This window comes from Peromyscus maniculatus, chromosome 23, assembly GCF_049852395.1.
Source record: "Peromyscus maniculatus bairdii isolate BWxNUB_F1_BW_parent chromosome 23, HU_Pman_BW_mat_3.1, whole genome shotgun sequence".
Classification (NCBI taxonomy): Eukaryota; Metazoa; Chordata; class Mammalia; order Rodentia; family Cricetidae; genus Peromyscus; species Peromyscus maniculatus.
In genome coordinates this window covers 26,939,953-27,061,848 of record NC_134874.1, presented here as the reverse complement: position 1 = coordinate 27,061,848, position 121,896 = coordinate 26,939,953, and the positions used below count along the sequence as shown (strand labels likewise).

General features: G+C 50.5%; 4 protein-coding genes and 1 long non-coding RNA gene across 9 annotated transcripts; 3 read left to right on the top strand and 2 right to left on the bottom strand.

Annotated features, from left to right (window-relative positions):
* The first annotated feature begins 1,153 nt into the window (after positions 1 to 1,153).
* On the top strand, positions 1,154 to 28,016 carry Pom121c (POM121 transmembrane nucleoporin C). Of its 3 annotated transcripts, XM_042268486.2 has the most exons (14): positions 1,154 to 1,323; positions 4,046 to 4,230; positions 11,959 to 12,174; positions 12,763 to 12,921; positions 15,646 to 15,726; positions 17,307 to 17,478; positions 18,879 to 18,970; positions 19,652 to 19,725; positions 20,044 to 20,168; positions 20,275 to 20,377; positions 20,917 to 21,090; positions 21,860 to 23,503; positions 25,589 to 25,711; positions 26,059 to 28,016. In XM_042268486.2, the coding sequence occupies exons 3-14, from the start codon at positions 12,110 to 12,112 to the stop codon at positions 26,154 to 26,156; spliced, it is 2,910 nt and encodes a 969-aa protein (XP_042124420.1). In that variant the 5' UTR covers positions 1,154 to 1,323; positions 4,046 to 4,230; positions 11,959 to 12,109; the 3' UTR covers positions 26,157 to 28,016. The 3 variants fall into 3 exon arrangements, with proteins under 3 accessions (XP_042124420.1, XP_042124421.1, XP_006971351.2); XM_042268487.2 differs by lacking the exon at positions 4,046 to 4,230 and having other exon boundaries at positions 1,169 to 1,323; XM_006971289.3 differs by lacking the exons at positions 1,154 to 1,323; positions 4,046 to 4,230 and adding an exon at positions 10,162 to 10,749.
* Nsun5 (NOP2/Sun RNA methyltransferase 5) lies at positions 28,008 to 34,114 on the bottom strand. Of its 2 annotated transcripts, none has more exons than XM_006971290.4 (10): positions 33,968 to 34,114; positions 33,714 to 33,836; positions 32,376 to 32,550; positions 32,189 to 32,297; positions 30,448 to 30,586; positions 30,239 to 30,354; positions 28,995 to 29,173; positions 28,618 to 28,828; positions 28,397 to 28,540; positions 28,008 to 28,255 (listed from the first exon to the last, which is right to left on the bottom strand). In XM_006971290.4, the coding sequence occupies exons 1-10, from the start codon at positions 34,058 to 34,060 to the stop codon at positions 28,147 to 28,149; spliced, it is 1,398 nt and encodes a 465-aa protein (XP_006971352.1). In that variant the 5' UTR covers positions 34,061 to 34,114; the 3' UTR covers positions 28,008 to 28,146. The 2 variants fall into 2 exon arrangements, with proteins under 2 accessions (XP_006971352.1, XP_042124423.1); XM_042268489.2 differs by having other exon boundaries at positions 28,405 to 28,540.
* A 1,964-nt stretch (positions 34,115 to 36,078) lies between these two features.
* On the bottom strand, positions 36,079 to 52,433 carry Trim50 (tripartite motif containing 50). Its single transcript, XM_006971292.4, has 6 exons — positions 52,032 to 52,433; positions 46,421 to 46,516; positions 40,015 to 40,245; positions 39,905 to 39,927; positions 37,145 to 37,269; positions 36,079 to 36,717 (listed from the first exon to the last, which is right to left on the bottom strand). Exons 1-6 carry the CDS (start codon positions 52,428 to 52,430, stop codon positions 36,137 to 36,139), a joined length of 1,455 nt encoding a protein of 484 aa, XP_006971354.1. The 5' UTR covers positions 52,431 to 52,433; the 3' UTR covers positions 36,079 to 36,136.
* On the top strand, positions 36,232 to 37,781 carry LOC143270650 (uncharacterized). Its single transcript, XR_013047890.1, has 2 exons — positions 36,232 to 36,336; positions 37,073 to 37,781. It is a non-coding gene; the product is annotated as an uncharacterized LOC143270650 (long non-coding RNA).
* Positions 52,434 to 56,273: 3,840 nt separating the features above from the next.
* On the top strand, positions 56,274 to 96,368 carry Fkbp6 (FKBP prolyl isomerase family member 6 (inactive)). 2 transcript variants are annotated; one of them, XM_006971295.4, is made up of 9 exons: positions 56,274 to 56,396; positions 56,625 to 56,742; positions 59,638 to 59,727; positions 61,518 to 61,720; positions 62,880 to 62,999; positions 67,218 to 67,412; positions 67,964 to 68,073; positions 70,690 to 70,781; positions 95,955 to 96,368. In XM_006971295.4, the coding sequence occupies exons 1-8, from the start codon at positions 56,340 to 56,342 to the stop codon at positions 70,778 to 70,780; spliced, it is 984 nt and encodes a 327-aa protein (XP_006971357.1). In that variant the 5' UTR covers positions 56,274 to 56,339; the 3' UTR covers position 70,781; positions 95,955 to 96,368. The 2 variants fall into 2 exon arrangements, with proteins under 2 accessions (XP_006971357.1, XP_006971358.1); XM_006971296.4 differs by lacking the exon at positions 56,274 to 56,396 and adding an exon at positions 56,399 to 56,521.
* Positions 96,369 to 121,896: the final 25,528 nt, after the last annotated feature.

Genomic DNA, 121,896 nt, shown 5'->3' with positions numbered 1-121,896 from the left:
GCAGGTGGCATATGGCTGCAACCCCAGCCTTTAGGAGGTAGAGGCAGGAAGATCAGAAGTTCAAGGGCATCTTTGGCTACATGGGGAGTTCAAGGCCAGCCTGGGCTACATGAAGCTGTTTCAAAAACCACTTTAAAAAAAAAAGAACATTGCACCGGGCGTTGGTGGCGAACGCCTTTAATCCCAGCACTCGGGAGGCAGAGGCAGGCGGATCTCTGTGAGTTCGAGGCCAGCCTGGGCTACCAAGTGAGCTCCAGGAAAGGAAAGGCTCAAAGCTACACAGAGAAACCCTGTCTCGAAAAATCAAAAAAAAAAAAAAAAAAAAAAGAACATTGCTTTGTACTTATTAAAATCATAAGAGGAGGGCTGGAGAGATGGTTCAGTAGTGAGGAGCACTGGCTGCTCTTCCAGAGGACCTGAGTTCAATTCCCATCCCTGCGCCCCGCCCCCATGGTGGCTCACAACCATCTGTAATGAGATCTGGTGCCCTCTCCTGACCTGCAGGTATACATGCAGGCAGAACACTGTATACATAATAAATCTTTTTAAAAAACTCCTAAGAGGGTCAGGCGGTGGTGGCGCACGCCTTTAATCCCAGCACTCTGGAGGCAGAGCCAGGCGGATCTCTATGAGTTCGAGGCCAGCCTGGTCTACAGAGCGAGATCCAGGACAGGCACCAAAACTACACAGAGACCTGTCTCGGGAGAAAGAGGAAAAAAAAAAAAAAAAAAAAAACTAGGAACGGATGATCCAGCCAGTCGGATCTGGAAAAGCTAGGGTCTGATGCCCAAGGCTTCAGCAGCAGCAAGAGACTCCCTTGCTTGGGAAGATGGAAAGGACCCACTGGCTGGCTTCTTCCTCTTTTTATCCCTTTCATTAGCCGGTCAGCGGAGCTGAAGGGTAGGAAAGGGGCTTGGGAAAGGGCAGGAATGAGAACGGAGGTGGAATAAGAGAAGAGGACTTTAGAGGCAGGAAACGAGAAGAAAATTAATAAGAGTAAAGAAAAACTACTCACAAGACTCAAACCTCGTGCATCGCCTTTTCCCGCTTTCAGTCAAAAGCGGGCAGTTGATTGGGAGCTGGGGAGCGGCTGCCTCGTTGCCTGGCAACCGACTGTCTTCCGCGCTTCCCTCGCAGAGCTGCCCTGTAGTGATGTAAGAGGCATGTGGTGCATGTTGGGGCCATGAGGTCCTTGGACCTCCGTGCTGCTTAGAGCGGCGGGCTGCTCTGGCCGGGGGTGGCTGGCACAAGTCCCAGCCTCAAGGCGGGTAACCGTGGCCGGGCCACTGTCCATGTGGACCCACCTGGACTTGGTGTGGTCTGGTAAGTCCCTGCTGCAGTCTTTGGGCCATCTACGGCTTCTCTGCCAGCCAAGTTCAACTGTGGGTGGGTCAGCAACAGCCCACATAGATGCCTTGATGGATGGCAAGCGTTGTGTGACTGGGTTTTGTAAGGAACACATCACAGGCGGGCGGTGTGGCACACGCCTTTAATCCCAGCACCCGGGAGGCAGAGCCAGGCGGATCTCTGAGTTCCAGGCCAGGCTGGGCTACAGAGCAAGTTCCAGGAAAGGCTCAAAAGCTACACAGAGAAATCCTGTCTCAACAACAACAATAAACAAACAAACAAACAAACACATTTCAATAAAAAGGCAGATTCAAGGCGCAGGTACTGGTGCCCGCCTTTAATTCCATCACTTGGGAGACAAGGCAGCAGAATCAGAAGTCAAGGCCACATGGGATACCTAAGAGGAGGGAGGATTTGAGATGGGAGTGGGGCACATGCTTATGAGGCAGGATCAAGAATTCAAGGGCAGCTTCAGCTACATAGACTATTTGAGACCAGCCTAGGCTATATGAGACCTTGTCTCCAAAAAATGGGGCTGAAGAGATGTCTTAACTATTTCCCATTACAGAGGACCTAAATTTGGTTCCCAGCACCCAAGTCAGGAGGCTCACAACCTCCCATAACTCCATATCCAGGGAATTGGACACCAGCTTTGAAAAGGATGTCTCCAGGCACTTGTACTCAATCGCATATATCTACACACATACAAAAATAATAAATAAAATAAATCTTTTCAAGAGAGAATAAACAAAAACAAACACAATAAAAAACCTTGTAGGCATGGTGGTAAGGCTTATAATCTTAGCTGGGGAGGCTGAGGCAAGAGGTTCTGAAGTTTAAGGCCAACCTGGACTAACTAGTAAAGCCATCTGAAAAAAAAATAAATAAATAACCACACAGGAGTCATGATGGCAACCACATTTAATCCTAGCACTCAGAGGCAAAAGCAGGTCCCTGTGAGTTTGAGGCCAGCCTGTTTTACATAGTGAGTTCCAGGAGAGCCTATGTAAATAGAACCTGTCTCAACTACCCACCCCCTTTCAAAAAAAAAAAAAAAAAAAAAAAAAAAACACTGTAGGATATGCTGTAGCCCAAGTATCTTAGCCTATAATTTCCTTTACCCATTTTGTCTTTACTTCAAAGCATAGACATTGGGGCCTGGAGAGATGCCTCATCCACTGAGAGCAGTTGTTACTCCTGCAGAGAACTCAGGTTTGGTTCCCAGCTCACAACCACCTGTAACTCCAGTTCCAGGAGATCTGACATCCTCTTCTGGCCTCCTGGGGTACCAGGCACTCATATGGTGCATATACATTCTTGTAGGCAAAATGCTCATATACATTATAACTAAATAAAAGTTGGTTTTTGTTTTGTTCTCATGCTGGGCACGGTTGGCACACACCTTTATTCCCAGCACTCATCATGCAGAGCCAAGAGGATCTCTGTGAGCTCAAGGTCAAACTTGTCTACATAGCAAGTTTCGGGACAGCCAGGGTTATATATAGTAAGACCTTATCTCAAAAAGTAATAATTCAAAGTAATGTACCAAGAGGTGAAGAATTGGCTCAGTCCTTAAGAGCATGTGGCCACTGTTAGGAATTTGCACTCAGGGAAACCCCCCAGCTGGCCCGACTAGGGAGTCCCACATGTCGGGGAAAATATGCTGGCATGCTGGGCAGATGCAGAGCGGGTTGGTGGGTGATCCATGCCATGCCGGCATGGCAGAGGGGTGGCGCCAGACAGTCATTCATGACCCAGATGCTACATCCGTTTGGAAATGGTTTATTATAATAGAGAGATGAAGAGAAAATAGGAAAGAGGAAGAGAAGAGAGAGGAAGAAAGAGAGAGAGGGGGGTTGAGGGTACATTCCTCAGGGGAGAAAAAGCAGAAGAGAGAGAGGAAGCTGAGGGGTTTTTCCTTAAAACGAGGCTTTTATGTCAGGATGCAGGGTGGCACCAAGGGGTCAGAATATTAACATTGGTTTCCAAGGAGTGGGTCAGAATTTTTTTTATTTTGAGAACAGTTTTATTAAAGTTGAAAAGCATGGCACAAAGTAGGTGAAAATCCTGGTAGCCACAGGGAGGAGAGATGAAGGAAAAGCCATTCCTGTTAAGTTCATTGTGGAGGGTCAGACTATTAACAGCTGCTCTTGCAGCAGATTAGATTCCCAGCACCCACATGGCAGCCTAGAACCAGCTGTCTTTTTTTATTTAAAGATTTATTTATTTATTTATTATCTATACAGTGTTCTGTCTACATGTGTCCTTGCAGGCTAGAAGAGGGAACCGGATCTCATTGTAGATGGTTGTGAGCCACCATGTGGTTGCTGGGAATTGAACTCATGACCTCGGGAAGAGCAGCCAGTGCTCTTAACCTCTGAGCCATCTCTCCAGCCAGAACCAGCTGTCTTTAGGTTCAGTCCCAGGGGATCTGAGGCCCTTTCCTGACCTTCAAGAGCACCAGGCATGTGCGTGTGGCCATACATACATGCAGGCAAAAAAAAAAAAAAAAAAAAACAAAACCCACTTACATGTAAAGTAATAAAATAAACCTTTAAAATGTACTATACTGAAAGAAGAAAATTAAGAGGTAAAAAGTAAAAAAAAAAAAAAAAAGACTAGCCATCAACTGTTCCTGGCATTATAAAGTGTTGGGGATAAAACTAAATAGCTTAATAGAGTTTCCATGTTTTTGCAGGAAGAGATGAACACTAAAAGAGAAACCAGGGGCCCGGATCGATGTCTCAGTGTTCACAAGCACTAACTGCTCTTTCAGAGGACCCGGGTTCAGGTCCCAGCACCCACACGGTGGCTCACCGCCCTTTGTAACTCCAGTTCCAGGAGCTCCAATGCCCTCTTTTGACCTCTGTGGGCACCAGGCATGTATGTGGTCATGCATATACATACATCATATACATACATGCAAGCAAAACACTCAAAGTAAATCTAAAAGAAATACATAAGTAGATGATTCATCAAATCCTGATGGTTACTGTGGAGGAGAGGAGAGTGCTGGGCATGGCGGTATTACCTTGTAATGCCACAGCCGGGAAGGAGTCCGAGCCTGGACAGATTCCAACCTAGTTTAGGAGATAGCATGGAAGAATAGGTCTGATCCAGGAAGAGAATTCACACAGTCCTGAGAGCTTGTCAGGTGACAATGTCGGGGAGACTGAAGGCATGATGGGAGGGGCCACATTTGACCTGGCTGGTCCCTTTGTTAAGCGCACCTCTTGCATATTTAAATCTGAACCTAGGCATGTGGTGCACGCCTTTGATCTCAGCATTTGGGAGGTAGAAGCAGGAGGATCTCTGTGAGTTCCAGGTCAGCCAGGACAATAGGGTGAGGACCTGTCATTAAGAAATGAATAATATACCCGTCGTCGTCGTCGGTGGCACACACCTTTAACCCCTGCTCTTGGGAGGCAGAGGCAGGCAGATCTCTGAAGCCAGCCTGGTCTACAGAATGAGTCTCAGGACAGCCAGGTCTAAAAGGAAAAACCCTGTCTCAAAAATCCACACTTTCGAATTTGTGTCAATGCACGCATAATAAACAAACAAACTTTATTTGCTTTTAATGTATGCTAAAAATGAGGACAGATAAGAGTCCAGCGAGTCCTAGTCCACGTTTGGGGACTTGACCTTTAGGTTTTGGAGGGGCCAGGGGTAGAGAGCTATGTGTCATTAAGCAGGGTGGGGTCCAGATGATCTTTGTCTGAGTTCTGCTTCTGCAAAGTGGCCTGAAGAAGTCCTTACTGCTTGAGGGGACAAGCAGGTTCTCAGGAAGGGACGGCGCCGGCTTTAGGAGCCACCTCTCTGCGGTGAACCAGTGCCCCCTGGTGGTGAACGATGGCCTTGGACGCTCGGCTGCCTGGAGTCCAAGGTAGTTCCCAGTTTAGAACAACTGGTGAGGGTGAGCTTTAGGCATCTTTCACGGGTCTGGGACACTGTAAAAACTTGACAGATGCCTCGGTTCAGCCTCCGAGGGGAGTGATACAAAAATCACCGTTCGTGATTGACAGTTTACGTGCAGAGGCAAAGAGGCAGCCGGAAGGAAGGGAATTAGAGGAGAAATGAAGGAAGAGATTTCCAGTTTTCACATATATATATTGTGTGTGTGTGTGTGTGTGTGTGTGTGTGTGTGTGTGTGTGTATGTGTGTGTGAGTGAAGTCACTTGAGTGCCACTGCACCAGTGTGGAAGACAGAAGACAACTTTCAGGAGATGGTAGTTGCCGTCCTGTGTGGTGTGGGATTGAACTCGGGTCATCAGGTCACAGGCCTGTTGAGTACTTTGAACTGCTGAACCATGTATCTCCCTGCCCTTGCCTAGTTGATTGTGAGTTAAAGAGGAGTCGGTACTTTGTAGCAAAAGTACTTTCCGAGGCTTGTTACACTATCCAAACATTTCCTTGGCTTAGTTACTTCCTCGAGTTCGGGTTTTCAGACAGGGTCCTCTTGTTCCTATACTGAAGGCTGGCCTCAAACTCAACTATGTAATTGAGGATGACCTTGAACTTCTGACCCTTCTGGCCTCCATCTCCCAATTGTTAGGATTATAAATGTGGATCACCACAGACTGGCCAATGGATAGGAATTTCATCCTCAAACTTCAGGCAACAGGAATCTGACTCTCCTTAGTGTGAACCCACAGCCAACCAAGTTTAACTTTTTCATAAACCAGAGGTGACATCGAAATTGAATTCCTGAATTTTGAGACATATGCTGGAGCATTGTCAGTCTTAATTTGTACAAGTATTCCCACGATGGCCATGACTTCTAATAGGTGTTAGAAATGGAAGGCTCTCACACTGTGAGGAAGGCTTGTCCCTGACAAACATACACACACGAAAGAAAGAGAGAAAAGGAAGGAAGTGAATCTACCCGTTCGCAATGGGCCATCGGCTGTCCCGCAAACCCAGGATGAGGGGCTTAGCCAAAAAGCTATGCAGCAAAGGCCTCTGGGTAGAAATAAAGACTCAATACAAGTGCTGTGGGAAAAGGGGGGAAGGGAAGAATGTGCACTAAGCCACACCCTCTCTGTGTTGGAGTAGCCCATGGCTCAGAACAGGAGGCTGGAGGACACAGGAGTGGCCAATCTCTACACCTTTCAAACCTGTGTGTGACCTGCAAGTGTGTTTGGTGCCTGTCCTCAGAAGATAAAACCAAATTGGAACTGGGGAGTGGTGGCCTGCGTACCTGTGACCCCAGTACACAGTGAAGCTAGCCTGAGCTACACTGGACCTTGTCTCCAAGAAACTAAAAATACAGGGTAGTGGTAGTGCATACCTTTAATCCCAACCTGCAGGAGGCAGAGGTAGGCAAATCTCTGTGAGTTCAAGGCCAGCCTGGTCTACAAAGGGAGTTTGAGGACAGCCAGGATTGTTACACAGAGAAACCTTGTCTCAAAACAACAAAAACTAAAGAACTAAAAACAGCACTCAAGAGATGGCTCAGTGGTTAAGAGCACTTGTTCTTACAGAGGGCCCAGTGTGATACCCAGCACCACATGTTAGGCAATTCACAACCATTTATAACTCCAGTTCTAGGGGATCCAATGCCCTCTTCTGGCCTCTACTGGCACCAGGCATACACATCAGGCAGGCAAAACACCCCCACACACACACACACACACAAAATAAATAAAACTAACATTTAGTTAGGATGACTAGGATGACTGTGGCTTATAATAAGTTTTGGTTTTACCCAATCACTGGGCAAGCTTTAGTGAAACATTTCACTATTAGGATAAGAATTTGTACCGTATCAAGCTGATGAAAGAAAATGCTGGCCAGGCGTTGGTGGCACACGCCTTTAATCCCAGCACTCAGGAGGCAGAGGCAGGTGGATCTCTGTGAGTTCAAGGCCAGCCTGGGTTACAGAGTAAGTTCCAGGACAGGATCCAAAGCTACACAGAGAAACCCTGTCTTGAAAAACAAAACAAAACAAAGCAAAATGCTGGCTGTACTTTCAGGAGGGGAGGCTAAAATCTTTTTAGACTATGGATTAGCCTATAGAAAAATGTCTGCCATAAATCAGTGAAGGGGAAGATGAATAGGAACCTCACTTAAACAACTTAAGTAAAACATTTTTAAATTATAACCTATTTTTATGTTCAGGCTATCTGAGTAGTATTTCTCCTGCAGTTGTACATAAAATGTTTTTACATTTAAAAAAAGGACAAATACTATAGAATTGTATTACATGAAATATATAGAATATACAAATTCATAGAGACAGAAAGATTAGACATTATCTCAAGACAGAGAAGAAAGAAATATAGAGCAATGATTTCCTAAGTACAGAATCTCTGTTTTGTGTGATGGAAAAACCCCATAAATGGACAGTAGTATCAGGACATAATATCATGAATGTAATAAATCAATACAATTAATGCAATTGATTAATATCATAAATATAATTATTAAATGAATACTGGGAATGTAATCAATGAATACCACAAATGTGATTAATATCATGAATGTAGTTAATAAATATCATGAGTGTAATTAAAAAATAAGTTTAAAAAAAAAAAAGAATTGTCTACTGGCAACCTGAAGGAGGAATTTTTTCAGTCGAGGTTTCTCTTCCCAGATATGTCTAGGTTTGTGTCAAACAAACCAACCAGCATACCTACTGGGTCATCTCCCCAACCTCCCCTTTGGGGGGTGGAACAGGGTCCCATGTAACCAGGCTGTAATGGAACTCAGTAGGTAGCTAAAGGATGACCCTGCACTCTTCACCCTCCTCCTCTACCCCTTGAATAGGCACATCCGGTTCTGTGCACCCCACCCCACCCCACCCACCACACCACACCTCTGCAGGGAAAAGGGTAAAATGACTGAAGGGGTAGGCTACGAGATCCAAGCAGACCTGACCCATTTTGCTCTTTTGTTAACCACAAATTTCAAAGGGCAAATACAAGCCTCGGGTAGCTTGGTCATGTGTCCAGTGCTTCAGTGATTCCTATAAGACCAAGGGAAGGCTTGACAGGTAAGGGTGTGTGTGTGTGTGTGTGTGTGTGTGTGTGTGTGTGTGTGTGTGTGTGTGCCTTTACAGGAAAGCCTGGGGCTGCCCTCTAAGGCTGCTCCACAATAAAGCCCTACTGGATTACACCTCAGAAACTAAGCAACCCCCGTGTTCAGGAGGACCACCCCATCTCTTAACTATAATCTGTGCCCGCCTTATTCATTGTCATCTACCAGTTCAGCTAGTATTTATTAACAAACTAAACAATGTGCATTGTCTCTGAACTTTAACCCCTGCCTCTCCCCCACACCCAATCCCCTTCTCTCTTGTCCATCCAGCTTTCTCTACCTTGCTCTTGATTGTGAAGAAACAGCTTTCAATTCCCCTTCCCAACCAAAAAAATGTGGGCTGGGAAAGTGGTTCCATTGTACAGTGTTTGCTGGGAAAGCACAGGACCTAAGTTTAGATCTCCAGCATCCAAGTAAAACCTGGGCACAGGAGCTGGGCGCAGGAGCCGGGCTCACGGAAATGGTTTATTATAATAGACAAAGAGAAGATAGAAAGGAAGAGAGAAGGAAAGAGAGAGGGGTCCAGGGGTGCACACCTCATGGGAGTGGAGGGGAGAGAGAGGCTCTAAGAACAATCAGACTGCAACCCACAGAACCAGGGAGGCTATATAGCAGGAGGGACCCTAGGATGACTGTGGCTTAGAATAAGTTTTGGTTTTACTCAATTACTGGGCAAGCCTCAATGAGACATTTCACTATTAGGATAAGAATTTGTACTGTATCAAGCTGATAATAAATAAATAGAAGAAAGAGAGAGAGAGAGAGAGAGAGAGAGAGAGAGAGAGAGAGAGAGAGAGAAAGGAAGGAAGGAAGGAAGGAAGGAAGAAAGAAAGAAAAAGAAAGAAAGAAAAAGAAAGAAAGAAAGAAAAAGAAAGAAGAGGCTTCTATGTCAGGACTAAGGGCAGCCCCAAGGGGCGGATCAGAATATTAACTGGTGTAATCTCACTAAGTAGCCCAGGTTGGCCTAGAACTCACAATCCTACTCTTGTCTTCACCTCCCAAATGCCAGGATTACAGGAGAGTGCCAACACGCCTTCTCCTTCTCTTTCTCTCTCTCTCTCTCTCTCTCTCTCTCTCTCTCTCTCTCTCTCTCTCTCTCTCTCTCTCTCTCTCTCTCTCCCCTCCCTTTTTTTTCTCCCTCAAGACAGGGTTTCTCTGTGTAACTTTGCGCCTTTCCTGGGACTCACTTGGTAGCCCAGGCTGGCCTCGAACTCACCGAGATCCGCCTGCCTCTGCCTCCCAGAGTGCTGGGATTAAAGGCGTGCACCACACCGCCCCGCATGCCTTGATTTCTACTGCGGCTCTTCCTCAGCCTCAAGCGTCAGAACAGGCTGTCAGAAAAGCTGTTTTTGTTTTGGTTGAGACAGGGTGTATCTGTGTATTCCTGGCTGTCCTGGAACTCACTCTGTAGCCCAGGCTGGCCTCAAACTCACAGAGATGCGCCTGCCTCAGCGTGCGCCGCCGCCACCACCCACCGCTCAGTTTTTCCGTTTCGTTTAGAGCCAGCGTTCATGTCTCTTACGTAGCCCTAGCTATCCTGGATCTCGCTCTGTAGCCCAGGCTGTCCTCGAACTCACAGAGATCCTCCTGCCTCTGCCTCCCGAGTGCTGGGACCAAAGGCGTGCGCCACCACCGCCTATCTAAACGGTCTTTTTTCAAACCGCGTCTCTCGCCAAGGCTGCGGCGCTTCCCCGCTTCACCCGGCGCGCCCGCCGCGTCGGGGGCAGTGACGTCAGCGGCGGCGCGCGGCGCGGTGTACCCTGGGATATTTAAGTCCGCCCCGCGGCGCGGAGCCGCGATGTCTCCGGCGGCTGCGGCGGCTGGCGGAGTGGAGCGGCGGCGGCCCCCGCTGGGCGTACGGGAGGGCCGGGGTCGGGCCCGCGGCTGCGGAGGACCGGCGGGTGCCGCGGCACTCGGCCTCGCGCTCCTGGGCCTCGCGCTCTACCTGGTGCCCGCGGCGGCCGCGCTGGCCTGGCTGGCCGTGGGGGCGAGCGCGGCCTGGTGGGGCCTGAGCCGCGAACCCCGCGGCCCGCGGGGCCTGTCGTCGTTCGTGCGGGACTCGCGCCGCCCGCCGCGGCCCGCGCTCACCGCCTCGCCGCCTCCGGCCAAGCCCGCGGCCAACGGCAGCCTCTGTGAGCCCCGCAGCCCGCTCGGAGGCCCCGACCCCGCCGAGCTCCTGCTCATGGGCAGCTACCTGGGCAAGCCCGGCCCGCCCCAGCCTGCCCTAGCGCAGGACCCTCCGGACAGGCCGGGCCGCCGCCCACCCGCATGCTCCCCGCCGCCCGCGTCGGCGGCCCAACGAGTCCACCACGTCTACCCCGCGCTCCCCACCCCGCTCTTACGACCCTCCCGGAGGCCGCCCCATCGGTAAGTTATGGCGATCTTCCAAGGGTCGCTGCGGCTTTGACCTAGGGCTCAACCTGGAAATCCGATTTTCCCTTACCTTCCTTTTTTTTCTTTCCTTTGCCTTTCCCCTAGCTTTTCTTTCTTTTTATTCCTCCCCGTTTCCCCTTTCTTCATTACGCTCCTGTCTCTTTACTATCTTTTTTTTTTTTTTTTTTTTTTTAAGGTAGGTGTTTGGTGACCCAGGCTGGCTGACCTCGAACCCTTTCTTTGGTTGAGGCTGTCCCTGAACTCCTCATCCGGACTGCCTCCACCTTCTGGATGAGGAGTTCAAGGACAGGATTACAGGTTTGCATCTTCACACCAGTTTGTATGCTGTGCTGGGATCGAACCCGCAGCTTCATTCATAGCAGGCAAGCACCCTGCCCATTCATTCCCTGGCCTTTGGTTTTGGGTTTTTTTTGGAGGCAGGCTCTCTTGTAGCTCGTGCTGTCTCTTGAACTCACTCTGTAGGTGAGGATGACTTTGGCTGACCCTCCTGCTTCCACCTACAAAGTGCTGGGATTACAGGTGTGCTCCACCACAGTCAGCCTAGATTCCGGATGAAAGCATTTTTTTTTAATTGCATATGCATGCGCAGTTCAGAGGACAGCTTGCTGGAGTCTTTTCTCCTTGCCCCACGTGGGTCTCTGAGATTGATGTCAGGTTATCAGGCTTTTGGCAGCAAGCGCCTTTACCCATTCACCTGTTTCCGCTGACCCTGATACGTGTGTTCAGTTGAGGATGAATACCTGATAATGTTTAGCTTTCCTCTGTATTGGTGATTTAGTGCAGACAAATTGAACAAAATTATCTCTACACACCCCAAATACATGTGCTTTTCTTCTGAAGTACCTGTGTGGGCAAGGTTTTCAGTTTACCTCTTAATTGGTTGAAGACCATGGTCGAGACAGCCATTAAGCAACTGATATTTTCTGCCCTTGGATGGAATGGGAGACATTTGCCATTAAAATGCTCTGTTCCCTGTTGCTTAGAAAGATTTAAGATCTGAGCTGTCGGTGATAGAGTGCTCTGTCTAGCATGCTCACACCCCTGGGTTTCGTCACTGCCAAAAATAAGAGAGGTTGATAATCTCTGGGAAAGAAGTGTTAGTGCCTCTGTTTCTGCAGTCAGTCGAATTTGATGCTCTGGTAAGGCTCTGTGGTTCCAGCATGTGTCTCCTATTCTCTACAGAGATTGTGGGTCTTTATCCAGTCGATTCGTTATAACACCCCGAAGACGATATCCCATTCAGCAGGCCCAGTATTCCTTGCTTGGGGCACTGCCAACAGTTTGCTGGAATGGTGGCCACAAGAAGACTGTGCTGTCTGCACGGAACTCAAGGATGGTGTGTAGCCCAGTGACAGTGAGGATTGCCCCTCCAGACAGCAAGTTACTTCGCTCACCAATGTGAGTATGAGTGTGTGTGTGTGTGTGTGTGTGTGTGTGTGTGTGTGTGTGTGTGTGTGTAAACTGTGTTTGCAGGTAAGCACCTGCACCTGCGTGGAAACCAGCAGAAAGCCTCGGGTCTCCCTTAATTGCTCTCACTTATTCCCTTGAGGCCAGGGTCTCTCCCTGAACCCGAGGCTCACGTTTCAGTCTAGCTGATCAAGCCCTAGTCGTCCTCTTGTCTCTAGTTCCCTTGGAGCTGGGGTTGCGGGGGTATGCGGGTGCTGGGATCTGAACACCAGTCCTCCTGATTGTGTAACTCTTCATCACCGAGCCATTTCTGCATACATGCATGCATGCACATACACACATACATGCTCAGTCACACTCAATCTATTTATAGACCAGGCTGGCTCCAAATTCAGGATGATCTGCTTCTGCCTTCTCACTGTTGGGATTACAGGCATAGGCTACCAGGCCTGACTTACTAATGATCATAGTTTCTACACATACGTGAGTTAAGGACTCAATTGTCAGTTAGTTTCTGGCTTCTGTTCTCTACGTGATAGTTAAAATATCCTGTTTCTAAAATCCTGTCTTTGATCATAGGCCAGAGCAGATGCTCAACACAGCACTGTCTTCACCATCGAGTAATGCCCCAGACCCTTGTGCGAAGGAGACGGTGCTGAGCGCCCTCAAGGAGAAGAAGAAAAGGACAGTGGAGGAGGAAGACCAGCTACCCCTTGATGGCCAGGAAAACAAGAGAAGGTACTGATCAGAAGAGTACTTAACTGCCTTCCCAGGGGGACTCCAGAGAATTTGTTCAAGTATAGGTGATTTCCATGAAGGTGATTTCCAGCTCCAGTATGAGCCTGGAAACAGCTTGGTAGTAGGGGCTTTAATATACTGTTCTTTTGTTTATTTGTTTGTTTGTTTTTTGTTTTGTTTTTGTTTTTTCGAGACAGAGTTTCTCTGTAGTTTTGGTGCCTGTCCTGGATCTCGATCTGTAGACCAGCCTGGCCTTGAACTCCGTCTGGCTCTGCCTTCCAAGTGCTGGGATTAAAGGTGTGCACCACCACCGCCCAGCTTACTGTTCATTTCTTAAGGCACGGGTGTAAAAAGAGTCCTAATTGGTCTTAGCAGTAAAAACTCAGAGTCAAATATGGAGTAAATGCTAAAAGACCATAGAAGCAGAGCATCCAGCCACTAGAGAGACTTGTTACCTCTAATAATCCTCAGCCTGAAAAGGGTGACCTCCTGTCTCCGCCCAGCCAGATCACTTCCTGTTTCCTCCTCCCAAGTGCTGGCATTAAAGGTGTATGCCACCACTGCCTGGCCTCTATGGTTAACTAGTGGCTGGCTCTGCCCTCTGGTTTCCAGGCAAGTGTTATTTGCCAGAACATAAACAAAAATCTCAGCACACATGGGTTAGGTGAGCTACAATTCCCTTGCACTTAGACTCTGCGCTATGCAGGAGTTTACCTGCATTAGAATGCTTGCCCCCGTCCCCTGTTCCCCTCCCAGTATTCAGAGGAAGATTGGTGTTAGACTTTGCAACCCAAGGTGGCCTTCAACTCCTGAGTCCTTCTACCTCCTAAATACTGGATCATGGGCTTGTGTGACCAGCCATCAGCTTCGGATACTAACCTGTTAAGTTTTATTTTCAAAAGAGAATGTTCAAAGTCTTCTCCAATTGTGTTTTTCTGTTATTTAATTAAGTGCCAATAGTATTGCTGAAAGAAGTGTTTGTCCCAGCCAGGCGGTGGCGGCGCACGCCTTTAATCCCAGCATTCAGGAGGCAGAGGCAGGTGGATCTCTGTGAGTTTAAGGCCAGCCTGGTCTATAGAGCGAGATCCAGGACAGCCAAGATAGTTTAACACAGAGAAACTGTCTCAAATAAAGCCAAAATAAACAAATAAAAAAATAAATAAATAGATTTTACTATATAGTCCAGGCTAGACTAGAATTCATAATCATTCTGCCATAGCCTCCTGAGTGCTAGGATTACCTATGTGCATTGCTGTGCCCCACTCTAGTTAGGGATATCTCTTTTTTTTGGTTTTTCGAGACAGGGTTTCTTTGTGTAGCTTTATGCCTTTCCTGGAACTCACTTGGTAGACCAGGCTGGCCTCGAACTCACAGAGATCCGCCTGCCTCTGCCTCCCGAGTGCTGGGATTAAAGGCGTGCACTACCACTGCGGCTAGTTAGGGATATCTTTATTGGCACATGTATTTATGGAATAAAGGATGTTAGAGGAGTTACGGGTGTGGCAAGTTAGCATTGTGCTGATGATGCCCCATAGCTGAGCAGGGACAGCAGATGGCCAGGGAGGCAGGGAGAAAATGACAGCCATTGCAGTCCAGGTAGGTTTCTCATGTTCTTTTTTGTTTGTTTCTCATGTTCTTTAGGATAATTCTTTTTCTTGGCCCTGGTACACCTGTAGCTGAGGATTCCATATTATTTTTCCCATAATTGGAGTTTAGCAGTGATCACTGGAACCATGAATGGACTCTTGTGATTTTTCAAGATAGTTTCTCTGTGTAGCCCTGACTGGCCTGGATCTCAGAGATCCTCCTGTCTCTGCCTTCTGAGTGCTGGGGTTAAAGGTGTGCGTCGCTACCACCCAGCTCTTTAATTTTTTAAAAAGATTTATTTATTTTTAATGTACATTGGGCCTGGATTTATGTCTGTGTGAGGATGCCAGATCCGTGGAACTGGAGTTACAGACATTGTGAACTGCCATGTGGGTGCACCCAGGTCCAACTGCTGAGCCATCTCAACTGCTGAGCCGTCTCCCGAGCCCCCTGAGTACACACTTGCATGTAGTGTACAGTGCTTTCCTAACAGCTCTGGAGCACTAGGGCTCTGTGGACTGCTACCTATAATATAGCTAAATTTATGATTATAATATTTTGATATAAAATCAGCCACTAAAAACTGGTAAGTCTTTCAGGCATGGTAGCTAGCACTGTAGAGGCTGAGACAGGAGGATTGGAAGTTCAAAGACAGCCTGATTAGCTAGCTAATGAGTTCTTATGTAGTTTGGACAGAATAACAAGAACTTGATTCAAACTTTTTTCCTTCTTCTGATGCACCTGAGTAGTTGAGGTATATTAGAGTCTTTCTTGCTCCTTAGTTACCGGGACAATCTTAGAGTAACATACTTTCCAGAACTGAGTGGTTTGAAACAAACCTTTTCTTGTTTATCGTGGAACGTATACTCTACAGAGGGAGTGCTGGGCCCCAGGAGTGTGGAGAAATGCTTTCAACTTTCTTTACGCCGTTTATTGTGTTTGTGTGTGAGTTGGTTCACACATGGAGGGCAGAGCCCAGCTTATGAGGGTCAGTTCTCTTTTTCTACTTGTGGGGTCCAGGGGTTCCCAGAATCAAACGTGCTTTTACCTGCTGAGCTAATGACAGCCCAGGAAACCCTTAAAGGGTTGGGAGGAGAGGCCCAATACCTCATGGAGGACTGTTTTGCTTTCTCACAGGCGCCATGATAGCAGTGGGAGCGCGCATTCGGCATTCGAGCCCCTTGTGGCCAACGGAGTCCCCGCCGCGTTTGTGCCTAAGTAAGTGAGTCCCGGGTGCTGGAGTCATGCTCCGCAGAAGTGTGTTTTGACAGCCCATGCCTGTCGGCTTTCCTCTTTGCTTTCTGCCTTGTGTCCAGTTCACACTCTGACATCTGGAAGAACATTTGGACTAATTTGCCATGATTAGATATTTTCTCTCCAATTTCTTCTGATGTTTTTCCACTAATATGAGTGGAAAACACAGAGCGGGTCCTTGTTTAATGACATATTGTGCTAATGTTGCGGTAATCCTTCTGGAGTGCACGCTCCGGCACCAGGAAGAGTGGAGGAGAGGAGATGTCACAGTGGACCAAAGCCAGCGGAGCTCCTGAAGGGCTCTGACAGCGGCCCAGTTTACAGTCTCACTTCATACTCTAAAGCCGCAAGGTGGGGTGAGATTTTACAGACGTGAACATGCCAATCACCTTGTTCTAAAGGCATACATTATAGTTGACAGGTGTAAGCTTTTGTGCTCGGGTTGTTAAGGACAGCAACCTTTGGTTTCTCCAGGTCATCCTGTTCCAAGTAGCAAGTGAAGCCATACTTAGAAATGGGCAGTACACACAGTGCTTTAAGTGAACCACTGAAGAAACCCATAAGTCAGTGTCGAATCATTGGTCTGTTCTGTCTTATTCTGCTTCACTAACATGCTATAGTTGACCCTTCACAGAATAGAAATGTTGTAGCATGGAATTTAAAATAAATATTAAATATCTCACATCTGAGTTTAAAAAGTTGGAGGAAGTTTGGGTGCAAGGGACATAGGTTCCAGTATGTTTGTAAAAGGTGGTCTGAAGCCTTGCATTCAAAATTCAGCTCCCTTGTACTGCACTTCGGGAGACATGCACACATGTTGTGGACCACCGAGATGTGAAAGGTAAAGGCTGGGCTGGGGAGGCGCCTTTGGAGGCTCTATCTAGCCTACAGTTTCAGGGGAAACCCAGACCTCCGGGAGCTAGCTGAGATAGTGGTCCTCTGGAACTGAAGCGCTGCTGTGTGAAAGGAATGGACCACCTGGCTGGCTTTGGCTGCAGACGGGTACTGGGGGTGGGGTGGGGAAGGAAACACATCTTGCTGCAGTGTCAGCCAACTGGTTTGTGGTGGATGTGGGGTGCCCTGGGACATAACGGGACCATACTGGGTTTCGAACCCGGGTTTGGAACATCAGTCAGTACCCTTAACTGCTGAGCCAACTCTTCTGTCAGGGGACCATACTGTAGCAGAGTTAGGAACACAGGCCTACAGGGAGGCTCATGGGAGGTTTCTTTTTGGGTTAGAGGCTCTTTCTCTGAACAGCTTTATTGAGGTTTTGTTAGCAGACGTTCAACTGTCTCCCTGTGGAGCCACAGACAAGGTGTAATCCTTCCCTCCAGCCCCAGGCGTCTGCTCTGCTCTCTGTACTCCCGTCGGTGTTTCTCAGTCACTTTGTCAGATACGGGCAGCCATGCCATTTGCTGATAATGTCCATGAGAACACTATGGTCTTCCTTCAGGCTTGCCCAGAAAGGTGTGTTGGAACCGTGCAGGAACTGTTAGAAATGGTAGAAGAAAAGCAGCATGTCTACTTTTTCCTTCTGTTAGGCCTGGCTCCCTGAAGAGAAGTCTGGCTTCCCAGAGCTCCGATGACCACTTGAACAAACGGTCTCGTACCTCCTCTGTGAGCTCCCTGCCCGGTACCTGCACGGGCGGCATCCCCAGCTCCAGCCGCAATGCCATCACCAGCTCCTACAGCTCCACCCGTGGCCTCTCCCAGGTACGTCTCGGCTGCGAACAGAGGTGCAGACCACTTGCTGTTGCCTTGCATTGGACCAGTCGCTAGGCTAACAGCAGTTCAAAGCCTTACGTAGCAAATAAGACCTAGACCTGTGGGCCTGAGCAGACTGCAGATCTGTACAAATGGAGCTGCTCCTGCATGGACCGAGGGAGACCAGTGCAGTAAACGGTACCCTCTGGTTGAAAGGGTTCCTTCAGTTTGGAGTGCAGGTGAGATTTTAAGAGACAATTTAGTACAAGTTTCTAAAACGTGACGTAGTTGTCATTCTTGCTTTGAGTTACTTCCTAACTATGGGTGGGGAAGCCAGGCAGCTTGGTGCCAGGCAGGTTTGGTGGTGTTAATGTAGGCATTGACACCAGTAGCTGTGTGGGCTTGTGCAGGTAGATCAGTTACCTTTTTGTTTGGTTTGGTTTTTTGAGACAAGGTCTCATGGATCCCTGGCTATCCTGAAGTTTGCTACGCCCCTCAGGCTGGGCTCGAACTTGTAGTGATCCTCCTCCTGCTTCTGCCTTCCAAGTACTGGGGTTTCAGGCTTGCACCACCATGCCCAGCTTGTACTTTTTAATATGCATAAGCTGATTCTGATAGATTGTCAAAATCTGCAGAAATAGAGGGTGTGTTTTTTACTGTAGATAATCCTTGTCGGAATATATAATGGGTACAAGTATTACCTTAATATGGTTTTAAAAACTTTTAAGATTTATTTATTTTAAAGATTTATTTATTATGTATACAGTGTTCTGCCTGCATGTATGTCTACATGCCAGAAGAGGGTGCCAGATCTCATTACAGATGATTGTGAGCCACCATGTGGTTGCTGGGAATTGAACTCAGGACCTCTGGAAGAGCAGCCAGTGCTCTTAACCTCTGAGCCATCTCTCCAGCCCCAAGATTTATTATTTTGAGGGTGTAGTGGCATACTCTAAGTTTGAGGCCAGCCTGATCTACATAGTGAGTTGTAACTACGGCTATACAGTGAGACTTGGACTCAAAAAAGAAAAAAAATTATTATTATTTATTTATTTGAGCCTGAGTGAGGTTAGGGGCCCACAGAGGCCAGAAAGCATCCAGTCTCCTAGCACTAGAGTTACAGTACTTGTGAGCAGTCTGAGTGGGTGCTGGGAACCAATCCTGAGTCCTCTGCAAGAGTAGCAAGTGCTTCTTAACTGCTGAGCCATCTCTCCAGCCCCTCAAAAAGATTTCTTTTTATTTTGGTTTGGTCTGACTGTCCTGGAACTCACTGTGTAAACCAGGCTGGCCACAAACTCACCGAGATCCCCCTGCCTCTGCCTCCTGGTGCTGGGATTGGAGGCCTGCACCATCCCTCCTGGCCTGTTCTCAGGGGTGCGCTTAGCTGTGCCCCTCTGCTTGACTTGCAGCTGTGGAAGAGGAGTGGTCCCACCTCCTCCCCCTTCTCCAGCCCAGCTTCCTCCCGCTCCCAGACTCCAGAGAGGCCAGCCAAGAAAACAAGGTAGTCACCTTTGACCTCTGGTCACTTGTGTGAGTGCGTGGGGGGGATGGGGCTTAACAGGGATTGGCTCTTGGGCTCTCTGTTGACTCTGACTCAGCAAATCAGAGTTGAGCCCTGGAAGAGCAGCCAAGCAAGCGAGCGCCTGCTACAGTTGCTGCCCTGTTGTGCAGTCTGGGCACACTGATGGTTGCCCTGCTCTGTCCTACTCCAGTGGGAGGTGCAGAGTGGATGGGTCAGCAGGGAGCCTGGCCCCTGGCCCCGCTCCCTCTTCACTGGAGCTCGGCTCCTCAGGGATCAGGTCTGTCTTGTCTGGACCTGCCTGCCGCCACCCAGCCTTTTTGATGTTTTCACCTGTCCCGGGCCTGCTCCCTCACCAGCTCACTCCTAGCTCCCTGCACTAACCCACTGTTAGAGCCTGAAGGTGCGGTCTGGGGCCCTGGACTTGGCAGGCTCCGAGTAAGATTCTGTATTTTATTAAAAGACCAGTTGCTCGTGACCTCTGTCAACTGCTCACCTTCATTTCTACAAGAACTGTGACATGTGACATGCTGAGACCTGGAGTCTTGGTCTCTCCAGACTTCAGCCCTGTGTGAGGGAGCGAGCGAGGAAGGGAGGGAGGGAGGTGCTTTGCAGTCCGGGTAGTGTTCCCAAACAAAATCTAGCCTTCTCACAACCCCACAGAGAGGAGGAGCCGTGCCCCCATTCCAGTTCTTCAGCTCCCTTGGTAGCAGACAAGGAGTCCCCAGGAGAAAAGGGTAAGTGGAGAAGCCATGCAGACTAAGGGTGGTCTGCAGTGGAGAGGAACAGCACCATGGAGGTGACAGACCTCGCTCTGTCTGGGACGATGGCCTTGCCCTTGCTGGGTCCTTAGTGTGGGAAGGGAGAAAGGCAGCCGGTCCAGTGCAGAGTGTGAGGACTGGCAGGTGACCGAGCTCATGGCGGGGGGGGGGGGGGGGGGGGGGGGGGGGGGGGGGGCTCTGGGTCACTGCCATCCCCGCAGGTGCAGTTGTGTGCACCTTTGGAATGACATTGCAGATAGGCCAACAAACCAACCAACCTGTGTTTGTCTGTAGTTACAGATACAGCCCCCGGGAAGCAGCAGAACTCTTGGGCTTCCCCACCCACGCCTGGCAACTCTGGGCAACGCAAACGCAAGGTGCAGTTGCTGCCCTCCCGGCGAGGGGACCAGCTCACCCTGGTATGTCTTGTCCCTCCTCCCTCCCTCAGCTCTTTTAGATCAGGAGGGCTGGGAGCAGGTTTCTTCGCTTCTGGGGTCGGCCTAACCTGTGTGTTGTCTTGAGCAGCCTCCACCCCCTGAGCTCGGCTATTCCATCACTGCCGAAGACCTGGACATGGAGAGGAGAGCCTCGCTGCAGTGGTTTAACAAGGTCTTGGAGGACAAGATGGGTAAGGCTGTGGCCGAGCGCAGTGTGCTCCGGGGGCTTTGGGCTTCGTGTCAGGGTCTCCTCGGAAGACAAGTGCTAGAATACTTTCCTTTTGAGTCTCCTCTACCCCAGGCTGTCTTCCATTCAGAACCCTGCTTCAGCCTCCCAAGTGCTGGGCTACAGACGGGTGCCACCACAGCCAGCTCTTGGATTTTTGTCCCCTGATTTCACCAGGAGTCAGTCTTATTACCGATAGCTGTCACCAACACTGTTCCACAGGGCCTGGACGTGTTGTTTCGTTAGTGGAAATGACGTTACTGTCTGGCGCGGGTGCCTCAGCCTCCCAGTCCTCCTGCACACACTCCAGCACGGGCCATTCCCGCCCCCCCCAGCTTTTGTCCCTTCTCTGGGAATCCTGCTTTGGGTCTTCACTGAGGCCTGCGGCCCAGTGCGCCTGCCACCTGGGAGGTTAGGGAAACATTTCTGAAGAAGCTTTGGGCTCAGCTTCTTCCTGTGCCTTTGCTCTGGAACTCTCATGCTAGAAGATTCTCTCCTCCCCAGACGATGCGTCCACCTCGGCCAGTGAACCCCCACCTGCCGCCAACCCTCCTTTCACATTTACCCCGCCTGCTGTGGCTCCTGCCGCCTCCGCAGCCTCCCTCCCGGCGCCTAGCTCTAACCCACTGTTGGAGAGCTTGAAGAAGATGCAGGAGTCTCCAGCCCCGCCATCCTCAGGTGAGCAGGGCACTCTGCCCTGTAGTGACGGGCTTTGGAGGTGAGGGGAGGAGTGTAGAGCCTGTTGGTTCTGTGCTTCAGAGTGCCCTGGTCTGGAAACCGGAAGGCAGGCTGGCACACTGGGTTCCTGATGCCACGCCAGCTGCCCTAGCTGCTCTGAGCCTGGGTCATCTGGGAAAATGAGGTCTTCCTTGGGAGGTGTCTGCAGTATGACGTGATCCATCCCATAAGGTGTCCTAGCTTTCTGGATCCCAAGCCTAGAGGAGCTGAAGTCCCTTTCTCTTTGGCTAAGGCTGGTGGGCTCGCCAGCTGTCACATGTGGACATACCTGCCTGCTGTGGCAGCTGGGCTTCTCACTGGCTGCAGCCGTGAGCTCAGACAGACACTCCCTTGCTGGGTTGGTAAACAGGGTGGGTGTCTGCGTTAGATGACAGGCCCAGGTAGGTAAGTCGGTAGACATCAGAGCTGTGCTAATGGCCTGCCTTCTCTTCCCTTCATGGTCACACTTGAGCCCCCATTAGGCTCCCCTTCCTTCCTTCCTTCCTTCCTTCCTTCCTTCCTTCCTTCCTTCCTTCCTTCCTTCCTTCCTTCCTTCCTTCCTTCCTTCCTTCCTTCCTTCCTTCCTTCCGTCTTTCCTGGCGTCGGGGGTAGAAATAACAATGCCTCCTGCAGTCCTGTGCAGTGGTGTACTTCCTGGAGGATACAAACAAGCATGCGAAGTGCCGCCTGCAGACCCCTCAGAACTCACCTCACTTCCTCCTCTTCACAGAACCTGCTGCGCCAGCAGCTACTGCAGCCCCTTCGCCCCCGAAGACCCCCAGCCTCCTGAGCCCTCTGGTCTCACCACTGACAGGGCCACCGTCGGCCAGCGCCTCCTCAGACTCCAAACCTGCAGCCGCCTTCCTGGGGCTGGCCCCTTCTGCATCTGCAACACCACTCCCCGAGGACACCAAGTCCCCTGGAGGCCCTCAGGCTGAGCAGCCTGGCAGCACCCCAGCCTCCTCGGCTCCCTCCCCCACCCCAAAGCCCAGCATGCTGTTCGGGATGCTGAGCCCACCCGCCACTTCCTCCCTTGCCACGCCCGGCCCAGCTTGTGCTTCTCCCATGTTTAAGCCCATTTTCCTGGCCACCCCCAAGAGTGAGAGCGAGAGCCCCTTGCCATCCAGCTCCGCCTCAGCCGCCACCACCACTTCGTCCAGCACCACCCTCGCCACCACAGCCAGCACAGCCAGCACCCCAGCTCCCACTTTCAAGCCCATCTTCGACAGTGTGGAGCCCTTTCCAGCCATGCCCCTGGCAGCCCCCTTCTCCCTGAAGCAGACAGCTGCTGCCGCCACCACGACGGCCACCCCATCCCCTCTCTTCACCGGCCTGGGCACTGCCGCCTCCACAGCGGCCTCTGGCACCACAGCCTCTGCCTCCAAGCTCGTGTTTGGCTTTGGAGTGACCACGGTGGCCAGCAGTGCCAGCAGTACGGTGACGTCCACCTCGCAGACACTTCTTTTCGGGGGAGCGCCCCCTGTCACTGCTGCCAGTTCTGCCCCGGCCCTGTCCTCCATCTTCCAGTTCGGCAAGCCCCCTGCCACCGCCACGGCATCTGCAGCCGGCACCTCCTTCAGCCAGCCCCTTGCCAGCTCTGCCCAGACCGTGGCCGGCAGCAGTGGCGGCAGCGGCACTAGTGGCTTCGGTGGCTTTGGCAGCACCCTCACCACCTCCTCCTCGGGCCCCGCCACCAGCAGCCAGCCCACACTGACCTTCAGCAGCACCGCCACCCCCACCTTCAACATTCCCTTTAGCTCCGGGGCCAAGCCTGCGCCGTCGCCGGCCTACCCTGGAGCCGCCCCGCAGCCCACGTTTGGAGCCGCTGGCGGGGCCAGCAAGCCAGCCCTGGCCCCGAGTTTCGGCAGCTCCTTCACTTTCGGCAACTCGGTGGCCTCGGCCCCGTCGGCAGCCCCGGCAGCGGCCGCCTTTGGCAGCGCTGCACAGCCGGCTTTCGGCGGATTGAAAGCCGCGGCCTCCACCTTTGGCACGCCTGCCAGCACGCAGCCGGCTTTCGGGAACACCACGTCGGTGTTCTCCTTTGGTTCAGCCAGCACCTCTGGCTTTGGAGCCACCACGCAGACCACCAACAGTGGGAGCAGCAGCTCTCTATTCGGCAGCTCTGCGCCGTCCCCGTTCACATTTGGTGGCTCGGCGGCTCCGTCTGCCAGTGGAGGCTTTGGGCTCGGGGCTACCCCGGGCACCAGCTCCACCTCTGGAACTTTCAGCTTTGGATCTGGACCGAGCGGGACCACGGGCACCACCACCTCTTTTGGGGGAAGCCTGAGTCAGAACACCCTGGGCACACCCAGCCAGAGCTCACCCTTCGCCTTCAGTGCGGGCAGTGCGTCTGAAAGCAAGCCTGTGTTTGGAGGTAAGACTGGGGACCGTGGGAAGACTTGTGCAGAACAGCCAGCGAGTGTGTTAGGGGCCCGCCGGCCGTCCAAGCTCGTGAGGGGTGGAGGGCCCCTGCGCAGCCAATAACGCTTCCTCCCGAGGAGGACCCCAACTCAGTTCCAGCACCCACACCAGTGGCTGTCACCTGCCCTAGATGCGGCTCCAAGAGCTCTGACGCCACCTTCTGGTCTCCACAGGCACTACACTTGTGCACATACCTGTGTACACACACACACACACACACACACACACACACACACACACACACACACACTTTTTTAATCCTAAAAAGATTCGTGTATGGGTGTTTTGATGCATGTATGCCTGTGTACCATATGCGTGCTGGTGCCCACAGCAGCCAGAAGAGGGTGTTGGATCCCCTGGGACTTGAGAACTGCCATGTTCATGCTTGGAATTGAACCTAGGTTCTCTGGAACCATTGAGCTCTCTCTCCAGCCCCATTAAAAAAAAATCCTAATGCCTTTGAGGAAGTGATGAATGGAAGGGAAGAACGTTTGTGGTTATGAGTTTGTATACAGTCACATCCAGCTTTACTCTATGTGGTTACTCAGCATACACAGCAAGCACGTCCCCAGCCGTCTCCCCAGCCCATTCTAATGTACTATTGTGTCTATGTGAGCGACCGCTTCCAAGTAACTCAGGCTGCCCTCAAACTCCAGACCTTCATACCCGAGCTTCCCGAACGCTGTGGTAGTAGAGAGCCATGCAGGCAGCGGGGGAGGCTGTGGGCACAGCACAGGCAGGACCAGGTCTGTGAGCAGAGAACAGGCAAGAGTGGCTGGGTTGGTAAGGCTGGCAGAGATGAGACTGGTCCTAGCAGGCATCACTGTCTGCATTTTAAATATCCCGGGAAGTCACAACAGAATTTCAAGCTGAGGGGTGAAGAGATCTTGATGCTGTGTGCAGGCTGAAGTTTGGCCCTAAGAGCTGCTGATTGCTTTGGTAAATAATGGCGGAGCTCTTGGGGAAGTGGGGAGGCGGGAGGCAGGTCTGTTGAGTGAGTCATCTAGAGCAGTGGGGAAAGGGATAGAACCAGAGACGGTGGACCATTTGCCAGGTGGTGGTTTCATAGGTGGAAATGGGATGATGAGTTCATGCAGCCTCCGGAATAAGCAGGTGGACGGGGCTGGGGAGATGGCTCAGCAGTCAGTGTTTGCCACTTGAGTGTGAGGATCTGAGTTCAATCCCAGTGCTCAACAGCTCGGTGAGGCAGTGTGTGCCTGTAATCCAGTGCTGAGTGTGGAGGAGGTAGGCAGATCCTATGGACTGGTTGGCCAGTCTAGCCAAAATAGCCAGCTCCAGGCCGGTGAGGAGAGACTCTGGAATGTGAGCGGCTGGCTTTTATACACTGCCATGAATGAGTGGTAGGTACCCCAGTGCAGTGCGCGCGTGCGCGCGTGCACACACACACACACACACACACACACACACACACACGGCACGGATGACACACGGCGTGAGTTTGCATGGGTGCTTTGTTCTCGCTAGTGGTGAAGTCACTTGAGAATGGTGATGGGCAGGCGATGGTTCAGGGTCCTTTGTGGGGAAAAGGAATGATTGACAGGTGACATTGCAAAGGACCAGGACTATTTATAAGAGCCTGGTGGTCCACACCAAATCAGTAGTTGAGCTGGGTGTGGTGTCCATGCCTAGTATCCTGGCACTTAGGCTTGGACAGGAGGTTGGAGAGTTCCAGGCCAACTTGGGCTACATAGCAGACTCAATCTCAAAAATAGCAAAACAGAAGAGTTGGGTGTCTGAGGTAGGAGGGCTGAGAAGTGGTCTGGAAGCAGCATCAGAGCAGGGCAGGCCTGAGATATTGCACAGGCAGAGCAGGAGCCGTTCCCAGAGGGCATCCTGGAGGGGTTCGCAGCCCTGCACGGTGAGTGTGAAGGAAGGTAGGGAACCAGGGAGAAGAGAGGGGCAGGGCAGGGTTACCCTGACCGCCCCACGCCTCCAGCTGCACTTGGACGTGGAGGGTGGCTGAGGACCGGTCTGACACCTGCCCAGTCTCTGCAGCTTTTCTCTCTCCCCCCTCTAGGCACAGCCACACCCACCTTCGGGCAGAGTGCCCCTGCCCCTGGAGTGGGCACCGCAGGCAGCAGCCTCTCATTTGGGGCCTCCTCAACACCTGCCCAAGGCTTTGTTGGAGTTGGAGCTTTCGGTAAGCAGCCAGTCTGTTGCCAGCATGACGCCCTATCCCTTGGATCAGGAGTGATCAGGAGGACAGCAGGTTGCTGGCCCTGGGGGTCTAGGGAGTTGGACGGTGGAGTTGAGCCTTCTCGGGAAACTCAAGCATTTAGGAAGCCAGGTGCTGCTTTTTGTTTTGTTTTGCACAGGTTTATTTTTATGCGCGTTGGTTTTTTTCCTGCATGTTTATGATGGGTTCCCGCCAGCTCCCGAAGCCCTGGTGGAACACCTATGCTTCTGCTGTTGACTCCCCAGAGCGAGGCACAGGAACGTTGTCTGTCAGCAGCCGCCTGATGAGCTCTTCTTGTCAACTCTTTGCAGGGTCAGCGGCCCCTTCGTTTTCCATTGGCGCGGGATCCAAGACCCCAGGGGCCCGACAGCGACTTCAGGCCCGGAGGCAGCATACCCGCAAGAAGTAGCCTGCCCCCGGCTCCATCCCATCCTTCCCCAATCTGGACCTCAGCACTGCTAGAAAGAGCCTCTGACCCTTCGAATCCATAGCAAACCCAGCCTGTCACCAGGGCAGAAGCGGCAGCCTGGCCCCTTCTGTTCTAGAGAAAGTGGGTGCCCCAGGGAGGGGCAGAAGCCCAATACTTGACTTGAACAGTCACCGTGAGGCTGGAGAACTGGAGAAACATCTGTACATATTGTCCTTGCTGCCCCCGCGCTTGTTTAGTGTGTAGCCTAGGCGGCCTCCCCCTTCCTTGAGCACCCTCTGCTAGAGGGTGCATGGGACCCACCGGGACCCCGGTACACATCAGGTGGATTGGGGGAGCGGAATGTCCCCGAGCTTTGCCTGCTTGGCTTGGCTGTAAGAAGTGGTCTCTTCCTCTGGTCCCTTCAGGGTCTCTCCTCATTTCTTGCTGCTTTGCCCTCCCCAGCCCTCTGAGATTCAGTCCTTTGAAATGGCAGTGAATCTTGCTTTGCCTTGGAGACCCCGGTGGGCACTGCTCGCCTCTTCGGCCAAGTCCGCTCCATCTCCGGCCCTCTGCCAGTCCAGCCTCCAAAAGGTTGGTGGCTCAAGACAGCCTGGCAGAGGCAGGGGAGGAGTCTGCTCCGATAGCCCTGGGGCAGGCAGACTGCCCACCACCGCTTCTAGTTGCCTCTTCACCTGCCCGCCGCCCCACGGGCCTCTTTGCCTCCTCGGGGTTGTATTTTCCAAGCCTTGTACCGTGTTTGTCTGATGTTAATGTGTGTTGCTCCTTGAATCGAGTTTGGAGGAAGAATTGAATTGTGTGTGTGGCGGCATGTTGGTGATGCCGGACTTAATGTCGCCTGGGCCCTCCTGGGCCCAGCTAACCGAATGCTGGCAGTGGCACCGCGTGACAGCCGCAGCGCTGACTCCTGAATTCTCAATAGTGTTTTGACTTAAGGGCTGGCAGCCCAGGGGACGGAGCCTGTGGGAGCAGACTTCCTTCCTGTGTCCCCCACAGCACACCCCAGGCAAGGGCGTCTTCTGCCCGTGTTTGGGGTTGTAGATGAATGGACCACACCTTAGTTGTTTCCCCAAAAGGTCCTTCCGGCCTGTCTCTTTCCTTCTAGAGTCCACACCCTTAGGCCCCAGAACCTGGCTGCCATGCCCATCCTCTTTGGGAGAAGTATGAATGCGTGTGTCTAAATTAAAAGAAAAAATATTTAAACGTTTTTTAACAAAATAAAAATTTATTTTTATATTTAAGCTAAATTGCCTTTTAAATTCCTTCAAGCTTGGTTCACTGAGGTGGTTAAGTATAAATGCTATTGAACAGTAGGAATTAGCTGTGTAGTTCTGCCTGTGTGAAGGAGGGGCTCATGGCTGTCCCCGCAGCTCTCCTAAGGGGCAGAGCTCCTTCTGGACATGTCGTATAAGTGTAATTCTTTATAAACAATGTGATGTAGCTGTAACTGGTTCCTTCCCTTTGTGACTGGCAGGGGTTAGGCTGGGTTGTGTGGAGCTGGGGAAGAGCTGGACCTCAAGTCCCAAATGCCTGTGAGGATGGGTGGGGTCTGCACAGGAAGCCTCTACCTGTGCCTCAGGTAAGGAAGGGGCCTCCCTGCAATTCAGTCTGAGCTAATTACCTCAGCTCCACAGCAGGCCTGCATCCAGGGCCCCTGAAGAGGCGTCCTGGCATAGCCTCGGTGTGTGAGCACATCTGTCCGTGCTCATGCTGGACGGGGGCAGGGAGGCTGGGGCTTCCCACCACAGACGGAGTTCCTGTGAGCGTAGCTGAGATTTTTAGTATGAATGTGAGATTGTTCTTGCTTATGTCATTACAAATAAAACTGTGATCTGTCATTGACTGGTCTGCCCTTTATTTGTGAAGCAAAGAACTGGTAGACCTGCCCAGTACGGGGCCCCAGGGCCGCCACATCCGCCCTCCCGGGGAGTGGAGTCCCACCAGGACGGTCTGCTGTAAGGCTCGGTGCCCACTATGTGCGTGGCGGCACGCTGCCACCAGCTGCTGCTTTGCGTCTTCTCTTTCTCTTTGGAGCTTTGCTGAGAGGTTCTGGAGCCACTGCTTTGTCCTGTGGGGCTGGGCTGGAAGGACAGGCCAGAGGTTAGCAGATGTGATGGCCCACACCTTTAACTCTTAACACTCGGGAGAGTGAGGTGCAGACCAACCAGGGCGCCACAGACCCTGCCTCCAACACAAACTCGCCTCCTCCTCCTCCTCCTCACCTTGGTACCACTTCTGCCCGCTCAAACACGGCAATGAAGAAGCCACCCGTGAGTGTGGTCTCGGGGGAAGCCCGGAGGCAGTGCTCAGACCCCGGAAAGGTACTCAGACCTCGGTGAGGCCACGTGGGTAGGACAGGAGCTAATCTGTGGAGAAGGAGAGGACTCAGACCCTGACGAGACCTGTGATGGCCTGTGACCCCAGACCCTGGAGACACCATTACCTGAAGACCCCCGAGTTCTGCCGTAGAGCCTCTTGGACCACGTCTTCGTTCTCTTCCTGGCAAAGGGAACACGTGGAGTAGACTAGGCGTCGCAGGGAGGGGAAGGTGAGGGCGTGGCACAGAGCCCGCTGCTGGAACCCTGCCAAGGCCTGCAAACGCTCCTTGCTAGGTGTGCCTCCCCCATGCTCCTCCAGCTGCCGGCTCAGCATACCTATGGGAAAGGCAATCAGAAAGCCATTGCCCACCCAAATCCCCATTTTATAGATGAGAGCTTTGCCCGTCGTCACAAGTCAGAAGGAATACCAAGATTAACTGGTCGCCTTTAGTATCCAAGTTGCTGCGGGGCCAGGAGCACAGCCACACTGTCCCCATCTCACCAGAGCCACTACAAGAAGGGTCCAGCAAGATGTACTGGACCTGGCCGTAACGCTGGTCAGAGGGAGAAACTGTCAGGAAGTCCTTCTCTGCTACCTCGCAGCAAGAGACCCCAGCTCGAGCCAGCAATGTAGCCATGGCTGCCAGCCGCTTGGCATCCTGGTCGAAAGCAAAGATCTTCCTAGGGAAGAGAGCAGAGGCAGGGCGAACTGAGAATTTCTTCTAAATGACGCCTCCTAGGGGGCCAGAGGGATGGCTCAGCGGTTAAGAGCACTGGCAGCTCTTCCAGTTCAATTCCCAGCAACCACATGGGGGCTCACAGCCGTCTATAACGAGATCTGATGCCCTCTTCTGGCCTGCAGGTGTACATGCAGATAGAGCACCATATACATAAAATAACTCTTTAAAAAAAAAAGACGTCTATGTGTATGACACATGTGTGCTGTGAGCCACCTGACGTGAGTGCTATATACTGAACAGCTCCTCTGGAATAGCAGCAAGTACTCGGTGAGCCATTTTGCCAGCCCCTGAACTGACAAGTTTTGGAGCATGGAGCCCCACAGTTAGGTAACATCAAACCACAACATATACTAAGCCAGGACACAGGTCTGGGGGTGTGGCTCAGCAATAGAGGGCTTACCTAGAATCCCCCAGTGAGGGGCTGGGGTGTGGCTCAGCAATAGAGGGCTTACCTAGAATCCCCCAGTGAGGGGCTGGGGTGTGGCTCAGTGGTAGAGTGCTTACCTGGCATGTAATAAGGCTGTGGGGATTCAATCCTCAATACACTACCACCCCAAACAAAACAAAAAGCTAGGACACAACATATTTAAATGGCTTATAGGGGTTCCTGCCATAGGTAACCAGCCTGGGAAGAATCCCAAGGGCTGAGGTAGTGTTGTCTCACACACAGTAGCCTGGCTTGGGACTAGGCTATGAGCTGCCTAGGGCCATACTGTCACTCTGTATCATTAGCAAGACTTTCTCCAAAAAAAAAAAAAAAAAAAAAAAAAAAAGCCGGGCGGTGGTGGCGCACGCCTTTAATCCCAGCACTCAGGAGGCAGAGCCAGGCGGATCTCTGTGAGTTCGAGGCCAGCCTGGGCTACCAAGTGAGTTCCAGGAAAAGGCACAAAGCTACACAGAGAAACCCTGTCTCGAAAAACCAAAAAAAAAAAAAGACTTTCCCCACAAAGCACAAGATTTTCACCACACCCCTCCCTCTGCCCCAGAGCTCACTGCCAGCACTCACCCCTGGTTCTTCAGAAGGGCCGCAATGTAACTGGTCTTGTTGCCGGGGGCAGCACAGGCATCAATGACATGGGAGCCAGGCGGGGGAGCCAGCAACATGGCAGGCAGGCAGCTGGCCTATCGGGCAGAAGATGGCGGCGGGCGGCCCGGTAAACACAGAGCCCGAGTCACTCCCCACACATCCTCCCTTTCCCTGTCCCTGCTCCCCACCTTATCCTGCAGGATGAGATGGCCAGCGCGGTACAGTGGGTGCTCATGCAGATCTGTCTGTGCAGGAAACACAAGAAGCTCAGGCAACAGGGGGTCCAGAAGAAAATGTTGCCCCTTGAGAGTTCGCAAGTCCTCCAGGCTGGCAGGGAACAACCACTGGTTAGGTTTTGTTTTTAACCTTTACGTTTATGATGTGTTCAGGTGTTTGGTCTGCATCGGCATGCATGTGGTGTCTGTGGAGACCAAAAGGGCATCGGGTTCCCTCGGACTGGAGTTGCAGATGGTTGTGACCACCATGTGGGTTCTGGGAATCAAACTCTGGTCCTCTGCAAAAGCAGTCATGCCCTTAACCACTGAGCCATCTCCCTGCTTTTCACTTTTAAAAAAGACGACTTCTGAATCTGGAGAGATGGCTCAGAGGTTAAGAGCACTCACTGGCTGTTCTTCCAGAGGACCTGGGTTCAATGCCCAGCACCTACATGACAACTCACAACTGTCTGTAATTACAGTTCCAGGGGATCTGACACCTTTACACCAATACACATAAAATAAAATTAAATAAATCATTTTTTTTTTTTTTAAAAAAAGACTTCTTGTTTTAAATCATGTAACTATGTTTAGGTATGTGCACGTGAGAGCAGATACCCTGAGAACCATCAGAGCCCCTGGAACTGGAGCTAGAAGCCACCCAACATGGGTGCCAGGAACTGAACTCCGGTCCTCTGCAAGAGCAGAGTTTACTGTTTAACTACTGAGCCATGGCTCTAGCTCTAGGTCTGCTTTATTTTTGTTAAGACAGGATCTGGAACTCAGTTCCATCTCAACCTCCCCGGTAGTGGGATAACAAGTATGTATCATCAAGCCCTGCCTCTAAAAAGGGGGGTTTGAGGTTGCAAGGGCCGGCGAGGTGGCTCACCAGGTAAAAGCATTTGCATAAATCTGATGACCTCATCTGATTATGAATTGATTTTGGTCATTGTGTCTTCAGAGACCTTTTACGGTTCCCAAATATTTCAAACTGTACATTGTTCTGCAGCCTATGGGGTCTTGACCTCCAGCTGAAGAGACTATAATCTAGACAGGAAACTGAAAAGGTGAGAGGGAACAGCTGGGCTAGAGAACAAATGGAGGGGGTCGCCAGAACATAGAATAAGATTTGCAGGAATTAGGGGCTGGAGAGATGGCTCAGAGGTTACGAGCACCGACTGCTCTTCCAGAGGTCCTGAGTTCAGTTCCCAGCAACCACATGGTGGCTCACAACCATCTGTAATGAGATCTGGTGCCATACATGGAGGCAGAATGTTGTATACGTAAATAAATCTTTAAAAAAAAAAGGAGAAGAATTGCAGGAATACCTGTTTAGGATAAAAAAACAGGTCTCAGAAGATGACGAGGAGTTAACTGCAGGAGGGGCTAGAGACGTGACTCAGCACTGGGGCACACTGCTCTTTCAGAGGACCTAAGTTTGGTGCCTAGCACCACGCCCAGCAGCTCCCCTGTCCATAGTTCCAGCTCCAGAGGGTCCAATGCCCTCTTTTGGTACATGCACACACGCACACATAGACATACATACTTAAGTAGCATCTTTTTTAAAAGAGAGAAAGTTTTGTTGGGAAAGTAGGAAAAAACATCTAGAGAAAGCAGTCGCTACCCCCAGTCTCTCTTCCCACAGACTCCTGCTTCCCCAGGAATCTGGACATCCGGGAAAATGAAGGCACCCAGGCAGGTGCCAAGTTCTCACCTGGAAGCCCGACCCTGGTAGGAGAAACCTTGTCTCTTGAAATAATCGATCGCGTCCTCAGGGCAGGTCTTGAGCGTGTTCACACGCACGAACCGAGGCACCTGGTAGGCTAGAAGCCACAGCAGTGAGTGGGTAGGAAGGCAAGCCCCTCCGGAGGGCCATCACCCTCCCCTCAGCCTCCAGTCACCTTGGCCAGGCCTGGAACTCTCTTGCAGCAGGTCCTCATTTCGGCTCACACCGCGATGAACCTTGAGCCGGGCCAACTCAGCCTTGAGCCTCGCCTGGTGCCGGCCCAGCAGAGCCTTCCATCGGCCTCCACCTCCTCGGAAACCCTTCCCTAGCAATAATTCATACACTAGCACCTGGACAGAGAAAAACAGAAACACTATTAGCAACATAAAACCCTTCGGTGGGAGGACTAAGTACCTGTCCAGATAGTCATGTCAAGGGCATTTTCTTGCAAAAGATCACCCAAAAAATTAATGGCCCGGTATGGGGGCAAACACCTATAATCCCAGATGCTTAAGCAAGAATACAAGCTGAAGATCAACCTGAGTTACCAATTTAAGACTTGCCTAAGCAACTTAGCAAGAACCTGTCTCAAAAATCTTAAAAGGGCTGGGGACGTAGCTCAGTTGAACGTGCCTAGAATCTCCCAGAGAAGGGTTGAGGGTGTGACCCAGAGAGGACTGTCTAGCATCCACCACTTAAGGGACTGGGAGCAAAGCTCAGCAGCAGGGTAGAGAGCTTGCCTTGTATCCGCCAGAGAAGGAATGGGGTTACAGCTCAGCAGTAAGCCCCTGCCTAGAATCCCCCAGTGAGGGGCTGGGGTGTGGCTCAGTGGTAGAGCACCTGCCTAGAATCCCCCAGTGAGGGGCTGGGGTGTGGCTCAGTGGTAGAGCCCCTGCCTAGAATCCCCCAGTGAGGGGCTGGGGTGTGGCTCAGTGGTAGAGCCCCTGCCTAGAATCCCCCAGTGAGGGGCTAGGGTGTGGCTCAGAGGTAGAGCACCTGCCTAGAATCCCCCAGTGAGGGGCTGGGTGTGACTCAGTGGTAGAGCACCTGCCTAGAATCCCCCAGTGAGGGACTGGGGTGTGGCTTAGTGGTAGAGCACCTCCTCAGGGATAGAACTAGACTTCTCCACTGCGGGGTTTGGGGGCGTGGCTCAGTGGCAGAACTCTTCCCTGGCATGCTGGAGGCTCTGGGTTCAATCTCCAGCGTCACAAAAAAGGCAGGCAGACAGACGGAAAGCAGATTCGGTATTGAAACCCGGTGTCCTGCCTCCCATGCCTGTAGCTTGCCCGCAGGTAGCCACCTGTTGAGCAGAACTGTGGACCCCCAACCTTCCTTTCCATCACCACCCTTCCCGGCAGGTAGCCTCTGCCACACGGCTAGTTGGGGCCTCTGTCCTGGTTAACCCTTTCTGCAATGCTCTAAGTGAAGTCAACATCCGTTCCAGCTCAACTGGGGTCCCGGAAAGAGGGGCAGAACTAGGCGCGGGTGACGGGCCCCGGCCGCCGCCGCTCACCTTGGCCAGGTGCGGCCGCAGCTTCTTCTCGGCGCGGAGGAGCCCGGCGCTGGCGATCACGGCGTCCAGCACGGCCGAGTAGCGCTGCGTCTCGCACACCAGCGCGTACAGCTGCTTCACGTTCTGCGGGCCCGGGGGAGACACGCTGTGCACCCCGCGCGGGCCTGGCCCCGCACGCCCCCCACGCCCGCCCGCCCGCCCGCGCCGCCAGGCCCCGCTCCCCAACCCTTCCTCCCGGCACCCGGCCCCACTACCTGGAAGCTGCTGGAATACACCAGCCCCTTGAGGGAGCCCTGGCGGCTTTCCACGCCCGCCAGCACGGCCGCCGCCGCCGCGTACAGCCCCATGCTGCCGCTCCGGCACGGTCTTTACGACACTGTCGCAAAGCTCGGCCCCCGGCTTTGCGGCCGCGGCAACATCCTGCACCGGCGTTTCCGGCGTCAAAAGGCGCGGTCCTTAGACTCCCGAGAAGGTAGCTGCTTCCCGTTCTCAGCGTCTGAAAGTTTAATTTTGTAGCCGGGCGTGGTGGCTCACGCCTTTAATCCCAGCGCTCGGGAGACAGAGGTAGTCGGGAGTTCGAGGCCAGCCAGGGCTACATAGTGAGACCCTGTCTCAAAAGACCGAAAAAGGGGGGGAAGTAATTTTACCTAATTCCGTAGCTACTTGATAGGTTTTTTGTTTGGGTTTGTTTTTTTGTTTTTGTTTTTGTGTTTGTTTTTGTTTTTCCGAGACAGGGCTTCTCTGTGTAGTTTTGGTGCCTGTTCTGGATCTCGCTCTGTAGCCCAGGCTGGCCTCGAACTCACAGAGATCTGCCTGGCTCTGCCTCCTGAGTGCTGGCATTAAAGGTGTACGCCACCACCACCGGCCTACTTGATAGTTTTTTAAGACCGTGACTTACTCTGAGACACAAAATGTACCCCAGACTCGCCGTCCAGCCTCAGCCTCCTCCAATGATAAGATAAAAGACTCAGTCATAAAGCACAGCCTCGACGCCTCTATTGAGAGTCTGGAAGTATTGCTCAGTGGTAAAGTATTTGCCTAGAATCCCCCAGTCAGGGACTAAGGGCGTGGTTCGGTGGTACAACACCTGCCTAGAATCCCCCGGTTGAGGGGTTGGGGGTGTGGCTCAGAAGTAGATTACCCGCCTTAAATCCACATGTGGTTTGGTGTGAGCACCCACCTAGTGAATTTGGGGCTCTGGGATTCCATCCTCAGCACTGCAAAACCTAGACTAGACTATTAACTGTGTTTTTTAATGGGGCAGAGATTGCTGCTGGAAGTAGAGCACTTGCCTAGCATGTGCAGATCTCTGGAATCCATCCTCAGCATTGGTGAGGAGGAGGAGGAGGAGGAGGAGGAGGAGGGATGGTGATGTAACTCAGAAGAGTGCTTGCCAAGAGGCAGAAAGCCCTTAGTTCCAGTCCCTCCACTGAGTGAGCCAGGCATAATGGCACACTCCCCGTACCCCGGCACTTAGGTAGGAGGATCAAGAGTTCAAGGTAATCTTTGGCTAGCCAGTTCAGGCCAGCCTGGTCTACATGAGACTGTCTCAAAATAATAGTGGTAGCTGGCGCTAAGAGAGATGTACAGCCGTTAAGAGCACATGCTGTTCCCAGAACCTGTTAGGCGCTCACAACCCTTTGTAACTCCAGCTCCAAGGGATCCTGTAACTTCTTCTGACCTCTATGGGCACAGCATCCCCAAACATACACCCAACTAAAACTAAAATACTAAAGATAGTAGTAATTATTCGGCTGGAATCTCCAGCTTGGCCCCATTCCAAACATTGCCCTCTCAGAAAGATTGCCAGACTGCCAGAAATCCAGGCTCCTTCCCCAAAGCTGTAAGCTGCTCAGGACCACGCCTACAGGGTATTTAAGCCCCCTCCTCTAGCCCAGTCATGTGATTTCTCCTGCTCCTGTCCCCAGCCTCACCTGTGAGGGCTAGAAAGGTCACCTGGGAGTGCTTTGCCCAATGAACCTAGTCTTTTTAATTCGGCTTGATCTAGATTACTGCGTTGGGGGAGAAACCTAATATTGGGGTCAAAATACCTTACATGTTGGTGCCAAAGTAACAGTAATAATTAATGAGAAAAATGTCAAATTTATTGTTTTTAATAGGTGTTTGAAGGGTCCAATGATAAGAATTAAGTATGTGTGGGACTGTTTCTATCCTCTGCTGGAAGAGTTGGGAGGGACAGGGTTGCTCAGGTTGAGTGGATACAGGACCTGGAAAGGTGGAAGGTAATACGCATACCCCTAGGTGGTGGGGAGGGGCCTATATTCCCTTCTAGAAATGTTCCAGGGATGTGCAGGTGTGAAGAAACTTCTCAAGCAGTCCAAACTGTCTTTTAAGACCAGCAGAACCCCTCAGATTCCTGTGTCTAGCAGGATGGGCCAACGGGCAGACCGCGCCCGGGCAGCCTATAGCTGTACGGGTGTGAGGTGTCCAGGCCCACTGGGTGGGGGCAGTACCATGGGCAGTGAGTTACTGCCCCTCTCATGCCAGCACGTGTCCAGGATGGGGTACAGCTTGCCCTGGAAGTCAGCCTGGAAGGTGTAGAGTATCCGCAGGTCATCGGGGCGGTCGGCGTCGAAGAAAGTGAGTTCCCCGTGCTCATAGTGTAAGTAGACGCCTATGCGATGGGGATGGCCGGCCACAGGCAGCGGCAGCCTTGGGCAGCCAAAAGCCTCATACACGCGGCCCTCTTTCAGGCCTATCAGCCATACGCCATGCTCTGGGGACTTGCTCAGCTTGCCCTTGCGGCTGGCTGTGCCCTTGATGACTCCCAGGCGCCAGTCGCTCTTGCTACCCACCACCACCTCCCAGTAGTGGCGACCCCACGAGAAGCCCTTGCTGGCCAGGACACAGGTGCTGTAGTCGAAGCGCTCAGGCTGGCTGGCCCGTCTCTGGGCGAGGAGGCCACACTGTACCACTGTGTTGCCTTTGGAGAGTTCCAGGAGAGGGTGGGCAGTAGCTGGATCCAGCTTGAGAGATTCTGGAGCTGGAAGAGAAAGAGACCCCGGGGGGTTGGTTCAGAGAAGCTGCAGACCCTGCCCAGGAGGGGATGGCCAGCCCGAGTCCTTGAGTAGGGGAACAGCTGTGCTGACTCTGTGTCCCCCCAGGACCTGGAAGGGGCGGGCACAGGGCTGTGTGGATGGAGTAGATAGACGAAGGGATGGATGGGATAGGTTGGGAAGTGGATGAGATGGGTGAGCGGATGGATGATGCCTGAAGCACATCAGACATGGCCAGCGTGGAAGAGTTCTGCTCCGGCAGAGGTGTGTGCGCCGGTCTGGCTTCCGCAAGTGCGTGTGCTTACACAGCCGTTCCCACACTCGCCTCGCCGCCCCATACAGGTGCCCTGTAAGTTCTCTGTGTGCCTCTTGGTGCCATCAATGAACTGAAAGGGTGACGATTTGAAGCCTCACCTGGCAGAACTTTCCGGAAGAGTCTCTTCCACACCGTCAGTTTGATGTCGGCCTGGTGGAGACCTGGCTTGAAGGATATCGGGCTGAACGCGCCTTCCAAAGGCCGGGCCTGCTGGACCTCTGCCCTGTGTGCATGAGTTTCAATGGTGGGGAGCTCCATGAAGGCTGTCTCCCACCCTCCTTCCCATGTGGGAGTCCACAGAGGCAAATTCACCACTCAGGCCTCACATTCATGATACCACCATGCCTCTCCTCACACCTCCTTCCTAGGAACGCGCCTGCTGCCTAGGATTGGGATTGTGGGGAGCCGAGGAAGCCCTGAGTGAATGCACCAAGTACAGATGAAGTCTTGAGTGACTATTATGGTTGACATGGGCATGGCCAGGTCGGGGACCTCGATGCCTCAGACCCATGGGATGGCAAAGCCTTCCTCTTGTCCCAGGACAAATGTTGCCAGTGTGTAAAAGTCCAAGTGTTCACCAAAGATTGGCCAGTGTGTGCAAAGCCTGCAGCTCCCCCCTCCTAGATGTTAATGGTTTGAGACTGCGGACCTACAGTAGACACCGCCTACCAACCGTGTGTAACCCCGACCACCACCCCCGTGCTGTGTCTAATAAACATGCCCAGGTTCCAGGTTGCTCCGTAGTGGATGCCATCACCTCAGAGTGCTTGTCCCCCCTGACACCAGCCTTCCTGTGTGTCTGTGGACTTGCTCTTTCTGCATCCCCTCGCTGCCCAGGCAGGTTTCCAGAACCAAGCCACTCTGGACACAGCGTGAGATGCTGCATGGCTGCTCTTACGGATGGTCTTGGAAGTGTCCTCCACAGGCTCATGCCGCGAAGCTGGTTCCCAGGTGGTAGTACTATCAGAAAGAGGTGGGGCCTGGCTGGTGCAAACGGGTCACTGTAGCAGGTCTTTGAAGGTCACCCCCACCTCTGGCTTCAGCCTTATCTCTCAGCTCCCTATCTGCCACCATGTGACCAAGTCCACGCTCCCACGCACCTTCCTGGCTGTGATGGACTGAAATAAACATTACCTCCCTTACGTCATTTGGTCTCAGCAAAACAAGGCTACTAATACAACAGTCGTTGGTTGACAGAGCGCTCACGCGCGAGTCTGAGGAACAGGAGTCTAACTTTCCTGGGAATTGTTAGAGATGCAGACCCTTGCTTATCAGAAACCAATCACCCTGGTGAAGTTGTATCATGTTTTAGCCAGCCCTCCAGGCAGGCGTTGCTGACAGGCACTGCCTCCAAAGACCCTCTACATCAAGTGACTTGATTGCTCACTGTAGCTGGGGAGGATTCTGCTTCCAGCTGAGCTTGGCAAATTGTCCGTCTGTTCATTTCCATAAGTGCCTTCTAGGCACATGGCCCCAAGGAATAAAGGAAACCACAGACAACAAGGAGGGCAGGCTGGGAGATAGCTCAACAGGTAGATTGCTTGCCTAGCAAGAATGAAGACCTGCCTGAGTTCAGTTCCCAGAATCCACCTGAAAGAGCCCGGCACGGTGCCTAGAGAGATGGCTCACTGGTTAAAACACTTGTCGCTCTTGCAAAAGACCTGGGTTCGGTCCCCAGCACCCACATGGCAGATGACAACTGTCTGCAACTCTAGTTCCAAGGGATCCAACTCCCTCTTCTGACCTCTTCAGGCACCAAACACACAATGGGCGCACAGACAGACATGCAGACAAAACACTCATCACATAAAATAAAAGAATCAATCTGAAAAAGCCAAGCATGGTGGTAAATGCTGGGAAGGCGAAGACAGACAAATCCCTGAGACTCTCTGGCTGGCCAGCCTGGCCTACTTGGTGAGCCCCAGGCCAGTGAGAGACCCTGTCTCAAAAGACAAAATCAAAAACAAAAAAACAAGGTAGATGGTATCTGAAAACAACAGCCAGGGCTGTCCTCTGGCCTCCACACCTATAAATGTGCATGAACAATACACACATAAAGAAAACTAGGAGAGGCTGGAGAGATGTCTCAGTTAAGAGCACTGGCTACTCTGAGAGGACCCAGGTTCGATTCCTAGCACCTACATGGCAGCTTACAGCTGTGTAACTCCAGTTCTGGGGAAGCCAATGCTCTCTTACGGCATTTGTGGACACTTCACACAGACGTACATACATGCAGAACACCCATACACATAAAACAAGAATTTAAAAAGAGAGAAAACAAGGAGCTCTACGCCCGCAGGGTCTGAGGAAGGTTCAGAAACTGTTGAGTTTTCCAGCACTAACATGAACTCACTCCCTTCCCAGGGTCCAAAGAGCACACCTCAAGGGCACTCATTCTGGCTTTGCCTGCCTGGTACATCTCCCTCTCCACTTCCTCACACATAACAGTTGACTCCACAGCAACACTGAACTTTATTGCACTCTGTGGTCTGCATACCACCTTACCCGCATTTCTCGAGATGGCTCCCACTCTGCCTGCCTGCACACCACAGCCTTCTCAGCTGTCACCCCTATATGCCTCTGCCGGTCCCTGGCCATCACCTCCTCCACTATAGCTTGAGGCAGTATCTGTTGCCATAGTTACCACAGGGATGCACCAGTTTTTCCTCTACATGACTAGTCTGTGAGAACCCTGATGCCAGGCACTTGACTTCCGTTCTTTTCCTTGGGCAGAGCCACACGTTGGGAGCAGCTTAGAGTTAGACCTCATGGAGGGACCATGGGGATGTGACGCCTGTGCCAGCAGACACTGGACACTGGCTGACCTCTGTCCCAGCAGCTTCTGTTGGGGTTGTTACCTGGAGGCTATGGTGTGGAACTTCTGGAAGAAAGAGAAGGATGGGATTACTGCTGTGTCGAAACTGCATCGTTAAGGAGAGGGCTGGGGACCACACTCTTGGCCACTCACCCGGATGAACTCATGGTGACTCTCATTACCGAACTGCTCCAGCACCTGCTCAGCCTGGGTCAGTCGCTCCTGAGTACCCTGGGCTTGCTCCAGCTGCATGTCCAGGGAGGCCACCAGGCCACGTGTGTGACCCTCTACCCCCTCCAGGCAGCGGGCTTTCTCTTCATCCACCAGGTGATGCAGCTCCTGGAACTCTCTGCGGATCACCCAGCTGAAGACATCGGACTCATTCTAAGACAAGGAGGGCCAGTCACAGTGCAGTCACAGCTCACCTGCTGGGCTGGGTGTGGTCTCAGCATCCCCAGGACCTTGTTTTTCTGGTCCATCCTGAAGGGGGCTCAGCCTACATGCCCAATGGGTTGATGATAGCTGTGAGTTCATGTTGTGACGGGGGAGCCCTAGAAATGACCCGCTCCTATTTTATGTATCTATGTATGTATATATATATATATATATATATATATATATATATATATATATATATATATATATACTTTTTGCAGTACTGGGGATTGAACCTAGGGCTTCATGCATGCTAGGCAAATACCTTACCCTACTCCTAACCCTGACCCCAACCCTGATCCTCACCCCATAGCCCTAAAATGGCCAGTGTGCAGCTATGGTTGCCGATTCAACGGAGTCTTTGTGATTTTGCTGAGTCTCAATTTGGAGCTTTACTGAATTATGTTTGGCTATTTTTACTGAGTCATGGTTTGATTTTGTTTTTAGCGGAGTCATGGCTTGATTTTTTTTTATCAAGTCATGGTGTGCTTTTTGTTGAGTCATGGTTTGCCTTGGCTGAGATATGTTTGGCCTTATTTATTTTTTTAGGTTTTTCAAGACAGGTTTTCCCTGTGTAGCCCTGGATGTCCTAGAACTGGCTCTGTAGACCAAGCTGCCTCTGCCTCCCGAGTGCGGGGATTAAAGGTGTGTGCCACTGTGCCTAGTTTATTTTTTTTCTTTGTGCTTAGTCATGGTTTGCTGTTTTACTGAGTACCAGTTGGACTTGCGCTGAGCCAACACTGGATCATCAGTGCACATTTTGCTGTGTCAGAAATAGGCACTGAGGGTGGGCGTGGTGGCGTGCACCTTTAATCCCAGCACTCGGGAGGCAGGGTCAGGTGGATCTCTGTGAGTTCAAGGCCAGCCTGGGCTACAGAGTAAGTTCCAGGACAGCCAGGGCTACATAGAGAGACCGTATCTCAAGAAGAAAAAAAAGAAATGGGCATTGGCATTGGTTTCTAGGTGTCTCTCTCTTTTAATTTATTTATTGGAGCTGAAGAGTCTCTCTCTTTTAATTTATTTATTGGAGCTGAAGAGATAGATCACCAATTAAGAGCACCTGTTGCTCTTGCCAAGGACCTGGGTTCAATTCCTAGCACCTACAGGCAGCTCACAACTGTCTGCAATTCTAGTCCCAGGGGATTTGATGTCCTCTTCTGGCCTCCATGGTCATGAGAAACACAGATGGTGTACATACATGCATGCAGGCAAGACACTCATACATATCACAATAATCTATTTTTTAGATCTATTTTGTTATTTTATGAGTGTTTTGCCTGTATTCCTGCATATATACCACGTGTGTTTCTACTAGTGCTCATGCAGGCCAGAAAGAGGGTGTCAGATCCCCGAGGACTGGAGTTACTGGTGATTGCGAGGTGCTGTGTTGGTTATAGGAATTGAACTTGAGTCCTCCACAAGGGCAGGAGGCATTCTGAACATTGAGCCATTTCCCCAGCCTCTGTTTATGCTTTTAAAATACTGGTTGCAGCCAGGTGGTGGTGGTGCACGCCTTTAATCCCAGCACTCAGGAGGCAGAGGCAGGCAGATCTCTGTGAGTTCGAGGCTCACCTGGCCTACAAAGTGAGTTCCAGGAAAGGTGAAAAGCTACACAGAGAAACCCTATCTTGAAAAACGAATAATAATAATAATAATGTTTACATAGCATCCATTTGGTTTATGAATGAGACTGGCCCCCATAGGCTCGTATATTTGAATGCTTAGTCACCAGTTAGTGGAACTGTTTGGGAAGGAGTAGGGGGTGTGGCTTTGTTGGGAAGGTGTCACTGAGTCTTCAAAAGCCCAGGCCAGACCCAGTGTCTGTCTGTCTGTCTGTCTCTGTCTGTCTGTCTCTGCACTGCCGCCCCCTCTGCCACCTGTGAATCAGGATGGAAAGCTCTCATCTACTGCTCCAGTCCCATGCCTGTCTGCTTCCCGCCATGATGATCATGTACTAACCCTCTGAAACTGTAAGCAAGCCCCAATTAAATGGTTTCTTTTTATAACAGTTGCCTTGGTCATGATGTCTCTTCACAGCAATAACAGTAACTAAGACAAGATCATATAAATTAAAGCTGTCAAGTAGGCCAAATTCATTTTAGTTCACAGTGTAACTGAAACTCTAAAACAGAAGATAAAATGTGTATGTGATTAAACATTCTTAGAATGTTGTTTGCTCGGTCACTGTCTGGTTCCACAAAATGATTCAAGAAGTCCCTATTGCTTGCAGGAAATAAACTGCCCCTCAGGACATGGTGACTTCTGCTCCAATCTGCAACCTCACCGGAATGGAGAAATAGCCTCACTTGGGGGCTGATCTTGCTAGACTGTACTGTTCCTGGAATTCAAGAATTAAGACAATCACGTGTCCCTGTGCTTTCAGATCAAGCAATTAATATCTTACGTGCAGAAGTAAGCAAAGAAAAGTGAGACTAACAAAAGCATAGACACAAAGTGAGAACAAATATTAAGACTTTACCCTGCTTTGGCTATGTAGGAACTCAAAATGAACAGTAAACACTTTTAAACAAAATTAGCTCATAAATTCTTGTTATAATAAGATTTGTTTATTTATTATTGTATAGGATTCTTTTAGCTATCCTGGGTCTTTTGTTTTTCCATATGAAGTTGAGTATTTTTCTTTCCAAGTCTGTGAAGAATTGTGTTGGGATTTTGATGGGGATTGCATTGAATCTGTAGATTGCTTTTGGTAAGATTGCCATTTTTACTATGTTAATCCTGCCTATCCATGAGCATGGGAGATCCTTCCATTTTCTGATATCTTCTTCAATTTCTTTCTTTAGAGATTTAAAGTTCTTATCAAAAAGGTCCTTCACTTGTTTAGTTAGTGTTATCCCAAGGTATTTTATATAATTTGTGGCTATTATAAAGGGTGATGTTTCTCTGACTTCTTTCTCAGCCCTCTTATCATTTGTGTATAGGAGGGCTACTGATTTTTTTGAGTTGATCTTGTATCCTGCCACTTTACTGAAGGAGTTTAGCAGCTGTAGGAGTTCCCTGGTAGAGTTTTGGGGGTCACTTATGTATACTATCATATCATCTGCAAATAGTGAAAGTTTGACTTCTTCCTTGCCAATTTGTATCCCTTTGATCTCCTTTTGTTGTCTTATTGCTCTAGCTAGAACTTCTAGCACTATATTGAATAAATATGGGGAGAGTGGACAGCCTTGTCTTGTTTGTTTATTTATTATTTAACTAGTATTTGTCAAATTTGTTAATTTAGATGTTATTTTATTTAATTTTTTTTTTAGTTTTATGTATTTATTATGTATACAGTATTCTGCCTGCATGTACACCTGCCGCCAGAAGAGGGCACCAGATCTCATTACAGATGGTTGTGAGCCCCCATGTGGTTGCTAAGAATTAAACTCAGGACCTCTGGAAGATCAACCATTTCTCCAGCCCTGTTATTTTATTTTTTAATTTTCTTTTTCTTTTTTTTTTCTTTGTCTTTTCTTTTTGAGACAGGATCTCTACATAGACTTGACTGTTCTAGAACTCATATAGACCAGGCTGTCCTCGAACTTATAGAGAACCACCTGCCTCTTCCTCCTGAGTGCTGGGATTAAAGGCATGTGTCACCCCTCATGACTAGATGTTACTTTTTAAAACTATCTCCAGGAGCCGGGCGGTGGTGGCGCACGCCTTTAATCCCAGCACTCGGGAGGCAGAGGCAGGCGGATCTCTGTGAGTTCGAGGCCAGCCTGGGCTACCAGTGAGTTCCAGGAAAGGCGCAAAGCTACACAGAGAAACCCTGTCTCGAAAAACCAAAAAAAAAAAAAAAAAAAACAAACAAACAAACAAACAAACAAAAAAACAAAAATAAAACTATCTCCAGGACTGTTTTGTTTGCATTTGTAGATGTTACACATTTAAGACACAGTACACATGTTCTCTGTGTTTAAGCTACAGTTTCCTAAGTTTCCATTCAAATATAAACTTGTTTTATTAGTAAAAATAGTAGGGGTTTACAAAAATGTGCTTAGAGAACAAAGGTTTAATGTTTTATCAGATAATTGTTCATGGTTTCCACTGAGCTCATCAGACTTCTAGTTAGGAAACTGAGTCCTAACAGAGTTAAAGTTTATGTAGAAACATGTCTTTGTCAAACTTTATCTAAGTGAATCAACAGCTAAGTTTGAAAGCACTGTTTGTTCTTAAATACTGGTGTAAGTGACCTTCTGAGTGTTCAATCACCATACTGGACGGCCAAAGCCAATAATACCACAGGGCTAAGACAACAGCCGATACTTTGGCCCGTGTCCCCAGGTCAGCTACATTCCAGAAAAGTACAGGCTGCTTCTCAAAGGGTCCTGAAGCTTGGGCAAGTCACACATCCTCATTCTCTCGACCAGAGAGAGCAATGGAGATCCAGGGTTTGCACTCTCAAGAATGTGCATTCTGAAAGTAAGGGGTAACCCGGAGTGAACTGTCGCCAACCCTTCTGAGGGAGGCCACCTGGTCAGCAAGACCCTGAATCCACCCCACAGCATGACTGGTAGAGGACAGATTAAAGGAGCCAGACTTTAATCTGGGCTCCTCCCCAGACGCTAAAAGTGAGCTTCAGTTGACTTTGAGATTAAAATTAAAGTGGATAAATATTTGGTACATGGTCTTAAACACTCAATTAAAAAATAGGACAGGCAAAGAGTAAAATGATTTGTAACAACACAAAAGAGAAGGAGCTAGGGTGAGGTGTGGCGGCGCATGCCTTTGGTCCCAGCAGTCTGATCTCTCTAAGTTCCAGGCCAGCCTGGGCTACACAGAGAGCACAGTGAGACCCAGTGTCAAAAACTAAAAAGGAATGGGGGGGGGGTTAGACTGCAGAAAGGGACAGGTGTTACACGCTTGCCCACCAAACCCTGAGTGTGAGCTACAAACACAAGTACGACAATGGCAGCCCCCCAGCTATAAGCAGAGTAAAGGACCCTCATGCTCTTCCAAGCTTAAAAAACCTCCATCAGCCGGATGGTGGTGGCACATGCCTTTAATTCCAGCATTTGGGAGGCAGAGACCAGTCTGGCCTACATAAATAGACCCAGAACAGCCAGGGCCGCACAGAGAAACCCTGTCTAAAAAAAAAAAAAAAAAAAAAAAAAGACCAAACCTCCATCATCTTCCTCCTAAGGCTCAGAGCTGAGTGAGGGCATGTGTGACATTCCTGTCCCTTCTCTGCCACTTCTAGCCCCCAACGCCGGCAGCTTCCTGTCCAGGCTTTCGTTCCTCAGTACCCCATGATGGCTACCAAGGGCAAGCAGACACAGGTGGCCCCGAAGTATGGAGGAGAGCTGGGCCCAAGCTTGGGGACCTTATCTCGGGGATTCCAGTCCTGCCTTATCACTGAACAAAAGCCAACTTGGAACCAGTTCTGACACCTGGGTCCAATTCCCTTATAAGGAATGGGGCCTCCCCCCAGCCACCAGGGTATCTTTGAACTTGGCTTTGTACAGAAGGCACCCTTTTCTGTAAAGGGCAAATTAGAAAAGGGCTTGGGAGAGGGGGTGGGGAGGGGGTGGTTCAGTGCTTAGAACCCTGTGCTCACCTCGATTGTACAGGGCTCCGGGTTGATTTGCAGCACGACAAAAATAAAATCAAATTTTCTGAGCTTTTGGCTCAGAAAATTTGAGTCAGGGACAGAGCTTAGTAGTACCTAGAATCCCCCAGTGAGGGGCTGGGGTGTGACTCAGTGGTAGAGCACCTGCCTAGAATCCCCCAGTGAGGGGCTGGGGTGTGGATCAGTGGTAGAGCACATCCTAGAATCCCCCAGTGAGGGGCTGGGGTGTGGCTCGGTGGTAGAGCACCTGCCTAGAATCCCCCAGGATGTGGTTCAGGTAGGGCACCTGCCTAGCACACATGAAGTGCTCGGTCCCATCCAGCACTGGCGGGACACACCTATGATCTTAGCACTCAAGAAGAGGAGGTAGACAGATGAGAAGTTCAAGGTAATTCTCAGCTGCGTCAAGAGTTTAAGATCATCCTGGCTACCCAAGATCCTGTCAGAAAGAGGCAATGGCGGTTGCCGGGGAGAAGGGAGTGGGAAACCGGGTTCTGCAGGAAATGGGGTGGACGGATCTAGGGCCCCAGGCAGAGGGAAGGGACTCACAATAATCCGGGTCCTGTTGTTCACCAGTTTGCCAATGTGTTCCTCCACTTTCCTCTGCTCCTCCTTCAGCTCAGATATGCGGCCTGCGAGTTCTTCCTGCAGGTGACATGCCGTGGTCCTGTGAGGAGCCGGCCGATCGCTCTTCCCTCTCCTCAGGAAGCACAGAACCTTTCCCTTGGGGGGTTCCCAGTGACCGTGACGTGGAGCCAGGGTAGGAACCAGGGTAGGAACCAGGGCTTCCCAGGTCCCCTCCACACACAGGTGAAGAGTGTTTAAGGAAGATGGAGGTAATGGTGCACACCTGTCTCCCCAGGCCTCGGGAGGCTGAGGCAGGAGTTCAAGGCCAGCCTACATTACATGTAACCAGACTATGTCAGGGAGGGAAAGAGAAAGGGAACAGGGTGGAGGCGGGGTGGGGTGGGGGGAACAGAAGGGGAGGGAGGCCGAGCAGAGGGAAGAAAGCAAAGGGGGAAAGCGGAAGGGCAAAGAAAGAAGACAAGGGGCTGGTGAAACTGCTCAGGGGTTTGACTCGCAGCCCCCACGGGGCAGCTCACAACCATCTCTAACTCCAGCCCCAGGGGATCCGGCACCCTTTTCTGACCTCCTTGGGTACCAGGCATGCACACGACACACACACATCTGTGCAGGCAAAATACCCCTGCACATGAAATAATAAAACAAATCTAAGCATTATTTAAAAAAAGAAAGAAGCAAGCAAGCCCAGGTATCCAGGGCAGCCGATGCCCTGTCCTTGTCCTGGAGGAGCAGGCCCCTGAGCATCCCCAGCAGTCTCAGGAGGGAACACGACAGTCACCTCCTGAGGCAGAGAGAGCCGAGACCAGGCCAGTGAACTGGGCGGCAGGAAGAGGAAGATAAGACGTCAAGCCACACACTTGCATCCCCAGCTCTCAGGAGACTGAGGCAGGAAGATAGTTCCAGGCCAGCCTGTGCTCCATGGTGAGTTCCAGGCCAGTGGGATAATGTATTGAGAACTCAAAAAAAAAAAAAAAAATCAATCAAAATGTCTTTTTTTTTTTTTTTTAATTGTGGCCGGATGGCAGTGGTACATGCCTTTAATCCCAGCACTTGGGAGGCAGAGGTAGGTGGATCTCTGTGAGTTCAAGGCCAGCCTGGTCTACAGAGCGAGATCCAGGACAGGCACCAAAACTACACAGAGAAACCCTGTCTTGAAAAAAAACAAACAAAAAAATTGTGTGTGTGTGCATGCCAAGACACATGTGTAAAGGTCAGAAGAAGACATCTTTCAGGAGTCAGTTCTCTCCTTCTACCATAGGCGGGGATTGAACTCGGCTCTTTAGGATTGCACAGCAGATGCTTCTATGTGCTGAGCTGTCTCGCTCGCTGACCCGGCTGTCAACCCAGATCCACCTGCTCCCCGAGTGCTGTTTGTGGATGTTGTTGTTGGCTTTCGTTGTTTGTTTTTGAGACAGGCCAAAGGTCCACCTCAGCTGTCGTTCCTCACATACTCTCCAACTTGTCTTTTGAGACAGGGCCTGTCACTGCCCTGGGGCTCCCCTAATTCAGCTAAGCAGGATGGCTGGCCTGGAAGCCCCAAGGATCTGCCTGTCTCTGCCTCCTCAGTGCTGGGGTTGCCAGCACATACTACTACACCCCGACTTTTTATGTGGGCCTAGGGACTCTAACGCCATTCCTCACGCTCACACAGAGAGCACCGTACTGACTGAGTCGTCTCCACAGCCCTCACACCACGCCTCTTTTTTTAAAAAAGGGTTTTAAAACAGATTTATTGTATGTTTAAGTATATGAGTATATGTGTGTGTGTAACTGGTTGGGGGTATGTGCTAAGCGTTGGTGTCCAAGCGTCGGAGGCCTGAGGCATGGGACTCCCCTGCAGCTGGAGTTACAGGTGGTTGTGAGCCACCTGACATGGATGCTGGGAACAAACCATGGGTCCTCCGCAAGAGCAGCATGTGCTCATCAAGTGGCAGAGCCAGCTCTCCAGCCCTCTCCCCCTATCCTAAGCCCCGATGCTCCTGGGCTCCTCCATGTCTTCCTTCTCTCTCTGCCTGGTCCCTAGCGATGGTGTCACCCAGGTGTGGACACCATCTCTCTCATGACAGCCCACCTGTCGCGATGCTGGGTCCTCCCATGCTCCTTCCTCCCACCTTCAGGCCTCAGGGGTCTTCCTCATCTTCCTTCCAAGCATCCCGGCACATCCAGACTTCTTACCGGTTTCTACCTGTTAGTTCCTGGTCCCTGCAGACCCTGCTGCGGCCTTCAGCCTCACTCTGGTCCACTCTCCAGCCTAGGAGAGCTGACCCATCACCACCAGGCTTCAAACCTCCAGAGGCCACCATCTGTCCAAGGCTTCTAAATAAACTCCAGGTCCCTTCCTGGCTCGTACAGGTTTCCACAGTTTGGGTCCTGCTTACTTCACTGCCCCATCTGGCTCCGACCTCTCCTTCCCTCCCTCTGTCCCTCCCTCCCTCCTTCCCTCCCTCTATTCTTTCATTTTTTCCTTTATTTTGTGTTTGTTTGTTTGTTAGAGACAAGGTCTCACTATATAGCCCTGACTGGCCTGGAACTTAATATGTAGACCAGGCTGGCCCTGAACTCACTGTATAGACCAGGCTGGCCCTGGACTCACTAAGATCTGCAGGCCTCTGCCTCCCATGTGCCACCATGCCTGGCCCTTCTTTCCTTCCTTCTTAACTCCCCACCTCTTCCCCTTCCTCCCTCCCTCCCTCCTTCCCCCTCCCCCTCTCCTCTTTCTTTCTCTTTTAAAAGGGGGTTTCATGTAACTCCGGTTGGCCTCAAACTTGACATATAACCAAGGCTGACTTTGAACTTCTGATCCTCCTGCCTCCACATTTCTAGTGCTGGAACTATAGGTATTTATCACCAGGCATGACTCTTCAGCTCACTTACCCTCGTGAATCTTGGGATGGCGTGTGTGTGTGTGTGTGTGTGTGTGTGTGTGTGTGTGTGTGTGTACACGATATGCACACACATATGTGGGTGTGCATGCCATTTTCACACCTGTGGAGCCCAGAGGAGGAGGTCAGATGTCCAGCTCTGTCACTCCCTGCCCTGTTCCCTGGAGACAGGGTCTCTCTGTGATGCTGAAGGTAGGCTGGCAGCCAGCAAGCCCAGCCATCCTCCTGTCTCTGTCTTCCCACACTTCCGGTGTCGCTGGCAGACATGGCCACGCCTGGCTTTTCACACAGGTGCTGGAGATTCCAATTCAGGTCCTCGTGCAGCAAGTGCCCTGGCCATCATACCATCTGCCCATGGCGGAAGGACTTCCCACATGCCTCCTGCTCTTCTGCGGGTGCTGCTTCCTCCTCCTCTCCCTCCTCCTCTCCTCCTCTCCCTCCTCTCCTCCTCCTCTCCCTCCTCCTCTCCCTCCTCTCCTCCTCCTCTCCTCCTCCTCTCCTCCTCTCCCTCCTCTCCTCCTCCTCTCCCTCCTCTCCTCCTCCTCTCCTCCTCCTCTCCCTCCTCTCCTCCTCCTCTCCTCCTCCTCTCCCTCCTCTCCTCCTCCTCTCCCTCCTCTCCTCCTCCTCTCCCTCCTCCTCTCCTCCTCTCCCTCCTCTCCCTCCTCCTCTCCTCCTCCTCTTTTCTCCCTTATTTCCTTGGGATTCAGATCTCAGATGGGAAGTCCACTTCCATCTAACACACAGAACTTCTCCAATCCCAAGTGACGCATCTTCACTTGGTGATGCACCTGGGGAGGCTTTTGCCTACAGTAGTAGGCTAGCAGTACAGCACAGTGCCTGCACATATTAGACACCCAGTGCGTACATGCAAGCCAAAGGCACAGGCACTGCCCAGCCCAGGTGTTATACTGTCTTTCTAGGTTGAAGAAAGAAATAAAGGCACCAAAAGGAACAAGAAAACTAACCTCTTTCAGTCCCACTTACAAACTTTATGTATATTTTCTTCTTTCTTTCTTGTGCTGGGGAAATCTAGGGCCTTGCACCTGCTAGGCAAGCTTTCTGACTCTAAGCCACACCCCAGCCCCTCACTGGGGGATTCTAGGCAGGGGCTCTACCACTGAGCCACACCCCAGCCCCTCACTGGGGGATTCTAGGCAGGGGCTCTACCACTGAGCCACACCCCAGCCCCTCACTGGGGGATTCTAGGCAAGCACTCTATCATTGAGGCACATCTCCAGCCTTATACATAGGACTCTCTTTTTTCCCCCCAAAGATTTATTTTATTATGCATACAGTGTTCTGCCTGCATGTCAGAAGAGGGCGCCAGATCTCATTACAGATGGTTGTGAGCCACCATGTGGTTGCTGGGAATTGAACTCTGGACCTCTGGAAGAACAACCAGTGTTCTTAACCTTTGAGCCATCACTCCAGCCCACATATGACTCTTAAGCCTTATATATATATTACATTTGAAAAAAAAATTAAAATAGTAAATGTTGATCTGTTCACCTGAGATCCATAGACTGAGGAATTCAATTTAACATATATATTTCAAACATTTGCTACTTGTCAGCTCTAGCTGTAGAGAGTGGTTCTCAACCTTCCTAATGCTGTGGCCCTTTAATACAGTCCCTCATGTTGTGGCGATTCCCCCAACCATGAAATTATTTTTTTTGTTAATTCACAACTCTAATTTTGCTGCTGTTCGGAATTGTAATGTAAATATATGATATGCAGGCCATCTGTGAGAGGGCTGGTTCACCCTAAGGGGTCACGACCCACGGGTTGAGAACCACAATCGTGGCCACTGACCCACAGCAGGGAACAAAGGTCCTGCCCTCCTGCTTGTGAACAGATAGACTGAGGAGCTCTCAAGAAGCCAGGCCAACGTTACGGCTCAGCAATGAAGCCCTGTGACCTGAGTTTGATCCTGGGACCTATGTGGCGGAAGAAGAGAATGGGTTCCTGGGAGTTGTCCTCTGACCTCCATACATACGCACACATGTGTCCACTCAGAAAGGAATAGAAACCATAAAAAGAAAAGAAAAAAAAAAACATGGTGGTGCATGCCTAAAATCTCAGCTCTGTGAAGAATGAGACAAGATTTAGAGGTCAAGACCAATCTGGCCTGCATAGTGAGTTCAAGGCCAGCCTGGGCTACCATAGTAAAACCTTGTCTCAGATAAACCACTAGAAAAAAAAACATCTCACCGAACTAAAGGAAACCTGGTGATGTGGCTCCGTGGTAGAGCGCTGCTTAAGCTCTAGACTGAGCCTTCTGTCTGTACAGCAAGCCAGAGATGCAAAGAAGAAGAGGAAGAAAAAGAAAAGGAAATGTCTGGCGAGAGGATCCACGTCATTCCCCCAGTACCTGGTATAAGCAACTGTTCAAAACCAATGAATGGGACCCCCACTTGGAAGGAGGGAACTAACTTCCACAAGTTGCCCTCTGACTCTCGAATGCATGCCGTGGTGCACGAGTGCACACAGTCAATAAACAAATAAACGTTAAAAACTAATGAACAGTAATGCATGCTTGTATATGCATGGCATATGCTCCCAAAATGGAGTTGGGGTGGGAAATGGAGCCCTGGTGCAGTAGGCCGCTTCCACCGAGTGGAGGCGCAAGAGAGCTCAGGAAAGCTGCCCCTTTGCTCCGCTCCTCCCGTTAGAGGCCCGCCCGCCCCTCGCACCTTCATGCGGCTGTAGACGGTGGAGACTGGTGTGACTCGGTGGTGTTGGTGGGAGCCCAGCAGGCCGCAGAGACCACAGATGAACTCCTGGTCTTTCTCGCAGAAGAGGCTGAGAGGGTTCCGGTGGTGGACGCAAACGGTGGGCTCTGCGTCCCCCGGGAGCCTCAGGGCATCGATCACCCGTGCCAAGGAGACATTAGGTGGGGAGTTGCTGTAGTCTACCCACTGACGACACACGGGACAGCGCAGCTCGGAGTCCAGGTGTTGGGACAAGGAGTCCAGGCAGTCTTTGCAGTAGGAGTGGCCGCACTGTAGCATCAGAGGCTCCTTGAAGACCTCCAGGCAAATGGGGCACTGTAGTTGGTCCTGTAGCTCCGGCACGGCCGCGCGCCAAGCCATGCACGCAGCAGCTGCAAGGCAGGTGGCATCGGTCGGTCTTCGGTCCTGCCACTCCCTCCCCTTGTCGTTTCTGCCCCCAACCCAAGGGATGCTGGAAGCTTAGGGAGAAGGATGCCGGTCCTGGATTCTGATCTTAACCTACTATGACCCTGAACCTCAGTTTCCCCATCCAGAAGAAAAAAAAAGGACTTTAATGGAAAAAAATGGTCACTATGGGTCTGGATATACAGCTCAACTGGGAGTGTAAGTCAGAGAGGTACAGCTACTTTCCTACCATCCATGAGGTCCTGGGTTCAGTCCCCAGCATCACAAATGTCAGGAGATATTAACACACACCCCCAACACACACACACACACTCCCCCAGCATTGGGGATTGAACCCAGGGCCCTACACACACTAGGCAGGTACTCTACTGATGAGGTATTGCCCCTCCCCCTTACTTTTTATTTTGAGTCCTAGAGGTTCCAGAGCCCCAGCTCTGGGATTCTATCTCAAGGAGTCTCTGTCTCTGTCTCTGTCTCCATCTCTCTGTCTCTGTCTCTGTCTCTCTGGTTTTTCAAGACAGGTTTTCTCTGTGTAGACCTGGCTGTACTAGAACTCACTCTTTAGACCACGCTGGGCTCGAACTCACAAAAATCCACCTGCCCCGGCCTCCAGAGTGCAGGGATTAAAGGTGTGCACCATCACTGCCTGGCCCACTCAGGCAATCTTAAAGCAAGATTGTTTTGTTTTGTTTTGTTTTGTTTTGTTCTTCAGAGACCAGACTCATGTAAGCGGTGATGGCCTTGAACTCTGTATGCAGCCATGGATGAGACTGAACTCCTGATCCTCCTCCTCCACCTGAGGCTGTAGTACTAGGAGTGCTGGAATTACAGGTATGCCCCCACGATAGCCAGGTTATAAAGGGCTGGGTATAGAACCCGGGGCCTCAAGCGTGTCTGGTAAGTCAGTACCTATCCACTAGCTACATCCCCAGCACCAAGGGCCAAGTCCCTTGTCCCCGAACAACGCTGTCCTCGGAGTCTGGGATGGAGAGGCTTTGGTGCTCATCTGCCCCTGCTCCCCGGTGGAAACAGAAATGAAGTCTCCGCTAGATCATGACAGCCACCCCATCCCCACCCCACTGTTGCATTACCTGGTCTCTTGTGGTCCACCAGGCCTCCCACTAGGTCTCAAACCAGGAGCTCTGTCTGCTCACTCAAGCCCTTTCTTCCTTCTTCCAGAATGGGACAGCTGACGCACAGACCTGGGCACCCAGCTGGACACAGAGTCCCACTGCCTGGTGTCCGCCCCTTCCCCTCTCCACTCCCTTTTTTTCCAACAACACCTGTGTCCCCAAGGTCATCCAGAATCAGGTGGAAAGTGGGTCATACCACGAGACTGAGGCGGCAGCCTCTGCTGGGTCCCTTATGATAACCCAGGGGGCAGATAGTGGCCGTGCCCGGGGTGGGGGAGGGGCGGGACAAGCATGCCCTCCATACTTACGAACTCCAAGCCAGAGCAGGTATGCGCTATGACAAGCAGCTTTCTGAATACCCCCAACCCAGAATTTTAAAGGTGTTTTATGTATTTATATATTCTCTTGTTTTGTAGGTTTGGATGAGATGTGGTGTGTGTGTGTGTGTGTGTGTGTGTGTGCAAAACACTGACAAAACACATTGCTTAATCTGATTTTTTTTCATTTGAGGTGTAACATAAACAGCTCTTAACCACACAGTGTGATGCAGTGATGTATATCTTACTTGTGTATGTTCACTCTCAAGGTCAAGGTGTAAACTGGACAGGGTGGTGAACACCTGTAATCCCAGGACTTGGGAAGTGCTGACAGAAGGCCAGAAGTTCAAGTTCATTCTCAGCTACACAACAAGTTCAAAGCCATCCTAGGCCTCCTGAGACTATCTCAAAAGCAAAACAAAACAAAAGATCAAGTTGTAGAGCATTTCCAGTGTGGGTCCCTCTTGTTGGATATTGTTTTAAGGTGTGTTGCATTTGTCTATGCTCTGGAACATTTTTTTTTAATGATGCAAAGCTGTGTTGCATTATTTTATGTTAGATTTGTTTAACTCTGTGAAGCTGTGTTACTGTGCCTGTCTAAAACACCTGATTGGTCTAATAAAGAGCTGAATGGCCAATAGCAAGGCAGGAGAAAGGATAGGCAGGGCTGGCAGGCAGAGAGAATAAATAGGAGAAATCTGGAAGAAGAAGAAGAAGAAGAAGAAGAAGAAGAAGAAGAAGAAGAAGAAGAAGAAGAAGAAGAAGAAGAAGAAGAAGGAAGAGCAAAAGAACAAGGAGAGGAGGACACTAGGGACCAGCCACTCAACCACACAGCAAGCCATGGAGAAAGAGTGAAAGTAAGATATATAGAAGTAAGAAAAGGAGGCTGGGCGGTGGTGGCACACGCCTTTAATTCCAGCACTCAGAAGGCAGAGCCAGGTGGATCTCTGTGAGTTTGAGGCCAGCCTGGGCTACCAAGTGAGTTCCAGGAAAGGCACAAAGCTACACAGAAAAACAAACAAACAAAAAAAAAAGTAAGAAAAGGAAGGAAAAAGCCCAGAGACAAAAGGTAGATGGGATAATTTAAGAAAAGCTGACTAGCAACAAGCCAAGCTAAAGGTCGGGCACTTATAATTAAGAATAAGCCTCCATGTGTGATCTATTTGGAAGCTAGGTGGCAGGCCCCCAAAAGATCACAGAATAAAACATCAACAAGTCTCTTGTCTCCTGCTAGTCCAGGCTCCCAGTCAAGACAGTTACTGTCCTGGCTTGTATCCCCTGGAAGGGGATGAAGTCCTGGACCACGTGAGGGTGGCAATGGCATGCTAGCTGCCCGTGTTTATTTACTTATTTTAACATCTATTGTGTGTGCTTGAAGGCACAGGCCACCTTATGCATGGGGAGGGTGGAGAATAACTTGCAATAGTCGGTTCCTTCCTTCTACCTGTGGGTCCTGGTTGGCAGGGTTGGTGGCAAGCACCTTACCCACTTGCCCATCTTGCCTGGCCTGGTTTGTTTCTTGCCTTGTTGGGAGACAGAACCAGGGTCTCGACCATGCTACAAAAGCACTCTACCACTGAATTACATCCCTAGCCCGGTCCGTGGTGCCTGTTTGTGAATTTGATGTGAAAACAGTCACAAGCGTTGTACTATTGACATCAGACTCCTTTCCATCAATGCCACTAAATGACGAACTTTTAAAATCTGACACCTTGGAGCCAGCTGTGGTGGTGCACACCTTGAATCCCAGCACTTGGGAGGCAGAGGCAGGCGGATCTCTGTGAGTTCGAGGCCAGCCTGGTCTACAGAGTGAGTTCCAGGACAGCCAGGACTACACAGAGAAACCCTGTCTCAGGCGGGGGAAAAAAGTGAAGTCTGGGGTTGAGAACATAGCTCAGCAGCACAGAGCCTGCCCAGACGCCTCAGTGAAGGGCTAGATGCATTTATCAGGGATGGGGACCTACTTAGGAATCCCCTGAAGGGAGGCTGGGGATGCTGTTCAGCCTCAGATCCTTTGTCTAATGTTGACCTACATCCGGTCCTCAGCATCACCCAAAAATAAGTTATCGCACATCTAACTGTTCAGCCCTGAGGTTGAAAAGCAGGCGTCGCTTTAAGTCACTGATTTTGTGGCGATGTGTTCTACCTGCGCTAGAACGCCAAAGGGCAACACAGAGACCTAGAGGCTCGCGGCCCAGCCCTTGTTTATGAAACACCAAAGGTTTGGCCCGCAACCATCCTGGTTCCCCCATCATGCTTCCGCGTCGGCGCATGCGCACGCTCGCGGGGTGGGGGGGGCAGCGTCCATCACGTGTGATTCTCGTGCACAGCACGCGCCGGGGCCCGGCCCGGGGTCCTCACTTCCGGGCAGGCGTTGCTTCCGGCGAGGCGTTTGGCGGCCGTTGAGCGGCAAGATGAGCGTCTTCTCGCGCCTCAGGAACGGAATCCCGCCGGCGCGAGACAACTGCCAGGTACGGAGCGGAGCGAGGGGGTCGGGGCACCTCGGAAGCACGAGGTGGGGGGCACCCGCAGCGCGGCCATGGGTGGCAGCACCCGCGGCCCCGGAGCCCTGGACGGGGACGAAGTCCTGGGCCAGGTGAGGGCGGGGACGGACGGACGGGGACGGGGACCTGGGGGTCCTGGGGGGCGGCCGGCGGCGCCCACCCCCGGGGCCTGTGGCTTTCTCTCTCCTCTCCCAGTCTCCCTACGAGCGACTGAGTCAGCGGATGTTGGACATTTCTGGGGACCGAGGTGTGCTGAAGGATGTCATCCGAGAGGGCACTGGCGACCCCGTGACCCCTGACGCTTCCGTGCTGGGTAATGGAGGCCGCTAGGCTGCTTCGTCCTTGGGAAACTACGGTTTTAGTTTTGTTGTGTGTTTTTTTGTTTTTCGAGACAGGTGTAGCTTTGCAAGCCTTTCCTGGAACTCACTCTGCAGCCTAGGCTGGCCTCGAACTCGCAGAGATCCGCCTGCCTCTGCCTCCTGAGTGCTGGGATTGAAGGCGTGCACCACCACCGCCCGGCTAAGTTTTGTTTTGTTTTGTTTTGTTTGAAGCAGGGTCTCATACAACCCAGACCGGCCTCTTAACTGCCTGTGTAGCTGAGGATGATCTTGGAACGCCTGACACTTTGTCTCCACCTTTTGAGTGCTGGGATTATGGGTGGGCAGGACTACGTTTTATGTGGTGCTGGGGACAGAGCACACCTGTCCCCATCGTGCATGCCAGGCAAACCCTCTACCAACTGAGTTATATCCCCAGCCCTGTCGTTGGTCTGTGTTGTTTTGTTTTTGAAACAGCATCATAAAAATAGCCCAGACTGAACTCCAACCTCCTGTGTATTAGAGGATGACCTTGAAGGCCTGACCCTTCCTCTACTTCCCAAGTATTGGCATCACAACCGTGTGCACCAATCTACCTGGTTGGTTAGGGTGGTTGTTTTTGGAAGAAGGAACCAAACTGAAGCCATTTTGGATAGAAAGTCTGCTTTGAATTAAGGGTCAAATAAAGTTTTAAGTTCCCCAGACCTCCCTGGGTAACTGGCATCCTGCTTGGCAAGGTGAGACAAGAACAGTCACCGCCCTTGAGTAAACCAACCAATGAAAGTAAGATAAGTGTACCACAGAACAGTAGTGCTAGGAAAGTCCCCTGTCCCTGAATCCTGATTGGTGGAAAAATGCAAGTCTAATTTGGCACAGATGTTTGTAGTTCTCAGGCATAAAAGCTCCGAAACATTCTGGCTTGGGTGATTCAGTTCCTGAGTCTGTTCTGCGGCCCTGATTGATTGGTAGTGGCTTGATTACAATACAGTTTTGTTTTCTGCATTGAGTTGGTGTGAATTGTGTTGACTCCAAGTGAACCCCATAACACTTTGTTTCAAGGTGCTGGGATTGAACCCAGAATCTAGGTGTCTTCAAGTATGTGATTTCATATTTCAAAAATAAGGCATTTTAAAGGACTGGATGTGCTTCTCCTAAATGGAGAAGGTTTGGTTTTTAAGAAGCAGTCTCATATATCCCAGGTCAGCCTCAAACCCTGTGTAGCCAAAGATGACCCAGAATTTCTGATCCTCCTGCCTCTACCTCCCAAATGCTGGGATTACTCATGTAAGCCACTATGTCTGGTTTAAACGGTGCTGGGGATGGAACTCTGGGCCTCATGCAAGCTAGTCAAACATTCTACCAACTCAGCTACACCCCCAGCCTTTGTTTTAGTTTTTGTTGGTTTGTTTGTTTTTGAGACAGGGTCTCATTGCATAGCCCTGGCTGGCCTGTAACTCCATATGTAGATCAGAATATATGTGGAGCAGGCTACCCTTAAACTCAGAGATCCACCTGTCTCTGCCTTCATAGCGCTGGGATTAAAGGTGTGTGCCACCAAGCCCAGCCCCCCCCTTTTTAAATACAGGATCTCCCTGTATCCCATGCCAGCCTCAAACGCCCCCCCTTTTTTAAATATAGGATCTCCCTGTACCCCAGGCCAGCCTCAAATGCCCCCCCCTTTTTTAAAATATAGGATCTCCCTATACCCCAGGCCAGCCTCAAACGCCCCCCTTTTTAAATACAGGATCTCCCTGTATCCCAGGCCAGCCTCAAACGCCCCCCCTTTAAATACAGGATCTCCCTGTACCACAGGCCAGCCTCAAACGCCCCCCCTTTAAATACAGGATCTCTCTGTACCACAGGCCAGCCTCAAACAGCCCCCCCTTTTAAATACAGGATCTCCCTGTGTCCCAAGCCAGCCTCAAATACCCCCCTCCCCTGCTGCTGGAGGCTAGCTCAGTCGGTAGAGCATGAGACTCTTAATCTCAGGGTCGTGGGTTCGTGCCCCACGTTGGGCGCCATTTGTAGCTGGAGGGCTTCTCTCCAGGTTCCACCAAGCCCTGCAGTCCCACAATCCACGTATAAAATAATCACTCAGATGCTTATATTACTTATAAACTATATGGCTGTGGCAGGCTTCTTGCTAACTGTTCTTATATCTTAAATTAACCCATTTCTATAAATCTATACCTTGCCACGTGGCTGGTGACTTACCGGCGTCTTTACATGCTGCTTGTCCTGGCGGTGGCTGCAGTGTCTCTCCCTCCTTCTTCCTGTTTCCCCAATTTTCCTCTCTCTTTGTCCCGCCTGTACTTCCTGTCTGGTCACTGGCCATCAGTGTTTTATTTATGTAGAGTGATATCCACAGCACCCCCCCCTTTTTAAATACAGGATCTCCCTGTGTCCCAGGCCAGCCTCAGACCGGCATTCTTCCTGCCTTAGCTCCTGCCTGCAGGTCTGGGGTGACAGATGGCTGCCACTCTTGCCTGCCTCAGGATTTAACAAGTAAAGCAGGCTCCTGATCTCCCCTTTTCCTATACCACTGTGAGCAATGAGTGAAGGCCAATCAGGAGAGCCCTTGAACCTCAGTGCTGAAAGTCAGAACCCCACAAGCAGCTTTCCTGTGGGTCTTGGTGCCAGGCAGCTAGCTCTAACTCATTTAATTCTTTTCTTTCCCTAGACAGGGACTCTTTTGTCTGGTGCTAGTATAGAATTTGCTATGTAGCTGAGGCTGCTCCTGTCTCCATTTCTCAAGGGCTGGGATGACAGACATGGACCACCATGCCCCAGGAATTGTGGTGTAAACTGTGTTAGTGATAGGATGGCTCTGGGGGTGTCTCTGGAATGTTTTCCTCACACTTGTGCTTTTTTTCTTTTCCCCTCTGCCCTAGTGAAATATTCTGGATACCTGGAGCACATGGACAAGCCTTTCGATTCTAACTGCTTTAGGAAAACACCTCGGCTGATGAAACTTGGAGAAGGTAAGGTCATCTGGGGTCATCTAGTCAAACGAAGGCATGACGTGTTTTAGGATTGTCACAGTGTCCAGAGAACAGATTCTTACAGTTGGTAGCTGAGCTTAGATTTCAGGGAAGCTCCCAGGTTATCTGTCACCTTTTCTTCTTGGGACTTTATTTTTGGGTGATAGCCCACCTGGCAAGGTTATCTTGGCATCTAAGTTACCTTTTGGGAATGTTTTCCTATTCTTGATTTTTTTTTTTTAAATTTTATGCATATGTTGCCCACATGTATGTATATGCCCAGTACCTGCAGAGGCCAGAAGAGGGTGCCATTTCCCCTGGAACTGGAGTTAGACAGTTGTGAGCCACCATGTAGTTACTTGGAACCGCATCTATCCGGCTACAGGGCATCTTTTAAAACAGAATCTGTGCAGCTCACACTGACCTTGAATTCAGAAGCCTGCCCCAGCTCTGGAGTGATGAAATGATAAACATGAGCCCTACACCTGGGTCCTCTGAGCACTTTTCCTTGTGTGTTTATGAAATGAATGCAGTGAATACTTACTTCCCAGCGTGTGTGGTGAAACAAGACCTCATAGGACCTGGGAGAAAGGCTCAGTCAGTAAAGTGCTTGCTCTGCCAGCATGAGGGCCTGCTTTCCTTCCCGCAGAGTCCACCCTGACAAACAAAGCGAAGCCGGGCGGCGGCGGTACACGCTTTTAATCCCAGCACTCAGGAGTCAGAGGCAGGCTGATCTCTGGGAGTTTGAGGCCAGCCTGGGCTACAGAGCAAGATCCAGGACAGGCACCAAAACTACACGGAGAAACCCTGTCTCTCAAAAAAAAAAAAAAAAAAAAAAAAGCAAGATGTGGTAGTGTGCGCTTATAATCTCAGTGCAGGGAGGCAAAAAAACAGCTGGATCCCTGGGGCGCTGACCAGCCAGCCTAGCCTACTTACCAGACTTCTCCAGGGCAATGAGAGATTCTGTCCCAAAAGGCAAGGTGGATGCCACCTGAGGAATGACAGCTGAGATTGTCCTCTAGCATCTACATGCGCGCGCGCGCACACACACACACACACACATACACACATACACACAGCAACACATATCTCAAGACCATGCTCAGATGAATGATGAGAACCCCATCCTTGTGGACTTTACTAGGGTGGGGGAGGTTGGCCTCTAGTCCACAAACTAACCTCATAGAATTGAATGAAACATGGAGCTATGGAATGTGTTCTGGCTTTGCTTAATGAAATTATAATAACCTTCGTTCTGGCAGGGCCACAGGCACTACATGGGAAAGAAGGCTAGAGATGAGAGTCCTGAGGTTGGAATAAGATCTCAACTAGGGGAGTGGAGAGATGGCTCAGAGGTTAAGAGTACTGGCTGCTTTTCCAGTAGACTGGGTTCAGTTTACAGCACCCACATGGTGGCTTACAACCATCTATAACTCCAGTTCCTGCCCTCTTCTGGTGTCTGTGGGCATTGCATGAATGTGGTACATATAGGCAAACACATGCATAAAAAAACACATAAGGATAAAGGAAAAAAAATCTTTAAAATTTCAGAGTAGGCCACAGGCATTGAGGGCAGAGATCTTCAAAGAAAGAATAGACTATGTGACAGAGATGAAGCCTGCAAAAGCTGGCATTTGGGGAAAGCAGGACAACAGAAACAACTGAGCATTGAGTTGGGGCACCTGTGCCAAAGACTTGGGTTGGCACATGCACTTGGAATAGGGAGAAACTGGTGGCTTTGAATGGGATGCTGGGTGAGCCTCAGTTGAGCTCACTGTCCTTTCTTCCAGATATTACACTCTGGGGCATGGAGCTGGGACTTCTAAGCATGCGCAGAGGGGAATTAGCCAGGTTCCTGTTCAAGCCAACCTATGCTTATGGCACCCTGGGGTGCCCACCCCTCATCCCTCCAAATGCTACTGTCCTGTTTGAGATCGAGCTGATTGACTTCCTTGATTCTGCTGAGTCAGACAAGTTTTGTGCACTTTCAGCTGTAAGTTCAAGACCCCAGATTTCCCGGGACTTTCTAAAGGGAGAGGGATCAGATTGTGTTTGGGTGGCTCCGTTAGATCACCTACCCTGGGTTCCACTCAAGCCTCCTGCACTCTGGCATCTGCTCTCCTCTGTCTAGGGTACACCATGCTAGGTAGTATAAGGCATAGACTAGTTCTGCATTAGCTGTTTGCTGTTTAGTCGCCCTCTGCTTAGTTCTCACTACAAGGTGGTAACTGCTTTTCAGAAAGTTAGGCACTGGTAGCTTATAACAAAGGTGATTGAGGCTTGGAGAGCTAATTCAGTGATAGTTCTTGCCTAGAATCTGCCACTGATAGGCTGGGGCTCTGTAGGTCAGTGATAGAGTGTTAACATTAACAAGCTCTAGGACCATCCATCCCCAGGACTGTAAAAACAAGCTAGAGAATTGGTCCCGCCTTGAGAATGAGAGGCTTTTACTAACTTGACAGGATAACTGTGACATGAGGTACAAGCTGAGACAGTCTCAGGAAGACTGGGGTAGAGAGCCACAGTCTCATAACCCAAGCTGTGGTTTCCCATTCCGCCTTTCGCTCCCCGGCCTGTAGAAGCAGAGCTTGTAATCCCATCAGCAGTCACATGCTGCTGTCATCCACCGACTGCATATGTGGTGGTCGCTGTGCATGCATTCCAGGCTTCGCTCCTCCATATGATTGGGTCTTCACACTGACTGTCAGTGCCTCAGTCGAGTGTCTCACCTTGTCCACATCTTTCCACGGACTTAGATGATCCTGCACTCACCCAGGTTCAGATCTGGGGCTCTGGGTGGGGTTCTACGGGCAGTTGTGATAGGAAGCCAGTTTAGCAGCATGAGCACACAGAACCCCCAGGGCGCTGAACCAACCAGGGACTGGAAAAGTCGTGTTGAGTAACTGGTGCGAGCTGGGCAGGCTCTCTCAGCTTCTGTGGATGCTTCTGCTTCTGGAGGAATCTGAGGAGGATCACAGCAACCACGACACCACCCCCCCCAGCTGCTCTGTAGGTGGGCCTGTCACAGCGCTCACCTGGGTGGTCTCTGCACACACAAGGTCCAAGAGGGGATGTTGAGGAGTGGAACATGGCTGCCATTGTGCCACTGGGGCTTCTGACTCCATGTCCCTGCTCTTGGCTTTGCTCTTCAGGAACAGCAAGAACAGTTTCCGCTTCAGAAGGTTCTCAAAGTAGCAGCAACTGAGAGGGAGTTTGGCAACTACCTTTTCCGCCAGAATCGCTTCTGTGATGCCAAAGTGAGGTACAAGCGGGTAAGAATGCTCTGGAAGTGTGTGATCCAGAAACCTTTTCACCTTTAAAAATGTTGATGGGTAAGGAGCCGGGCGGTGGTGTCGCACACCTTTAATCCCAGCACTCGAGAGGCAGAGGCAGGTGGATCTCTGTGAGTTCGAGGCCAGCCTGGTCTACAGATTGAGTTCCATTGATCCCTGGGACCTGGAGTTACAGACAGCTGTGAGCCACCATGTGGTACTGGGAATTGAACCTAGGTCCTCTGGAAGGGCAGCCAATGCTTATGACCTCTGAGCCATCTCTCCAGCCCCAGAAAACTTAAGATCATAAGCTTCATCTTTTTGCTACTCTTCACAGGCATCTATTAATAAGATCACATTAAGCCAGGCAGGGGTGGTGCATGACTTTAATCCCAGCACCCAGGAGGCTGAGGCAGGAGGATCACAAGTTCCAGGCCAGCCTGGGCTTCTTAACTAGACCCTGTCTCAAACTGAAAAAAGGGGCTGGGGAGATAGTTCAATGAGTTAGAGTGCTTGCTTTATAAGCTTAAGGATCTGAGTTCAAATCCCAGGACCTATATAAAATGCTGGGCATGGATGCTGGGAAGATGGTGTAACAGGGAAGAGAACTCACTGCTCTTGTAGAGGACCAGAGTTTGGTTCCCAGCATCCATATGGCTCACAGCTCCCTGGAACTCCAGTTCCAGGGAATCTGAGGCCGTCTTCCGACCTCCATGGGTTCCTACACCCACATAGTACACATAAATTTACATAGGCATGCACACTTACACATGAAAGATTTTTTTAAGCCAGGTATGGCCACGTGTGTGCTGCAGCCCTAGTGTTGTAGGAGGCAGGGACAAGAAGATCACTGAGACTTGAAGCCTAGCTCCAAGTTCAGTGAGAGATGTTGTCTCAAGGAAGAAGGTGGAGCAGTGGTTCTCAACCTTCCTAATACTGTGACCCTTACTACGGTTCCTTCTGTAGTGGTGACCCCCCACACACACACCATAAAGTTATCTTTGTTGCTCCTTCATAACTGTAATTTTAGTGCTGTTGTGAATCATAATATAAATATCTGTGTTTCCCAATGGTCTTAGGAAAGGGTCTCAACCCACAGGGGTAGAGTGATACAGCAGGACACCTGCCATGGGCACACCGACCTCCCCGCGTATGTACACACACCATACACACTACATACAGAGAAGATCCTTGCGTTAGAAATGACTTGAGGGCAGTGGGGGCTGGGTGATGTGAGGTGATGTTCTCTATGTTGATCTTTTTTCCTTTTGTTTTTCAAGACAGGTCACTCTCTAGCCCAGGCTGTCCTCAAGCTCATGGTAATCCTTTCTCAGCCTCCCAAGTGCTGAGTTATAGGCATAAAGCTACAAGCTTAACTCATTCTGTTCATTTTGTGTGTGTGTTCGTTTGAGACAGAGCATCACTGTGTACTCTTGGCTGACCAGACCTTGCTCTGTAGACTAGGCTATCCTTGAACTCAGAGATGCACCTGCCTCTGCCTCCTGAGTGCTGGGATGTAAGGTGTGCATCACCATGTTTGGCCTGTGTGTTTTTCTTGATGCTGTTTTCCTGGGTATATTTGAGTTATGAAAGTTCATTAAGCTACGCACTTACTTTTTTTTTACCTGTGTATATTATTTTAATTTGGTGTTTTAAGAATTACCTTCTTGGAGAGGTGGAAAAATAACTCAGTTGGTAAAGTGCTTGATACTAAGCATTACAATCTGAGTTAGTCCTGAGAACCTACATTTAAAAAAAAAAAGAAAGAAAAGAAAAGAAAAAGAAAAGCCAGGTGTGGTAGTGTCTACTTGTAATTTCAGTATTGGGGAGACAGAGACAGGCAGATTCCTGGAACTCTGTAGGCAGCTAGCCTGATCTACTTGACAAGCCTCAGGCCAATGAGAGACTGTTGGGGGGGGCGGGATGAGGTGAATGGCTCCTGAGGAATGATACCTGAGGTTGTCTTTGGGTCTCTGCATGCGCTTGCAGGTACATACACCTATAGGTATGTGTGCACTCATGCACACAAACATGCACACATGTAAGTACAAAAAAATTCCCCCTTACTGCTCCAAAAAAAAGTTTATTAATTAAAAATCCTAGGGGCTGGGGAGAAGACTCGGCACTTAAGAGCACTGGCTGCTCTTCCAGAGGACCTGGGTTCAATTCTCAGCACCCACATGGCAGCTCAAAAAAGCTAACTCCAGTTCCAGGGGATCTAACACCTTCACACCAGTGCACCTAAAATAAAGTTTAAAAAAAGTATTAAAAAATCCTCATTCCAGCACCCCCACCCCCAGTTGTAGTTGATTTTTTTCCATTGTGTTTGCCATCTGTGAGATTTCCCATCCCTCTTACTCTGGAGACTGGTGTCACTCTGTGGCTGTGGGACAAACAGAGGCCTGGCTCTCTGCTGTGGAAACAGTACTATTTCACACACCATTAACAGCACCCCATCTGTCCATTCCAAAGTCAGTAGTCTTTTTTTTGTTCCATTTCTTCAGAAAACAGACCTCCTGGGACAGGGATTCAGCTTAGGTATTAGAGTTGGCATGCATGAAACACTCACTGGGTTTCATCCCAGAACTGCATAAACCAGGTGCAATCCCAGGTTGGAGACAGGAAGACCAGAAGTTGAAGCTTGGGCTGCAGACTTCTAGTTAAGAGTGGGCTTAGCAGTTAAGAGTGCAAAAGATCTGAATTCTGTTCCCAGCATTCACACCAGGCAGCTCACAACTACCTGTAACTCCAGCTCCAAAGGATATGTTATCTCTGGTCTTCACTGGCAGCTGCATTCATGTGCATTTATACCAAGAGACAAGCACACAGATACACATGCTTACACATAATTAAAAACAAGAAATTGCAGGTCATCCTTTGCTACATAGTGAGTTTGAGGACCTGCCTAGGCCTTACATTAGACCTTATCTCAAAATATAAATAAATGAATGAATAAATAAATAAATAAGCAAGCCTGGCACAAGGGTACATGCCTTAGTCTCTCAGTATTTGGGAGGCAGAAGCAGGCAGATTTCTCTGAGTTCAAGGCTAGCCTGGTCTACATATTGAGTGAGTTTCAGGACAACCAGGCTATATAAACTCTGTCTCAAAAAAGCAGGGATTGGGTGCTGAAGGGATGGTTCAGCAATTTAGAGCACTTCTTTTAAAGAGGACCCAAGTTCAAGTCACAGCACCCATATAGTGGCTCACAACCATTTGTAACTCTTAAGTCCAGTTCCAGAGAATGTGATAACTCCTTCTGATCTCTGGGCACCAGGCACCCATGTGTTACACATGCATACCGGAAAACATCCATACACACAAAATTTTTAAAAAATTACATAAAGAAGCCAGGTGTGGTGGTGGCGCACACCTTTAATCCCAGCACTCACAAGGCAGACCCAGGTGGATCTCTGCGAGTTTGAGGCCAGCCTGGTCTACAGAGAGAGATCCAGGACAGCCAGAACTATATAGAGAGACTTTCTCAAAACCGTGTGTGTGTGTGTGTGTGTGTGTGTGTGTGTGTGTGTGTGTGTGTGTGTATGTTTTTGTGTTTGTTTCTGTGGGGGGGTGTGCGTATGAGAGTGCTGTTGCTGACGGAGCCCCGAGGCATGGGGTTCCCCCTATCCTGGACTTAACAGTTGAGAACCACCTGCTGGGAATCCAACTTAGTCTTGGCTCTTGTTGGGTATACTGTCCTTACTCCTTTTGAGACAAAAGAGTAGAGGATACATTCTGTCTGCCTTACTTAGGTTGCATGTCTTCTCCTGTTAGAAACCTTCAAACTAGACTAGAAACATGGTTCAGTGGTTAGAAGCATGTATTCATCTTGCATAGGACCTGAGTTCAGTTCCCAGCATCCATGTTAGGAGACACAGACTCCAGTTCCAGGCAGGTGTCCTCTTCTGGCCTCCACAGGCACTATACTCACATGCACACATCCTATCCCACGCATATACATAATTTAAAATAATAATAACTCTTAAAAAGAAGCCTCCTGACTTTAATACATTAACCGTGTGTCCTGAGCGCTAAATGAATCCTTCCTTAGGTCAGTAGTTCCACGTGACTGGAAAGGATATAGGACTGTCCTTTCTTGGTCAGTAGTTCACGTGACTGGTAAGTGTATAGGACTGTCCTTTCTTGGTCAGTAGTTCATGTGACTGGTAAGGGTATAGGGCTGTCCTCCTGATCCTTTGCCTTCCCTCCTCTCCTCAGGCCTTGCTGCTGCTCCACCGACGCTTGGCAATCTGTGAGGAGCAGCACCTGGTGGAGCCCGCCGAGCTTCTGGTCCTCCTCAACCTGTCTTTTGTGTACCTGAAGCTGAACCGACCTGCCATGGCCCTGCGCTATGGGGAGCAGGCTCTGCTCATTGATCAGAGGAACGCCAAGGCCCTCTTCAGGTGTGGACAGGTGAGTTGAGGGTAAGTGCCTAAGAGAAGGAAGTGGGGGGAGAGAGGGCCTGGGGCAGTAACTCACTCAATAAAGCAAGCACTTGCCAGGTGTGCAAGCCTGGGAGCCTGAGCTCATTCTCCAGAGTCCAGGATGCTAGATCGCTGCACTGAGGAGGCAGAGGCAGGTTAGATCCCTGGAGTTTGCTGGCCAGTCAGCCTAGATGAATTGGGAGCCCTGAATCCCAGAGGAAGACCTTGTCTTGAAAATAAGGTGGACTGGGGGGGGCGGGCAACACTCGGGAGGCAGAGCCAGGCAGATCTCTGTGACTTTGAGGCCAGCCTGGTCTACAGAACGAAATCCAGGACAGGCACCGAAACTACACGGAGAAACCCTGTCTTGAAACCCCTCCTGCCCCCGCAATAAGGTGGGCTACTCCCTAGAAGGGAGCCAGGTTGACCTCTGGTCTCCATCCACATATGCACATGTGCACTCCCCCAGAGCAGTTGGTCTCACTTGGGCCACTACCACAAATGCTAATCTTGAGCTAATGCTGTGTCCCTTCCTCACAGGCTTGCCTTCTTCTAACCGAGTATGAGCAGGCCCGGGATTTTCTGGTGCGAGCTCAGAAGGAGCAGCCCTGCAACCATGACATCAATAATGAGCTGAAGAAGCTGTCCAGGTGAGAGCTGAGGGCAGGAGTGTGACTAGAAGCACAGTGAGAGGTGGCTGCAAGAATTCTAGTCCAACCATCTAGATAGAGGACAGGCTAGGAGCGTTGCCCCAAACTGGCTCAGAGGCAGCCATCCCACCTGCATGTTCCTTTGCTCATTGTCCTGAACTGACTGTTGTGAGGGGGGAAGCGTCACTTCTGAGCATGTCCCTCCTTCCTGTTGTACCACCCTGCAGATTGGCACTCCCTAGAGAAGTGGGTCCTGGAGTGTGACTCTAGTTACACCAAAATCATGGCAACCAAATTGGCCTCTTCAAGAGATAAATGTCCAGTTTCTAGAGATTGTAATCCTATCTCAGGTAAAACAAAGTTCAAGATAGGGCCAGAAGGACAGAGGGCAAGGGCCTCCCATTCTGTAGGGAGCCCATAGGCTGAATTACTTTATTAATGGATCTCAGATCTGTCAGCATTCTCCAATAACTAGACTTCTTTTTAATAACAAATAACAGAATTTCAAGGGCTGGTAGATTCTTTGATGTGTTGAGCATTTAACTGCTCTTGAACCAGCTATTCTAAAGTTGCTCAGAGCCATGGGTTTGTGCCCCATGTTGGGCACTAAGAGAGAGTGCTGCGCACATGCATGCCAGGTATTAAGGGTTCTGAGCAGCTATGCCCCAGGGGCATGTACTTCAAGGTCATATGCAGATGTAACTGTTACCTGCTGCCTCACTAGGGATGGTGCTTCAAGGTCATGGCTGGAACAGCTACCCACTCCAGGGTCCAGCACTCCCTAGAGAAGTGGGTCCCCGCAACTCTTTGTGTATATTTATGTGTGTAGGCCAGAAAACAACCTTGAGTGTTATGCTCAGGGTCCAGCAGTTAGATTGGGCTAGTCCCAGAGATCGTCCTGTCTCCCACCGCCCCCCACCCAGCAGCACCCCATGCTGGAATTACAGACACACTCGACTCACTGGGCCTGTTTTTTTTTTTTTTTTTAACATGGTGCTGAGAATATAAACTTGGGTCCTCACTTTACCAACTGAGCTATTTCTGTAGTCCCTCATGTGACCTTAAAAGGGTGTTAAAACTAGGTATGGTGGTCCACTCTAGTAGTAGTCCTAGAACTTGGGATACCGAGACAAGAAGATCACAAATGCAAAGACCTTCTAGGTGTAAAATAAGACACTGTCTCAAAAACCAGGGCTGGTGAGGGGGCTCAGCAGCTGAGAGTCTTTGGTATTCTGATCCCTAGGACCTACATAGTGGAAGGAAAGAGCTGGCCTGAAAGTTGTCCTCTGACCTCCATACATAGTGTGCACATGTACACACTAAATAAATAAATGTACAAAAAGCCGATCTTCCACAATAAAGAAAGTCTTGAAATCGGCACTCAAGAAGCAAAGGCAGGTGAACCTCTGAGTTTAAGGTTACCCTGTCTACAGAGTATGTTCCAGGACAACCAGAGCTATACAGACCTTGCCTCAAAATGGAAAATTAATTTTCAAAAAGTTGTGCTTAGCACCCTACCTATTCTCAAAATCACCCGAGAGCCACTGTTCCTCATGGGTCTTTCTAGGGCCACAAATGAGCTGGTTCTGTGTGACTTGTTCAAGTGAGAAGGATATTAACCTTTTAGAAATGTACATTTTGAGAGGTCAGCAAAATGGTTCAATGGGTAAGTGTTCTTGCTGCTAAGCCTGATGACCCGACAGTTCCTTCTTAGGACCCATGTGATGGAAGGAGAAAACTGACTCCTGCAAATGGTTCTCTAACCTCCACCAAGATACTTGAGCCCACTCCCAACTCATACGTGAATAAGTGTCATTAGAAAAATGAAAAATGAAAGCTTTATAAAAAAAATGGGACTTTTTCTGATTAGAGAAACTGCATTTGCTGTAGAGAACCTGAAAACCATCTTTCTATGAGTTCTAGGACAGCCAACATTTTGTTTTGTTTTGGTTTTGGATTTCGGTTTTTCAAGATAGGGTTTATTTGTGTAACCCTGGCTCTCCTGGAACTTGCTCTGTAGACCAGTCTGGCCTCAAAATCAGAGACCTACCTGCTTCTGCCTCCCATGTGCTGGGACTAAAGGCATGCCCCACCATGCCCGGCAGACAGCCACCATTTTTAACATGTATTTTTTGTTCTGCTTTGGTAAGGTTCTCTCCTTAACATTAAGCATTCAGTCCCCATTGCTGAGGTCTCTAAGCTGTGTGCATCATTTCCATTTGTATGCTGCTGGTCTTTTTGGGTTTCCTAGGAGCATCCTTTCTAGTATGGAAAAGGGTCCTCTCGGGTTAGATCCCAAATTTTGGGAGCCATCTCCATTCCATAAGGAATCTGACCATTCCTTAGCAAGAAAACCTCAAAGTGAGTCAGAAGGTACTTAGTACAGGGAATCATTTGACAAGACAGTGGCTTCTGCCTTCCCAGCTGCTGTCTTTCCAAATGAGGGCCTGTGTCCAGGGCTGTCCTCAGTGGGCTTAGCCTTGCCTGTCCCTGCTCTCTACTGTATTGTCTCCATTGCCTGCTGTCCAATGCTGACTTCAGTGTCTGTTACCAGAGAATTCCAGCCACCAGATGTCACCTCCTGCAAACCTACAAAGCTTGCCTTTCTCTCCACAGCCACTACAGGGACTACGTGGACAGAGAGAGAGAGATGTGTCACCGGATGTTTGCTCCCTGTGGGAGCGGCTCCTCAGTGGGAGGAAACTAAGGTACAGGGCTGCGCATGCGTGAGAGGATTCAGGGTTCTGTCCATTGGGGAAGATGTCCTCCTCAGCAAGTCTTGGTGACCAGTGGCTATCTCCACTGAGGACAGCATAGGACAGAATACAGTTTCAGACTTCCCACAGAGTGGGTCACTGAGAGAGGAGGACTTGGAGGTTACATTCATATTTGGGAGGTCCTGAGCTTTCCCTTTTGAAAGACTTTTTTTCATGGTTTGTGAAATTAAACTCTCTTCAAAGTTCCTTAGAACTGAAGCAATGAATGAAGTCATTAGTGTGCCGGTTTAGCTGGGCTTGAAAGAGAAGAACTGAGTTTCTCTTTTTGTTACTGTGTTTTGGAGATAATTTCATGTAGTCCAGGCTGGCCTGAATCTCACTATGTACCTGAGAATGACCTTGAACTTCTGATCCTCCTGCCCCTACTGAGTGCTAAAATTATAGGCTTATACCACCACAGTCTGATTAGTGTACTAGGGATGGAACCCTGGGCCTTATGTGTGCTAGCACTCTACCAACCAAGCCACATTCCCAGCCTGTTATGGATGTGTTTATGTGTGTTTTAATTTTATGTTTGTGCATGTGTATCTATTGGTGTAATCATATCAATGCAGATGCCTGTGAAAGCCAGAAGAGGATATCACATCCTCTAGAGTTGAATTTATAGGCAATTGTGAGCCATCTGGTATGGGGCAAGGAACTGAACTCCAGTCCTCTGCAAGAGCAATGTATGTCTTACACACTGAGCCAACTCTCCAGCCCTTTGTTTTTTGAGATAGGGTTTCCTTGTGTAACTCAGGTTTGCCTGGAATTCACAGTTATCCTCTCTCAGCCTCAAGAGTAGTAGGATTAAGCTGGTCAGTGGTCAACAAGGTGTGGTGGCATACATCTTTAGTCCCAGCACTTGGGAGGCAGAGGCAGGTGGATCTCTGTGAGTTCCAGGCCAGCCTGGTCTAGAGTGATATCCTGGTCCAGGATAGCCAGAGTCATGTAGTGAAACCCTGTCTTGAAAAACAAAAGCAAAAATCAAAACCCAAGAAAAGAAGGAGGCTACACTATTATGCCTGGCTGCAGGCTGTGTGTGCGTGGTGCTGGGAGGGTTGAACTCACGGCCTCACATATGCTTGGCAAGTGTAGGTGGGCAAGGTGCTCTATCCCTGAAAAGCTCAGGCTTTTCTTCATCTGGGTTTTCCTAGAACTTGAAAGCCTTTGACCTCGGTTTACCTCTAACACAGTACTAAAAAAGACAAAAATCCCAATGTTGAGGAATCGGGCTGTGTTGTGCTTTTTCAGTTCTGCTAACTACCAGGATTCAAGATGCCAAGACCTGAAAAAGCAGAACATGGCATTGCTGTCAGTCAATGGCAGCTTGTGATTGAGAAGGCTCAGGCAGAGTGTCTCCACAAGTACCCAAGATAACCTTCCAGTCTGCTCTGCTGTTACTTAAGACAATTAATGGGAACAGAATTACCTCCCTTAAACAGCTGTTCAGCCCGGTCCAGAGCCCGCTCTTCTGAGAGAAGTTAAACAAGGAAGGAGGAGGAAGCAGCTGCTGAACGGCTCCTGCGGGAAAGCTCGCCTTTGTTGCCCCTTCTGTCTACAGAAGCGGCTGGACGGGAGGGGGGGGGCATGAAAGGCCCATTCATCCGTGTGCTCATGCAGTCTCCAGCACTGCTGTCTGCTTGGCAGATGCCACCAGGCAGCTCCTTTGCATGCACGGCTCTTTGACCCCATCCTCGAGGTCTTCGGGGGACTTCTGAACCACACCGAGACCAGGGACCTCTCTTTGTCTCTTGTCACATTCAGTAGAGACATAAGACATGTTTCCCAGACCTGTGGTGTATGGATCTGTGTGGCTGCATGTGTATATACAGCTGCTCGCTCTCTCCCCTCTCTCTGTGTGTCTGTGTCTTTTGTATGCATGTCCCCATGACAGTCAAAGGACAGCCTTAGACACCTACCATTTGAAACAGTCTTTTCATTGGCCTGAAGCTTTGTCAAATAGGAGAGGCTAGCAGGCCAGCAAGCTTCTAGAAGTCTGCTTGTCTCCTCCACTCACCTTGCCATCACTGGATTACAGTATGCACATCATGCCTGGATTCTTTTTTTTTTTTTTTTAAGATTTATTTATTTATTATGTATACAGAAGAGGGCGCCAGATCTCATTACAGATGGTTGTGAGCCACCATGTGGTTGCTGGGAATTGAACTCAGGACCTCTGGAAGAGCAGTCGGTGCTCTTAACCTCTGAGCCATCTCTCCAGCCCCCATGCCTGGATTCTTAGGTGGGTTCTGGGCATTAACTCTGGTCTTACATGGCACTTACTTCCTGGACTGTTTACCTGCTGCTTCCCTAGACTCTGTAGGACTTTGACATGCTCTGCAGACTGAGGAGCCGGTCCTTCCAGGGCCCAGCTGGGAACCAGGTCTTGGGAATCCCAGCTAAGCCGCAGGATATCCTTCCAGAGTTTTCTGTGGCTGCTTTGTTCCCTGCAAGCTCCAGCTCTTGGATGTTCATCCTTCAGCCATTAGTGAAGGTGTTTGAGTCTCAAACGACAGTTGCTGTATTCCCATTCCTGTTAGCATTGCAGCATACTTAGTTCTTGTCATCTTCCTCTGGCCCTGTTTCTCCATATGTGTGGCCTGGCCAGTCACTCATCTATATAAATATTTTTCACGTGTGAGAAAGTGCAGGGTCATGTGTAGAGGTCAGAGGACAACTTGTGGTGATTGGAACTCTTCTTCCGCCATGGGTTCTGGAGATTGAACTCAGGTCATCAGGCTTTCACTGAAGGGACTTTTCAGTGAACTGTCGTGCCCGCCCACTGGCCAATAAGTTTGCTTGTTTTTGTTTTAGTTTCTTTCGTATTGACAGCATGACCAAAGCGACTTATAGAAGAGTTTATCTCCAGGGCTTCTAGTTGCAGAGGGTTAGAGTTCAAAACCGTCATGTTGGGAAGCCTAGCAGCAGGAAGGCAGATAAGGTGCTGCAGTAACTGAGAGCTCACATATTTTCTTGTTTTTTTCTTTTTTTTGAAACAGGGTTTTTCTGTGTAGTCCCAGCTGTCCTGAACTCACTCTGTAGCCCAGGCTGGCCTCAAACTCACAGAAATCCACCTGCCTGTGCCTTCTGAGTGCTGGGATTAGAGGTGTGCACTACCACCACCCAGCTTTAGAGCTCACATCTTAGTCCACAAGCAGGAGGCACAGAAAGACAGACAGACAGAGACAGACAGACAGAGAGAGAATGGTGAGGACCTGTTGAAACCTTAAAGCCCACCCCCAGGGAGACACCTGTTCCAACAAGGCCACATCTCCTAATCCTTCCCAAACAGCTCCACCAATTAGGGACCAAGCATTCAAATATATGAGCCTTTTGGGGGGCCATTTTCATTATAACTACTACTCTTTTGTTTCTTGAGATAAGACCTCCCTGGCAGACCTAGAACTCACTATGTAGACCAAGTTGGCCTCAAACTTGCAAAGATCTACCTTTGGCTCTGCCTCCAAAGTGCTGGTTAGGTTGCCAGCTTGATGTGCTTGTTTTGATGAGGGCCATTCTCTCTCTTAAAGGTTGATTTATTTTTTTGTGTATACATGTGCTCTGGGTAGGAAGGGTGTGCGAGCACATTGCATAGACAAGGCCAGAAAGTAACACTGGCTGCCTGAGTTAGGGTTTTATTGCTGTGAAGAGACAACATGTCCACAGCAAATCTTATAAGGAAAACATTTCATTGAGGTTCAGGCCATCATGATCACGAAGGGGAGCATGGCAGCATGTGGGTAGACATGGTGCTGGAGGAGAGTGCTACATCTTGGGGGCAACAGGAAGTCGACTGACTCACCGGGCAGTATGCTGAACATAAGAAACCTCAAGGCCTGCCCCCACAGTGACACTTTCCTCTAACAAGGCCATACTCACTCCAACAAAGCCACACTTCTAATAGAGCCACTCCTATGAGATTATGGGGGCCAAATGCATTCAAACTATCACAGTGCCCTATTACTCTCCACTTAATCCTTTGAGACAGGGCCTCTCCTTAGCCTCTCCTTGAACCTGACACTCTTTTTCTTGGCTAGGAAGAAGCCAGTTAATCCCTGTGATTGTCTTGTCTCTGCCCTGCTTGGGGCTGGGTTACAGGCATGCATGGGATACTTGGCTTCTTGTTTGAGTGCTGGAGTCCAAACTCGGGTCCTTGTGATTGTGGGGCATGTGCTCTTAACTGTGGAGCCATCTCTAGCCTAGGAGCCCAAGCCTTCCACTGTAGAAGACATGGTCACTTTAAGACTGGAGACCAGTCTTTTCTCATTTGTGCATTTCCTAGCCCTGGTGATGATTGAAGGTACAGCATCCACCTACTTTGAAACATACTATAGCTCCTGCATTAGCTGGCAGGACTCTGTGATTACCAGTGACACAAAGCAATGGAGGACCCAACTGTTACAGTGATCCAGCTCCTGGGACAGGATGAACTTGACAGGAACAGACACTTTGATGGCCCTGACATGTCCTCTTTTTCCTGAGGACCTCTGTAACACCTGCCAGGAACATGTCCCTCTGAACAGAACCATACTTTGGGATAATCTCAGCCTGGCTGTAGCCCTACTAAGCTGAAATCAGCAACCAGTACTGCCCATGAGAGGAAACCAGCTTTAACCCTGAATATTCCCTTCTGGATATTTACCCACAGAGGCAAACATGTTCACACACATACTTCTCTTGTGATGTGTGTGTGATGTGGGCAGGTCATAACTCAGAATGGCAGTTCCCATCTTCATCTTGAGACAGGGTGTCTTGTATTGACTAGGTGTACACCAGGATAGCGGGCTTCCAGCTTCTTGAGATTGACCTGTCTCCTCCTGCAGGAGCACTGGGACTGCAGGTGCTCATGCTGTCTGTCTGGCTTTTATGTGGACTGTGGAATTGACACTCATACATGCACAGTGAGTTCTGTTCACCACTAAGCCATGTCCCTAGCCCTCCATTGCCAATTTGTAGTTTGTCAGTTTGGGACTGTGGCTTTCTTGCCACATCATAAGCTTTGGTACTATGTCTTCCTCCCTTACCAACTCCATTCCCTCTGTCAGACCATCTTCTGGCGTGCTGATCACCCAGAAAGACTGTGTCCTGTGCTCGGCACTAGGCGAGACTTCTGCTAACCAAAAAAGTAAGCATTTAGGTTTGTATCATTTAAAAAAAAAAAAAGAAGAAGAATATTTATTATGTATACAGTGTTCTGCCTGCATGTATGCCTGCAGGCCAGAAGAGGGCACCAGATCTCATTGTAGATGGTTCTGAGCCACCATGTGGTTGCTGGGAATTGAAATCAGATCCTCTGGAGGAGCAGCCAGTGCTCTTAACTGCTGAGCCATCTCTCCAGCCCTGTTTGTATCATTTTTATAACTTATGTTTTTCCTGCAGTTTCTAAATGCCCTTTCCCCTAAATAAACTTTGCCTGTATCATACTATTTTGTTTGTGTGTGAGCGTGCACTGCTCACATGGGAGCTAAAAGTCAACACCAAGTATCTTCCTCAGTGGCTCTCCACCCCAACCCCCTTTTTTCTCTCTCTCTTTTCTTTTTTTTAGACAAGGTCTCACTATATAGACCTGGCTGTCCCAAACCTCTCTGTGTAAACTAGACTGACCCCTTGTCTCCCAGGCTCTGAGATTAAAGATGTACACTACCATGCCCAGCATTCTCTACCTTATTTTTGAGACAGGGTCTCTCATGGAATGTGGAATGTGCCACTTCAGCTATCCTGGCTGACTAATGAGCCCAGTGATCCTCCTGTCTCTGATCCCAACACTGGGATTACAGATTCTGATCTCAGGTCCTCACTCTTGTGTGGTAAACACTTCTTCAACTGAGTGATCTCTCCACTTCCTATTCATCTGTTTTAAAGCTCTGTGGAACTCAGCCCATAAAGATGCTTGTGGCCAAGCCTGATAACTTGAGTTTGATTCCTAGGACCCACAAGGTACAAGGACAAAGTGGATTCCTCTGACTTACACACTGTGACTGTGACATACCCACACCCACTCCCACATCTCCCCCTTCCACACACACAATGTAAAATTTTGAAAAGTTCAGTGGAGTCACATCATCTATGATCTCCTTTTGTATAAGGACTTCCCTCCTGACAGTCTGTACAAATGGTTGGTTCTATAAGCTGAGGCCCAGCTGGCATCATGACCTCTTTTATCTGCCGGGCCAAATCCACTATTTCCTGAACCCTTTTCTTGTTTTCTTTCTTGTCTAGTACCTTGGGCAACTTTGGACATTGAATGCATCGGATAAGGGATAAACTGTGGGGTGTGTGTGTGTGTGTGTGTGTGTGTGTGTGTGTGTGTGTGTGTGTGTGTGTGTGTAGGTGCACATAGTGTGAAGGCCACAATTCAGCCTCAGGTGCCACCCACCATTTTATTTGAGACAAAATTTCCCAGGCCTGGAGCATCTAACTGCAGCCTTCCTTAAGATTTAATGGACTTTGGCCTGACCATACTGGGCAGAGGAAATGGTCCCAGGCCAGATTTAAGATCTGTTCCATGTGACAGTCAGGTGAAGGGGGACAACTCTTGACACAAAGCCTGATTAAACTTGACTTTCATAGGCATGTACTCGTTTGTGTCACACGCCCCAAACCCTGGCACTACTGTATGAATGTAAACCAGATCTCAGTTGTTTTATCCTCAGGTACTTCTCGAAGTGCATTGGAGGGATAAGGAGCAGTATGTGTGTATTTTCTTCCCTTCCCTTGCTTGGGATACTTATACCTGTGTGTTTTGACTTTTCTGTGTTATGGGTGTTCCTCAAATGTCTAGTTTCTTAGATAACATTTTTTTTTTCAAGACAGGGTTTCTCTATGTAGCTTTGCACCTTTCCTGGGACTCACTTGGTAGTCCAGGCTGGCCTCGAACTCACAGAGATCCGCCTGGCTCTGCCTCCCGAGTGCTGGGATTAAAGGCGTGCGCCACCACCGCCCGGTGCTTAGATAACATTTAACAATTCAGAATGCACCAGTGGAAGCCTGTGAAGTAGCTCAGTGGTGTGGTGCCTGCCTAGCAAACATGAGGCCCTGGGTTCAATCCCAAGCATCGCCATAAAACAAATACAGTAAAGAGACTGTACCAGTAGAAGAGTTGGCTAGCAACTCTGTGGATGGGGCCAGGCATTTGGACTGAGTGGTCTTAAGGCTGAGCTGGTGAGAACCAGCCAGAATGCTTTGGGATCCCAAAAACAGAAGGAAGAGGTTTGCATTGAATACCAATCCCAACACTAATATCCTTAATTTTCCTCAGAAGCATTTTTTTGAAGTAGTATATACAAGTACTTTTTCACTGTTTTTCTACTTTCTGGTGAAGATGAAATCTTGTATACATTTATTGACTATCTGTATTCTCTATGCAAATTTTCCACTGATCCTTTGTCCCTTCTTCTATTGTTTATCTGTTGCTGTTTTAAAAACACCCTTTTGTGGGGTCTGGAGAGGTGGCTCATGGGTTACGAGTGCTTGCTGCTCTTTTCCAGTTCTCAGCACCCATGTTGGGTGGCTCCTAACCACTTATGCCTACAGGTTAGGGAACACAGCAACCTCTTCTGACCTCTTTGAGTACTACACTCAGGGACACATGCCCCTACACATAATCAAAAATAAAACTAAGCCAGGCGGTGGGGGAACAGCTTTAATCCCAGCACTCGGGAGGCAGAGGCAGGCGGATCTCTGTGAGTTCGAGAGCAGCCTGGTCTACAGAGCGAGATCCAGGACAGCCAGGGCTACACAGAGAAACTGTCTTTAAAAAAAAAAAATCTTGTATCCATGTTTATGTGCACATGTGTGTATGTGCATGGGAAAGTCAGAGGTCACCAACAAGTGCCAATTACTCACCCTCTTTATTCTTGAGACAGAATCTCTCAGCATGGAGCTTGTGGATTCAGCTAGCCTGGCTGGACAACAAGGCTCAGGAATCCTCCTGTCTCTGCTTCCTCGTGGCTTTGAGTGCTGGGATCAAATTCATATCCTCAAGCTTGCACGGCATGTGCTTTATTGACTGAGCCCTCTCTCGGGCCTGGACAGACATTTTATTTTGCATGTTTATTTATGTGTGCATGTGTTTGTGGATATGTGACTGTCATGGCGTGTGTGTGGTGGTCAGCTCTCTTGGACCATGTGGGTCCTGGGGATAGAACTCAGGTCATAAGTCCTGGTGGAAAGTGCCTTTACCCAGTAAGCCATATTGCCCTTTTTATTTTTTTCCCATTTTACATGTATGGATGTTTTGCCTTAATGTATGTCTGTGCCATGTGCGTGCAGCATCCTCAGAGGCCAGAGGAGGGGATGAGATCCTCTGGGATTGCAGTTACAGCAGTTGCTTTATGCAAATTGCCTACCAGTGCCCTTTGCCCTCCTAGGGTTGTTTTGTTTGTTGATACCTGATCTAGTTTCTGTGTGAAATACTGTAACTAAAGAGTAATTAGGAAAGGTCAGATAATTTCTGCTACTTGAAGTATGGTTCCAGGGACTGGGGCTGTCCTGACGGTTGGCCTATGGGAGAGAGCAGAGGTCTGTGGTTGGAGCAGGATTGGATAGAGGTCTCCACCACAGCTCTCTGCATCCAGGCATCATTCCATGTCTGCGTGCTCCATGGTGTCTGTGGACCCACGTAACTCACCCAGGATTGATATGGGAAAGAGATGAGCAGTTCTGTCTCATAGGCTGGGGAAGGACACAACTCCCACAACTGACCCTTTCCCTGTGCTGTGGGGTCTTGGTGGGGGTGTGTGAGCACTGTGGCTGCTTTTGTTGGGTTTAATGTAAGTTGGAGTGTGGCCATAGTGTCCCCTCTTAAATGTGAAGGAATTTCTCTTCTCTACTTTTCATTCCCAAAGCCTTTGGACCATAGAGTTAAGAGGACTGATCCAGGGGCTTACAAGATGGCTTAGTGGGAAAGGCAAGTACTGTCAAGCCTAATGACCTGAGTCTTTCCCCAGGTGCCACGTGGTGAAGGAGAGAACTGACCCCCATGGGTTGTTCTCTGACATGTACAGTAACACGCAGGCCTACACACACTCAGTAGATAAACAAAAACAGTTTTTTAAGGATTGAGCTATGTGACCAGCTGGCCCTGATAAGAGAGTATCTTGTGTGTAGATACACGAGATAGATGTCAGAGGTCATTACCAAGTGTCGGTTTCTGTCACGTCCCTCCTCCTTTTTTGAACAAGATCTTCCTGGACTTGGAGCTTGTCGATTCAGTTAGGCTGGCTGGCAAGCCTCAGAGATCTTTCTGGTTTCACATTCCCATCATTGGGATCATAGTACACTTTGACCTCTGTGAATGGATTTGCATTTTGCTGTTCTGTTTTGTTTTTTCAAGACAGGGCCTCATTGTAGCCCTGGCTAGTCTGGAACTCACAGAGATCCTCCTGAGTACTGGGATTAAAACTATGCACCACCATAACCTGCCCTGTGCCTGCCTTTTCCATGAGGACTGAGTATTTTGCCTGAGCTATCTCTACAGCTCCAGGGAAAAGAGTGTCTTTTTTTTTTTTTTTTTTTTTTTTGGTTTTTCGAGACAGGGTTTCTCTGTGTAGCTTTGTGCCTTTCCTGGATCTCGCTCTGTAGACCAGGCTGGCCTCGAACTCACAAAGATCTGCCTTCCTGAGTGCTAGGACTAAAGGCGTGCACCACCACCGCCCGGCACTTAATGGGATTTTTTATAAAAGCATGTTTCCTGGAAGATCACAGGAGGTCCATGTGTGGAGAAGGCATTGGAAGCCAGGATCTAAGAATTTGGACCTCGTTCAAGAGTCAGCTGAGGAAGCGCAAGAACATTGGGCCCATAGAGGCTGCCCCCCACCCCACCCCAGTCTTGGGACTGTTTCAGAACAATCTCCCAGTGCCCAGGCTCCAGTCCTGTAACCAAGAAAGCCCTGAGGTGATGGTTATTGTTTGTTGCTTATAGTGTGTGACTGAATCTATCTGGGGAATCTCTTTGATCTCTCTTTCCAGAGAGGTAAAGAGGAAGCCCTCAAACACAGCATGCAGTCTGTGAAGATGCTCTGTGCATCCACTTAGATGTTGGCATCCCAGATAGGTAGATACCTTGTTTAAATGTGCTTTTGAAACTTAATAGGAGATTCGTTCTTCTGACTTCCTCTCTCACATTGTGTTTTCTGATGACTGTAGAGTCTCATTTCCCCAGGGTATCAAGCCAACCTGTCCTCCTCCTGTTGCTGGGTGAGGGCTGTTCGGCTTAAGCCGTTAGACACAGCTCTTGATCTTGTGGGCCGCTGTGAGATGCCTTTCTGCCCGCTCAGGAGGGGCCACTGAAGTCACCCTTTGTTGTTTGACTATAAATATCTCTGCTCAGGTAGCTCCCGTTTCATGATAACCCCTTCCTGGGAAGGCATTTCCCCTGTAGGGTGTCTCTGGCCTCTCACCTCTTGCACATCCTCTCTTGGCAGTGGTCCTGGGCTCACAGCCTGCTTCCCGCTGAGATGTGCTTTAGTGGATTCGTGCTCTTTGTGGGTGAGGGATCAATGAGGCTATTATTATCTAGGGAGCTAGTCAGACTCCCTTTCTGATCTACAGAGTGAGCAAGCGCAGAGATGCCCTCTGTTCATCCCAGGGTCAAGAGATGAAAAGCAGATTGTCAATTGTAGTGCTCTGGCTGTGAGGTTAACCAAGTTATTTCAGCCCTTCTAGGCTTCAGTGGAATTGTCTTTTGTGTGTTGTTAGGTTGTGCTTCATTGAGGCCATTATATGTTTGCTTACCCTGCTTACCTAACTCAGGCTGGCCTCAAACTTGCTCTGTAGCCAAGGATGACCTTGAACTCCTGATCCCCCTGCTTCTATCTCCCAAATTCTGAGGTTACAGGCACGCCTGGTGCTGAGGATGGAACCCAGGGCCTTGTGCATGCTAGGCAAACACTCCGTCAACTGAGCCACAGCTCCGCTTACAGCTTAGCCTGTCTTTAATACCTTGGGTTTGTTAGTAATGGCATGTGCCCTGCCTGCCATTGAGCACATGTGATCTTCAGCACCTGGTTGGATAAAAAAGGCGTCTGGGAGAACTGAAAGAATGGGCCCAAGCAGTGAGAATCACTGTCCTTCCATCTGAGGGGGATGGTAAGAAGCCCCTTCCCCTTCCCAGAGTTTGCCTCCAGCTCTGTGCCATGGACTGTGCTCACATGACTTCAGGTTACAGCTACTGTTGATTTTACTCAAGGGGGGGGGGGGGGGCGTGGCAGTGAGATGGCTTAGCCAGTAAAGGCACTCACCACCAAGCCTGATGACCTGAGTTTGATCCCTGGGGGTGGGGGGAACCTCCATGGTGGAAGGAGAGAACCAGCTCTGGTACTGATCTGGTACATGTTCTGTGTCGTATGTGTACATGCACACTCATACAATAAAGAAATATGATTAAATTACTAAAAACTATTTGGCAATATGGGCTGGAGAGATGGCTCGGTGGTTAAAAACACTTGTCCTTGTAGAGGTCCTGGGTTCAGTTCCCAGCACCCACACGATATCTCACATCTCTCTGTAGTGCCAATTCAAGGGGATCTAACACCCTTTTCTGGTGTCTGTCTGTACAGTGTGCACACAAAACGCTCATAAGTAAATCCTTTTTTTAAATGGTAGTACTGGGGATAGAACTCAGGGCCTCCCACATGCTAAGCAAGTGCTTTACCACTGAGCTCCATGATATCCCCGAGTTTGACTTCTTTGTGTATGTGGGTGTTGGGTTTTTTGTTGCTGTCTTGAAAAGGGGTCTGATGTAGTCCTAGGTTGGTCTTAAACTTATTGTATAGCTGAGGATGACCGTGAGCTCCAGTGGTACAATCACTTAAGTGTGTGGTACTTTCATGGCCTTGAGCTTCTGGTCCCCTCCTCCTCTCCTCCTGAGTGCTAGCTAGTATTACAAGGAGTACACCACTCTACCTGGTTATGTGGTGCTGGCGTTGGAACCTGATGCTAGCTAGGCCAGTGTTCTACCTTCTGAGCCACATCCCAGGCTCTGGTTTTGTTGTTGGTTGTTTGTTTATCCTTTGAGACAGGGTTCTCTGTGTAGTCCTGCCTGTCCTGGAACTAACCCTGGACCAGGCTGGCCTTGAACTCAGGGATCCTCCTGCCTCTGCCTCCTGGGTGCATCACCATGCCCAGCTCCAACCCCTGATTTTGACCTTGGTAGCTTTCCTTGACCCCAGAGCTGTCGCAGATCAGGAGGAAGCAGAGGTGAAGTGGAGTGAGCCCAAGGGTCTCAGACTGAATGGTAAAGGAGGTGAAGAGCTGGGAGCAGAAGGGAGCTCTCTCTCGCCCTGCAGCAGGCAGCTGTGCACTAAGAGGGGAGGGGAGGGGCCGCCCTGCTGTGGTGACGGTGCTCAGTAGTTGCCATCAGCGTTGCAGCCTGAACAGAAGGTGGCTGGGAGAGGTGTTAACAAGCTGGTGTCCTCACCTAGCGCTGCACCTCATGGGAGAAGTTCCATATCAGCTTCCAGCCACGGCCTCCACACCCCACCAGCACTCCGCACTCGGGGTCTTCCTCTAGCTTCAGACACGAACAGGCACAGCCTCTTGATAGCTCTGTCTCCCTCCCTCCCTGATCCTCTCTGCTCCTGTCCACATGCTTTCTCTTTCTCTTTCTCTGACCCTTCTCCCTCTGCAGTATGAGGGGTTGCAGTAAAAAAGAAACGTCTCCCATTGTTAGGGGGGGTGTTTGTATTGTATATAAGAGAAAGAAAACATCCAGAGGCATCTGGAGGAGTCTAGAGCAGAGAGAAAGAGAAGTAGACTGGACATGGCCAGGACTATCTGTGAGAAAAGAGAGACTATCACGGGGAGAGGGAGAAGCCTTGCTCTTATAAAAAAGAACAAATGGGTATCTGGGGAGACCAGCTTGGACTTTGAAATGTATGACAAGCACTTGGGAGGAGGAGGGACTGGAGGGGCCTGGAGGCCAGCATGGACTTTAGTTTGCAACTGCACGAGCATGTCAGTAGAGCCAGAGGCAAGGCAAAGGACCCCTTTTGGCAGACCTACAGGAATGCCAACTTCCATCCAACCTCCAGAAACCCTCCTAGAGTCCATCCTGAGCTCCTTTCTGGATATCTGGACTGCCTGAGACCTAACAGTCCAGCCTTTTGTTGATAAAGGCAATATAATGCAATCTGACTGCTTCAAAGCCGGGGAAGGTCATCCTGGGCCCAGAAAGGCTGGAATACAAGATAAAAGGAGGGATGGGGAGGACTGGAAATTTTGTCAGAAGCATTGGTTCTCCAAGGGGTCGGAAGAGATAGGAAGCAATCTCATTGACAGACTGGTTCAGCTTTCAGCAAGTTCAGGGCTGTCAAAGCACGGGCTATTTTGGAGCAGTTTACAAGGACTGCTGTTGTTTCCTGAATGGTGTCTGTCAGCTGAGTGAAGTCTGCTGGGACAGATACAGACAAGGGACAAGGTGAAGTTAAGGGGCTTAGGGGAAGTCTTCATCTTGGGTGTGCACTTGGAACTTGCAGGCCTGTCTTGTGGTCCTGGGGCTTGGGGAGTGGAGAGGAGTCCCAAGCCAGGAGAAGGAAGGAGCCCACCCTCAGGGACAGGCCGTAGAGGAAGTTTCAGCTGTGGACGGACAGGAGTGCTTGTTTGACCCAGGTCTCACTCAGCTCCCTGAGCTTAGAGGAATTGAAACTTACAGAAGTGATGAAAGTGTTAGACCTCTTAGCACGAGCACTGTCTGTGATCTGTACTGAAGCCCTCCTTGTAGGAGACGCAGTGGAGTGTCCGTAGACAGCTGGAAGAGGCTCACAGCTTGGAGCGGTAACAAAAATAAAGCCTCGACAGTTATCACCTGTAATAAGACAGCAATGTCTTGGCATGGGACCCATGAACACTTTCCTCTGTCCAGAGCCTAAACATATAGAGACTGGACAGATGGTTTCAGAACAGTGAGAAGCACTGTAAGTCTTTTTTTTTTTTTTTTTTTTAAGATTTGTTTATTATGTATACAGTGTTCTGTCTGCATGTATGACTGCAGGCCAGAAGAGGGCGCCAGATCTCATTACAGATGGTTGTGAGCCACCATGTGGGTGCTGGGAATTGAACTCAGGACCTCTGGAAGAACAGTCTTAACCTCTTAACCTCTTAACCTCTGAGCCATCTCTCCAGACCGTATTGTAAGTCTTGATTTAAAAAACTACCAAAGGAAATTTACAAATTTGAGCCTGTGACTATGGCAGGAGTAGTCAGTGCTTTACCAGGGTTAGACTAACGTCTCACCACAACTTCATGAGTAATGTGTTAAACCTGGAGCTTTGAAGTCTTCACATTATGTATCTCATCAGGTCTTTTTTTTTTTTTTAACACATCTTAAATTCCATTAAATAAATAGTAAAAATCAACTTTTATTAGTAACCACAGCATGGTAGCTTGAGTTTGTCTTGGTGAGTTTATCTTTCTCAGCACGAAGTCTATCAGCAAGGTAAGGCCACTGTGAGTTTGTCTTTCTCAGCAGGAGACCTAGTAGCCTTAAGAAAAGCTAGGCGAGCCTTTTACATATGAAATGGGCCGACCCGGCAGCTGGGCCTCCCTGGGGAGGGGATGCCTAAGGTCAGCTTTGTTGGTGCTTAGCTGTCTGATAAAGCCAAGCAGCGCCATCTCAGAGATCTGAGAAGGATACATTGGAGTAGGCCATGTATCAATTACAATGATACCTACCAATACCTGGACAGCCATCTTAGGGGACCCCCACCCCCCTGGGGAGGGGGGCAGAGGTCCTTAGTCTTCCTCTGTCACACTGGACAGCTTCAACCTTTGGCTGTCAGACCCCTAAGATCTGAGTTTTTCTGTGGAGGAGGAACTTTGGGGAACTGACCTACCTTTTGGAGGCAGAGTGGGGCAGTCAACCCAACAGTGTCCACAGTTTGGGCAGGGCCCTGCTGAGGGTGAAGCATGGGGCAGTTGTTTGCCCATCTTCTTCAGAGAGAGATGCAGCTGCTGCTATCAGAAGCTGGTAGTTCTTTCTGTCCATTGGGAAGGCTCTTTCATTGAGCATTTCGGGGTTGGTTGTTGTTTTGGGCTTTGTTTTGGTTTTGGTTTGTGTTTTGTTTTGCTTTGGTGTTTGGTTTTGGGTTTGCTCTGTAGCCGGGGCTGGCCTGGAACTCAGAGATCCCCCTGCCTCTGCCTCCTGAGTGCTGGGGTTAAGGCCCTGCCTTTGCACCTGGCTTGTTACAAGCTTTAAGCTAACTTTTTGTTAAAGATTTTACAAGATTTTTTTTTAACCATACCCAAAAAGTTTACAAATCTTGAGACAGAGAATTTATTAAACAATGGTCTTAAGGGATTTTAATTTTTTGAGAGGAGAAAGCAAAGATAGCATAGAGGTAAGGGATTTTCAAGAGTAGAGAAAGCATAGAGATAAAGAGATTTGGGGAATCGTTTACTTGTGCAGTGGCAGAGTGTTACAATCTTTGATAATTTGGAAATTGAATGTGCCATATTCTGGCCATTGAGCTGTACTGAGGTCAAGCATTTGTAGTAAGACAGCGAAACTTTAATGAGTCTGAGAAGGAAAAGAGATTAGAGAAGGCACGCGAGGAGTCCAGTTCTGAATGGGAAGAGCCAGTGGTTAGAGAAAGAGAGCAAGCAGAAAAGAAGTCCCCCTTGAGAAGCAGAGCGAAGAGATGAGAGGCTTAGGGCAGGGTCCACCAGAGGGGAGTGTTCGGTAGAGGAGATGGGTCAGTGTGGTGTTTTGTTGGTGCTCTAACAAAGCTTGCCTCAAGATCAGAGTGTAGAGCTAAGCCACTAGTTAGCCACGGAGGCCAGGCAATGGTGGCACACACCTTTAATCCCAGAACTCAGGAGGCAAAGGCAGATGGATCTCTGTGAGTTCAAGGCCAGCCAGGGCTACACAAGATTGATCCAGTCTAAAAGAGAAACAGAGGCCAGGCAGTGGTGGCGCACACCTTTTAATCCCAGTGCTTGGGAAGAAGAAATAGGAGGTGATATGGCTGGACTGAATGGAGAGAGGAAGTGATAAGGCAGAGGGTGGAGACAGGGGCTTGGCCCTTTCAGGCTGAGGATTCAGTAGAAGTAAAAAATTTCTCAGGCTGGAGAGATGGCTCAGAGGTTAAGAGCACCGACTGCTCTTCCAGAGGTCCTGAGTTCAGTTCCCAGCAACCACATGGTGGCTCACAGCCATCTGTAATAAGATCTGGTACCCACTTCTGTATACATAATAAATAAATAAATCTTTTTTTTTTTTTTTTTGGTTTTTTGAGACAGGGTTTCTCTGTGTAGCTTTGCGCCTTTCCTAGAACTCGCTTTGGAGACCAGGCTGGCCTCGAACTCACAGAGATCCGCCTGCCTCTGCCTCCCGAGTGCTGGGATTAAAGGTGTGCGCCACCACTGCCCGGCAATAAATAAATCTTTAAAAAAAAGAAAAAAAATTTCTCTAAGCTGTGTGGTGGTGGCACATGCCTTTAATCCCAGCACTTGGGAGTCAGAGCCAGGCAGATTTCTGTGAGTTCGAGGCCAGCTTGGTCTACAGAGCGAGACCGAGGACAGGCACCAAAACTACACAGAAAAACCTTGTCTCGAAAAACCAAAAAAAAAAAAAAAAAATAGTCTTTCTAGTGGCTGGCTCCTTTACTGATCTTCCAGCATTTACCCCAATATCTGGTTCCAGGTTTTTATTATTAAGACCAATTAGGATTCATGCTACAGGTAAGTGCCTTAGCAGAGAGGTACCCTGAGTCACAGTAGAGATCCTTACAGCAGACTCAGAGCCTTTCCATGGGATGGGCACCCAGGAGGGCATAGCGGGCTCCAGGAGCCAGAGAATTGGAGAGGACACTTATGAGTGAGGAGAGATGAGGGGTTAGAGTAGGTGGAGAAAGTGCTTGAAGAGGCAGACTCTAGAAATGGAAGTCAAATATGGTAGGTAGCCTAAGCCAGCAGAAACAAATGATCCGTATTTTAGAGTTGCATCAGCAACTTGATTCAGTTAGGAAAGACCAGGCCCTTTGGAAAGGGTCCACTGTGCTCTTCCCATGTTTCAGCACCAGCCATATGTGGGGGCACAGTAAAGAAACTGTTGACATGGCTGCTCCATTGTTAGGGGGAAGTTTTTTTTTTTTTTTGTGTGTGTGTGTGTGTGTGTGTGTGTGGGAGAGAGAGAGAGAGAGAGAGAGAGAGAGAGAGAGAGAGAGAGAGAGAGAGAGAGAGAGAGAGAAAATGAGAATATCCAAAGGTGTCTGGAGGACTGTTTTACGTGTCATCGTCTACTGGGAACTCCCAGCCTAATATAGTAGTAGCTCAGAATCTGGCACCTTAAGCTTCATCCTGGCTCGCCTGCATGAGAACATAGCACTCTCCTCTAGAACATTCTCTTCTAATGTGACCCTTCCTGGTGACTGAAAGGAGGGATGGGGAAGACACAGGCTGGGACCAGGAATCTGTGCATTCACATACAAGGAGAGGCGGGTCAGCACAGAAAATGGTGTAGAGAGGAGGGATGGATGGATAGCCAGACACAGAATCTCACCATTGGTGTTGGGGTGGGGCCAGTTGAGGGAAGTAGTAGAGGAGGATCCCAGATCCCCAGCTTTGGTAGATGGTCCCTCACAGCTCAGGACAGCCATGTTTAGTTTGTAGCCTTGGAATTTGAGATCCTGCAGGACATGAAGGTAGAGGTGACCGGCAGAGACTTGGAGGGGAGTCAGAGAGGAAGCCTGTTAGAGAATGGGGGCCAGAGTGCATGCAGGTGCAGGACTGGGGAGAGGGGGAGGAGCTGTCCCCCAAACCAGGAAACTCGGGCCCCACAACCTGAGGCCAGTCACCAGAACACACATAGTGGAAACAGAGCTAACTCCTGAAAGTTGTCCACTGACCTCCAGCTGTGCACTGTGACATGCGCACCCACCCACACAATACACGTAATACACACCTGCACAGAGTAAGTCAATGGAGAAGTGAGACTTTTAAAAGAAGACCTGGAAAACAGGCTGGGCTTGCGTGGCTCTTGCAGAGTGGGCCCAGAACATCCGCAGGCTTCAGAAACAAGTGTAGATGCATTCCCACTTACACAGTGGGCATCAGCCTCCAGTGAGCTCTCCCTACCAACAGTGAAGAGTCTGCAGACCTTCTACATCATCATCCAGCATTGCCAGCAGAGGTCATGATAACTGAATGGTTACAAAAAAATTTTAAAGTTCAGTGTTATAAGTAACTTTACAGGCCACGTGCATAGCTATCCTCAGTTAACTGCTGCACCCCCAGGTTGGACCCCCTTGAGGGAGGATTGAATTCAAATTGGCTGTAAAGGACCAAGGTGCTAATGGCAGCCTGATGGGAACAAAGGCCAGACTGCCTGGTGTGGAAAGAGAGTGCAGGATATTTGAGCTGGCACTGCTGGGACCTTACCCTGGTGGTGAAGCACAGTCCAGTGCATAGCTTTGGGCCCCTCCCAAAGATGTCAACCGTAAGTCAGAAGTCCTTGGGATTGTTCTTTCTGACCCCAGGGTAGGTCACCATGTGGCTGCAGCTGTCTGGGTCCCCAGCATTGGGGATCTTTCTCAAGATAAAACCAAGAGAATATCAAGATGGTAGCCAGCAACACAATTAGATGATGTGACTCTTGTTTTGAAATGTGTGGCGGTTGGGCCTTAAGCTCCGGCTGTTGGAGGAAGCGTGGTGGGATAATGCTGTGAGAAGGGACTAGGGAGTTCGTGCTTGTGCAGTTGAACCATGGTGAGAAGGGCTTCCACCATCCCCCACACTGAGGCCCAGCTCAAAGGAGGAAGCTGAGGTCTTGGCATCCCATGCTGAGGCATAGCACCAAGGGAGGGCAGAAGGCTGACCCAGAGGATCAGCAAGGAGGTTTCAGGGACTTCAACAGCAAGTGAGCGGCAGAAGCAACACCAGAGAACCTCAGACCATGCTGGAGAGGCAAGTAGAGGAGACCTGGCAAGGTGGGAGAGTCAGCTTCGGGACCATCTGGCCAGGGACACAGCTGCCCAGAGTAGCCAGAGCACAGTGTCAGTGATGGCTCCATCCCCTTGAATGAGGTGATGAGGGATGCCTAAGGTGTTAGTTTGCTCAGGTGGAAGGCATTCTAGGAAAGAGCTGGTTAAGCAGCTTGGAAGGTCTGAATCTCCACCTTGCATGTATGTATGCACCAAAGATTGGTGTCCAGTACTTTTCTCAGTGACCCTCACCTTTTTGTTTGTTTGGTTTTTGAGACAGGGTTTCTCTGTGTAGCCTTGGATGTCCTGGAACTCACAGAGATCCGCCTGCCTCTGCCTCCCGAGTGCTGGGACTAAAGGCGTGCGCCACCACCGCCTGGCCTCCCTTATTTTTTGAGACGGTGTTTCTCACTGGAGCTGGAGCTCAATGACTGCCTAAACTGGCTGCCGTGAAGCCCCAGGGACAATGCCTGTCTCTTGACTCCTGCACTGAGGTTATGGATGTCTGTCACCATGCCCAAGTGTTGAGTGAGTGCTTGGGGACCAGGCTAAGATGGCAAAGGCTTCATGGCAGCTGCTTCCCCGCCTCGCCATCCCCATGCCCTGTGTCTCCACCAGGGCTTGGGAGCAGGGCCACAGCTTCCATCTGAGGAGTTTGGTTTTGGAGACAGTGTCTTGCCATATAGTTCAGGTTGGCCATAAGCCTGAGATCTCTGCCTTATTTAGCATCAGACATGTTGAGATTACAGCATACACTGCCATCCAGTGTCATTCACGTTTTCAGAAAGACTGTGACCCTTAACGGTTGCAGAGACTTCTCACTAATGAGGTTCACATCTGCCTGGCTGAGGACTGAGTGGCTGTCACAGAACCACAGGGAAGTGCTGGAGGCTCAGCCACCGTGGGAAATGAACACCACCTCCCAGCCCTGATCCCCAGCTCTTTGTCCTCAGATTCCATGTGCTGTAAACATCCTGGGTCTGCAACCTGCAGCTGGAGGTGACAGGATTACAGGGCTTCTCTGTCCTGTCTCCGTTACATGTTCACACTCTTCTTTGATTACTGCTCATTGTGTTGGGTGACAACTGTGGACACTGATGCTATCACCCCTGAGTTTCTCTTTCATGCTGGCCTGTGTGCCTTTTCCTGAGGCCGTGGGAAACAGCCTGCTTAGTATTCATAGGTTCAGCTGGAGTCTGCTCTTGGACCAGGCTGGGTCGCTCCCATTGTCTTGGTGGGTCCCTGGCGTCGCTGTCCTTGGTGTTTTCTCTTACACTCACCTCTGTGCTGTGCACACTGAGTTTTCACAGTGAAACAGGAGCAGTTCTCTTCTGACTCCTTCTCTGTAATGTAACTCACTGCGCCACTCAAAAGGCCTGGTGTCCACAGGGACCTTGCCACCTCTGTGCTAAGAGCACACTGAATGAATCTAAGGCATCTGACACGGAGCAGTCTCCCTCCTCTCTCAGTGATCACTAAACCTTTCTCCGTGCTTTCTCCCCAAAGGGAGAAGAACCAGCCAGCATGGCTGCACAGGGCACTTGTGGGCTGGCTGACAGCTAGCTGCCTGTTGCTCTCACTTTTTGGGTTTCTGGAAAAAATAGTCCATGCTTAATATTTTAAACCAACATTCTAAAAAGGGACAGTAAGTCTCCCCAGGTCCTAAGACTGCCCTGCAGAGACAACCAGCACTGATATTCCCTGTGTCTTTTGTTAAAACTCTTTAAATGGGGGCTGGAGAGATGGCTCAGAGGTTAAGAGCACCGACTGCTCTCCCAGAGGTCCTGAGTTCAATTCCCAGCACCCACATGGTGGCTCACAACCATCTGTAATGAGACCTGGCACCCCCTTCCATATACATAATAAATAAATAAATAAATAAATCTTTTTTAAAAAAACCTCTTTAAATGTTATCTATTTATTTGTAGGTGGACTTTTCTTTCTCACCTGCCCACCAGTTCCCAGATAACCAACACGGAAACTTAATATTAATTATAGATATAGGTCAGCCAATAGCTCAGGCTTATTACTAACTAGCTATTACAGCTTAACCCATTTCTTTTTTTCTTTTAAGATTTATTATGTATACAGGGTTCTGCCTGCATGTATGTCTGCAGGCCAGAAGAGGGCACCAGATCTCATTTTTGATGGTTGTGAGACACTATGTGGTTGCTGGGAATTGAACTCGGGACTTCTGGAAGAGCAGCCAGTACTCTTAACCTCTGAGCCATCTCTCCAGTCCCAAATTAACCCATTTCTATTCATCTATGTATTGCCACATGTCTCATGGCTTTATCTATCCTCCAGCATGTCTTGTTCCCTCTGTGTCTCCTGGTGACTTCTGACTCTGCTCTTCTTCCCAGTGTCCTTAGTCTGGTTTTCCCATCTAACCTTATCCTGTCCAGCTATTGGCCAGTTAGCTTCTTTATTACCCAACCACAGTGACATATTCACACAGTATAAAGGAATATTCCATATTTATTTTTTCCAAAAATAGAATTATACATCACATACTAGAATATTTGTAAAATACATTTTGGGTTTTTCTAAGTTGACACATGAAGAACCATCTTACTCTCATGCTATGAGTATTATAATATTCTTGTGTGGGGTTTTAAAGATGTAATTATTGTAGAAAAAGGAAAACAAAAAAGATGTAATTATTTATATATGTGCATGTTTCTCTGTGGGTGTGTGCACATGAGTAAGCAGGAGGTGGGGGCCTGGGGCCTCCTCCATCTTTCTCTGTCCATTGAACCCATGGTCCTCCCTGAACCCAGGCTCTCATTCTGTCAGTCTCCTGTCTCCACCCCTCAGAGCTGGGGTCCTAGGTATGCTCAGGTCACCCAGCTTGTTACATGGGTACTGTGTAGGAGTGAGTTGTTTGTTTTCCAGACTCGGTGTTCCCAAGGATGTGTTGAGCTGCATTGGTTGGGGGTGTGGCGCCTCCCCAGGTTGGATGGTGGTTGGAGGGTGAAGGTGGTGGTGGTACTTGTTGTCTGCCCCAGCTCATCCAGGTGGTGGTGCTAATAGATGGGCCAAAGGAGGACTCCTTGTCTTCTGGTGCCAGCTCCTGTGGCTTTACCAGTCGTGCTGGGATCAAGAGAGGGCCTGTAGGAGAAAGCACAGATAGATGCCGGCCTCAGCTCTAATTAATAAGTGCAACAGGGCCCAGCCATTGGTTGGGCTCTTGAGGGAGTTTACGTAAAATCATTAGTTTGGCTTAAGCTTCTTGTTTATTATGTTTTTCTGCAGCTGTTAGGAAAATTGGGAGGAACAATTTATAAAAATTTAAAGTTGGTTTAGCAAGTTACTCCTGAGCAGTCAATTCCATATTTTTCCTTTTTTGGTTGATGTATTTGATTTTTGAGTAATAAATGAGGGCATTAATTATGGCTTATGCTGAGGGTTATAGGACTGCCATGAGAGACATGGATTCCCCAAAGTTGTCAAAAGCAGATAGAACTTCAGATATGTAAGCAGGACCACTGTCGATTTCCATCTGTTTTGGAACTCCCCGTCACAGAGAAAGCAGTGTCTACAAACAGCTCAAGCAGCCTCCTATGTCTGAGCCATAGAAAAGGTAGTCGGAAGAGCTATCACTGCACACATGAACAACTTGAAAACCGCTAGAGGAATGTGTGTGGGTTAGACCTTCAGGATGGAGATCACAGAGATTGACTCCTGGGGTCAGTCATGGATGGACAGTGAGCTTATGTCTGTGCTAATTGAAATTGTTTCATAGAGCTTTGGCTTCTTGATAAAAGAAAGAGTGGGGATGGGCAGTGGTGGCGAATGCCTTTAATTCCAGCACTCGGGAGGCAGAGGCAGATGGATGTCTGGTTTGAGGCCAGCCTGGTCTACAGAGCTAGTTCCAGGACACCTTAGGGCTACACAGAGAAACCCTGTCTAAAAAACAAAAAAGAAAGAAGAAGCATCAGCTACTGAAAAGGAGACATGACTCCCACCATATCTGATGTATTTGCTCCATGTGAAAACATGGTTAGTGCATTTAGATACGGAATGTGTACTGTGGAGGAAAAGCCTGTATGGGAAGTAATGCAATTCCACATAGAGCCTTTATAGGAAGGAGATGAAAGATTCGTCTTTAAAAGTATAAACTACGTGGTTTTTGATTGTTGGGGTTTTTTGTTGGTTTGGTTTGGTTTGGTTTTTAGATTTGTACTGGAGCCCATACTCTGGTCGTCATGATGGCACAGCAGGTGTCCTGACCCCTGAGCCGTCCGTCCCTCCTGCTTTCCCACTTGGCCGTCCTGTCCCCTGCGTGCACTAGCTGTCTTCTGCAGTGTTCCCTCTGCAGCTTCTGCCGCTGCGTGCTGTCTTGATCAGTTTGGACTCTGTTACTGCGGTCAAAACCATGACCAAGGCACTTACAGAGGGAAGGGTTTGTTTGGGCTTACGGTCCTGAGGGATAAGTCTGCCACCATCACAGCGAGCATGGTGACAGGAACAGCCGAGAGCTCACCGCAGTAACATACTTTCTCCAGCAACGCCACACCTCTTAGACCTCCACATAGTGGCACCAACTAGGGACCAGATATTCCAATCTCTGAGTCTGGTGGGGACATTCTCGTTCAAACCATCACAGTTTTTGTTTTGTTTTTGAAATGGGGTCTGATTATTTAGCCTGGACAGCCTAGAACTCACAGAGATTCACCCATCTCTGTCTCCCAAGTACTGATTTAACCGTGTGTGCCACCATATCCCACATCTACCTTATTTTTTTGAGACAAGGTGTGTCACAGAACCTGGAGTTGCCAATTTAGCTAGGCTGGCTGACCAGTGAGCCTACCCATCTCCACCTCCCCAGCTCGGGGTTTCAGATGTCTGTGTACCACGGCACTGCCGTAGTTGGTTGGTTGGTTTTTTGGGGGGTTGTGTTTTGGTCTAAGATCAAACACAGGTCCTTACGTTTCTGGGGCAAGCACTATCCACTGCTGGATCTCTGCTTTAGCTACCCCAGCATGTCAGTCAGCTGTGTTAGGCCAGCAGCTTTGCAGGACGCCCTGGGCATCTGCATGCTGCTCTGAGGTGGCTTCCACCGTCGGCCATGGTGCTGGCTTTGAGGTTTAGACATTCTTTCTCAGCAGCAACTTGATTTTACACATGATTTTACTAGGGACTTTTATCAAGGATTACCAAGTGCCTTCCAGCACAAAGACCCGTTCCCCCCTCCCCCAATTGACTCGTTATGGTTTATGGAGTTGACCCTGGGGTGGCAGGAGTAAACACGTGGTCCTCTGAAACTGGCAGCAGCCTTCCTGAGCACAGAGCTCCCTGAGCAACTGCTTGATGGGACATTGCTAAAGAAAGGCTTTCAGACTCAACCGAGGCCAGCAGTGTGCGGCAGCTCGCACGTGTGTGCATGTCCTCAGACAAGTGTGTCTGCCCACCAGCTCGGTTCTCCACACTGGAGAGGAAGGGAGGGAGGGAGGGAGCCCAGGTCCCTGTACAGACGGGCCCCCTGCCCCACCATCGTGCTTTGGCCGTCTGCATAGGAGTATTAGTGATCACAGGGAGGTTATCCTGTCCCTCCAGTGTGGGTGTCGACACCGTGAGGGGCCCACACCATGCCAAGGAGTTGCAGTATCCACTGAAAAACAGCTCCCATGGGTGGCTTGAGGGGCCTTATACCATCTTAAGGTGGTTTAAAGACTTAAGTGCTCCTTCAAAAATAGTTGGGGCCTGGAGAGATGGCCCAGCTTTAAGAGCACTGGATGCTCTTCCAAAGGACCCAGGTTCAATTCCCAGCACCTACATGGCAGCTCATAACTGCCTATAACTCCAGTTCCAGGGGATCTGGACTCTGCAGGAACTGTGTGCATGCAAAACACCTGTATACATAAAATAAAAATAAATACTTTAAAAAAGAGAAACTGAATCTCTGGGAGCCTCATCTGGAAAATGAAGTTGGGTCTTCTTTTGACCTGACATTCTGAGGTTGGGGCCTGTATTTTGTTTTCTTGTGTTCATTGGTTCTAGTTTCCTGAAGCCATACTTATTGGCTTCCTGTGTCCCCCACCAGGGAACTAGGCCTGTTCCCTGGACCACAGACTCCCCTGGGCCTGGCTTCCTCTGTACTTGTGTGGGACACCAGTACCTACAAGTCTGGCCTCCCATGGTAGCTGCTTTCTACTGGGACTAGAGGTCCTGGCACGTGCCTCATACTCTGTTCCACTCCTAGGTTTGTCGGCCTCTGCAAGCAAGAAAGGGCCAGTGGACTCCTCCATCATCTCGGCTGGGGATGGATGGAGCCCCTAGTTCACACTGCTCCAGCCACCCCGGAAGACAGCCGCAGCCCTGCCAGCCCTGCCAGCCCTGCCAGCCCTTCTCCACGTTCATATACAGTAACAAAGGGTAGTCTGTGACAGCGGAACACTGCTCTGGAAAGTAGGTTCTGAGTGTGTGCGTGCGTGCGTGCGTGCGTGCGTCCATCCATCCGTCCTCGGCTTACCTCCCAGCCCTAACCCTTTCCAACCGCTGATGTCAGTGGGTCAGTACAGATAGAACTGACTCTGTGTATTCTGTTGGGTTCTTTTGAAGAGAATTATGTTACAATTGTTTTTTGTTGTAAATATAGCACATTCTTGTCCTAGCAGTATGTAGTACAAATTCATTGTGTGAATTGGACTTCTCTCCTGAAGGCCGTGATCAGGCCTCAGAGGGAAGCCATTTGCAGGGAGCAGCAAGGGTAGGAATTGGGTCTGTTTACTAGAGCCACAGATCTCCATGCACCTCTCTGTGGGGAGCTGTGGCCAGGCCAGTTCATTGGAAACTGGAAGCCAATGAGTCTTCCCGCTGGACCTCTGGAGTCTTCCCCAGCGTCCTGTGCTTCCTCCTTCCTCTCAGTGCCTCCAGCTGTTCCATCCCCAGAAGCATGTGGGTGGCAGTCTTTCCAGGACACCCACTCGTAAGCTCGGCCTCCATCTTGTAGCTTGGAAACGAACTTCCATGCCTCTGCTCAGCCAGGCTCCTGTGACCTGCCACCTAGCTGGGTTTCCCTGGACTCTCAGGAAGAGCCTCCCTGCAGCCCTCTCCTAAGCACCTACCACTGAAAAACCACTCAAGGGCATCCATGTCCTGAAGACACTCTCAAGGTGAGGCCCCATGGAGGCCACATACCTGCTGGAGAGCTAGTGTGCCCCCTGATGCCAACAAAGGCCCTGGCTGTGCCCATCCGCCTGTAGCTCACTCCTCTGGTGAGAAGATGGTACATGCTGAGGAGAGCTGGGCAGGAGAACTTCCCAGCAGTTCATTCCTGGATATTCCTGGTGCTGCCAGAGGCCTTGAGAACCTGGCTGACTCTCCCAAAGCTGTATCTTCAGATCTGGACCATGTCCTGGCTTCCTCTGGCAGCAGATGTCCCTTAATCCCTCCGGAGTCGGGAGCCCAAACCCAGCCCCCACAAACAGCACTCCTTGCTGAGTCCTATGGTAGTGACCAGTGTTCCTCTATCTGGTAGTCTTTCTCAGAAGGGGTGGGAGGCTGAGACAGGCTCACTTTATAGCTCAGGCTGTCTCCTAAAACTCACTATGTAGCCCAGGTTGTCCTTGAGCTTATGATCCTTCTCCCTCAACTACTGAGGTCCTGGGATTCCAGGCGGCACCACCATGTATGGCTCTCTATTTGGATGTGATTGTTGGTCTTTGATAGGTCTCTGGCTGTCCAAATATCCAGAAATGAGCTGGGTGGTGGCGCATGCCTTTAATACCAGCACTCAGGAGGCAGAGTCAGGCGATCTCTGCGAGTTCGAGGCCAGCCTGGGCTACAGAGTGAGTTCCAGGACAGGCACCAAAACTACACAGAGAAATCCTGTCTCAAAAACCAAACAAAAAAAAATGGGGTGTGTATGCAGATATGGTGGTGCATGCCTTTAACCCTAGTGCTTTGCTCTGAAGCAGAGGTGGGCAGGTCACTGAGTTTGAGGCCAGCCAGGGCTTAGTAAGTGAGACCCTGTTTCAAAAGGGCATGGGGCTGGAGCCAGGGCTCAGATTCAGTACTGCTCTGTAGAGGACCCAAGTTCACTTCCCTTCACCTGTGACTCCAGTCCCCAGGGACCCAAAACCATCCTCAGGCTTCTGCAGGCCCCTAGCACTCACATGCACATACAGACACATAATTAAAAATAAAGTTGAAAAAGACAGTATGAATACACACCCAACATCCCAGCATCACCATTGCTAGGCTTCTCCTGAACAGTGACACTGGACTAAAAGGATGTTCACCCTATACCATGCTGCTATTTGGATATGGCACTTGGGTGAAAGCGCACCCATGTTGAGGTTTTGGTCCCCAGCTTTGGGCATGACTGAGGTGATTGATCATGAGGTCACTGATTCATCCATGGTAACACACTGATGCATTCATATAGTAAGTTATAGTGTGGGGGGACCTCTTTACAAGAGGGTCACTGGAGGAGTATCTTGGCCCGTCCATTTCTCTTGTTCTCTGGCCTCCATTGGTGAGCAGCTTTGCTGCATCCTGCCACCCAGCTGCCATGACAGTCTGCCTCTCCCCAGGCCCAGCTGACCATGCACTGAGACCTTGGGGACATGAGCAAAGGTAATCCTCTCCTCTTTCTGTTTCTGAGAGGCACTTTGTCGCAGTGGTGAAAGGCCAGCTCAACCAGGGCTGGAGAATCGATAAAACAGAAAAGAAGTTGAAATCCTTCAGAGGAACTGGGAAAAGAAATCACAGCATGGCCACCTCGGGGAGCATTTTGTAGCTGTTAAAGAATAAAGGAGAGGTCTCACTTAGGTCACTGAAGAGCTGGGCATGCAGAGCGTGTGTGGTACCCGCTATAGGTTTAGGTCACTGTAGAGCTGGGCATGCAGAGCGTGTGTGGCACCCACTATAGGTTTAGGTCACTGTAGAGCTGGGCATGCAGAGCGTGTGTGGCACCCACTATCGGTGCCCTCGTGATTTTCTTCCTGCTGAATTCAGGATGGCCCACAAGGAGGTGTCCTCAGACAAGCACTTCAATAAGCACTGTGAGGTCCAGCATGCCCTGCTACCCTGACATCAACTACCCTCTGATGTCTGAACAGCAGAGCAGGCAAGGCTGTCCAGCACGATTGAGGTGGTTTGTTACAGTTCATGAACCAAAACCACATTCTCTTTTATTTCCTTGTTTTGTTTACTATTTGTTGTTTGAGACGGGATCTTGCTATGCAATAGTCCAAGATGGCCTTGAATTCCTAGATTCTAGGCAGGGGCTCTACCACTGAGCCACACCCCAGCCCCTCACTGGGGGATTCTAGGCAGGGGCTCTACCACTGAGCCACACCCCAGCCCCTCACTGGGGGATTCTAGGCAGGGGCTCTACCACTGAGCCACACCCCAGCCCCTCACTGGGAGATTCTAGGCAGGGGCTCTACCACTGAGCCACACCCCAGCCCCTCACTGGGGGATTCTAGGCAGGTGCTCTACCACTGAGCCACACCCCAGCCCCTCACTGGGGGATTCTAGGCAGGGGCTCTACCACTGAGCCACACCCCAGCCCTCAGGTCCCAGCTTCGGATTGAACAAGGATCCCATAACACGACATAGAAAGCCAGTTGCTGGGTCTTTAGTTTTGTTCAATGTTAAGCACTGAACCCAGGGTCTTTGCATGTCAGGAAATATCTACAGGTAAGCTGCAAGCCCAGCCCTCCTTCCCCTTTTTTAAGACAGAGTCTCACTTGCCCAGGCTAGCCTCAAACTTTCTACGCCCACCCCCACCTCAGTCTCAATTGTCTCTTTCAAAAACAACTTGAGGGGCTGTGAGCCAGCAAGGGGGTAAAAGCACAAGTGGTCGAGCCTGAGTTCATCCACAGGACCAGCGTGGGGGAGCGGCAACTCGTGCAAGTTGTCCTCTGCACCCCAACATGGGTACAAGGCATGCGTGCACACAAATACATACACAGAGACAGACAGACAGACACACACACACACACACACACATACTTACACAGAGAGACAGAGACACACACACAGACAGACACAAAGTCAGACACACACACACACACACACACACACACACACACACACACACACACACGGGATTTTGTGCTTTCTGGACCTAATCCACAGGATCTCGTTGACTCATACTGAGCACATCAGGCAATAGGGGGCGACATAGCCCACTTTGTGCCCTCAGGTCCAGCCAGTGGCTGCTGGGACACTCACTATACCACGGGAGGTAAATTGCTGACAGCGTTGGGGGGGGGGGCGCCCCCACAGTCAGGGATGTAATAGCCACACTCCTGGAGTGAAACAGGTCTACAGGGGCAGGGAGGGGATCTGAGGAGTGGTGTGATCCAGGGGACCTGGAGATGGCCACCAAGGTCAGCCTCACACAAGGGCACAGTGTGGACCCTGACTCCAATGGACCCCCCCCCCCCCCGCCACAGACCCAGTCCAAACCAGATAGGAGCTCATTTCTCCAGCACTCTAGTGTTTGAGACGGTCTCACTACATAGCCCTGGCTGTCCTGGAACTCACTCTGTAGACCAGGCTGGCCTTGAACTCAGATCTGCTCCTTCTGCCTCTGGAATGCTGGCATTAAGGGTGTGTGCCACCACAGCTGGCTCCATCTGACTTCTTGAGACAGGGTCTCTCTCTGAACCTAAAATGCATGGATTTGGGGAGACTGGCTGGCCAGTGCACTCCTGGGACTTGCCTGTCTCTGCCTCCTCAGTGCCAGGGTTACAGGCACAAGCCCCCATGCCCAGCATTGTTACACAGGTCCTGGAATCAAACTCAGGCACTCGTGATTGTGTGGCAACCGGAGCCTCTTTCTAGGAGAAGCCCCTGGCTTGGAAAGTCCCAACACACTAGCCTTGGCCACCTTCCCAGTCCAGTTAAAGAATGATGGGGGAAGCAGAGAGATTGAACCAATTTTTATGTCGGGAAGAGACAGATAAAGGGGCTAGGGACCCCAAGACCATCGTCGGGGTACTGACATGAACTTTAGGTTTAAGCAGAAGAACTGGGAGGTGGGTAACACGCATGTGTGGTTACGCAGGTCTGGTTAAAGCCCAGTCTGGTTGATGGTTGTCTCAGCTCTGGAGGTGACCCAGAGAAACCTAGTGCTTGAGGGACACGCTGGTGCGGGTGGCTGCGAAGGTGATCTTGTCTTTGAAGCTCTGCTGTCCCTGGAATCTAAGAGGACTGCAGAAGGACAGATGCCTTTGGGGTTCTGGAATGGCACTGTAGGAGCCAACAGTAAGGTGCCTCGGTGACTCCTCACTCCATGCCTTCAGGCTTGCAGGGCAGTATCCCCAGTCTTCAGGTGCACACACCTTGAGCGACTGACATGCCTGTCTGCAGAGCGGCAGCTGCCTCAAAGTCAAGGAAACAGGCAGAGTGGAAGTGGATGGGGATGCCAGGGTCTCTTCGGGCCTTAGCACCTTCTGGGCCCAGGTGAGGGGAAAGTGTTTTTTGGTTTTTCGAGACAGGGTTTCTCTGTGTAGTTTTGGTGCCTGTCCTGGAACTCACTCTGGTAGCCCAGGCTGGCCTCAAACTCACAGAGATCTATCTGGCTCTGGCTCTGAGTGCTGGGATTAAAGGTGTGAACCACCACCACCCGGCTGCGATTGAGCTTAGACATCCTAACTACGTTCAGAATAGTCACATGGGCTGTGACTCCCCAGTGTCCTCTCAGAGATACCCTGCTCCCCAACCCCACCTCTCCATGGATTCAGCATGGTCCCTTGAAGCTTAACTTTGGATTTCCACCCTCAATCTGGGTCTCAACAAGGCTTTTGTCCACTATGAACCCCTTCAGGGATGGGCCTGACGATACAGGCCTGTAATCACCTCTATTAAGGAAGCTGAAACACGAGGGATTCAAGTTCAAGACCTGCCTGGGCTCGAGAGCACTACGACACTACTTTGTGGTATTGAGAATTGAACCCAGGGCCTCCCACATGCTAGACTCTACCTCTGCACCACGCCCCCAGGCCTTCACTGGGCATCCCTGGATTCTGAGCTAGCACTCTGCCACAGAGCTGCACACCTGTCATGTCTCTCTTTCCTTTGAAGATAGGGTCTTCATACGTTACTCAGGCTAGCCTTGAACTTGCTTGAAAGAGAGAGAGAGAGGGAGAGGGGAGGGGAAGAGGGGAGGGAAGGGAAGGGGAGGGGAGGAGAGGGGAGGGGAGGAGAGGAGAGGGGAGGAGAGGAGAGGAGAGGGGAGGAGAGGAGAGGAGAGGAGAGGAGAGGAGAGGAGAGGAGAGGAGAATCATCGTAGCCAGGTGTGGTGGCACTTGGGAGGCAGAGGCAGGTGGATCTCTGCGACTACAGAGTGAGTTCCAGACCAGCCAAGGCTACATAGTGAGACCCTGTCTCATTGTTACTGCTACTTTTTGTTGCTCCTGGGATGAGGAATTTAAAGGCACCCCTGTCACATGGACAAGATGGAGTGGCAGTACAGAGCACGTGGCCTGGACTGAGGTCTGCACTGGTGTGCCCTATAGAGGAAACCTAAGTGACAGACCCTTGATAAGAAAAAAAGACAAGTGAGGTCAAGACAGGAGAGTGATGAGGTCAATACAGGAAGGTCACTGAAGGGGCCACATGGGCCAGGGCCAGGATCCCACCCAGGTCATGTGAATTACATATTTTGGCAAGTCACGCCCCTCCCACAAACCTTTTCTGGTTAGCTTTAACTGCCAACTTGACCCAGTCTAGAGTCACCTGAGAAGGAAGTGCCAGTTGGGGAATCACCCAGATCCGACTGGCCTGTGGACATGTCTTTGAGGGGTTGTCACGATTAATTGATGTAGGAGGGCCCAGCCCACTGTGGGTGGCACCATTCCCTAGACGGGCCATCCTGGGCTGCATTCAATCACAGCTCCTGCTGGCTGTGAGTGAGTTCCTGGTTGGAGGTAACGCCGCTTAGAATAGCAAGCCAGCCTTCAGGTTCCTGCCTTAAATTCCTGCCCTGACTTCCCCCAATGATGGATTGTGACCTGCAAATGTGAGCCAAATAAGCCCTTTGCTCCCTCAGCTGCTTTTGGCCCGAGCAATTCATCTCAGTAACAGGAAGGAAATTAGAACGGGAGCCCAGGCAGGTCTGCAAAGCTGCAGATCTGAGCCCAGCCCCCATCAGAGAGCTGAGCACGAAGCCCAGCTCAATAACTCTTGACTATGACACATGGGAACCTCCCTCCCTGCTGGCCGTGAACATCAAACCTGATGACATTCTCAGGTCCAGCCTGCCCCTCGCCAGCCGCTGTCAGGGAGCCGGTTTGGGGGGGGTGCATAGTAAGCATGGAGTTGACTGGAAATAGAGGTGGTTTGGATCCCTTCTGCAGCCCCAGCCAACTCAAGTTCTCCCTCCCAGATGGCAAGACTCCCACAGCCTGGTTTAAGAAGGGACCTACTGGCTGTCTGTGTCGCCTGGGCTACGCATTCCCATCCTAGCCTCGCATACACACAAACCCCACACGGCCTGCTGCTCAGTAGAGTCTACCCCACCCAGCTAAGCATTTAGAGAAAAAGGGCTGGCGCCTGGAGGGGCCTGACCCCATCTGGGCACAGAAATCAATGCCACAGTGTTCCACAGTGCACAAAGAGCCTCACTCAAGAACCAGGGAATGGACGTAGAAATCACTGAGGTGCGTTTCCAACCTCAGGATTCCTCCGGCGCTCTTTAGTGCGTCACCAGCTCCCTTCTGATGTCATGAGAAAGCCCTTCCTCGGCCTGCCTTTGATTCTCAGGGCTCTCTTCCCTTCCAGGTTACCCCTTCCATTCCTCTCCAGGCCCAGGGGCTGTTCCTCCTCCTCCTCCGCAAGAAATAACAAGGCTGTCACGAAGGAGGAAGGATGGCCACCTGCCTGGAGCACGCTCCCTCTCACCTTCTGCTTCCTCCAACCTTTGTGTGGAGCTGTGGAAGGAATCCCTGACCATGGGTAGGCAGGGAGAGCACGCTACCACTGAGTCACACCCCAGCCCCTCACTGGGGGATTCTAGGCAGGTGCTCTACCACTGAGCCACACCCCAGCCCCTCACTTGGGATTCTAGGTAGGTGATCTACATGGAGCCACACCCCCAGCCCCTCACTGGGAGATTCTAGGCAGGGGCTCTACCACTGAGCCACACCCCAGCCCCTCACTGGGGGATTCTAGGCAGGGGCTCTACCACTGAGCCACACCCCAGCCCCTCACTGGGGGACTCTAGGCAGGTGCTCTACCACTGAGCCACACCCCAGCCCCTCACTGGGGGATTCTAGGCAGGGGCTCTACCACTGAGCCACACCCCAGCCCCTCACTGGGGGATTCTAGGCAGGGGCTTTTCTGCTGAGGCCATACCCCCAGCCAGCCAAATGAGGATTATTTTTTAATATTTATTATTAATGTGCAGTGGGTGGGGTGTGCTGTGGCATCCATATGGCTGTCAGAAGACAACTTGGAGGAGTTGTTTCTCCCCCTCCCACCCCCCAGCTTTATGTGAGTTCCAAGGATCAAAGTGAGGTTACCAGGCTGGCACAGGAGTTGCCTGTATTAGCTGAGCCACAGACCCAGAGAAGGGAGTCTAAGAAAGGCCTGGCATTGGAACGTGCGGGCTCCATAAAAGATAAAGAGGGCCAGTAGTATAGTTCTGGGGTATAGTGCTTGTCTGATCTGTGCGACCCTGGGTTCCATACCCAGTATTCCAAGAAAACAATCAAAAAGGAGGGGTCAGGCCATGGTCGTGCACGCCTTTAATCCCAGCACTCAGGAGGCAGAGGCAGGTGGATCTCTGCCAGTTCGAGGCCAGCCTGGGCTACAGAGTGAGTTCCAGGAAAGGCTCCAAAGCTACACAGAGAAACCCTGTCTTGAAAAAACAAAAAAAAAACAAAAACAAAACAAAAAAAAAGGAGGGACAGTGACATGCTAACCCCTGAATGTGTCTGCAGAAGACAGTCACAATAAGGGGTTAGGCTCAAATCATAAGTGACATTAACAATGGTGATACTCTGGACATGGCAAGATGGTGCACACCTGTCATTGGAGCACCCACGAAGGTGAAGCAGTAGGGTCACGATTCTAAGGCTAGCCCGGTCTGTATAATGAGATGGTTTCGAAATGTCGGGTAGGGAGTGTGGCTCAGTGGTTGTCTGCTCAGATGCCCCTGGCAAAGGGCTGGAAGCTTGGCTCGGTAGTGGGTCACTCGCGAAGCATGAGCACAGCCCAGCACAGAACAAAATAACAATTCCTAGAGGTAATCCCAGCACTTGGAGGGTTGAGGCAGGAAGATTGGAGGGTTCAAGACCAGCTCAGATCACACGGTTAGACCAGGCATCAAAAAACCTGGTGAGATGAGACACTCCTGTAATACCACAACTGGGCAGCTGAGGTAGGAAGATCACCCTTTGAATGCATGGCCAGCCTGGGCTCGAGTGAGTTCCAGGCCAGCTTCCTTCTCTCATGACTTCCACGAACCTTTTCCCTGGCTCTGCTCTGGGTCCTGACTTCTCCCTCAATGTCACGATATCTTCTTCCTCTTGCCCTTTCTTCTCGTCCCTCCAACATCAGGCACCGCCCTTGATTGTCCTGTGAGTGTTCTTTCTCAGCCTTCCTGATACTGCGACCCTTTAATACAGTTCCTCATGTTGTGATAATCCCAACCATAACATTATTTTCTTTGCTACTTCATAACTGTCATTTTACTGCTGTTATGAATTGTTATGTAAATATCTGTGTTTTCTGGTGGTCTTAGACGATCTCGAAAAAAGGTCGTTCATCCGCAAAGGGGTCGCGACCCACATGTTGAGAACCACAGATCTAAGCAAAACCCCCAGCTCCCAAGGCCTCCATCTTTATTTGCGATCCTTCCTAGCCTCTTCCTCCAGCCCTGTCTCTGTGCATCTTGTAAACTGTATTTCTAAGTTGCCCTGTGTGCTTCCTTTGTTGAAGGGGAACTCTGGTTAGTGAGGGAGCCCTCTCTCTCTCCTTCAAAACACCCTGTCCTGGGGGCAGCCCCGTCCCCTGGCTCGATAACAGAGAGAAAGCAGCAAGGAGCTCAGGGTGTTGGAAACATTGTGTCCTTGAAAACAGCTGGAAACTGAAGCATTTCCAACAGGGCCACTGTTGTTTATTCCGCTGCATGTGCCCGAGGTGGGAACGGAACCGGAAACCTGGTGTGGTAGCACCTTCAATCGCAGCACTTGTGGGAGCCAGAGGCAGCCGATCTCTGAGTCCCATGCCAGCCGGGAGCTACACAGTGATCCCCGGACTAAAGAGAGATTGACCTCCCTGGTCTGTGTCCTGGACAGCTCAAGGGCGGCTTTGATTGGCTGCGTTCATTGCTCATCCCTGAACTAATTAGGAGTTGGGCGGGGACCTCTGATTGGCCATCTGGATTTGTGCCCTCCTCTGATTTGGGGGTAAGAGTTTCGTGATGAGGTTCTGAAACCAGGGCGCCAGGAAGCTGCCCAGGGACCAAACCTCTTCCACAGAGGGAGTCCTGAGGGTTCCTTTATGCGGGGGTGGGAGACATGACTTTGGGAGAGGGATGAGGAGGAAGATGTGAACAGTGCCCTGAGAGAGAATGCCCTGGGCTAGGATTAAACACCCTCTAGAAAAAGAATCGTCCACCTGTGCTTCTGAGCTGTCTGGTTTGTATGGTTCATCCCCGGTGGATGCGTGTGTTAAAACCTTCCTCTCCAAAGGGAGAATAGTAGCAGGAAACGGAACCTTTGACCTTTGAAAGAGGAAGTGGTAGGAGGTTCTGTCCTGGGAAGAAGTTCATGAAATTCTCCAGTCGGTGGATTTTTTTTTTTTTTTTTAAATTTTGAGACATAGAGTCTCACTATGTAGACTTGGCCGGCCTGGAACTCGGTATATAGACCAGGCTGGCTCTGAAGTCACAGAGATCTGCCTGCCTCTGCCTCTGGAGGGCTGGAATTAAAGGCGTGCACCACTAGTTCCAGCTAGAATGGGTTCTTTTTAATCCCAGCACTGGGAGCTGGGGAGCAGAGGCTGGTAGATTGATATGATTTGAAGCCAGCTTGGTCTGTACACCAAGTTCCAGGCCAGTCATAGCTGCATGGTGAGACACTGTCTCAAGAAACAAGCAAAGCCGGGCAGTGGTGGCGCACACCTTTAATCCCAGCACTCTGGAGGTAGCAGAGGCAGGCGGATCTCTGAGTTCGAGGCCAGCCTGGTCTACAGAGTGAGTTCCAGGGCAGCCAGGGCTACCCAGAGAAACAAAAAACAAACCAATAAAACCAAAATAATGGGTTGGAGAGATGGCTTCGTGGTTAAGAGCACGGGCTGCTCTTCCAGAGGACCTATTCAATTCCCAGCACCCACATGGCAGCTCAAAACTGTCTGTAACTCTAGTTCCAGGGGTTCCCACACCCTCAGACATATATTCAGGCAAAATACCAATGTACATAAAATAAAGATTAATAAATTATTTTAAAAATAAAACCAAAATAATAATAATAAATAAATAATAAACAGTAAATGACAAACAGCAGCAAAGACCCAGCTGACCAGACGGCACACATCTGTAGTCTTAGCACTTGGAAACCAGAGGCAGGAAGATCAGAGGCCGAGGTCATCTTTGGGGACAGAGCCAGTTGAAATCAAACCTGGTCACATGAGTCCTTATTCCAAATAGCAAACAAGACTGGCCGTTCGCTGGTCTCTAGCTCCTTCCTACTGGGGGAGACCTCCACAGCCGTCAAGCTACCTCTAACCAAAAGCTCCTCGGGTGGGGACTGAACACACAGGACTGCCTGGTCTAAGACCCTCCCTCCAAAGCTGGGTGCTAGATCAACCGAGATGGCTCCATGGGTGCTTGCCAGCAAGCCTGGTGACCTGAGTTCGATTCCCCAGGCCCCACATGGTAGGAGAGAGTCATCTTTGACAGTGTCCTCCCACAGACACACACCAAGAAACAAAGATTCTCCACTTAGGATTTGTGATGCAGGGCTTGTTGAGCAAGCACAGGGTTCGGGTTTGAGTCCCGCCTAAGTCCGAGGGCCCAGTTTCAGGAATGTCCGTCACAACAGAAAAAGGACCAGTGTTCTTCCAGCTGCACCGCAGTCCAGAGATTAGAGGCGCGGACTTGACCAGAGGCATCGTGCACGTGAGATCTAGTAGCTTCCACTGCACAGGGCACCATAGCAGAGGCCTCTGCTCCCAGCGCTGGGGAAGATGAAGCAGGAGCCTCCTGAGCCTGAGGCCAGCCTGGGCTACAGAGTGAGTTCGAGACTAGCCTGGACTCCATAGCTAGCCTACCTCAAAGGAAAAGAAAATGGGCCTGAAGAGATGGTTCAGGGGTCAGGGATCAAACTCCGCTCATCTGGCTTGGTGACCCCGGGAGCCATCTCACTGGCCTGTGCCTTTTCCTCCCATCTTTTTCTTTTGTGAATGTGTGGTATACGTGTGTGGACGTGTCCATTATTACAGGGTGCACATGGTGTGCAAACCTGGAGGCCAGAGGTCCCAATCAATGTCTTCCTCAATCACTCTCCACCTTACTTTTAATTCCTTTGTATGTATGTGTGCGTGTGCATGGTGTATGTGTAGTATGTGTAGTGTGTGTGTGTGTGTGGTGTACTTGTGATGTGTGTGTATATGTTATGTGTGCATGGTATATGTATAGTATGTGTGATGTGTGTGTATGTTATGTGTGCATGGTGTATGTATAGTGTTGTAATGTGTGTGTGGTGTGTGTGTCTGTGTGTGTGTGTGTATTCATACACAAAGGACAACTTGAGGGAATTTTTTCCTTTCACTATGTGGGTCCCAGGGATCAAACTCAGGCTGTTGTCAGAGTGGGCAGCAACCTCCGCCACCCACTGACGTCTTTCCGGCACCCTCCACTTAACTTTTCAGCCTGGGTTTCTTAATGAACTTGGAGCTCACCATTGACCTTGTCTCTGCCTCCCCAGCTCTGGGCAAACAGACACACCAGCTCTTAAATGGGTGCCGGGGAACCAAACCAGCTCAGGTCCTCAGGCTTTATTCAAGCAAGTAGCTCGCCCACTGAGCCATCCCGCCAGCCCCCCTTCCCCTCCAACACTGCAGAGGGGACTTGGTCTGGCTACTGGGAACCAAGTGGGTTTCAGGAAGAGATGGCTCTCACCCCTGGACCGTCCCAGGCCGCAGGGGGCTGTGCTGAGGATGGGCAGCATGGTGCGGCACGGTGGTGCACGGGCGCCTGGTGACGCCGAGCCAGGTGCTCGCCCTGTGGCCCCGCGGGGTCTGCGATTCCAGCGCGTCAGCAGAAAGGCCGCGTGGCGCCAGCGCAGGGCGGCGGGGCCGCGGGCTGGAGCGTGGCCGGCGGTGCGCGGGTTCGGATCCGCCCGCATTTGTGTTGGCAGCGGCCCGGGGGCGCCCGGCCTGAGCGATGAAAGGGGCCTCTGTCTGCGCTTGCTTTGCCCCGCTCCCATCCCTCTTAACAGAGCTTGGAAGCTTTCCTCCTCCTTCCCAAAATACACGTGCGTGCGTGGAGTGTGTGTTTGAAGAAAGGGGGGGGGACCACCACTCACAGTGAAGGTTGTGTCCTGGCCCGGGCACGGGAAATGCAAACCCTGGGGAGGGCAGAGGAGGAGACAAATGCCTTCTTCCTGGGCAGGGTAGCTGCGGCCTCCCAGCTCTGGGGAGAAGCTGGGAGACCTTTTCCCACCACCCCACTGCCACGACCCCGGGGAAACAGGCTGCCAACCCAAACGCGTGGTGAGGTGGGTGCTGCCCGGTCAGCACCGCTGTCCCCGAATGTGGGCTGAGGGTCCCCGCTAGTAGGGTAGGAGTGGAGATGGGTGCAGCCCCGAACTCACCGACCAGCTAATCAGTGACTACCAGGTTCATTGAGAAAGCTGGTCTCATCAACTAAGGCAGAGGGGCTGGCAAGATGGCTCAGTGGTTAAGGCATCTGCCGCCGGAGTTCGATCCCCGGGACCCACGTGGGGGAAGGAAAGACCAGCCAGGCTTCCTGTTCCACCTAAGGAGACCACACTGTACAGGGATACCCCTGCACAGCCTCAAAACAGCGTGCAGGATGGGCTGGGGAGCTGGTTCTGTGGGCAAAGCGTTTGCCATACAAACATAAGGACCCATGTAAAATCCGAGTGTGGTGACATGCGCATGTAACCTCAACACTCAGGAGGCCGAGGAAGAAGGGTCAGAAGTTTAAAGCTAGCCTGGGCTACATGAGACTTTTAAAAATTTTTAAAAAGGCTGGAGATGTAGCTCAGCTGATAGGAAGCCTTGGGTTCGAATCCCGGCACTACATAAAACTGGGCTGGGTTTGTGTGCACGTGTGATCTCACCACTCAGGAAGCAGAGGCACGAGGATCAGAAGTTCAGGGTCATCCTTAGGTACAGAGTGACGGTGAGACCAGCTAGGGGCTACATGAGACAGACAGACAGACAGACAGACAGAGACAGATACCAGGACCAGAAGGAGATTAATCACACTGTGGGTGCGCACTGAGTCTGGAGGTCAGAGGTCAGCTTGCCTTTCTCTCCTTCCCCCGCGTGGGTCCCGGGGATCGAACTCCGGCCGTCACACTTGGCAGCAGATGCCTTAACCACTGGGCCATCTTGCCAGCCCCTCCGCCTTAGCTGATGAGAGCAGCTTTCTCACCGAACCTGGAAGTCACTGATTAGCTAGGCTGGCTGGTCGGTGAGTTCCGGGGGTGCAGCCATCTCCACCTCTGAGCACTGGGCTGACAGAGGGGAGCCGGGCTTGTGGCACTTGCCTTTAATTCCGGGACCCAAGACTCAAGGAGTTCAAGGTCCTTCTCCACTACACAGGCCAGCCTGGTCTACACGGGACCCTCCTTAGAGAAAGCCAAACAAAGGAAACAGTGAGTCCTTTGTCTTTCAAGCCAGAGGCAGAGGCAGGAGCCCGGTATCCCCAGCTCCCTTCTGGGAAGAGTTTTCCAAGTGGGAGCCCATGCTCGCCAGGGAGAGGGGCCGCCGTGTTCTTGGCCGGGAGTGGAATTTCCATCCTGTCCTGCACACCGAGTGGGGAATGGATCTTAGCTCAGAAACCACAGGCTCTCACTCTACTGCCCACGCGTCAGTCGACTTTCTTGAATAAATGTTTATTCATCTTTTTATATGCCTGTCGGACCCATTCCAAAGGGGGCTGCGGTGAGCAAAGCCCCCCCCTCCCCGGTCTGTACCCCAGAAGACCAGAAAGACGCGTTCCTCTGCTGCCAAGAGGAGGGAGGTTCTGCTGACATCACGGATCTAGGCCTGGAATTCCCAAAATGGAGCCAGAAATAGAGCTGGGGCGGGGGTGGGATGCAAACCTGTGATCCCGGCACTCCAGAGGCTGAGGCAGGAAGAGAGCAAATGCAAGACTAGCCTGGGCTACACAGCGAATTCTAGACCAGCCTGAGCTATAGAGGAGATGTTAGGAAAGAAAGAGAGGAAGGAGGGGAGGGAGGGAGGGAGAGGGGAGGTGACCTAGCAGGGAAAAGTTCCAGCGGCCAAGCTGACAACCAAACCCATACCCAGTGTCATACCCAGTGCCATACCCAGTGCCATACCCACGTGGGAAAGTGGAGAGCTGACTTCCATTAGCTGTCCTCTGACCTCCACATGCGGGGTGCTGGTGCCTTTACCCACACGCTAAATAATAAAAAAATGTTAAAAAAAAAAAAAAAGTCAGGGGGTGGGGATTTAGCTCAGTGGTAGAGCGCTTGCCTAGCAAGCACAAGGCCCTGGGTTCGGTCCTCAGCTGGGGGTGGGGGGAGTCAGGCAAGGTGGTGCATATGTTTAATCCCAACACTAGGGGAGGAGGGCAGAGGCAGGCAGATCTCTGGGAGTTCGAGGCCAGTCTGTTCTACATAATGAGTTTCAGGCTAGACAGAATTAGGAAGTGAGATCCTGTCTCAAAATGGGACAAAAATCAAATGGAGAGGTGGGGAGGTGTGGGGGGGAGACAGAGACAGAGAGAGGCTGAGAAAAGAAGGGGTCTGGGGAGATGGCTCAGGAAAGCACTTCCCTGGCAGGCCTGAGAACATGAGTTCTGACCCCCAGGATTCCCCTAAGAAGACAGGCATGGTGGTGCACGCCTGTGATCCCAGCCATGGCGGAGAGAGGCGGATCCCTGCAGGCTGCTGAGCCTGCTGGCCAGGGCTGTGTGGCCAAGTTCCAGGCCAAGAAGAGACCGAATCAAACAGAAGGTGGGCAGACGGCGTCTGAAGACAGACGCCTACGGTAGTGTTCCAACCTACGCGTTCACATCACATTCTCGCACACAAGAGTGCGCACACACACATGCGCGCGCACACCCCTGCACAAACTTGCATCCATACACACAGAGAAAGAGAAATGAAGAGAAGGGTGGGGAGGAAAGGGGGAGAAGACTAGAGAGTGAGGAGAAAGGAGAGAAAGGAAGAGAGAGGGAGGAAGGGAGGGAGGGAGGGAGGGAGGGAGGGAGGGAGGGAGGGAGGGAGGGAGAAAGACACTCAAGTCTTGTTCCAATGGGGATCACAGGCCCCACCCATGGAGCATCCAAATCCAGGGATGGGGCACAGTCTGAGAAATCAGATTTCTAACGTGTTCCCAGGGCAGCCCCTGATGCAGGCCAGGAGCAGGCTCGCACAGGGCCTCTGCGGTCCATCCTGCGGCGGTGGAGGGCAACTTGCAGAGTAATAGCATTGACTCCCTAAGACAGCCAGGAGGTATTAAAAGCGGCTGTAATGTGCTCAGAATAACACTTGGCACTGAAGCAGCCTCCACATGATTAATGTATCCTGGGAGGGTTGATATTGATTACTAACTCAACAGAACGTAGAATTGCTGAGGAGGCCAGTCTCTGGGCTCACCTGGGAGGGATCATTTAGATGCGTTAGCCTGTGAGAGATTATCACGCTTACGTTAGTGGGGAGACCCGCCCTGAAGGAGGGCTGCACGATTCTCTGGCCTTGGTCCTGGCTGCATATAAAGAGAAATCTAGCGGAGTATTCCTTTTTTAAAAATTATTTTAGATTTCTTTTGTTATTTTCTGTGCATGAGTGTTTAACCCGAATGTATGTTTGTGCCCGGTACCACAGAGTTCAGAAGAGGGTGTTGGATCCCCTGGAACTGGAGTTCTGGATGGTTGTGAGCCACCGTGTGGGTACTGGGAACTGAACCCAGATCCTCTGTAAGAGCAATAAGTATGTTTACCACTATAATTTAATAATTTAACCACTGAGATGTATAGACACATCTCAGCGTTTGTTTGTTTTTTTAATTTCCTGCATGTAAGTCTGTGTGAGAGTGTTGGATCCCTTGGAACTTGCGTCACAGACAGTTGTAAGCTGTTGTATGGGTGCTGGGAATTGAACCTGGATCCTTTGAAAGAGCAGCAGCTGGTGCTCTTACCTACCTGCCGAGCCATCCCTCCACCAGCTTTTTTTTTTTTTTTGTGAGACAGGCTTTCTCTGTGTAGTTTTGGTGCCTGTTCTGGAACTCGCTCTGTAGACCAGGCTGGCCTCGAACTCACAGAGATCTGTCTGCCTCTGCCTCCCAAGTGCTGGGATTAAAGGCGTGCGCCACCACACCAGACTTAGAGGTCTTCATTCTTGAAAGGAAAACATTTTATTAACTGATGTATCTCCCCATCCCCCAGTGTGTGTGTGTGTGTGTGTGTGTGTGTGTGTGTGTGTGTGTGGGCCACAAGTTCACATGGTGTCTTCCTCTGTTGCTTTCTGTCTTATGTTTTGTTTTGTTGTTGTTGTTTTGTTTTTGTTTTCATCCCTCCCACCCCACCCCTGGAGCTGAAGACCAAACCCAGGGCCTTGGGCTTGCTAGGCAAGAGCTCTACCACTGAGCTAAATCCCCACCCCCTGCCGTATGTTTTGAGACAGGGCCTCTCACTGAACCAGAAGCTCATCAAGTCAGCCCGGTTTACCAGCAAGTTCCGGGGCTCCACTTGTCTCTGCTCCTGCCAGCATTGGGGTCACAAATGCACACTGGACTTGTCAGGACTGCTGGGGACTGAACCAGGGCCTTCATGCTTGCACGGGAGCACTTAGCGGACTGAGCAGTCTCCGGTTCCTAGAATCTCTGCTTTTAATACCTTCATTATATAATGTTCCTTAGAAGTGTCGTGTATGAATGAAAAAAATAAAAAGGAAAGGAACTGTCTGGTCCTGGGTTTCAGCCCCACATGAATGAGAGAAAGAAATAAAAAGGAGAGGAAACGTGGCAGCTCCTAGGTATGGGGGTTGGGGTGGCGGTGGGGGGAAGGTTTATTGTAGATGTGTGGGAGAGCACAGCCAGAGGCAGGGACATCTGGGTGTCCAGAGTGGACATGGTCAGACTGAGCCATGTGAGGGGAGGGGGAGGGGAACCAGGTGCAGCAGCCAGGAGGCCCAAAGGTACCAAGAGGGCAGAAAACCAAAATGGCTGGATTATAGCCAGGCTGTGGTGGTGCACACCTGTAATCCCAGCACTCGGGAGGCAGAGGCAAGCAGATCTCTGTGAGTTCGAGGCCAGCCTGGTTTACAGAGTGAGTTCTAGGACAGTCTCCAAAGCTACACAGAGAAACCCTGTCTCGAAAAATCAAAATAAATAAAATAATAATAATAATAATAATAATAATAATAATAATAATAATGGTTAGATTATATAAGGAAGAGCGGAGGAACCGGAGTGTTAGGGTAGGAGGTGGGATATGCCAGCCAGAAGGACCCTGTAACAGGTAGGGACTGAGGGATGCAGGGAGAACCTGGTGGCCCGTGGTCACTTTGGTTTGTTAAATTGGCACCTCAGCCCTTTGTCCCTGGTTTGAAACCTAACGCTATGGACAGGAAACTCTCTTGTCTTATTCTCATTCAGCCAGGGCATGTATAGAATACAAGAAAACATCCCGGATTGGAGCTGGGCACCAGCAGGCTGTCAGCTGGATTCGAATTTATCAGACTTGGGGGAAAATGAACTCCCTGAGATCTCCCAGGCTTGGTGTGGCCGGAACCCAGTGCTCAGGTCTAATTAGATGAATTAAGTCCCCGAAGGCGTGGCAGGGGTTCAGTGTGCCAGGGGCACAGTGAGGTTCTGCCTGGCAGAGGCTGGTGCCCCGGGAAGGTGGAGGGAGGGCAGGGCACCTTGCCATCTCCGGCTTGAGCTCAACTGGATGCCGACATCCCGAACATCACAGCAGGCAGACGCTGTGGCCAGGTTGGTGACAAAGAGCAGCTTGAACACAAGAAAGAAATGGCGCTTTTTTTTTTCTTCCCATTTTGAGTCAGACCATGTGGATTGTTATCAAAGAGACCCTGAGGGAGACCCCTGTGTGTGAGCTGAGGGACAACAGAACCAGGTGTGATAGTGCAGGCCTGTTCTCCAGCACACTCCCCAGCAGGCGGGGCGGGGATCACGAGTCACGAGCTCCAAGTCGGTCTGCACTGCATAATGAGAGCCTGTCTCAGAAAGAGAATGAACAGAAAAGAGCAAACCAAACAAAATAATAACAATGAAGCTTGGGTATGGCAGTGTGGTTGCCTACCTGCACAGAGCCCGGGGTCCAGGCCTAGCATCACACAGGCTGGGTGTGGTGGGAAGAAGCCTGTAATCCCGGCCTTTAAGAGATGGCGGCAGGAGAGCCAGAAATTCTGTGTCATCCTTGGCTACATAGTGAGTTGGAGGGCAGCCTGGGCTACATGAGAGTCTGTCTCAAAAAAATATGTCAATTAAGAAAACAGAAAAGAGCCGCTGTTGGAGTGTGTGGCCCCCAGGTCTTTCCCTGTGACTCCTCCCAGATGTGACCCAAGGCCCCACTTACAACAAAGCCGGTTCTCCTGACCCCGTCAGAGGACTGGAACAGCTGCAGCTGGGCTCGGGCGTGATCACGCCCCACATAGGTCACTTTTCCAGCAGGTCATTCCTTTCCACCGTAGCTGACCCACAGACAGCTGGAAAACTGGCTGCCTCAAGAGGGAGGGACTGAGGGACAGAAGGAGGCTGGGAGAGGTGGCCTTGACCCTGTCCTGCCTTCCACCTCCCCAAGCATCAGTGGAGCGGCAGGAGGCTGGGTTTGAGGCAGGGACAGGGCCTCCAAGAGCCACTGGGGAGAAGATTACAAATGCAGCCTGGGAAGATGAAGTAAGTACCAGAAGGCTCCCCCACCCACCCAACACACACACACACACACACACACACACACACACACACACACACACACACCACACACCACACACCCCTACACCCTATTCCCACCCGTGTAAAAATCATTTATGCTGAAAGCTGGAGTTCCAGAGTTCAGCTCTCAGATCGCACAGAAAAGCCGGGTACCACTGGTGTGGCCTTTAATTCCAGCATTTCCGGGGCTGAGGCTGGATGACAGAGAGACTAAAGCCAGCCTGGGCTACGTAGTGAGACCTTGTCTTCAAACAAGCGGAGCTGGGGATGTGTCTCGTTGGTGGAGCGCTTGCCCAGCATGCCTGAAGCCCTGGGGTTAATCCCCCGGCACTTCATAAACTAGGTATGATGACACACACCCGTAACCTCCATGCTCGGGAAGCAGAGTGCTCAGGAAGGGCAGGAGTTCAATGTCATCCTTAGCTGCATCGTGAGTTTGAGAACAGCCTGGGCTGTTTAAGACCCCATTTTATTTTTATTTTTTCAGATTTGTTTTGTTTTGCTTTTTCTCTGTGTGTAGCCTTGGCTGTCTTGGATCTTGCTCTGTAGACCAGGCTGGCCTCGAACTCACAGAGATCTGCCTGCCTCTGCCTCCTGAGTGCTGGGATTAAAGGTGTGTGCCACCACTGCCTGGCTCAAGACCCCATTTTAAAAACAAACAAAAAGTAGCCTAGCATGCCATGAAGCCCTTAGATCGGAACCTCAGTACTACCAATCCCCCCAAATCAAATGCTGTCCTGGCCACACCCCGCAGCGTCCATGTTGCAGGAGGTCCTGAGGGCCTGGCAGTGTCCAGGATGAATCGTCCCCAGATGACCTTGCTGCAAGACTCAAACTCCTCCCCAAGGGCAAAGGGGTCTCCCATCTGAATCTTGATTCGGGTTCTGCTAAGGTCCCCTTCCCTTCTGCCTCAGTTTCCCCTGTTGTCAGAGGGCAAAGGCCTCACACGCACCTGGACGCATATTTCGGGTTCTTCAGCATATACCACCCCACGGCCATCTTGCTGTCACACTTCCTTCAAGGGACAGGGTAGGACAATGGCAGTTAGGGAAGATTCAGGCAGGAGGTAGGCCTGGCAGACCAAAGCAGGCCACCTGGCTCCGGCCTTCCCTCCGTCCGACTTTGCGTGTCTTTTGTCCCTCTCTGCACAGGCCAGAGCCAGCCCAAATGACCCCTCTCTCAGCCAGCTTCCCCTAACCCCCCCTTCCTCAAATGGGCCTCCCAGCCCTGCTGGGGGGCACTCCTGTCTCGGGGGATGAACGGAGTCAGCAGGCTGGTGCCGTGAGAGGAATGGAAACCTGGCCCCGACTGTGAAAGCAGGCGTGACCGGGGCTGAGTCTGGGGGGTGGCAGGTTGGCTCGGCCAATCTGTCCCATGCACAGGCCCGCGCCTAAGCAGCCTGCCACGGGCTATTTTTACTCCCGCTCGGAAACAGTGTGATTTATGTGCGGCCCGGTCCCCTTCAAGGCCAGATTATAAATACACCCGGCCCCACACTCTCGTTCACTTGAAGAGGAAGCCCAGGCCCCGTCCCGCATGGCCCGGTTCCCACCTCAGAGGCTCACTCACCTCAGTCCCCCAGGCTTTAGTATAAATTAGTTTATCAGCCAAGGCCAGGAAACCCAGTTGTTGGGGGGTGGGGTCGGGGCAGGGATACAGCTTGCAGAGGAGAGAGACACACAGAATCTAGAGCCTTTGGATGAGGATGGATGGCAAGTTAGGACACTAGAAGGGAGCCAGGAGCCAGGCAGGAGGTAGGGGTGGCTGACTGAGCCAGCATTCCAGCAGCAAGCCCCTCCCAGAAACGAATTGAGGGGTGTTTGGGCCCCGAACTGGCCTTACCCAGACCCCGTTCCTTCCTTTAGTCCGGCCTCAGACACGCTTCCATGTGCCAGCTGGGGGGGCTCACACAAGTCCTGTTCATTTTTCCGATCCTTGGGGCTGGCTCAGGGGGTTAATACACTTGCCGCTCACGCCTGACGACCTGAGTTCAATCCCCAGGACCTGCATGGCGGAAGGACTGAACCAACCCAGTCCTCCGAGTTGTCCTCTGACCTCCAATTCCGTGTCCGCACGCATGTGCCTGCACGTACACAAAATAAGCAGATGTAACAGAAGAATTCTAAAACTTAACGTTTGTCTTCTCCTCTATGGTTCCTTCTGAAAATGAACATGGATGCCTTCCGGGGGTTGGGGGAGGGGGGCTGGAGAGGCGGCGCAGCTGGTAATGGCACGCGCTGCCAAGCCTGAAGACCGAAGTTTGATCACAGAACCCACAAGGTGGAAGGAGGGAACTGACTCCTCCCCACCCCACCCCCCCCGCCCCCCCCTCCCCCTCCCCCACGTCCTCCGACCTGCACACATGCGCAGAGGTGTGCACCACCCCCCCACACGCACACCAAAGAAATAGTAAAATACTATTTTCGAAAAGCTGTATTTCTTGTGGGTTGATAGGCATGACATTTAGGGAGGTCTGGATTGAACAAGGACGGTTCCAGGGCCAGTGGCCCTGGCCGACATCACTGGCTTCATTTGAGCCTTGTTCCCAGAGTGGAGACGGCCTACCTCCCTGCTCTTTACCTCCCTGTTCTCCCCACCAGGAAGGCGGGCCTGGCTGCTTCTCCACCAGTTCAAGGGCAGTTGTGGAATATTACTTTAACTGTGTAGAGGTGGGTTACATTTGTTTATGCTGCATTTGTTTAACATGTAAGGATGAGTGTTTAATCAGGTACAGATGCGTTGCATCTGTTTCACCTTGCCTGCCTAAGGCACCTGATTGGTCTCATAAAGAGCAGACCGCCAATATCTAGGCAAAGGATAGGTGGGGCTGGCAGGCAGAGAGAATAAGTAGGAAAGAACAAGGGCCATGCCCGGGGCAAGAAGCCAGGCAGCTGCCAGCCGGCCAGACACAAGAAAGTGAAAGTAAGATACACAGAAGGAAAGAAAAGTAAAAAGCCCCAGGCAAAAGGTAGATGAAGACAAACAGGTTAATTTGAGTTAAAAGAGCTAGCCAGAAACGAGCCTAAGCTAGGCTGAGCATTTATAACTAATAAGAAGTCTCCACGTCATGATTTGGGAGCTGGATGGTGGCCCAAAAGAAAAAGCCTGATACAAAAGACAGAGCTCATTCTATTCTCTATCTGGTACAAAGACATGGATATTCAAACCCACGGATCATGAATTAGTTCCTCAGGGCTGGGGAGAGGGTTCAACCCATAATATGTTTTCCTGTGCAGCATGAGGACCTGAGTCCAGTCTCCAGAATCCACCTAAAAAGCTGGGTTGTGGGGACTGAGAAGACGATTCAGTGAGTGAGAGCACATCCTTTGCAAGCATTAGGACCCAAGTTCAAATCCCCTCGCCCTCACCTAAAAAGCTGAGCACAACTACACAATGCCCAGGGAGATAGATCTGAGAGCTCATTGGCCAGCCAATGAGCTGAAATGGTGAGCTCCTGGCTCAGTGAAAGACACTCCCCAACCCTCCCACCCACCCCCACTCTCCCACCCCACCCCCACCCCCATCTAAAGCAACAAGGCTGAGAATGATAGGGAAGGCTATTGACTGACAGCCTGATCTAGCCTCTACATGGGCACACCATGGACACCTACTGCACACACTCACGTGCAAATAACACATGTACACGAAATATATAAATGGGAAGGAAGAAAAGCAGAAACTAGCCAGTCGGTGGTGGCGCACACCTTTAATCCCAGCACTCGGGAGGCAGAAGCAGGCGGATCTCTGTGAGTTCGAGGCCAACCTGGTCTACAGAGCAAGTTTCAGGACAGCCAGGGCTACACAAAGAAACCTTGTCTGGAAAAACAAACAAAAAAGCAGAAACTGTAAATATATATATATATATATATATATATATATATATATCAACAAATTTATGAAGCCAATATTTGGAATGCACCCACACAGGAAACTCAAGCCTGGGCCAGTGAGATGGCTTCTTGGGTAAAGGCACTTGCCTGCCATTCAGCCTGATGACCCGAGTTTGATCCTTGGGTCCCACAGGGTAGAAGGAGACACTTGATAGCAAATTGTCTTCTGATCTCCGTGCACACACCCACACACCGTGGCACGTGCACCACCGCCACACACCATCGGTCGGTAAAAATAGACTAATAAATGTAATACATTTAAAGGGTGAAATTAAGAGCCTTGAGCCAGGAAAATGGTTCAGCAAAAGGTCCGTGCTGCAGAAGCCTGGGGGCCAGAGTTGGATCCCCAGAACCCACAGAAAGGTGGAAGGGAAAAATAAGCTTTACAAAGTTGTTCTCAGGCCTCCACAAGCATGCGAGGGCACACTTGCCTCTCCCCACAATAATAAATTCAAAACAAACCGAAGCCTTGAAACCCGTGGGTGCCACACACCTGTCGTCCCAGCCCTTCAGAGACTGCCGCAGGATTGAGAATTTGAAGCCGGCTTAGATGACGTAGCAAGGCCCTGTTTCAAAGGCTAGGGTGTGGTTTGTCTAATAAGGAACCTCAGTTGAGAAAATGCCCCCAGCAGATGGGCCTCCAGGTGAGTCTGTGAATTTTCTTGATTGATGGTTAATATAGGAGCGCTCAGCCCACTGTGGGTGGTGCCACCCCTGGGCAGATGGTCTTGGTTGCTATAAGGAAGCAGGCTGAGCTGGGCGGTGGTGGCACACACCTTTAATCCTAGCACTTGGGAAGCAGAGGTAGGTGGATCTCTGAGTTCGAGGCCAGCCTGGTCTACAGAGTGAGGGTTCCAGGACAGCCAAGGCAACATAGAGAAACTCTGTCTCAGAAAATTTTTTAAAAATTAAAAAAAAGAAAGAAAAAATTAAAAAAAGGCAGGCTGAAGGATTGGAGAGGTGGCTGGGCGGTTAAGAGCACTGGCTGCTCTTGCTGTAAGACCCGAGTTTGGTTCTCAGCCACGGAGTGGCTCACAGTTGCCTGTAACTCCTGTTCTAGGGGATCTGATGCCCTCTTCTGACCTCCACAGGGTCCAGGTACTCATATGATGAGCAGACATACATGCAAGACAGAACACTCATCCACTTAAAGTGAACTAAGATATAAAATTAGAAAAGCAAGCAGGCAAGCAGGCTGAGCAAGCCATGGGGAACAAGCCTTTAAGTGGGGTTCCTCCACAGTTCCTTCCTCAAGTTCCAGCTTCGGCTTCCCCTGAGGATGGACTGGGAGCCGGAAGCCAAATAAACCCTCTCCTCCCCAAGTTGCTTTTGGGCATGGTCTTTATCCCAGAAATAGGAAACAAGCTGAGCACATCCCCAGTACCAATCAAACTGAACATATAAATTCTCAAAGACTAGAGAAAGTCTTCAAACGCCTCCTCAAGTCTCTGTTATATCATCTACACACAGTAAGACTTCCTGGTGACAAGGCATGGACCACTTCCGTCTACAGAGTTCAGGACTAAGTAAGCACTTGGCAAATGCTTGCAGAGACTGGTGGATGGGTGGTAGATGGGTAATGGGTGAATGGTGGTGAAGGACAGAGGGATGATGAAAGATTAGTGAGTGGGCAGTGGACTATGGAAGGATGATAGATGGATGATGAATGGATGATGGTCTACAGAAGAAGGATGGGCAGATGATGGACTATGATGGATGATGTGCTACAGAAAGATGATACAAGTATGATGGATTATAGAAGAATGGTAGATGAAAATGATGAACTGTGGAAGTATGGTGGATGGATGATGGACTGTGGAAGGATGATGGACTGTGGAAGGATGGACTGTGGAAGTATGGTGGATGGATGATGGACTGTGGAAGGATGATGGACTGTGGAAGGATGATGGACTATGAAAGGATGATGGATGGATGATGGACTGTGGAAGGATGGTGGACAGTGGAATGATGATGGCTGGATGGTGGACTGTAGAAGGATGATGGACAGTGGATGGATGATGGATGGTGGATGGATGAGCAATGGTGGATGTGTCACCTCCATGAAAGAAGCATGTGGGGGTCAGGGAATTAAAGGGGGAGGATAAGTATGAGGGGGATTTTGTCTGCCCTGTATTCTCTCCCTCTGCCTCTCACACTCACAGGCTATGGCAG

Bases quoted from the DNA above. Each gene is read 5' to 3' on its own strand.
- Fkbp6 (XM_006971295.4), top strand. From the start codon at position 56,340: ATGAGCGTCTTCTCGCGCCTCAGGAACGGAATCCCGCCGGCGCGAGAC. The intron at 56,397-56,624 runs GTACGGAGCGGA...CTCCTCTCCCAG, and splicing joins CGGCGCGAGACAACTGCCAG to TCTCCCTACGAGCGACTGAG. The intron at 63,000-67,217 runs GTAAGAATGCTC...TCCTCTCCTCAG, and splicing joins CCAAAGTGAGGTACAAGCGG to GCCTTGCTGCTGCTCCACCG.
- Pom121c (XM_006971289.3), top strand. From the start codon at position 10,181: ATGTCTCCGGCGGCTGCGGCGGCTGGCGGAGTGGAGCGGCGGCGGCCC. The intron at 12,922-15,645 runs GTACTGATCAGA...GCTTTCTCACAG, and splicing joins GGCCAGGAAAACAAGAGAAG to GCGCCATGATAGCAGTGGGA. The intron at 20,378-20,916 runs GTAAGGCTGTGG...TCTCCTCCCCAG, and splicing joins GGTCTTGGAGGACAAGATGG to ACGATGCGTCCACCTCGGCC.
- Nsun5 (XM_042268489.2), bottom strand. From the start codon at position 34,060: ATGGGGCTGTACGCGGCGGCGGCGGCCGTGCTGGCGGGCGTGGAAAGC. The intron at 32,551-33,713 runs GTGAGCGGCGGC...TTCTCTGTCCAG, and splicing joins TGCGGCCGCACCTGGCCAAG to GTGCTAGTGTATGAATTATT. The intron at 29,174-30,238 runs GTGAGTGCTGGC...TCTCTTCCCTAG, and splicing joins GCCCTTCTGAAGAACCAGGG to GAAGATCTTTGCTTTCGACC.
- Trim50 (XM_006971292.4), bottom strand. From the start codon at position 52,430: ATGGCTTGGCGCGCGGCCGTGCCGGAGCTACAGGACCAACTACAGTGC. The intron at 46,517-52,031 runs GTGCGAGGGGCG...TGTCACCTGCAG, and splicing joins CCGTCTACAGCCGCATGAAG to GAAGAACTCGCAGGCCGCAT. The intron at 39,928-40,014 runs GTGAGTGGCCAA...TCTTTCTTCCAG, and splicing joins GTCACCATGAGTTCATCCGG to AAGTTCCACACCATAGCCTC.